Source organism: Plectropomus leopardus, chromosome 12 (assembly GCF_026936395.1).
Source record: "Plectropomus leopardus strain MGB_pleo_1.0 chromosome 12, ASM2693639v1, whole genome shotgun sequence".
NCBI lineage: Eukaryota > Metazoa > Chordata > Actinopteri > Perciformes > Serranidae > Plectropomus > Plectropomus leopardus.
The window spans coordinates 14,224,836-14,356,576 of NC_142187.1; the positions used below are offsets into that span (position 1 = coordinate 14,224,836).

The window sequence follows — 131,741 nt, forward strand, 5'->3', positions numbered from 1 at the left end:
CAGCAGACTATTTTATGTCATTTTGAAGTGTTTTCAGCTGTTTTTGAAACGTCAAATTTTGACATTTTTGCCATACTATAGCCTTGCTTTCTTGGTCATTTTTTCGACATGCCAAATTATGCTGTTTTTCATCGTTTTCGCAAATTTAAATGCTGTGGCGTGTCTCAGCAGACTATTTTATGCCATTTTGAAGTGTTTTCAGCTGTTTTTGGAACATGTCAAATTTTGACATTTTTGCCATACTATAGCCTTGCTTTCTTGGTCATTTTTTCGACATGCCAAATTATGGTGTTTTGGGCCTAATTTTCAGAATTTAAATGCTATGGCGTGTCTCAGCAGACTATTTAAAGCCATTTTGAGGTGTTTTCAGCTGTTTTTGAAACATGTCAAATTTTGACATTTTTGCCATACTATAGCCTTGCTTTTTTGGTCATTTTTTCGACATGCCAAATTATGGTGTTTTAGGCCATCTTTGTACATTTTAATGCTATGGTGTGTCTCAGCAGAGTATTCTATGCCATTCTGAGGAGTTTTCAGCTGTGAAATATGTCAAATTTTGACTTTTTCGCCATACTATAGTCTTCCTTTTTTGGTCATTTTTTCGACACGCTGAATTATGGTGCTTTTGGCCGTTTTCGCAAATTTAAATGATATGGCGTGTCTTGGCATGCTATTTTATGCCTTTTTGAGGTGTTTTCAGCTGTTTTGGGGGCATGTCAGATTTTGACATTTTTGCCATACTATAGCCTTGATTTTTTTGGTCATTTTTCAACATACCATATTATGGTGTTTTTGATCATATTTGCACCTTTAAATGATATGGCGTGTCTTGGCAGGCTATTTTATGCTTTTCTGAGGTGTTCTCAGCTGTTTTTGGAACTTGTCATATTTTGACATTTTTAGCCATTCTATAACCTTGCCTTTTTCGTCATTTTTTCAACATGCATTATTATGGTGTTTTTGTCTGTTTTTGCAACATTCTATGATATGGTGTGTCATGGAATGCTATTTAATGGTGTTTTGAGAAGTCTTCATTTATTTTTGGGACATGTCATATTTCGACATTTTTAACCTTGCCTTTTTGGCCATTTTTTTGACATGCTAAATTATGATGTTTTTGGCCTTCATTTCCAATTTATATACTATGACGCCTCTCTAAAAGCTATAATATGTTGTTTTCAGTTTGTCCAAAATACAGTGAAAAAGTCATACTATAGCATGCGTCTGAATTACCATAAAGTTATACTATAGTATGTAGTTCAAAAATAAATTATACTATATACTATACCATGACTATACTATACCATGACTTACAAAATAGCATAAGAAGGTCATGCTATAAAAGTCGTCAGAAATAGCATATAAAAGTCATGCTCTAGTATGTCGTCTAAAAATGCATAAAATGCCCAAATAGTGTAAAAAAAAAAAAAAGTCATACCACAGCATTTAGTCCATTACCACATAAAAATTCATACTACTGCATGTCATCTAAAATCACACAAAAAAAAATCATACTATAACGTCCAAAATGGCATATAAAAGCCATACTATGTCAGCTAAAACACAGATGCTTTATACACATTTTCCTCCTGACAGCCCAGAAGACCGATACAATTTGCACAGTTTCAAGGTGGGCGCTCAAGGTTCATGAGTTATGGCCAAGAACATGTTTCATAAGGTCAATGTGATCTTGGCCTTGAACATTCTACCACCAGATTCTAATCAGTTCATTCTTGAGTCGAAGTGGATGTTTGTCCCAAATTTGAAGAAACGACCCTAAAGGCCATCTTCAGATATTGCATTCACAAATATATTTGTTCATGGCCACAGTGACCGTGACCTTTCAACAGCCAATTCCACTAAGCTCACTGTTAAGTCCAAGTAAATGTTCATGACAAATCTGAAGAAATTCAAATTCCAATTAGCTTATCCTTGAGTCCACTCTACCGTTTGTGCCAAATTTAAAGCCATTCTCTCAAGTTGCTCTTGAGGTATCGTAATCACAAGAATGAGACCAACAAGGTCACAGTGACCTGCATCCTTAACTACTGACCACCAAAATCTAAACAGTCCATCCTTGAGTCCAGGGGATTGTTTGTGCCAAATTTGGAATACAGAAACCCTCAAAGTATTTTCAAGATGTTGCGTGCACAAGAGTGAGACAGACAAGGTCACAGTAAGCTTGATATTTGACCTATTACCACCAAAATCAGCTCATCATTGAGTCCGAGTGATTGTTCGTGTCAAATCTGAACAAATTCCCTTGAGGCATTTTTTTAGATATCCTGCTGAGAATGGGCTGGACAGCCAGACAGACAACCTGGCCTCAGCTTTTGCCGGCATGGAGCCATTAACACTGTATAGCATGTTTAAAATTGTCATAGTAAAATATCTTCAAAGAAGTCATAGTATAAACAAACAAAAATAACTATTTGGACACTGATTCCAGTTCAACAACGTCACTTTTTTTATAAATAAAATACATATAGCACCTATTCAGTCATCTGGTGCTTACAGAGCCCCTAAAGTCTCAAAAGGTAACATTTTCTTTTTTGTGATACAAGTTATTACACCTTGTGGAAATAAATTAATTATCTATGCTCAAAAGGGTTATATCTTGTTTCTTCAAAATAATAACAATTTTGTTCCCACCAGATATAAAGATTATAACTTGTTCCCACAAGACTATAACTTTTTAGAAAATTATAACTCGTTTTCACAAGATTATAATTTATTTTTACAAGATTATGGCTCATTCTCAGATTATAATTGTTCCCACACAATTATAACTTGTTTCCAAAAGATTAGAACTTGTTCTCACAAGATAATTCCTTGTTCTTATGAGATTTTAATTTGTTTTTACATGGATATTACTCGTTCTCACAAGATTATAACTTGTTCCCACAGGATAATATTTGTTCCCACAAGATTATAACTTGTGCCCACAAGATAATTAACTTGCGTACACAAGTTAATAAATTAATAACTTGTTCTTAGGAGATTTTAACTTGTTTTTACATGATTATTATTTGTTCACACAAGATTATAACTTGTTCCTACAAGACAAAAACTTGTTCCCACAAAAATTAACCATTGCACTCAAGACAAAAACTTGTTCCCACAAGATAACTAACCTGTGCACACAAAATAAAAGTGATTGCCTTTCAGAACCGTAGGGGCTCCAAAGGTGCTAACAGGTAAACTATGATACAAACAAACATCAAAAAAAGCAAAATTAAACTAAAATTTGTAAAAACGTGCACACATAATAAATAACAGACAGGGACTGTAATAGATTAGATCCATTCACACCGGCAGTCCATTCAGTAAGGCTCTGTTGGTGCACTGTAAATGTGTAAACTCCAAGTCAAGGTCTATTAGGAACATAAAGATCTTTTCCTTTAATTACATGCCTGATTAAATATTCATAATATAAATACAATAATCCTTGTAATTGTAAAAAGGATTATGATTTAGCATGAACAGTGCTCCTGATATAAGACACACCTTCTGGGGTCAGTCATATGCAGTGACAGTGCCATTAGGCTGTTATGGAGCTGCTAATGTGGACTGCTGATTACCTACCCTAACTAGCAGCGGTACATATTATCAGTGATACATACACACAACTGTAAGAGAGTTGTCAGCTGTGTTCATGGAGCTTACAGTCACAGAGCTCTTTGTAGATCCTCTTGCGGATCTTTGGTATGTCCTTCTGTGAAAATTGCAGAGGTTTTGCCAGAGCAAGGCATCTAGAGTACTATAGAGACAGAAAATAGAGTAATGAGACCAATGGTTCACACAATCAGATGCCATAATGATTTGTCATATACACTGAAGGGACAGTGTGCCCAAAAATCAAAAATATGTTCTTCCTCATACCTGTAGTGCTGTTTATCAATCTAGATTGTTTGGGTGTGAGTTGCAGGGTACTGGAGATATACGCTATATACAGATGGGACTCAGCTTCTGGTGCTTAAAGCACCAAATATATACATTTGAAAAACTGCATCAATGTATGGAAGGAAACTTTGATCTACTCATGTACAAGACCAGTGTTGTTCAGTAAGGCCTTATTGTAATAGTTCAATTCAATTAATTTCTGTTTATAAAGCCCAATATCACAGAGGGCATTACAGGATACAATATCCCTCTGTCCTTGGACCCTCACAGCAGATAATATAAAACTCCCCAATAAATCCTTTACCGGAGAAGAATAATGGATAACTTGTTACTTTCATTAATATTGCTTCCCAATATCAAGAATGGTAATGAATTACTAATAAAATCATGGTTATGTTATTACAATTACTCCAAAACCAAATGAGTTGCAGCGTTATCTTTGTTATCACCCCACTGCTGACATAAAGTAGAATAATTTAATCACATCAGCAGATTCATTTTTGTAATCATCATGCTGCACACGCCCATCACAACATCAGTCAGTTAGTTTGGAAAATTAAAACGCTTTTACAACTTTAGTGGCTGGAAATATTCCTGTTACTTGGAACTAGTCAAGAGGGTTGAGGACAAGATCACTGTTGTTCCTGATACTAGTACTGAGTCTCTTTCCACTGCAGAAAACATGTCCTCACACCTCCAAACTAAAACACCCACTACAATAAAACAACAATGTGAAGCTGCACAATGTGAAGAACTAAACCAACCAAAGGACAGCCCTCTGCAGCCATGGCTGTAGTCCGACACTGACTAAACAACCAAAACTGGATTTTAACTGAGTACTGCAAGAAGCAACAAAACACTAATGAAGCTTGTGGCTAGATATGTAGTGGATGAAAAGTTGCCATATCTCTAAGAGTGACTCTCCCTCTTTCAGAAAGATCTTCGTGAACATAGAAATTACAGACAAACGAAAATACCTGATAAAAATTTATTTGCAAGATATCTAGCGTTAGCTGTATTTACCGAAGATTAACCTGACAGTCACACAGAGGCACACAGCGAAATCTGAATACTGAAAAGAAATGACGCTATTACCAATTCTGTGGGCTGTTATGGAAAGCAATAGAACCAGAAGTGTAACGAATTACTGTTTGCCATTTGCACAACGTCACCAACATCCAAAGTGCATGGAGAATGAAGAAAGTCTTAGAGAGGTTAAAGAGCTTCAGCAACACTTGATGTCGCACTTTAAAATGATCACTCTAATGCCACCTCCTGCTGCTGTTTCCCAGTTCATGACCAAATATGGTGGCATTCACGTCTTCTGCTGGACACTCCCCTCGCCTCCCTGTCAAGTTTTATTGGTCCAAGGTCACATGACCTTTTAACTACGATCACCTTTACCTCTACCAGTGATTTACTGGCTTATATACTGTATATGTGGATGTATATGATTGGTTGTATTTATGTACTTTTTTACCTCTTAAATTTTTTCAATATCATATCTACCTGTTTAAATTATGTTTGCAATGTGTTTCTTGATGACCCCGGTGAAGGCCACAAGCCGAAACGTATCTGTCTAATATAGTAAAAATAAAATAATTACTAAATTAAACTGCTCACAACAAGGTCTGTGACGCTTGCTGGGTCAAGGATTTGAGTAACTGGGTCATGATTTCTGGAAAAAGTCATTGCTGTTGAGTTTTTCAAAAGTATTTTTGTGCGCTATGAGCACCACAAGCCGAGTGCCATCTAGTCCCATTATACTGGAGAGAAGGCAGACATCTCTATGGCCGATATCTCAAACACTCGGCAACTCACACCAAACAATCTAGACTTATAAACAGCTACAGGTAAGAGGAAAAATGTGCGTTTTTGTTTTCGGGGTTAGCTGTCCCTTTAAGTTTGAGAAGCATGTTTGTACCTCCAAGACAAAAACTCCACAGTCATTTTCATTGGACTGTTGTGGTATTTTCTGTAAATGGACAGCAGGGGGAGACAAGACATCACATTGGGTCTGTTTTGTTTCTTTGTGCCACAAGCTTTAATTATTAAATTCTTTAGGACCAATAAAACATACCTCATCGAACGACACTGCCCAACCTCTTTCAAAATCTGTTTGCTTCTTCTCTTTTGCTTCTGTCATCAAGTATTTCAGAATGTTCTGTCAAAAGCAAAGCATAAAGAAAAGCACGGTTTTACAATGTTTTGTAGACAAGAACTTACTGCAATAAATGCACCTGAAATGTTTGTTTATTGTTTATAATAACAAAAACAACAACATGGAATTACCCTTGCAACCTTCTGGAGTGCGTTCCCCTGAGAGTCGTAAAGGCAGATCTTCTTTTTGACAATGTCAGCTGTCACCAGACACCAGTGAACTTCCAGGTGGATCGGCACCAAAATCAGTGTCTTAGAAAACAAATCCACCTGTGCAAGAAAGATTATGTTAAAGCCACTCACTCCACTTCCTCCTCATTTCTTAAGTCAATCCATACTATTATATTATCAGGTGATTATAACTATTAGAATTTTACCGAACACGCTATGTTTTCCAAATTCAACACACAACAATCCAAAAACACTGCAAAATCCTCACACAACTACCAGCTCAGACCTCACCTGCTTTGTCCATCTCTTAACACCATCATATCCTTTAGTCATGAGCTGCCTGTGGAAGAAGCTGTTGACAAAATGGACCTAAGAGTCGAGACAAAACAGATGAAAATTACACAACTACAATGATTCAGGTTTTTATAATGGTTAGATAATAACACATTGGGTAACCTTTAAAAAAAATAGACATAGGCCTGATTAAATTGTGATCAACTGAAGGAATAGTTAAACAATTCGAGGGATGCCTGAAAACCTCATGGTGATGACAGTTCTGCAGGTCACTGTGTCACAGGTCTATGTCATCAGGATAAAATTTCAAAACTTTTCCCTGAATTTTCAAGGACCCATAATACTTTTTTTTCTTTCCCAACTTGCCTGGCATTTTTTAAACACATTGAACTCTTTTCATAAATAATTACAGCTACCTGTCATAACTGAACGGAGAGACAGAATGCAGGGAGAAAATCGAGAAACACATGAGATGGTAAACAAAACACCACGTATATACTGGAGCTACTTGTCCGCTGCAGTTACAAAAATCAGTTTGTCATTCTGTGACCTTATGTTGACGGTTATTAAAGGAAGAGTACACACAACAAAATTTCATGACTTTTCCAAAACTTTCAGTGGTTTTTCCTAATTCCATGACTTTTCCAGGCCTGGAAAATGTGATTATGAAATTCAATGACTTTTCCTGGATCTCCTCGACTGTAGGAACCCTGCTATGTCTGACCAAGAAAAAGTCTTGCATATAACATCCTGAAATCGCAACTTGCCCTATTCATACTTTCTGGTATGGATTAAACAAGCGAGAGAGAACATATTTAATTAGTGGGGGAAGCTTTTCTCTTCATGCATTAAATTTGAATGTCAATACATTTTTTCAAAAGGAAGAAAGGTCCAACTGGAGTTGTAACCCAGATTTATTTCAACATGTACCTATGTTTTAGTATTTTGCTGTGAAAGGGCCATCTGATTGAAGTCTTCTTAACTTTAGACCAGAAAAGTGCCTTGAGGCCTTTGTCTTTTTTTAACTTTTGTGTTCCCCTACCAAAGAGCACATTTATCACACGTTTGGCAGTGTTGGATGAAGTAGCTGAAAGCCATTCTTGAGTAAATGCACAGGTTTCTCATCAGAAACTTTCTTAGGTATAAGTTACAGTCAACTTTTTGAACATAACTTGAGTAAAATCTGATTTTTACTGTTCTTACATTTTAAAAGCAATTTTATCATATTAGAAGTACCTGAGTATTGAAAGGAAAAGCACAAGTTAATAAAAATGCAGTGTACATTACACTTGAAGACAAACATGGCCTTTTTTTTTACAATTTAAAGGATTTAAATAACAAAATCCAGTTTTTTTGTTCTCTCCCATTCGATCATTTGTCTATCCGTCCCTTCCTCTCTTCCTTTGGTATTTTGCAGTAAGCACCTAGAAAGCTTAATAGTGGAGCGGCATAGCTCAGTATATCATAACAATTGTTCAATTTGTGATACCAAGTACCAAATTGGGCTGAAGTGTTTATGGATACATTCAAAACAAATCTGGATATCAGGCCACCACAAACTCTGACCCTGGTTGCCATGGCAACCATTTTCCAAAATGAATGCCACTGGTTGGTTACTGAACCTCACATAGTACATTCTGATTATTAATATTAAGTTCAATTTGTACCAAATTTTGTGCTTTTATCACAAGATGAATGATAGGTTAGCTATGCTGCCCCACTATAAGGGAAATGTAGTGAGTATGTATTTTATTAAGGAGAGCTTGTGGAGTAAAAGTGAGAGTTGACAGAAATAAAAAAAAAACCTCAAGTAAAGAACAAATACTCCCCAAAGTATTATTATTTTGTTACATCACACCACTGATGTTTGGACTTCTAAGCAATCCAGACTTTTACTGTTTTTTGAAGATACTTTTTTCAAACTGTTTTTTATGTCATGAGTACTTTCATACATTACACAACTATTACGAGGTAAAAAAAGCAGTACTTTTTCATGGGACAGAGCCAATTTTTTTGAGCTTTCACACTGTGAATATATCCATCAGCCAATCATGTTGTGCACATAGACTGATGCTAGAGTGGAGGGACAGGGCAGGGGTGTGCTATTATACGTAGATTGCAGTGTGATTGGCTAGAGCATGAAACCTTGTTTTCTCAGTCATAACCGACAGACATTCAAAGATGCCTGGAAAAAAAATGGAACATTTTTATCCCTGCCGATATGAATATTTTTGAGGTAAGTGTTTTGCATGCTCATATCAATTATTCCTCATGCCCCTGATGTATTAAGGCCTTTGCTGGTGCTGGTAGGCAGATTTTGTTGCCTTAGAACAGAGCCAGGCTAGTGGTTTCCCTCCTCCTCCTCCAGTCTTTATGCTGAGCTAAGCAAACAGGCAGCAGCCTTGTAAATATGAAAGTGGAACCAATCTTCTCATCTAGCTTTCAATAAGAAAGCAAACATAAACTTTTCCCAAAATGTCAACGGAAATGTCAAACTATTCCTATAATTACTGGGAATATTTCAATAACCCCGGCATGTAATAATATAAGTTTTAATTATAATGAAAGAAATAAGACAAAAACTACCTATGCAGCACTGAATATTACCTTGTGATGGGCAGATTCCATAATCAATTCTCCATACATGTTCATGACCTGAAGCAGAAACAAAATACACCAATCAGTTACATTTAGCATTAATTTTCAGGCTGTGCTTCACAATTCTGCCCACTTAGAGGAAAAGTCTTGGTGTGTTAGATGATGACCTGATCGTTTAGCCAGTTCTGATCTGCCAGTGTGAACAAGTCATCCAGTGTCAGTGTGTGCTTCTTGTAGACCACCTGGAAGGAGGAAACGGGCTTCTGGACGATTGAAGTTCCATATTTAGAAACTTCTGCGTAAATGTAATTTTTCCTGCATGGGTGGGAAAATACAATTAGTCCAGGGTATAAAATCATTACACAATGAATGCTCCACCACAGAAAACCTTTACAAAATGCCATCTATTACAACTACAAAACTGCTGCTGTTGAGTCAGAAGATTTTCTTCACAGAATCAGATGATTCAAAGTGATTTAAGACAGCAGTGTTGTAGTTAAGACCAACTGAACCCAGACCAACTTATGACCAGGACTGGAGTGTATCAAGACCGAGTCGAGATCAAAATCAGCCCTGTGCGAGTCCCACACTGCATGATACACTTATGATAAAATGTGCTCATGCAAATGACAGGCACTCCTCAGTGATCTGAAAGACCCACATAACTATAAAAACGCACACAGAAAACAAATGAAGATTCTACTTCATTCACCTCTTTTACCCCATTCTGTCTATGAGTATAAACGTATAAGTGTACCATGAGAAATGTCTTGATAAAATAATCCAAAAACATTTCAGAGTTGAATTTTATGCATGAATTTTCCTTAGTTTTCTGAGAGCAAAGAAATACAAAAACTACGGAGCTGAAATCAACCTAAAGAAATATTTCACCAGCAAAACTGGGAAAAATTGTTAAGAGTCTTGTCTCGGTCTCAGACAAAAAGGAACTCCAGATTTGATTTAATTTCAAGGTATATATTAATAAATTTCCTGTACAAAAAAGTAACACTGAATAGAAAGGAATACTTAACCTTCAAAACAACCATTTGTTTATCACTAATTCACCACGTTACCTTTAATTCATGAAGTAAACTCCAAAAAAGGCAAGAAATTCTTCATGAATTTAAGTCAAAGGCGACCATGTGTAACAACAGTGAAACTATATCAAAGCATTTGTTTATAAATTCTCATACAAATCATGCACATATTCCAATTCTCATTTATCCAGTCATATGCTCAGTACTTCCCAAAGACATTTTTACCAAACCTAACTATTACATAACACTTCGGCCTGCTTGTGCTGAGTGTGCCTGAGCAAATAGTTCACAGGAGCTTCCTTTGAGCACTGAGCAGAGTTCAGATCCAGGCAGCCTGCCCTGGCACACTGCTCAGCCATGCGTGATACTGTTTGTACTGACATCAGGCTTGGGCGGTATCAAGGTATGAATTTCAATACTGTCAAAAATACAGACGCTCTTTCTATTAAACAAATACATGGATTCTGTATTGACAGTGGCAGTGCGGTGTATAACATGCATCAGCGGAGGTCAATCTCTACTGATGGAACAGGCAGCTGAACTGAGAGAGATGGCGATTGCGAGCAGTGAGGTTACGTTACAGGACCAGTAAAATGCCTTTGCCATTATATATAATTATCATCAAATATAACTTTATCTTAAGATAACTATTTCCAACTACAAAAGCAGATTTTTAGCCACATGATTTTATTCAACAAACAACATACATTCTACATTCAGCCACTGATGTGTCGGTATCTACCGTGGCAACAAAATTCATTGCATCTTCCAGTAAGAAGGGCGTTTATTTTATCTATTCAATATTCAATGGGCCATATTAAACCAAACAAAATATGTCTAAAAAGATGTGGGTTACACAGTTTCATATGTTACATTGACTTCTTTTGTTTCAAATAACAAAATACCCCAGTGAAATGTCAGGAAGGTATGAAAAAACATACGCCCAAGGCTATCTGAGGTGTTTTCAATCATAACTGCAGAAATGCACGTGTTTCTGAGGCACTGAGCATATAAATGAGACTTGGATTATACTGAACAAGTTTTGTGAGAGTTTGTAAATGGATATTTCGACAGAGTTTTGCTTTTGTTAAATGTGGATGCCGTATACTATACTAATTCATGTTCGCCTTTTTTGGATTTTCCGTTCACCGTGGAGGTCTGAGTTTTCTTAGCAAATTCAAGTTGACGAGTAATGATGTACAAATGGTCATCTGCATGTGTTTCTTATACTTTGCAAGTATTTCTTTAGCCATCTTCACCAGTTCTGTTTTGCACAACAAATTAATCGATACCCTGCAGTAGTGGTCTTAACCACAAAAAAGTCCTCTTTGTCTGAGACAAGACCGAATAAGACTGTGGTCGAGTCAAAGACGAGATCTTTAAACAAAATCCTGAGAACGCTCTCGATACTGAGACCGCTCTTTAGTACTGCAACAATGCAAGACAGTCTAATTCAGATTTTTGACATTTACCTGTCGCAGAAATCGGTGTTAAACTTCCTCTTCAGATGTCTCAACACGTCGCTCTTTTTTAATGGGATGAAACTTCCGTGTATTCTGTAGAAGTCATCAAGAAATTCTAGGGAAACAAGGAAATACTGTCATCTCAAATAGCTGTGGAAGAACAGATATGTAAAGAAAAATCATAGAAAAATCTGACAGAGGCGATGAGAAGCATACCATGGATGTTCTTTGTCAGTATGCCAACATCAAGTTGAGAGGTCTTCTTTAAGGTGACTCTGTCATGAGTGTCTCTGCTTGTAATCTGGTCCTGATGTGACACGACAGTCGAAAACTGTCCCGATGGGCCGTCAACCTCAACCCTCTGAGCCGGTGTCGTCATCCTTGGTTCTTTAATATGTGCACTTAACCCATCGCTGTCTGTACTCAATAGGGGTTTGACAGTATGAGAAAGTTTCAAAGTGTCTTTAATTTCACTGGGTACCAAAGTTTGAGTTTTCTGAGACGGTGCCGTAGCTGTTGGAGCAGTTTGACTGATGTTACCGGAAGAATCATTTGTGTCCGTAACCTGGCTCTGCGAGGAACAGGAAGCCGTTTCCGACAGACTGACAGATTCACTGGACTTCAGCAGGCCATTCTTCCCTCTGAGTGTGTCATCTGAACCTGCAGTATCACATGCGAGAGGAGACACAAAAGCTGCTGTTCTGACTGAAGTTTCTCGGTTTGGTGAGTAGCGCGTTGGGACTTTATTTTTATGCGACTGTGTCTTTACGCTGAGGCAGGGGCTGTAGCTGATCCCACAAGATCTTTTTCTCGCTCTGAACATAACAAAATGGCATTTCTCCCTCCGCTTCCTCCACATCCAAAGCTGTAATTTACAATATAAGCGTCTCTTAGCTCGCCGGGAGAGATGTGAAACTCCTTTGACTGACGACACCAATGCCTTTTTTCTCTTGAGGTGTTTCGCTCCGTGCCGGCGGCTCTGCGTTCGGTGCATCTTGAAGGAATCAAACAGAGTGAATGATGGACGTTCATGAGAGCATGAAGGTGAAGGTTTCCTTTCAGCTGCTAGAACAGCAACAGCAGAGTCAGATAGCTCAAATGCAACAATGCTGAAACAGGATTTTATTTTGTCTAAGCCATGGTCTACGGTCATTAACGACTGTTTCAGATTTAAATTCAGGTCCCTCTGATACTTCAGATGAGCTGCTACCAGTGGAGCCAGTGCAGACTTGGGGTGGAAATGTGAATACTCATGTCGGATGCTGTAAGCTCACCCACATGTCGACACGATTTCCATAGCTAACTCAGCCGTCCGTCTATTTGCTCCCACTTCTGGCAACTTCTTCAGCAGAATAATGCATGGTCCGCACATCTGCTGTGATACAGAACAGTTCTGTTATTAAAGGCTTAAAAGCTCCTACACATTTTCATTTCATTTTTTTAACAAAAGCAGATTTGCTCAGTTTTGATCAGTTTTCATTGTTATGCATGTAGGTCATAGTGGAGCAATACAGCAGTTGGGCAGTGGTGGAATGTAACTAAGTACAATTAATCCATTTCAGTACTTAAGTATAATTTTTGAATTACTTTTACCTTAAGTATTTCCAATGTCTTTTTGATACAAGCGATCCACTAGTTTCAGCAAACAATATTGTAGTTTTTATTACACCACATTTACTTGAGTGCTGTAAGGCAAGGCAGCTTTATTTATATATATATTATTATTTTTATATATTTATTGAAGAAACATTTTTTGCTTTCTCCTTATATGCAGGCCTATAGTGAGAACGGGGATAGTTGTATGATATGGTACGATTGTAACAGCACCACTCTTTCACAGAAGGGACAGCCTAAGAGTAATGTAATCAAACCTTTATGGCTCATAGATATATATTGTATTACCACTTACTTCTTGACTTTGCATGTGAAATTTCCTAGCTATGTGGAGAAGCATGCAGATTTTAAAGCCAAATGCTGATATAAAGGTATGATTTTCTTTGAGTCTATATTTGGATTTGAAGCGACTGAATATCTAGAATATAGAATATCTTTATTGTCACTGTACATGTACTACTAAATTGGATGCAATCATATCAAGTGAAAAAAAGTAAAGTGCAAGCATCAGTACCACTGAAGTTATAATTATGCAACTTGTATTAGATTGGAGATTAGTCTCTTTTGTAAAATGTAAGACATTTCATTTGTGCTAATTTAAAACCACCATGCTACTACACCGAGCTGAACAACTGCTGACAGGAGTGAGTGTGGTTGTAACCCAATTTTAAAAATTTAACAACTAATCCCATTGAGAACTTAACACATTTCCTCCATCTCACTCCTTTTTTCAGCATGTCAGGAGAGTGGAGGAGAAAAACTGATGGGGGTTTGCTTCCATATATACTAAAGCCTGCATCAGATGAGGTGAGGCACAGAGGACAGTAAGGTCTGTCCCCAAACATGCCCAAATCTAATAATAATTAATATTATATATATATTTGCCTTACAGCGATCAAATAATGTGGTGTAATAAAAACTACAATATTTTTTGCTGAAAACTAGTGGAGTGCTTGCATCAAAAATACACTGGAATTATTTAAGATAAAAGTAATTCAAAATTATACTTAAGTACTTAAACTGACTGATTGTACTTAGTTACAATTCACCACTGCCCAACTGCTGCTGCCCCACCATGACCTTCATGCAGAACAATCTGCCTTGTAACTTTAAGCAGACTCTGTAAGAATTCACACAATCTTGAATGAGGAGGATAAAAAAAATCTGCCATGAGTTGGTGAACGCAGCAGTCAAAATGCACAGAAAGACAGCGTCTTCTCTGGTTTCTTGACTGTGGCAGCAGACTTTAATTTTGAACTCACTCCACATGAGGTACTAAGTATCTGAAAGTTACATGCTAGTGAGTCTGACCTTTGTAGTGCTCCTGGTTATTTATGTTTGTAGCATTTTTTCATGCATATTTTTTTGTAATTTCAGGATGTATTTTATGTGTGGATTTCGTGATTGTTTTGATTTGTTTGTTTGTTTTCTGTGTGTGTGCCTGTGAATGTATTTTCTTTGTTTTTCAATATTCTATTTCTTCTATTAAAAAAAAAAGCTTCCTGTGGACAGGTGTTGCAAATTAGCATTTTGATACAAACACTACACACAGGGCATCTGGTCCTTGTGCATAGATGTACATTTCTAATGCTATGGTAATGTCCATATCAAATAAACTATAACAAACAATAACATGACACACTTTTCACTTCTATTGTACAACGTCCCCATCAATGAGGCAGGTTGCAACAACGGAACTCATATCAACTTTGATATCAATTTATGATTTCTATGATATGGTTGGAGAAGTTGCCATATATAACATTGCCATACATACTGGACAAATGAGAGTACTTTATGTCCAAATTAAAGTGCTATAAAACAAAAATAGTAGAGGTGCTGGTCAAAAGATGTTGCAATCATACTGTCTTCTCTATATTATAGAGCACTTAAAATCCGCTTTTTTGAATCAGCTGCAACATTTAAATAATGCTTAGATTTTAACACATCAGTCCCAATAATCAAAAATTATAATATACGATCATGGGCCAATGACAGGAGCTACTCTGTTGCGCAGTACTTTTGCTATGAGAACTTAAGTACATCTTGGTGATATATACTTATTTAACATGAGGAAGGTTCGTAATGCATAAGTTCTACTTAAAACTGAGTACTTTTATACCGTTGTACTGCTGTGCTTTCCTAAGTGAGGCACCTGAATACTTCTTCCACCAAAGCAAATAATCAGGCTAAGTCACAGCAACTCGTTCACCTCACCGTGTTAGCCACACTTGTCTCACATTTCATTTCCTCCGGCCTCTGGCACCACACATTACTAACAGTTACAATAATATTTGACACGATTTATTTTCGAAACGTTTTTCCAAGCAAACAGCCTCACTAAATAAGCAACACGGCAACTGTTGGGAACAAACACAGCTGCTAGCTAACAGGTAAACAGCGCCGTCTTACCGTCACTGCCTCGTCTGTCTCATTCAAACTTCGAAGAGGGATGTCTGATAAAAGTATACCGTGTCTACCTTTTGGATAATTAATGTACTTTTGTTTTAAGACACGACGTTTAAAGGTGTTGTGTTAAACTCTCTCAATCCGCAGCGCACTTAGCATCACGTCTAATTGCAATGCACTGCACATTCAAAGTCGCGTGTGGATTGCGTCACTATTGCTTCAACCAATCAGATTTTTTTGTTGACTAGATCGGTTGGATGAGGCGCAAACATAATAGATAAAAGTAAAAAATATAACAGCTACGAGACTGAAATTATCTTAAAATATAATAATAATAATAATAATAATAATAATAATAATAATAATAATAATAACAATAACAATAATAATAATAACAATAATAATAATAAGAAGAAGAAGAAGAAGAATATATTTAAATATTCTACCAGTTTCAATCTCTTATCTGTTTTGATTCATTTCTTTTGTTTTTTTTATTTCTGTTATTAAATTATTATACATAATATTAAGTTATTTTTTCAAAAATATTCATATAATGCAATTTTAAAATTCTACATACTGCACATACATCACAGTACTCTGAGGTTTCAAGGAGGCAAAAATGAAAATGTTTTGAGAGGTTTAAAGAGAAAAAATGTTTTCAACTTTTTTTTCTTTTAGTATAAGATTAAAAAATATATATAAGGTGCAATATTTTCAATGTTTCCATTTGAGTTAGTCCAGAAGTATTAAGATTGAATCATTATTTTGGAATAACATTTCTAATTACAAAAATTGCCATGTAATGTGTAAAGAGTAACTGACCACATTTCAAAATAATCCGGCCCAACTCTGCATTTTGAAATGTCTGCTAAACCACACAGCACTAAGGTTATGTGAGGAGACCTGCCATTGAAATCAGTGTTTAAAGTGCACTTCAGGTGTCTCAAAACTTCGCCCTTTTGCAGTGGAATGAAACTTCATATATTCCTGTGAATTTAATCAAAGATTTCAAGAGAGATGGTGAACATTGCCATCTCATATAGCATCAAAAAAAGGGGAAACAAACAAAAAAGGATTAAGAGAAAACAAAACAAAACCAGGTCTTTCACTAGTAATTCTTTAATCAGTGTCTGTTTGTAGCCTTGTCCTGACCTGAAGTGTCAGTATTGCATTGTGCAAACCATCCAAGCAAACATGTGGGCAGCAGTTTTGCGTGTCCCTCAACTATGTCCTCTCCTGTTAGCAAATATCCTCTTTGCTGAAGGGTCACTGAGTCTGTGCTGGCAGCTGGTTACACCATAGGCCTGTGGGTGTTTGAACATGAAGCTCTTCACACATTTTGTATGATTCATGGATTTGTACGACTCATGAACACTTCCGGGGCATCGCTCTGCAGGCAATCCAGACAACTGTAATGTAAAAAGGCCAGGAAAATGATTACAGACCCCCTCTTATGTCTTCTATTAAAATTACAAACTGCAGCCATCAGGAAGACACTAAGGGGGATTCCCGAATAGGTATAAAAACTCTTTCATCCCCCTATCAGTTAATCTCATCAGGAAATATGGAGGGTGCAAAATGAAGGGCAGTGCATGTATTGAATGCATTTTATGTGTGCACTTGTCTCTGCTTTGCACTTTATGTCAGTTTTTTGTACTATTTGTCTGTTTTTATGTGGCAGCTTTTGTATCCAAGTCAAATTTCCCTATGGACAAGTGAAATAATTTAGATTTTTCTAAATATTGATATTTAATTCAAGAAATATTTTCTTCATATCTGGGCACAGCTGTAAACTGCAATGGTAGCGTGAGATGTTTCCAGATGTATCACCACAAAACACAGTGAACCAACACTGATTTCAACTCAGATTGCTTATCCTGTGCTAGACTTTGTCAGCTTACATTTGCTTTGGCAGCGGTCCTAAAACAGAGTACGACCCACGTGTGACGCAGGAGTCAGGAGGGATGATCATGGTGTTTAACTTGGCTTTGTTTTCCGGTTTAAAGTACAGGATATATATGTCCTCGGCTGCACCAGCTCTTCCTCTCCTCTCTTGAATCTTTCCGATCACTTGTGCTTCTCTAACGAAAATGCATCTCCTAGGCATCTTGTCACTTCTGGGACTACTGGCGGGGGTACTGGCTCAGGTCAATGTGGTTCGACCTCTGTGCGACTCCCCTGAGGCAGAAGAAGCTGCTCTGGTGGCTCAGGATTACCTCAATGCCCAGCACACTCACGGCTACAAGTATATACTGAACAGGATCGAGGACATCAAGATCTACACTCAGGTGAGTCAGCACGTGTGGAGTTTGTGTAGGTACAGGCAAAAAACATTAACACATAGTTACACCTTCATTTTTCTCTTCTCTTGTTAAAATATGTAACACAATGCAAGCATGATTTTAGATAAAGTAGTATATTATACACAAAGTAGTACATTTTGGTGAGGATACCTCCTTACATCCTAAAATATTACACATCTTGCCCGTCATTGTGTTATCCTATGTCAGGACCCTAATTAAGACACAATCCAGCTCAGCATCAGTGGATTATTAAAAATGTCTACCAGGCACAGGCCCAGGGGCCCAAAGTGTCAGGGGTTTCTACCGGCTTACACTTGCAAAATGTCACTTAAATTAACGTAAATGTGCTGATAAAGAGAGAGATTCAATATGACCACAGAGCAACAAAAGATGACTACATAGAAATGCAAGCAAGCTGCCAAAATATATACATTTGCTCCAAAAGGGCCAAAACAACCAGAGAGTCACACAATAGGCAAAAAAGAAGGAAAACAAAAATGAAACAACCCCCCCACACACACAAAAAAGACACTAAATAACTTAAAAAGGCACACAAAAACCCACAAAATTAATACAAAGAAACGAAACACTAAAAAAATTTAGAAAAAGACATTAAATGACAAAAATTAAATACATATGGCAAGAGAGAGAGAGAGACAGAGTAGCAGAGTGACATAACCAGCTCTAGCTCTAGCTCTTGTGTAGAGGTGGTGGGGCCTTGCACTACTCTGCCCATTTTCTCACAATCCACTCATGCATCAAGGTGAATTGCCTCTGCATGCAAACTTTTGCACAAACGTGTCAGAAAAGGTTAAAAATCCACGTTTCAACTGTGTTTTATTTTTACATTATTATCTATTTTCTTATTTTTGTAATTGGAAACTACACATGCATGTTTATCCATGCATATATGACACCATAATGTTTCATGTTCCTCTACATAACATTCACACAGCAGAATTCTATCATATAAGTGTTTCACACTGTAGATTTAGAGAAATATAATGTTTTATTTTATCTCACCTTAGCCTAATGGAGACAACACCTATGTGCTGGAAATCGACCTGTTGGAGACAGACTGTCATGTGTTGGATCCCACACCTCTTGCCAATTGCACAGTCCGGCCAAAAGTATTGACGGTAAGACTCTTATATTTAGCTACATGAATAATGAGAATAGAAAATTTCCTGATTGACAGATTCTTTGTATCTAATCAGGCAGTAGAAGGAGACTGTGATGTGGTGCTGAAGAGGGTCGGTGGAGCTCTGACTGTTACAGCATTCAAGTGTAAAACAGAAGGTAAAACTTCCTGATCACACTCTGACTTCCACATACTTTCAGAAAATGCCACTCAACTGTCAACCTGCACACAACAATCTGCATGTGTCCTTCTTTGATGACATATAGAATCAACCGAGGACATGTGCCTGGGCTGTCCCACCCTCCTTCCCCTGAATGACACCATGGCACTGGACTTTGTCCAAGCCTCACTTGCAACCTTCAACAACATGACTGTGGACTTAAAGTACATAATTATGGAAGTTGGAAGGATGTCATCACAGGTGGGCCCAAACATAGTTTTATTACAATATTAAATGCACATGCCTGTTTGAATTTGTGTCATTACTTCTCAATACTTTATTTCAGATTGTGTCTGGCGGGCCAATCTTTTTAGCAGAATATATTGTAGTTGAGGCAAATTGCACTGATGATGCCTGTGTGCCCCTGAATGACGCCATGGCTGTAAGTACACAAAGCATCAATTTAGTTTTCCATATTAAAAAGACACATTTAAAAAGAAAATAACTACTGCTGGAACCATTTACTGCACATTTTTTTTTAGCCCTGCTCAAAATCTAATCAAAGAACATAGAGAAATTACCATTCACTCCTTAAAACAGAGAATAACAAAATGAAAAAAGAATTTGTGTAAAAATCATGGGCTTTTTTTCCCCACCAGTCACGTGGTATTTGTGCTGCCAGAGGTTTGAGTGCTGTTCACACAGTGGAATGCAAGATGTTTTCAAATCTGGTAAAATACTATATTTAACTGTTCCAAGTAAGTCACAAATTTTACTGCATTTATGTAGATGATTTTTCCTAACTGTTGGTGTGTACTCTTTTCCAGGTGCCCGTTGTCGATGCCAACAGCACTGCAGCTGCAGCTCCTGCCACGCTACCAGTGGTCCACGTACACACAGGCAGCCAGTCACCCAGGCTTGGTCTGAAGCACCATAAACTGACTCGTCTCCATGACCCTCATATGAGTGGCTTTCTGTCTGCAGAATCAGCAGAGTCAGCTGAAGTTGTACCTGTAGTCTTTGCAGCGGCTGATGCCGGTGCAGCTGCATCTGCAACAGCTGCACCGGCTGAGCCAGCTGCTGCTGATCCTGCTCTACCTGTAGACACTATATCAACCTCAGATGCCTCAGTCAGTGCCGAGGTCCCTCTTGTTGTGGTGAAGAGAGAGGTTCTTGCCGTACCCAACGCTGCAGTGGTTGACAATCCTGCAACCCCAGTAGATCCCCTTTTTCTTGTACCAGTGTGCCCAGGAAGGGTCAGATTCTTTTAAGTGTTCAGGTCCCAAAGACTCTCTACATGTCCTGCCCTTAGCTACACTGGCACTAGGGTAATTCAAAACTGATAGATAAATGTCGTAGGTAGATGCAACAACTATACACTTCCTACAAATAAAGAATAACCCATTACTTGAAATTGTCAAATCACACAAGAGCATTAACATTGCATAACTCTTGAAATTTCTGTGAAATATATAAGGATCTGCATTCAATGCTGCTTAATAAATCTCTCAAGTCAAAGTTTTTTGTGTTCTTGTTTTCTGGTTATTATAAATCCTTTAAAATGAATGATTTTGATTAAATGAAAAATAAAATGACAAAAAATGTTGATTGGTTTTACTTCAATACATTTAACAGGGAACTACACCCATTTTCAAAAATCATGTTCTTACATGAACACTCTTTCAGAACTCAAAAATAAAGTGCTATAGGGGCACCCAGTAGCTCAGTTGGTAGAGCTGGTGCCCTATGTTCAGAGGCTGGGTCCTTGCTGCAGTGGCCGTGGGTTGATTCTGGCCTCGGTCTTTTGCTGCATGTCATCCCCTCTCTCTCCTCCTTTCATGCTACAGCTGTCCTATCTCTAATAAAGGCTAAAGTAAAAAGAGCATCCTAAAATAAAGTGCCATACAATTTGCAATGGGAAAGATGTTTAGGGTGGCACAGAGTGGCCAGGGGAATACTGAGTATATGGGTTAGTTTTTTTGTGTTTCAGAACTGAGAACAATGCAATAGAATACAGCACACATGGTTACAATAAATACAATGGGTTCACAAAACTGGGCTCCTATTCATTGTCTATGGGAGCAGCTCCAGGTCTTGACAGGACAAGTTTTACACTTCTCTGGTTTCTTGCTTTGAGAATAGCTCATGTTCAAATATTTAACTTTCCATGAAAAGCAAACTGAATTTAAGTTAGTTTGAATTCTCTTTAAAAGTAGTTATCAAACGAAAGAAGGTTACTCAAGGCCTTGTACAGGTTTGATGAGGACAGACCGATACCACTCTCCACACAAAACTTTGAATGAACACCGATACCAAAATGTGTTCATTCATGCCACAGCTTCCACATCAAACAAAGGGTTATTTACTAATTGTGTTGACTCTTGTCTATGACGTCCCTTTGTGAACCCATTGACATTTCCATGACCACAAAAAAAATATTCTTCATTTTGTCCTCTTCAACATTTTAAACATTAATGCTTAGTTTCTTTTAGATACAAAAGGTAAGTCAGCTTAATGACTATAATTCTTTAATTTAAATTTAGTAATCAATACAGATTGACATTTACATGTTCAGAGAGAAATATTTACCAGACTAAAATTTTGAAATACTTAGTATTATATATCTAGATGAGAACAAGCAGAAAAACTTTACAGGTTGTACTTTAGGCCATGGAAATTCCAGTAAGTGTATTTACACGAATGGGTCAATGTTCAGGAAGTACCAGTTCATGGCAAGGCAAAATAAGCAAGACAAATGAGTTCAACAAGGGCAATCCACCTTTTGATTCTAAACAGCTGACATAATGCCAACAAGTACCAAAAGTAAACCGACAAATTTGTCTTTTGAAGATCAACTGACTGCTGACAAGAGAAAAGATAAAATCCTACTTTTACACCAGCTTTTCAGATTTTGTCTCCCCACTCAACTGAAATATTCCCATACTTTCTTAAAAAGGTCAAGTACTCACATTTCAGTCATTTTATTTATAATAAAGACAACTCATTACTGCCTCCGATGTCCAACCTCCCTCTGAATGGGTTGATTAAATCCTGCAAGAGACGCACATACAATATTAGTACCAAAGACTATGTTAAAAAGTTAAATCAAATATACAACATACCTTTTGCTTGGTGGTCAGCTGCAGAGCTCCTTTGCTGAAATGTCTTTCCCGGAACGAGAGGTTGACCCCTGTGGCTTAGGGGCGTCATAGGCCTCCAAAAGTCTTTGAATTTAGAGTTTAAATGTGCCACATTAACAGTGTCCTGGGGCAAAGGCACAAAATGAGGGCCATTGAAAGGGAAAAACAGTGGGACACCTTCTGGGTTCTCACCAGGCCTTAGCGCGTGGTTCACATTAGGCAAGGAATTGGACTGTCCTTTCCCCATCTGTTTGGGGTGTTGAGTTTTTTCTTGTGGGGATTTTACATTCTGATTTTGCAGTTTCCCATGTTGCCATGCCATATTTTGTGCCAGGATGTTTGCATCACCAACTGGGTGTCTGAAATGTAGTTGAGATTCAACTAAACGGTTGGGCTCCCTACCTGGTGGGCCATGCTGTAGCAGCACATAACCCTTTGGTTCAGAATTGGGGTTCACAGTCTGTTCATTTTCAGTGGATTTCTTTGAGGCACTCACAAATGGCAGAGGTTCAATTTGGTCTTTAGGGTCCATGGATCTTTCATTAGATGGTTTTGATGATTGGCTTCCTGAAGGATTTGGCAGCTCCTCATTTTGCGGTAAATATGGCCAGTTAGGAAACAGTGTGTTTGGTGCAATATAAGGGTAAATCGGCCTTTCAAGATTTGTAGGCATGCTGGGATTACCAGTTAGTAGAGTAGGATTGCCATCTGGTGGCAGCTTTTCATTTTCAGATGGAAGGGACTGAGGTGAACTGGATGCAGGAGTGGAAGTTGTGGTAGCTTGTGTTGTGGTTGTTACAGTTGGCTTTTGAGGAATGGGAGCAGTATCCAAGCCACTGACAAATCCAGGATATGCCATTGAAGGGAGGAATTGCAGTACTGGATAGGATGCAGGTGCATCTTCACTGCGAATTCCAGCAGGGATAATTTGATGGAGATGTTGATGAAAAGCAATTTGTGGGCAGCAATTGGAAAATCCAGATGGGCAAAACTGAGGGCAGTGGATAGGTGGCATGTATGGATAGCCTGGTTGAGGGTTTTTTGAGACTATACCATTACTAAGTTGTGAATTAGAATCCACTGGGTTATTTTTACTGGAGCTAGTTATGTTCTGTTGTGGCTGTGGAGCCGGAGTTGGCTTTTCAGGTTTTGGCTGAGGGTAGTTGGGGAAGGGGTAGGGGTAGAATGGCTGCTGTACTTGACCCTGAGGATTTGCAGGCTGTGGAGGTTTTGGATCAGTGGTTTGCTTTTCAGGCTCTGGCGCAGCTAGTGGCTTTTCAGGTTCAGGAGCAGTGGCTGGATGTTCGGGCACTGGAGCAGGCTTTGGCCAGGAGTGGTAGGGGAAGGGGTAGGGGTAGAAAGGCTGCTTTACATGTCCCTTTGGAGCTTCAGGCTGTTGAGGTTTTGGAGAAGCTGATGGCTTTTCAGTCTCGGGAGCAGTGGTTGGCTTTTCAGGCTCTGAAACAGGCTTTCCAGGTTTTGGCCAAGGGTGGTAGGGGAAGGGGTAGGGATAGAAAGGCTGCTGTACTTGTCCCAGAGGGGCTTCGGGCTGTTGAGGTTTTGGAGAAGCTGATGGCTTTTCAGTCTCAGGAGCAGTGGTTGGCTTTTCAGGCTCTGAAACAGGCTTTCCAGGTTTTGGCCAAGGGTGGTAGGGGAAGGGGTAGGGGTAGAAAGGCTGCTGTACTTGGCCCTGAGGATTTGCAGGTGGCTGTGGAGGTTTAGGAGCAGTGGTTTGTTTCTCGGGCTCTGGAGCAGCTGATGGCTTTTCAGTCTCGGGAGCAGTGGTTGGCTTTTCAGGCTCTGAAACAGGCTTTCCAGGTTTTGGCCAAGGGTGGTAGGGGAAGGGGTAGGGGTAGAAAGGCTGCTGTACTTGTCCCTGAGGGGCTTCGGGCTGTTGAGGTTTTGGAGAAGCTGATGGCTTTTCAGTCTCGGGAGCAGTGGTTGGCTTTTCAGGCTCTGAAACAGGCTTTCCAGGTTTTGGCCAAGGGTGGTAGGGGAAGGGGTAGGGGTAGAAAGGCTGCTGTACTTGTCCCTGAGGGGCTTCAGGCTGTTGAGGTTTTGGGGAAGCTGATGGCTTTTCAGTCTCGGGAGCAGTGGTTGGCTTTTCAGGCTCTGAAACAGGCTTTCCAGGTTTTGGCCAAGGGTGGTAGGGGAAGGGGTAGGGGTAGAAGGGCTGCTGTACTTGGCCCTGGGGATTTGCAGGTGGCTGTGGAGGTTTAGGAGCAGTGGTTTGTTTCTCGGGCTCTGGAGCAGCTGATGGCTTTTCAGTCTCTGGAGCAGTGGTTGGCTTTTCAGGCTCTGAAACAGGCTTTCCAGGTTTTGGCCAAGGGTGGTAGGGGAAGGGGTAGGGATAGAAAGGCTGCTGTACTTGTCTCTGAGGGGCTTCAGGCTGTTGAGGTTTTGGGGAGGCTGATGGCTTTTCAGGCTCAGGAGCAGTGGTTGGCTTTTCAGGCTCTGGAGCAGGCTGTCCAGGTTTTGGCAAAGGGTGGTAGGGGAAGGGGTAGGGATAGAAAGGCTGCTGCACTTGTCCCAGAGGGGGTTCAGGCTGTTGAGGTTTTGGAGAAACTGGTGGCTTTTCAGGCTCAGGAGCAGTGGTTGGCTTTTCAGGCTCTGGAGCAGGCTGTCCAGGTTTTGGCCAAGGGTGGTAGGGGTAGAAAGGCTGCTGTACTTGGCCCTGAGGATTTGCAGGCTGCGGAGGTTGTGGAGCAGTGGTTTGTTTCTCAGGTTCAGGAGCAGTGGCTGGATGTTCAGGCACTGGAGCAGGCTTTGGCCAGGGGTGGTAGGGGAAAGGGTAGGGGTAGAAAGGCTTCTGTACTTGGCCCTGAGGATTTGCAGGTGGCTGTGGAGGTTTTGGAGCAGTGGTTTGTTTCTCGGGCTCTGGAGCAGCTGATGGCTTTTCAGTCTCGGGAGCAGTGGTTGGCTTTTCAGGCTCTGGAGAAGGCTTTCCAGGTTTTGGCCAAGGGTGGTAGGGGAAGGGGTAGGGATAGAAAGGCTGCTGCACTTGTCCCAGAGGGGATTCAGGCTGTTGAGGTTTTGGAGAAACTGATGGCTTTTCAGTCTCAGGAGCAGTGGTTGGCTTTTCAGGCTCTGAAACAGGCTTTCCAGGTTTTGGCCAAGGGTGGTAGGGGAAGGGGTAGGGGTAGAAAGGCTGCTGTACTTGGCCCTGAGGATTTGCAGGTGGCTGTGGAGGTTTAGGAGCAGTGGTTTGTTTCTCGGGCTCTGGAGCAGCTGATGGCTTTTCAGTCTCTGGAGCAGTGGTTGGCTTTTCAGGCTCTAAAACAGGCTTTCCAGGTTTTGGCCAAGGGTGGTAGGGGAAGGGGTAGGGGTAGAAAGGCTGCTGTACTTGTCCCTGAGGGGCTTCAGGCTGTTGTTGAGGTTTTGGGGAAGCTGATGGCTTTTCAGGCTCAGGAGCAGTGGTCAGTTGTTCAGGAGCAGGCTTTCCAGGATTAGGCTGAGGGTAGAAGGGGAAGGGGTAGGGATAGAAAGGCTTTGGCTCTCTGTTTGGTTTGTTGTTCAGTACTTCTGGCTCCTTTGGGAAACCTGGCACCTGGGGAACAACAGAATGTGATGGATTTTTCGGAGATGGGACGGAGAGATGCAACCCTTCGCTTGGCATTTTGGAACCATCTGCAGGCCTCTTTGGGTGCTCAGTTTGAGCTGGTGACAGTGATGGACAGGAAATTTTAGTCTCTCCCTCTCCAGCCAATTCAAGGGTATACATTCCATCCTGGAATGCAAAGAATGAATGGATTACACACGCACAAAAAAATTAAAAGGGATTTTTTATAAGAAACAGATTTTCACTTTACCTTTTTCTCCAGGCAGGGTGCATAGTGAACGGAGATGACTACACCTTCAGGATGTACAACTACACTGAACCCACATCTGGATGATGCCTTCATCAGTGGCTCCCAGTTACTATTCACTGTAAGGAATCAACCCCATTACAATTTCAACAATTTCCCTACTTCCAACTTCTGTAACAAGATGGATACTCTCGAAACATGATGTGGCCTATAAAAACCCATTTATCACTGCACAAATTGAAGTATTTTAAACACCCTCAAATTAAATCAAATGTTATTTAAAGACCACTTTTCATACATTTAATGTAGCACAAAGTGCTTCACAAGCTAAAAACAAAAAAAACCATCAAAACATAAACCACCACCACCACCACCCCATCCCACTTCCCAGGACCACCCACCCCCCACCCACAGAGCACAAACAGAAGGACGATGTTCAAAAGGCACAGAACAGGATGGCTGTGGATAAGAAACATGGCTGAGCACACACGACTAAAATAAGAAAACGCCATCGTGGAGGGCCGTTTGGACCAGGAGTTGATCAAAGCTCACAGAGACATTGCTACAGAAATCACCCCACCCCAGACAGACAGGGGAGTCCACGCCAAAACCATGAAGCTGTGGACATCCAGCCGAGACAGGGCGACCCCCACAACGATGCCCACACAGCCAAAGCCAATAATAGTAATCCCAAAATTATTCCCATCACATAACACTCAAAATTCCACACTTTAATTATGGGAAATAGATGTAAAGTTTCCCTTTAATAATGGCAAAAGCTCAATTAGAATGACAATGGCTAAAGTTAGGCATTTGAGGACAACATATTGTCTTTAATGATTATGACAGTGAAGCAAACACCCAGACATAACCAAATTGATGTAAGCATCACGTAATTTCTTGCACCTTTGACATAGAAAGTAATTACTTACAATTTACGTTAATTTCAGCAACAGAGACCGTCCATCCCGTTTTCACAACCATGCCCTCAGTGTGGCAGGTGACCATTGGAGGGTTAGGTGACGACTGCCTCATTAAAGGGCATGACATCCTTACTGGTAACCCCCACCAACGTAACGGGAGAACATAGCTATCCTCCTGAAAAACAGATGAAAAATGTCACAAGTGTACATGGTTCACACTTTGCAGTGCTTTCAAAACAATGTATCCCACCTCAAGAGAAACAAAACAACCATCGTAAGGTGCAACCAAGACCAAATCTCTTCTTGTTGACTTGATGGTGTAACCACAGCTTGGTGGCAGTTTGGACAGAGGCAGAGGAGAGATGCGACTTCCTGAGCAATTAAAGTCAACAGAAAAGAAGAATTTTAAAAAGCTTTTGAAGCTGTTCTGGAAATACTCAAATATTGTGTACAGTATAAATGATGGAGTTGTAATTTAACAAATCCACACAAGAGACCAAACGTACCCCTGTCCACAAATAACAGAGATCCAGGAGTAGAAGCAGCATCTTGGACCTGAAGCTTCATGGAGTCACCTGTACATTCAACCTTTGGTTCCATTTTAAGGAGTTGCTCCACTGCTGTACTGCCTAGCTCTGAATTTGGTATTGAAACACCATCACCTTGTACTTTAGGTTGCTTGGGCTGCCCCCAACCTTTTACAAAAAAAAAGTTTAGAAGGTCAAATAAATAAACCACCATCAAACAATGATGTTCAATCAACTACACACCTTGAGGTCAAACATCTGAGCAATGCATGCATAGGGCTTAAAAATAAGTCATGATTTACGACTTAAATATATTAAGTGCAGAACTGCAAGAAGAATTTCACCTCTACATACCCATGTCTTCTTGGTAATCTGTATCAACATCCAAAAAGTTCTCTGTGGCCTTGGTTCCTTTGAAATCATCACCTTGCTGAGAGTTTTGCCCAATTAAGAGTCTTCCATGGCGCAGATCACCTCCTTCAGCTTGATCTTTGCTAAGTGTCGAGTTTCCTCTTAATTTATCCAGTGCCTTAAGTTTTGTCAGTCGTGTGCAATGGCTAAATGAGGTAGCAGCCACTAAGAGCCCTAGACATAGTAAAATCTTACTGCCCCCGCTTTCTCCACACGCCATTAGAACAAAGAAAACGCACTGCACACAGGCAGAGTGCCTCAGAAGTGTGCTGCAAACACTAAACTCTTCCCTGCACGGGCAGTTTTGAAGACAGAGTGAGTGAGGGATGTTGCAAATGACGGCTGATTAAACACCTGACCACAGCAGGTGTTGTCAGTTGACTGGGATATAAGGGCAGGGTGTTAATTTGTTTTGAACACCTCATATCAAGCAGATGTGTAGTGAAAGACTACAGTTACCACAATTTGAAAACAAATTGTAGTAAATGTAGTGAACTACGTTCTTGTAAGGCTCATTTAACGATTTTTGCTAATGCCCGGGGCAACATTATCTCCAAAGCCCGCTTGTATTTTTAACAATATATATCAGCATATTACAGAGGTGGCCTTTTGGGCAAGAACAGACCCAGGGCTCCCTTTCTGAATACAAACAGATCACTTCCATATTTGCATATAGTTGCCATTTGACAACAAATTAATATTACAAAAAACTAATATCTAAACTGGTTTTAAGGATGAAAATTAAAAGTTAACGGGAAGTATTTATTTTTGTTTTCTTATAGGAATTTTACCTGAATATTGAACAATGAGTCAACTTTGGTACCTTACCCCTACCACAATGTCACGTGTTGTTGGAAAAAGGAAGTATAAATACGATTTCATGGTCATATATGTGATCAGTTATTTGTCATATCAAAGTATGAGACCCCCTTTTCACGCCTTAACAGTAAAAAATTGATTTTATATTACTGCCTTTTAGTAAAATTTTAGATGAAGGAATTGTTGCCATTTAGCAACACCATGTAATTGAGGGTGAAACAATAGTTTATTCTTTAAAATGTCATCTTTCCTTGGGTCTGAATAACATTAGAATCTGAATTTCATTAAATATATTTGTTTATCCGTATTTATTCTGAAACCAAGAGTTAAAGACAACATTAATATACATGCGCTTTATAACTTCATCAACTTTACTTTCTGGCGTTACTAGCGTAGGCCGAGTCCCTTCAAAGTAATTCATTTCCCATCAAGGACAGCCTGCACTCTATTGAAAATGCGTTTCATTTTCCTCCAGCTTTCTGAAAAGAAACTATTGGTAGGCTATTTATTTCTGGAAATAAGCAACTGTCAGAACTACAGGCAGATGAAGTTAACTACTTCACCTGATACAAAGTTCTCCCATTACAGAATTGTGGAGTATACTGGTTCAAGAATAAATGGTCTAGTAGATGTGCTTTGCTGTCTGAGAGTATATTACAAGATCTAAATGGGTATCTCATAAGAAATATGTTTTGCTGCTAACATAGTGTATCATTCACACAATAAGTTATATATAGTAAATTCGATACACTGTGAAAGTTGACCTCACTTAAAATAATCTTGGAAACCGATTGCCTTGAAAAAACAAAGTAAGTATAATTATCAATCTTAATTATGTTTACTTTATTACATTTTCTTACAATTTAGCTATATATACACAATTAATTTTCTAAAGTTGTTGCAACTTAAAAATGACAGCTAAAATCACATCGTTCTTTCTACGAGTTAGCAGCTACAGTTGATCAAGTTAGTCTGATGTAACTTGATCCTGACAGGATTTTGCCAGTTATAAACTTAGGAGATCTGTGAGTTGTGTGTTGACAGACTGATTTAATTAAACTTGTCATTTTTAAGTTGCAACAGCTTCCTAAAATTAAGTAAATATTACTAAATTTAAAGTAACCCTAATAGTTTAATATAAAGTAAACAAAAATAAAGAGTCAGTTATATTTACATTTTTCAAGGCATTCTGTAACCTAGATTTTATTAAGTAAAACCACCTTGTCAGATTTCACAGTGTATCTTCCCTAAAAAGATAATTTAAAGCTCTTCAATTAGTCAGCATACAAGTTTGGACTCTGAAGGCAACAGACAGGACATACCGGCTTTACCTCTGGTTGGAATAATTTTTATTTGATCTGTCTGTAAACAAGATGTGTCATCAATTCATGGCATTTTAAATAGCAGATTTTGTGGCAGAAGGAATTTCCAACTCAAAAAAGACAAAATATTGCAAACTTTTTTTCTGTTGTTTAATTCTGTACATATTCCACAAAGTCTGGAGATTACTGATGCCAAAATATCCCTTAGGAAAGTGCCATTAAAAGTTACTTCTTGCTGGGGCAGCAGTTAAAAATCCAACTTAGTAGCAACAGATCAGATCGATTTTATGGCACAGAGTACACAGTTATTCTCAGAAAATTTTCACAAGACAACTTACAAATGTTCTTATTCCAACCAACACCATTTTCAATATGTTTAGTGTACACAGCATCATTTTTTTTTCTTTTAAATATACTTCTAAGTACCGTACTATGACAATTTGTGAATACACCTTTGATGACTAAAGCACAAGGCAAATAATGCCAAGGTGTTGGAGCGCAACAGCCTCGGTTTACAGTCAAAATGCATTCATACTGTAGTAAAATGACATTGCCGTTTCATTGGTTAATGGACATGAGGTTAGCAACAAATCAATTAGTGATGAAAAGTTTAAGTAGTGTTGAACTCTAAGGAAGCAGTTAAATGTTTTACAGTCATCTGAAGTTGTCTTAATGATTTACAGTCAACAGGTGATGCCAACAATCATCCATCAGAATAAGCTAAAGTAATTCTGATAATCCTCTTTATATTGACAATTGGTCCAAAGGGGAGGGGGAGAATAACGCCATGTTAACAGGCGTGTGTTGTGACGTACAGAACATTTTACAAATAGCAGAGGCTGACTGATAAACGACTGAGCTGTCACAGAGGTGGAATGTCCACTGAGACTCCAGGATGTGGCGAAGCATCGTGGCGATATCTTTGAGACCTCAGCAATGCTGGCCTTACACTACAACTCAAACAACAGCCCAACACCACATCATTAACTTTTAAGACCACATTCAGGTACAACAGCAAAAGCGTGTGATGGAGGGCAAAAGACGTTGTGCTTGAGGGCGGTACACACACACAGGACTCATGTCAGAGGAAATTTGTCGTTTCTTTTATGGAGGCAGAAGAGAATATGGTTTTGGCTGGAATATTATGCTGGGACAGAGAGAGGACAGGGCTGGGATCTGTATGCTAAAGACGGTATGCATGCAACTTTTAAATGCCCACATGCTAAAGAAAAAAAACCTGGCATCTTTTAGTAATGCTCAAAAAGCAAAACTATGCAAACTATCACCACCATTACATGTGTACTTCCCCTTGGAATATAAGCCAGTTGCTAAGTGAATGTTAAACAAGGCGAGTCCAATTTTTTTTGTATTTTTTTTAAACATTTTTTATTACACTTTGCAATCATTTTTTGCACAATCTTTTGGTTAATAAACAATTCAATGAACATGCCATTACTGTAGTGCCAAAAATATGAGAAGTACAATGTTAAAGTGGGGAAGGTTTATATAAAAAAGGAGTGTGGAAGGATTTAAGCAAACAAAAGGCTGTTTATAAAAGTAGACTGAGGAGGAAGTAACATCATATGCCATCTAATCCTGGAAGTAGTGTCAACACAATGTGGTTGGGAGGGAGTGAGCTGTTAAGTTGATGGATGGGTGGAGAGGTTGCTTAATATCCAGACTTCCTCAGGTACTCAGCCATTGAATGTGCTTTCTTGTTAAGATTTCCACCATGGACCGCCTCCTTTCCCATGACTAAAACCAATACTGGAGCACACAAGGAAAAAAAGAGAAATGAATAAAATTGAAGAGTCTCCCCCCCTACAGGACGAAGGGGGGAACACAGGTGACACAGTATCTTACCACTCTTCATTGCTATTAAAAGTTTCCAAGACATTTTGACTGCTTGCAGGAGAAATCTTAACAGCAATATTTCTTTTCTCTTCTTTTTGTCCCTCAATTTTATCTAAGTGAGCTTGAAAACATTAAAACCCTGAATCCCTCAAGTATTTTGCCATTGAGTAAGCCTTCTTGTTCAATCCGCCTCCATGGACCCCTTCTTTGCCCATTACAAGAACCAAAACTGAAAGAGAAGAGATAGAAAAGGGACAGTTAAGAAAAAGCAAAAAGGGTAAAAGAAAGGCATTCCAAGTAATAAATATTATCACCAGAGGTGTGCAGTCCAGGGATATTCAACTGTCTGCCATACAGGGCGTACTGTCTTTGCTATCAAAAAGACTGCAGTAGGTGATTTCAGGCATGCACTGATTTATCGGCAGAGCATCTGTATCGGACGATCGCCCTATTGCCAATAAGATGGCATTGACAGATGGCAGTGGCTGATGTTTTTCTGTTGTGTCACATACATTTTGTGTATGCTACAGAGCAGGGCTCCAGACTAATTTTGTTCTGTTGTCCCAGGGACGATAGAAAATGAGTTTGGGATGAACAGAGATCTTCCCTGGGAAAGCCTTCAGGAAGAAAGGATGCTCATTATCAATCTATTTTTTCACCGATAAGGTTACATGGTGAACAACAAATCAATGTTGAAATCAGCTGGAGGAAAGCTAGTTAACGTTAGCAGCTGGCAACCTGTACTAACGGCTTACTGGAGGTTGCACTGAGTTACATTATGGTACGTTCAAGCTCCAGTTAGTAAAATTGACTATAAGGTGAAGGGGAATTACAACGTGTATACCTTGGTGATTTCCCATGTAATTTTATCATGTGACGGAAAGTAGCATCTATACATTTCCTATCTCACAATGTGAGGTAAGAATTCAGAGTCCAAAGTTTGATCGAGTTCCACTTAAACGTTGCAAGTTTTTACTCAGTGGTGTTTCTTAAAGAGGGAATATTCACTGAGTGAACATGTGAGCAACATCCCACACAGCCCTGGTCATCTATAACGCACAGTTGAACATCACCATTGTAGCTTGTTTTCTCTTTAATGCAACAAATATAGAGGGGAGATTGGTGCACTTTATCGGTGACGACAGCTTCTGCTGACCTTTGCTTTAAACAGCAAACTAGATGTAACTCTACACTAATGAGCTGCTGGATATTGCTAAGTAAACATTTGTTTATAGAAGGTACAGCACTCCAGAAGCAACAGGCTCATTCTGCTACATCCAGACGTGGCTAGACAGACACATGCAAGGGAATTATTAGGGTGCGCTCTCTTACATACAGATATGCATGTAAATAATGTGGTAATCTGCAGCATTTATTGGTACCACTTAAATATGCAATGCTGCATTTGTGCTCTTTTAACTCACGTTTGTTAAGTATAACATGCAAAGCCGGAGAGTGAAAGGAAAACTCAACAGAAGAAGGAGCAGTGTTAGGAAAAAGGGAAACGGTTGGGTTTTGATTGCTATCAGTGTTTCCCACATTAACATTTGGCAAACCAGTTAAGGGTTTGGGGTTTTTTTTCAAAATACAATCTGAAGTTAGAATTGACAGAAAAGAGTGCCAAATCTTTATAAGCCATGAACACCTGTACAGACTGAAACAGCTTGTGAACATGCATGCTATTTTGATCAAAAGCCTTAGCAGAGGGCTGGAAAGTGTGTGAGAAACACTGAGGCAACATCAGACACTGAGGACCACAAAGGCAAACAGACTGGAGGAGGCAAACCCTGGTTTACATGAGGTTTATGATGACAAGCAGACAATTATGTAAATGTGTGTTATATTTTAACTTCACAAGTCTGCATCTAAAGGCTTTGTTTGAGACTATCATATGATGTGTGACTCATGGGCCCTGTTCTATTAAAGCTATTTGTGAGCATAATTGTGAGCTGAAATCACTGAAAAGTTATCTGTTGACAGAAAATTAATTGGCAAAAACGCTGCAACTATAGGTTCATCATCATTATTGAATTATTTGCCAGGAATCATTTTGTTAATGTAATGCTGACAGATCCTGAAGTGCTCTGAATAATTTACCAATGCCCGAAGCAACAGTCTTAAATGTCATGTTTTGTCTGACAAAAATCAAAAGCTATTTTTGCATGACAAAGAAAAGAAGATGAGTCCAAGAAGGTCCAAGAAGATGGACCCAGCACATATTTGGCCTATAAATTTGAAAAAAAACAGACTTCTAATTGTTAGTCTGCACCTAAGTCACAAAAATCACATGAGGTAACTGTCATACCCGTTATTTTTTACATCAATAAAAAAAGAAAAAAAGGTGTCTTTACCCTTGAAGACACCTTTATTTATAGTTATGACAATGAAGTAAACCATTTTGAAACTACACTTTTACCTTTTCCAGCTCTTCCCACAGAGACATTGTATGTAGGTTCTCCTCCTTGGCTCTTTGTCCTGATGTCCATTGTCCAGTCCCCGTCATCATGGAGGCTGTCCCTGAGGACCGAACACTTCTTTGAGCCCAGAGTGAGACCGCTGGTGTAAAAGGTCTCCCTGTCCTTACCAACAAGGACATCAATTTCTTGAGACTGAAAAACACAGTAAACAACAGAATTGGGACAACCAGTCAGAGCCTCACACAGATCTAACAAATACGCTTCCAGTTACATGACTTGCATAGTCGTAGTATAACAGGCACAAAAATATTAAGTACATAAATTATCTTGTGTCCACAAGAAAGGACATAAATTCCACCAAAAGTTAAAGGACCTAGCTTTGTTAAGGTAAAAAAAAGACAGGGAAAAAGCCTTTACTATCATGGCTGTACTATAATATAAAACCATGCTTTTCTGGCATTGTTAAAAGGCCTTTTAACTTTTATACCTTAACGAAGCAGGGTTTGAGGAAATTATTTCCTCTCTTGATGACATCGTCTACCCATGCATCATCTGATTCAATACACAACTGTGGGTTCTGTTAAGTTACAGAGAACATATTTCACTTTTTCTGAAATCTATAGAAAATTGATTTATTTGTAATGCACTTCACTTTGTAAACATAACCTTTGTCATTTGTACATTCATATCAATTTTGAATTATTTCTTAGTCTTCAAATTTTGATCAGTTATGCCAATTTCTGTATCATTTCTAAGTATGAATAATGTTAGTTATTTAATGGGGGAGGTACCTCCAAAAGCCATTTTTGCTTCTCAACTCATACATACACACATGTATGTCAAAATAAATCAACTAAACTAATCTGGGGATGATAACAATTGATCGATTTATCAGATGTTAAGAACTGATCAAACGTGAAATTTAATTGATCAATCAGCAGGCTTTGCAGTGCTCTAAAATTATATGCAATATGTTGCTGTGAGCTTTGACTGAGGATTTTTTTTTTTTAAGATCAATCGATTCTTAATTTTAAGGAAAATGCTTAGGATTCACAACCCTAAACTATACTAAATAGTCAGGAGAATAATCGATAATTAAAATTAATGTTAGATGTGGCCCCATTCAAAATTTTAGTTGAACAGCTACCATTGCGCTAGCACTAATATCATGCTGGGGTTCTTTACAATAGTTTTAAATTTTAAAAAGACAATTTGAAAACTTGCAAATTTACTGATATAGCACAAGAATTTCTGTGACTGAACACATCTCATCCCTGCATTGAGTAACGGAAGTAAAGTGACGTCTCTGCACCGGACTAGCTCTCATGCAATCCCTCTCAATGAATAAAAAAAAAAAAACACATTGTCATTCCCATCTAAAATGATGATACATGTGTGAATTTGCGGCTTGAATACGAGCTTTAATAACAATAAAGCCTCGCTATACGCTGACCAAACGACCGAGAGTGCTATTTAGCCTGTTAACCACAGGTAGCCGGTAAAGCAGCAGCTTAACGTTAGCTAATCAAAGCGGCCGTGCACACAAAAGCATGCACGCTTTCTTAAGACAGACACCGTCTACTAGCTGGTTTTAATTCAGCGTTTGGTAAATAAAAAGCACCACGTTGACATTTTTATAAGTGCTTGTTAACTGCAACTGACTGTTTCATGGTTTTAATGATAGGTGGAAGCCACAATGAGTGAAGTCTTATCTGATCAACACGAGGTCTAATCCCGCAACGTTTCCTTAGCAGGAAATACCCGAGACAGGCCAACGATAAACTAGCTAGCCGTAAGCTAGCACGGTACCGTTAGCTTGCTAGTCATTTAGACCCTGCGAGGTAACGGTTTTAACGCTATTCAGTCTGACGAGCGGCTGCGTGGGTGATACATAAACAACACTGTCAACCGAAACCACAGTTAAACACGAAATACCTCACATTGACCTCTTACCGTGATATTGTTGAAAGTACCACCGGCATGTGCTGCCCAAACATATTTGGCGTCCGTATATCCAACAATGGCGCTATCCTGACAGCTGCCATCGGCCATCAGGTTTTCCACGTAGCTTTGCCAAGACATGTTCAAGAAACTGATGCTTTATATAAAAAAAAATCCCTACAGCTTCGGAAGCCAAACAGGAGACAGCCAAATCGGGAGAAAACCTACAGGCGAATTTAGAGTCTCCAATCTAACCCGCACTTCGACGTTCACCAACGTCAGGGCTGGGGCAGCAAAGAAAGCCAGGGCAGTGAGGCAGCGGCTGGGTGTAGTCCGTATCAGATCACTCCGCACAATGAGCTCCCCGCCCGGCGCTTTTATGGCAGCAGGCGGCGGAATAAAGAGGGACTTATCAGCTCAACCAACAGGCAACTGTCTGAGGGAATGCCGGGGTACTCATCGGGGCGGATAAAGATTTACTGATTGAATCATTTAGTCGATCATTATTTCATTCATTGATTGTATGTTTATGTTGTAGGAATAGTGACAAAGACAGTTACATTACTTAGCTGAGGATACCGTCAGTGCGCACAGCAGACAGGCTGTGCCCCGAGGAGCATGTGGCTAATGGATACCAAAATTATCTTCTCACTTTCATAAACCTACTGAGCAAAATTTATGTTTTCAATAGGAAGAGCATGGTTGGAGGTTCCTCCATGATAACTATTAAGCCTACCAAGCTGTTTTCCCCGTTAAATACTAGATACTCATGACAGGGTTATTATAATATGTAGGCCTATTTGGGGGGGACACATCCCACTCTTCAAATATGCTCAACTCCCCCCATATATATTATATATTAATGTGATTATAAATATATATTCTTACCCTTTGAAATCTAGAACATCACTTTACAGCCACCTTTCACATGTATTTAAAACTTAGAACTACTGAGCAAATTTGTGCTATTCTGTTTGTTTGGGTTTTTTTGATTGAAAAAAATAGGCAGCTTGGAGAGAAATTTTCCAAAAAAATGCAAGAAATAAGTATATTTAGAAAATTGTTTGGGGTTTTTTTTTAAGTCTATGGGAAATGTATATGGAGAAAATATAGGGAAACTATATTTATAGCTAATTATCAGAGTTACATATTTTGAAATTACGTAATAGAGTAATTGCAATTTAGAGCATTTTTGCAAGTAATTTCCTTTAACAATTTTCATCATTATCATTCCCTTTTTTGTTGCTCATTGCCTTCATTCCATATTTTTGACAGTTGAATGTTGAGTCCATGGCTACAGCCCCAATTCACCAGTATTTGTGATACACTAAATGTCATTTTAAGTTTCATCCACATACGGTTTTGTTTGGGGGTCCAGGAGACCAGCTCAAACAACATACTGGAGAAGAAAATGTATTACCTAATATTTTTGATTTTATAGTGAATTATTGTCATTCCTGCTCACTGAATTAAGTTCCTGCTGTTCTGTATGACATCTGCTCTTTGCTGAGACAAACTATTTCATATTGATTAACAGATCACTGTGTGTACATCTTGAACTCATTCAGGAATACAGGTTTTAAAGTGTTGAATGGATTCGGGCAGATTGAATCAGTTGAGTTCTATTCACTTTTGTTGTCACTCAGTCTGACCTCTTGATTAGCTCAGCCTACAACCCATTGTTTTGAGCTAGCCTTGATGTAGTAGTATAAAACCTTGTTCTTAATTTTGTTCTTCAGAAGGAATTCTACACGCTTGTTGTGAACTTCTGTGTCCACTGTGCTGTGAATAAAAACATCACGTAGTTCCTACCAAGCAATCTGACTAGTCCACAAGACATTTCGAACGTGCTCAAATCTGCATAACAGCACAGAATTAAATTTTGACTTTTAGATAACTTATTCAGTGTATAATAAACAAAAATAGTTTACTATTTACCAGTGTCTTTAGGCTACTAATAACGACCAGTGTTGCAACTATCCCCAGTTTCCCCTATATGTTAAAATAATTAAATTGAGAGACAAATTATCCCTCACTGAACCTTTTGGGGTTTTATTTTAATATCTTGTGCAGTGTTTTTTGTTTATTCTTTTCCAATGTGTTATATCACAATAATAACTTGATGCAAAAAAGTTAATTAAAAAGTATACTAAGACTTAAATGTGTGTATGGTGGTATGTAGCCTATGTGTATGTATATATTCATGTCTAAAATCAATGGCGTTATATCTATTAAGCATACAGTATGGTACTTTTTGACCATGCCGTTGGGTCATAATATCTACTTTGGAGAACAATAATCAAAAACAATAGACTAATGCACTGTTGGAATTTGCATTTGTTAATAATATGCAGGCCATTAATTACTGCCATGAAACAGTAGTATTGGTATTATTATTTTACCAGTATTAAGCCATCTCAGGTACTGGAGAGTTCAAGGTTTATCGAAGATAACCAAAAAAGGAAAAAAGAGGCATAACCTTTAAAGTCAAACATTCACTCCTTGGCCACCAGGGGCAGTGCTCTCCACGGTTTGTGATGACTGGTCCACAGTATACTTCTCTGGTGCAGAGGTATGAAAAACAAGTCAGAAAAACAGGAAGGTATTTAACCCATTATTATTTATAGAAATGTATTGTAAATGCCCCCTTTTTTTTAAAAAAAAAAAAAAAAAAGAAGCAAAAAACTGAAAACATTTTCAAAATTGCTCCTGTTGACCTTGTCTGATTATAAACCCCCCATACTGAGCTCACTTCTTAACCTCACCAAATGCTGCAGATGCAATGCAGTGTTGACTTACTCGTACACGATGCACACTACTCCTTCATACACCGCTTGTAAGTCAAACTAGTTGAATCTTCCAAAACCAGCTGCTTTCTGTGACAGACTTACAATAATTTTATATTTACTTGTATTATTTTATACAATAGTATTTTTTTAAAAAGTCTTGATCAGTGGGTAAAGAATACAAACAATGTGGTGATCCCAGGAGTTACTGCATGCTCTGTCATATGCTGGCTCTCAGAGTACCCCAGAACCAACACACTAAGGCCCAGCATAAAAGAGCAAAAGAGTTCAACTGAAACCAGTTTAGAACAAAAAGGTTAACTTGTATTGAAGGTCATGTGAATACAGACAAGCTGATTGTATTGTGAATGGTAGCTTTGTATCAATAATTTTGAATCCATAAAACAATGGGAGCACTATAAACCAACTTTACTTTGCTCAACACATTTGGCTGTGGGATTGTTTCAGAGTTTTATTATACCCCTAAAGTAGTGATCCTCTAATGATCCTTTACATGACTCAATAGGGGTAGAGTGCACACAAGGAATTTTCTACAATTCTGTAATACTGATCCCTTTTTATGAGACTACTGTACAGCCAGTATGCAATGTTCCTGCAGAAGAGCTCTAATAATATCAACTGGCATATGGTAACACTGCAGCATACACAAATACTAAGAAAGAGAGAGAGAGAGAGACGATGCCTTCAAGTGCATTCCATTAAAGTCTGACATTTATGTTTTTTTAAGGAATAACTTGGTAATAGACGGGTCACAGAATTGTGAGAATAGTTAAATTGAATGTATGCGATATAGTAATATTCTGACGGCTGATTTGTATCAGAATTAAAACAACCCAGGTAGAAGGAAAATGTACTATAACTCAGTGTCTTATCATTAATCACAAGGTACATGTTTTTACTAATGTTAATAAAAGCATGTAGCTTAAAGTCAATTATTCACATGTACTGATAACAGTATGTCCCATCACTATTTTTCATTCATTGTTGCCATCTGTCTGTGCTATTTAATTGAAGATTAGTTATCAAATATGATTAACTGAGGACAAAATGAGCATACTTGATAAGGACATTTATGTTCGGTCTATGTAACCTGATCTTAGGGGCCCGGACTTAAAGAATAAAATTCCATCTAATTTTAAGACCTTTATTATATCATTTTTGTGCCTCCATGGTTCGTATTCCTAAATGAATGTTCTAAATCTTGTTACCTCATTGCAAATCTAGGATGAGGTAGTATTTCAGCATAGAAAGGCACAGAAAGTGGGAGGAATAGGGAGGAAACAGTGGCATTACAGTCAGACAAAAGCCCCCCACCCCCAGTTAAACTCTAGCAGGGGCTCTTTTGACACATCATCAGACCATTCACTTTTAGCCAGAGAGAGAATTAAATTATCAATGTGAGATAATTAATAAAATATGAGATAATTAATTAAGTGAAGGGATTGGTTGGCAGGAAAATTTGTATTCTAGTGATGGTAAGGGACTAATCGTTATTTACGAGAGGGGAGGGGGGTCATCAGATAATTCTTTAAACAGTGGGGCGATAGTTGTTGGTTTTTTTATTTTATTTTTTATTTGGCTAAGGGGAGGGACTTTCAACTTTCAATGGTTGGTTCAATGGTTTAGGAGTTTTATTTATTTTAATTACCCCTAGTACCCCAAAAAGACAGGTTTAAAGACAGGTTTTCTTAACCCCCCCCCCAAAAAAAAAAAAAACCCCAAACAAAACCACACTATTATCATGGGCAGAAACTATATATGTGCTGTATGGCTGTATCTCACCTATAATAGTCTATTAACTGCGCGCGCTTTGCAGTTGTACTTTTTCCGACGGTGTACTGAAGGCAGCACGAGGGGGGGATTCTCAAACGCCTCCTACGTAAACATCCTTGCGCACTCTACCTACCCACGATGCAGCGCGGTTGCATACAACATAGCCATCTTGTCAAGAGTGACTGAGTGAGGGAGGTAACTGTAGGCGCTGTTTGGATTCTCGTTTGTTTTAAAGCGTCAAATATTACAGCGTTTTCCTCTCTCGATCGCCGTTAGCCTCAACCTAATTGTCGCTACCGACGGACTCTGAGCTGTGAGGTGAGTGGATACAAAGGACTGCTTTCGGGAAGATGTCTCACATACTTGTTCCGACGTAGGGGGAGTGTGCAGCAGCCAGTTGGCTTGACTTGCTAGCTAGCTCGGTGAGTGGAGGGCTGCGGGCCCTCCTCAGCCTAAAGTAGGTCCTGCAGCTGGGCAACACTCTCTGCGACAACGGCCGCCTGACAACTGTACAGCCGGGACATTAGCAGGCCGGTCCGGACCGTCAGAGAGCTCCGGATCGATCATCCTCCAGGCTGCTGGTATCGCTGTCTAAAGCCGCATTGCTGGACAAGACGACACGAAGTGTGGCGTTGCGTTATGAGCTCATGAAACGCAACAGGAGACCGAGAGAGGAAGAGGGATGGCGTAGATTCATCTCGATTACAGTTAGCTAGGCTAAGTAAAATACAAGTGTGCTGTTTAATATGATCTAAGCTTTTGGAAGCTGCACCCAGCTCGTCTCTTTCTGACGGAGGATAAACATAGCCATACTGGACTTGGAATCAGGCTGACAATATGTCGAAAATGCCGGCTAAGAAAAAGAGCTGTTTTCAGATCACAAGTGTGACTCAGGCCCAGGTGGCGGCTATAGGTGCTGCAGACGACACGGAGAGTCTGGACGACCCGGACGAGTCACGGACTGAAGATGTGTCTTCAGAGATCTACGACATGTCCCGGGCTGAGTACGAGCCTGCCTGTGACAGGAGTTCATCTGAAGAAGCCCTGAATAATGTTGGAGAGCCAGAGGCGATTGGTGTTGTGGCACCATCACACATACCTCAAGCCGGTCAGGTGTCTGCCATGGGGGAGTTTCGGAAGGTGGGAGGCTCAACTCAAGGTGGTCAGCAGCCGCAGGGGATCGGAGCTACAACTGGTGTCATCACTCAGCCTGGAGCATTGCAACAGCCTGCTCCTGCAACCAGTGTGTCAGTAAACACATCCCAACCTGCTGCAGTGACCAGCACAGTTCCTCCTCCTGCCACCTCCACTGTGAGTTGCACTTCACGCTTCAGGGTCATCAAACTTGATCATGGTACCGGGGAACCCTTTCGAAGAGGCAGGTGGACGTGTACAGAGTTTTACGAGAAAGACTCTGAGGGCTCTGCTGTTAGTAGGACTGTAGATAGCATCAGGCATGCCAGTGCAGCAACGCTGGACCCTGCCGCAGACAGAGACAGTGGGCTCGGGCATACAGGAGGATCTGTGGTGGCCCCCGCAGCACACTCAGGTCAGGGCTTGGGCTCTGTGGCGGATGCTTCTCTCGCTTCATCCCGTATGGAGACACCACCACAGCAGCAAATACATCAAAACTACAGCACCCGGCAGCATGGTGTCAGTGGGTCGGCCACACAGAGTGCGTTCTCCAGCCCTAAACCTACAGCTGTCCCAGCTCAGCCAGCAGTGGGAAGTCTCCAGCCTTCTGCTCCCCAGAGCGTGCTGCCCGTCGGACAAAACGGCTTGCCTCAACCTGTCATCCACTTACAGAAGTCCCCCATCATGCCTCCTGCAGCCCAGCCCATTGCTTACCCTCCCCAGCAGCAGCTTCCCATGGGCCACCACCTGACCAGCCAGTCCTCTGGACTGCTCCAGAACCAGACGGAGTACTATCAGCAGCCCGCTTCCATGCAGCCGGGGCTTTCCACTGTCCAGTCCCTCCCAGTGTCCAGCCTCTCTGTTGGGCCACAGCCTGTTGGACAAGGACACACTTCAGTCCTGCCCCCAGCCTCTGGAGGGACTTCAGTGCCAAGTCAGGTTGGAGAGGTTGCAGGAGGGGGATCTGTGCCTCCTGGACAGCCAGCTCCAGGCCTCCTGCAGCAGCAGACTGGAGGAATGGGAGGCGTCGGAGGCTCCATGCTGGTCGGTGGATCCACTCTGCAGCAGCAGGCTGTGAGTCAGTATCCAGCCGCTGTAAAGCCTCAACCCCTCGGCCTCCATCCCGCATCATCCGGTGTACAAAACGTGCCTGCCATCGCAGTGAGCTCCAGTGTGCCCACCACTGTGCCCACTGCTGTGCCCAGTGCCTCCAGTGCAGCCATGCCAAATGTGACAACCTCCAGTTTGCCTCCAGGCCAGATCCCCCACAGCAGGACTCTAGTGGCTTTGGGGGCACAGGGCCTCCCAGCAGCTGGATTTGGACATGAGGGTGGTGGTGGTGGTGGCGGAGGGAAGTCAGAGGGTCTCATCAACGCAGTGTCTCCTGTCGTTTCTGGGAAGGAGCCGGGCAGGCCCCTCATGCCCGAGAGCCTGCAGCTCGCCACTCCGACTGTCAACAGCCTGTTTGGAATCCACATACCTGTCGACGGTGATATGGACAGGTAATCGTCTCTAGATCTTAATGTTAAGAGTTAAAAAAATGTTCATCCCTGCTGAGCATTATCACAATGCCTGTGCAATGTTATCACTCAATAATACTCCTGATTTGAAGAATCACAGATGGTGTAAGGCAGGGATACTCAACTTACTTTGCTTGGGAGCACTTTTGCAAAATGAGGCCAGGGCCAGTCCCCATACATGTTTCTGGGATTTTAGGACATTTCAAAGATTCTAGGACATTTGTAGGATTTACAGACATTGCTAGGGCTGAAAGCCACAGCAAAGGCAGTTAGTGTTAGTAATTTAGTTTACAGGGTGTCCCCCTTTGTTCCAGGGAGGTATGGAGGAAGGAGGAATGCGTAAAAGGAAGAGAAGTGGCACACAGGAAGGAAATTTAATGTTTGTTGTTGTTCATTAGAGCCTAAGTCAGTGCAGAGTAGCACAGTTGCGGTAAACATCCATGGCTTCCAGTGCACAGGCAGCAACTTGTTAAACATGACTCCTGTTATAATACGATGCATTGTGTGTGTAAGGGTGTGAATTTGGTTTATGTGGAAGCCTTTTGTTGCAGGTCCCCAACCTCCTTTTCCTCCGACTTCAGATGTCACCCTGCAAGACAGAGTCTGAGGCGCTGGCCTCGGCTGCAAACATCAGGGATGTGTTGCTATTTGTTGCCACTGTGCAGAGAGTTAGCTCATCTTTCTATTAGCCTCAGGCTACTTCTGGTCACTTGCTAAATGTGCTGCGTGCTTGACCTTTTAATACGTTAGTTCCTGCTCCGGAAGTGACTGTCTACTACTAACATAGCAGAGAGTGTTTGATTTTGTGTTGCCACATTTATGATATCATAATTTCCACTCATAGCCCCATCGGGCTCTCCTCAGGAATGTGTTTTCAGAGGATTTTACAGTTCTGGCTGAAATAACAGTTTTGTACAGGAGATATAATGTTGCTGAATCATCTTTTTGGTTGCACAGACTCAGGCAAGCTCTTTGATTTTAAAGAAAAGTTACACACATTTATTCATACAGTGGACATCTGAGAACATGATTTCATTAAAAAGTGTATGTCACACTGAATCTTAAAGTAATCACGCACAGAAACATAACCCACAGTAGACATTATGGCAGACGTTTAATAATTTATATGTGGTTTTGTTATTTAGGGATAATTAAGTTGCTAGATAGTGAGCAGCAAAATATGACTACATTTGTGCACAAGCGACATTCTTTTTTATGAATTATTGTGGTTCATAACATTTGTTGTCTTTGCAAAAATAATCTTTCTCTTAAAGGGACAGTTCACCTTAAAAAAAAAAACAAAAACATGTTTAACCTGTAGCGCTGTTTATTAATCCAGATTGTTTTAGTGAGAGTTGTTGAGTGTTGGAGATATCCGCTGTGGAAATGTCTGCCTTCTCTCCATTACAAAGGAAATATGTGGCGCTTGGCTTGTGGTGCTTAAAGCACCAAACATATACATTTGAAAAACTCAGCAGCAATGTCTCTATCCATAAATCATGACCTGGTCATTAAAGATAATCTATAGACTTTGTGAGCAGTTTCATGCAGGAACTATTTTCTTTCTACAAAATTACACCCACCAACTGTATTACAGTGCAGAAGGAAGTGTGCATCTAGTTACTGATGAGACTACACCACAAGCCGAGTGCCATCTAGCTTCATTATACTGGAGAGAAGACAGACATCTCAACAGCCGATATTTCAAACACTCAGCAACTCGCACCAAAATAATGTTGTTAAATAGCACAACAGGTAAGAGTAAGATTATGTGTTTTTCATTTTGGGGTGAACTGTCCATTTAATTCATAAAAGTTTACAATTAATGTCACTTGTAGTAGATGGCACAAAAGTGCGGAAATGACAGTGTCTGAAATCTCTCAGTGGTTTCCCTTTACAGTCTCACAGATAAAGCAGACTGTAGAGCAGACAGGGGATGCAGACTGCACAACACTGGCTCTACTTTTTTCCTCACATGTGGGTTGACTCTCTCCTGAACAGTTTGTGGAGTATGCTGCTCACTTTAAGGACGTTTTTTTTAAAGATTTTTTGGGGGGGCTTTTATGCCTGTAATGTATAGGAAAGACTTAGCGTGAAAGGGGGAGAGAAAGAGGGGGTGACATGCAGCGAATGGCCGAAGCGGAATCAAACCCGTGGCCACTGCACAGCCTGCACAACCTCTGTACATGGGGCGCCTGCTCTAGCCACTGAGCCACCAGACGCCCCACACCTATCAATCGTTGATCACAACTTTATTGTTTTCCTTTTTTGTGCCATCCACCAACTAAACCTTAAATGGCTTTAAACACACACATTGACCATGATGTGTCAGTGGTTTGTGGACCAGAGGGTGATGCCAGTATGGCGAGTGTCAGAGGTAACTTTGACTCTGAAGATGAGGGGTTTGACACTAGGGTGCCCCCTTAGGCAAAACTGAGAAAACTGTGCCCCTCCTCCATATCGATAGTGCAACATGAACAATTAATATTAATAGATTTTCTCCCTTCTATTGCTGTTCTTTGTCTGTCTTCCAGAGGTAATCATACTCCAAGTTTTAGTACTGCAATTTGCTTAATGCTTTTCTGGATATAAACAGGCCTGTTGCCCTGCATTCAGTAAGTTACAGCATAACTACAACTTGCCCTGTTTTCTTAGCCTGTATTGGTTTGCATTTTGGCAAATTAAAGCAAGCTCTGGAGTTTTTTTCTCTGATTTCTTAGTGTATTTTCATGGATATTATTCACGAAGGTTTTGGGAGATAATCATATTTAGTGTAAGTCACACTGAATCTAAAAATGTGTGTGTCGTGTCTGTGTTCAAGTCAAGCACAAAACCCCAAATCCTGTTTTTTTTAAAGCGCACGCAGCTGTCCAGTTCCTTAAGCTGTACCTTTGCCTCACATATCTCCCTCCATGCCCATCTGTTAACTCGCCTGACTCACCGACTCAAGTTTAGTATATGGGAGAGTTATTTTATTCCTCAAAGTTGTTTTACTCCTCAAAGTAGGAAGTACAGGAAGTACTTACAAATATGAAATAGTAAAGCAATCAACTCAATCACTTGAAAAAAAATGTTGCAAATTCCTGCAAACCACGGATATCTTACATCTGCACAATATTATGTATTAAGTAGATATGTTGAAACTTTTTGTTTCAACAACCCTGTGGTTAATGTGTGGTTATGTTTGGGCACAAAATCACTTGGTCACAGTTAGGAAAAGATTATGCTTTGACTTAAAATACACAGTTTGGGGGGCACAATCCCAGCAGCAATGTCTCTGTAAAAAACAACTGCATTTTGTGGCACAGTCCCCTCTGGAAAAACAGTGATAGGTCGCTAAATAAACCCACATTTGGTGCCTGCAAAACACCGAGACAAACAATCAAAAACAGGTTGTCTTTTAGCAAGTCATTGCTGTCTCCTAACAGTGCTCTGCAGCTTGGTAGTTGTCTCTCCGTTAGATGGCACATCATCCACCATCCTCTACACCAGTGGTTCCTAACTGGTACAGCTGTGGGGTCCATATTTCTCCTTAGTCATTAGTTCAGGGTCCACATATTAGATAAATGACCACATACTCAATGCTGTTTGACAAAATGTAAACAACACATGGGCCTAGAACACAGAGAAATAAAACATATCGCAAGAATTACTTCAAACTTGACAAATAAATAGCACTGCAACCCAAAAAGTGCTTATTATTACTAGGTCAGTGAAATAACAAAATCTGCAGAGACTCAGCATGTTAATAGTTGCTGTACTGGAGAAAAATCTCACTCTCCAGCAAGAAATGGCACTTCAAAATAAAAGCTCTGTGCCAGAAATGAACTGTACGTCAGTGTGTTTTTACAAAATTAACATGTTCGTGCTCACTAGCGGCCCATTCAGAATGGAATCACGACCCACTTTTGAACTACGAACCATCAGTTGGGAACCAGTGCTCTACACGTCCCGATGACAAACTCAGCTTATATATTACATAACTTAAGACACATTGATTTGATATATATGAAACGTGCAAATTTAACATATTCGTGGCTTGCAGAAATGTACAATACCAACATTTTGTTCTGGTGAATGGGCTAAAGGTTCATTTAAAAAAAAAAAAGTCTTTTACATTCACTTGCTCCTCACATGATCTATCTGTTGTTTTGTAATAACAGGCCAAATACTTTAGATATAGGTCAGCTCTGCCATTTCAATTAAAATTACTTCAGTTTGTGACAATGCAGCTGCCTTGAGGCGCCGTGTTTTTGGAGCACCTATGTATTGCTTGTGAGGGGACCCAGCTCCCAGGCTGATAACAGCAGGAGCCTCTTACGACAGCTAAGCCCTATCAGACATTGAGCAGTAGTCTTTCCACTGTGCCTCTATTCTGCCGATAAGAGACATGACAGTGGGGTGTGTCAACCAACTGTGCTTGTCGGCACGTCATGACCATTTTCTTTTGCAGTACAATGTGGCCTTAAAACAACTGTATATTCTCTAAAGGACCTTTGAACACGGTTAAAGCCACATGCACACTCCCCCTGTTGGAGCTGTGGGCTTGTTGATCCACTCAGAGCCCCGGCTGGTTTGTTAGTTTTCTAAGCACTGGTGCAGCATCAGTGCGACTGGTGCTTTGCACCTACCACCCTACTGATTGACTGACAGGCATGGCACAACAGTTGTTCATGTACACATGAGGTGTTGAATGACATTCCTTTGCAGCAGCAACTGTGGTATGTTCACAAGAGGTGGAGGAAGCTGCAAAGTGAAACTTGTTGTGCCTCACTTCACCAGGCATTTTAGCTATGCTTGGTATACCCCTACCCCTCCTTCTCCCAGCCTTCTTTTTTGAGCTCTTGCTTAATTTCTACGCTGCACTGTTTATTTTGTCCGCCACACACAACAAAAACACTGCTCAAATGGACTCCTTCAGTGACAAATATCTATAATCAGCACAACACAGAAAGATATTATACATTTATGCCCACAGTTTTGACTTTCCTCAGCTTGCACAACCTGGAAAACCTCTCTTGGCCATTCGGTAGGCCCTAATGTTTGTCCCTGTCTTCCTCCACCCTGTAGTTTTCCCTGCAAGTAATTAAAGCAAAACAGTGGAGATACAGACTGCAGATTTGAAGATGTTGTTTTCATACTTAGAATATGATTCGCTCAGCTTAATGTCTCCCAGATGGCTTTCAACAACTGAAGGCGTAAAATAACCCTGGTGGATTGTCATAATGTCTTTGCTGCACTCACACAGGAGTTTGCTTCTGTGTTGCGGGCTCATTTGCATAAATGTATTGCATCTGTAGTTCTGTGTGTAATCGAAGTCGTGCTGGGGAGGTATGGTTTATTGTCCTCGCGCTATGGGAGCTTATATAAAATTGGACTAAGGAGGTCGGAGAGGCGAGGGGAGGGATGTAGTGAAGCAGTGACTGCCAACATGAATTGAGAGACTGTCTGTGTGGGTGGATGAGGGGTGTGTCTGTGAAAGGGGATGGGCTGACTCTGTGCACAAGTATCCACGTTGGGGGTGGAGATAGTGGTGGCGGGGGGAACTTACTGAGGAACTGAGGCTTTACTTTTTTGACGAATTCACTATTCACCAACGGCTTACTCGTTTTAAGCCACAGTGAAAGAAGTGTGGGTTTTATGTGTGAGAGTGATACAGCGAGTCAACATGTAGCAAAGGGTCTTTCCCTCCCCTCTGTGACCTCTGGTTTACTGCTGTATCCTGTTTTCAGTCTGAGTCCCTCACACTGCTCTCCACCTTCTATTCATTTAATATTCCTCAGCTCTCTCGCCGCTTCCGCACTGAGGCTTTCTGGTCATATCATATGACATTTGGTGGGCACATTTTATCCTGAGTGCCTCACAGAAGTAGAGGTACGCAGTTTTTTTTTTTTGCTTGACAATTTTGGACTCAATAGTAATTTGAGTTTTAAACCAGCCACCTTCATCCATGCTGTACATTTTTTTAGCTGTACAGCACCACATCTAGTTATCTGTGACGGAGCAATAACCTGCAACTGTACACTCTGTGGTGTTCGTTATTGAAACTGTCTTATACCGAAAAGTGTTTCTAATTATGGCTGGGTGGTTAATCGAATTGTATTTTCCATGACTATTTTGGCTTCCAGTGATTATGAAAACAAGGCGTTTTTGTTTTTTTACTGAAGGAACTTTTTAACGTTTTAAGGACCCCCCTTTTTTGCTGTGTCAAGAACTAATACGGCTTTCCCACCAAAATTTGCACGTGCACACAGGTTTTTCAAATACAGGTAAACCCACTAAATGTTCCGGTATCATTTTTTTCCTTCCCGATATTGATTCCAATACCTGAACCTGCATATCTGCTGATACCAAGGACTGATCTGACGCCATCGTTAAAAAAAAGGCTGTATACTACAAACCCTGACTGGATGTGAAATGTTGGCTATTTTGTGTATGGCTACAGAGAATGAATGCCAAAGAAATGACCAAATTGCTGGCAGTTTTTTTAAACCATACACTTTAAAGTGAGAATCAATTCTTCTTTGGTGCTCTAAAATAGTAGTTACACCTGCTGTGTAGGCTACAGTTTTAGAGCAGTGAACATTTTGGGGAAAACATCTCTTTTATCTTGGTATGAAACTTCTTTTTAGTTTTTTGTAAGTCGTGGTATTGGATTGGTGCTTGGACTGGCATGCTCGCTGAGACCCGATCCAGCACATTAGGCAGTATCTGAGGCGGTTCTGATGCTGGTATCGATATTGGAACAACTCTAGTTGTTATCCCAATCGCTGGCCAGCTTACAGGACGTCACTTCAGTGTTTCTATTGGCAGTGCAAATTTTAACAAAAAAAAACCCCAAAAAACCCTTAAAGGTATGTAGATCACAGGCACACTTTCCATGGGGCACCTCCTTGTAGAGAATCCCCAGAAAACATTTACATTTATTAAAGTGCAATAAATGTTTTCAAAGTAAGTGAGTAATTGTGTTAATCATGATCTCACTATCGACAAAAATGATGGTGATTATGATTTGTGGCATAATTGAGCAGCCCTATTCCTAATATTTATATGAATATGGGGCACAGTTTAACAGCACAACAAACTACACCCCCCCCAAAAAAAAAGTAGAGTAAAAGTCTCTGTAAACCAGTTTCAACAAAAACGCAAGATTATTATTGTTTCAAAGGACGTCTGTTGTTTTAGATCTAAAGTGACAGCTGAGTGTATTTAGCCACATCACTCTTCTGCTCGTGCAATGAACACACTGTGTCTTTTTTATGTTTCTGTGTACACAAGTTGTTCACTCTGCCTTCTTTCCTTTCCCTCAGAGCTGTTTTCAAAAAAAGATGTATTGTTCTGGTTGGGCCAACTTTACTAATCTGTATGTCTGTAGGCTTCGCTTCAGTCATCACCTCCACCCCGCCCTAGGTATGGAGGCCCTCCATTGTTCTGACAAGCAGAGAAACATCAGCGGCTCAGTCCAAGGTTTTAATGGCTTGTTTAACTGGGGATGTGCTGTACTGTGCCGCAGATAAGCTTAGCTGAGAATGTGCCTGTTATCTTGTTTTTGGAAAATGGGACTTGAGTAACTTGAAGGATTACCAACACTCACTTTTTAGCTGTTTTATACTTCTGGCTTTTCGCCAGCTGAGCAGAAAAACTAATAATGATTTCATGTTATATTATTTTAAGTATTCATTATTTTTTTCTAAAAATAACAAAGTTATATCTTAAGATTCCTTTTTGGTCTGTTATTTTTATCTAATCATGTACTTAAAAATTAAGATCCTTGAGTGACATGATGTGGGGCACTTCATCAGATTTTACGTCGCTTAAGGTTTTATACAATAGGTTTTATACAATATTTCACATATGCAATAACAAATGAGCTTTAAATTTTAGCTCAGTGTCTCTCACTTCCTGTCCTGCTCACCCAGTCTCTCTCATTATCTCTCTAGTTTTTCGGGAAGTTGGCAGCACAACCGTTGTTCTTTTTTCAGTGTAAAAAAAAAAAGTCTGTAATATAAATTTAAATCCTCTGATACTACAAACAGTGCTCGCTTGTAGCTCAACTGCTTTCTGTACACAAAGCAGCTTATGTTTGACCAGTTTCCACACTGATGGTTCTTGGAAGTACCTTGGAAGTACCCAGGAAGAGGGGACTTTTTGGGGGAACTGTGGCCAACAATCAGAAAGTTGAACTTGGTTCCAGCGGTTTTCACGGTGATAAAGGTCCCTGTTGCTTATGCTAGTGGGCTGTTAGCATCCCAGTGGCCCCCTGTGGCCCCCTGTGGACTGTAATCATACAATGGCTCTGGGTCCTCCCTGTTCTCCGTCTCCCTCGTCTACAACCCAGAACCTGCTGACAGAAACTCCCACAGGGCAGCTGGAATCTAAATAGTTTTGACCTACTTTTGCTGTGTGGCAGATGGATGGATGGTGCAGAGAACCTGAAGCCTCATGAGCTACAACAGTAAGAGCTTTCAACACCATTCTCAGACCTCCCCCTTTGCACCCTCTGACTACCAGTTAAAGTCCGTCTACTGCTACACCCACTTTGTTCGTTAGCCCTCAGCACTTTTTCCTGTGCCTCAACAAATTGAGTACGGAGGCAGAAAAGGGCAAACGCACTACAACAGCCCAAAATATTTCCATCAGAAAAACAGTTTAAGAAACAATGCCAAATTCAAAAAGGCCAATAAAATCCAAAACAAATGGGAATAGGCTCCAGAAAGCCAAAACCAAAGACCCTATATAATAACACCACTGTAATATCACCCATTGGTTTACTGAGCCCAGTTGTAAAACTTCGAGTTTGGCATTTCGGCCATTGCCATTTTGGATTTTTTGAGACAGAAAGACGCTGGAGATAAACCCTAACACTAGCTGCTAAATTGGTAAACACGGAGCATTTACAGCTATGGTTAATACTGTGATAATGCTATTTTCGCTAGCCAAAAGCAGGATGGAAACCAGTAAAATAAAATGTATTTCCGGCAAAAACTGAACATCAGACTCCTTGGGAGGATCTCTTGGTACAACCAAATGCTGAAGACTGTTTTTAAGCAACTAAAACATTATAATTACAGTGTTTCATACAGAATTAGAATCTAAGTGTGGCTGTAGCTCATGATGGGGGGGGTTAAAACAGAGATTCATAATACTTTTATATATGCAGTGGGATCCCTTTTTCTCATTGTGTGTGTGTTTCCCCTTTTTTATCATTCTGTGTCCCCTCTCTAAATTTGGACATTTTTGCAGCCTGTGAACACAGAGCAGATGGAGCTCGTCTTGAGTACTTTTTCCCTCAACAGCAGTTTGAGGAGTTTCAATTGCAGCGTAGTTACATTGCATCACGTTACCTGCCATGGTAGCAACTAGTCAATGGAAAGCACCCACCTGTCACTCAAAAGCAGCCACCTTTAATTTTGCATGGTTGGTGTCTTTCTGACTTTGCATATGTTCTGTTTGCCGCGTGCTTGCTGTAAATGTTTTTTTTTCTTTTTAAAGCACTTGTTTTTCACTTGCAGCAAATTGCTGTTGTCGTATTTGTTTTGGATTTTTGTGTTTTTGAATTGGCATTGTTTCCAAAAAAAAACATAAGCTGCCCAAGTCAACCAATTGCCAATTTTTTTTTTTTGCCAACCAATTTTTTTTCTCTGCTGGAGCAAATGCTTGACGGTTTGACACAGAAGTGAAACTCTGTTATAACACTTTTATTTTCTGTTTACTTTGCTCTCACTCTTTACTCTTCCATTTTTCACTTTTATTTGCAATTTTCCTTCAAACAGAAATCCCCCTGCCCCCATCTGCTCATCACGTAAAGCTACTGTGTTTTTTTCTTTTGCTCAATGAGTTTGCAAGGTTATTAAAGAGGTTCAACACAGTGAAACTTAACCTTTGACGCAGCCACTGGTCTGCAGCGCAGGCACATTCAAGGAAAAACCATGAGCTGTGCTCCAGCTAGAAGTGTGACATCAACCACCAAGAATGCACCCAAAAGGTTATTTTAGTCTGCTGCCAGGTCATACATTTGCTTTGGGGCAGTTGTGGGCAAAGCCTGAACATGTGCAACCATTGTTTAGTGTCAGGTTAGCTTGTGTGCTTTGAGAATGAAGTTTGGAAGAAGAGGATTTGGCTCCCATGTGTACATATCTGGTGGGTCACTCCCTTGTCTTTCTGTCCTCCTCACACCACATACTCTGGGTTTATGGGGAGATGGCACTTAACCACTGCTCAACACATTGGTTGGTTTACAAAGAGGGGCTTTCATAGATGGATATTGACATGTTAGATTTTCGAGTTACAAAGAGAGCTATTGAGAGGCGAGTGTTTGCTACTTGAAAACAAGGAATGATGACTCCTCCAGTGCTTACCTCATTCATGAAGAGGTTGCTGGACTTCAAGTCATTTGACCTCCACAGTTTCAGCCGATAACTGGCTCGCACAGAGCTCTTGAGTTTTAGCTCTGAAAAAAAAAAGAGAGAGGTTTTCTGTGGAGGTGTGTGCTCGCCACACGTGTGTGCCTGTGGAGGTTTTTCTAGGGCCACTGCCCGCAAAGTAAAATTAAGCAGAGGCATAGGGGGAGGTTTGTTAGAGTGTTTGGTCATGAGGTAATGTGACAAGGGGAGTTTGTGCCAAGGATTTCTAGGAAAAGAGCCTTGGCTGCTATAATATTCACACACATGCTGTAAATCAACTCCTCATTCCTGTGTGTGTGTGTGTGTGTGTGTGTGTGTGTGTGTGTGTGTGTGTGTGTGTGTGTGTGTGTGTGTGTGTGTGTGTGTGTGTGTGTGTGTGTGTGTAACTCTGCCTGCCCTGGCTTGCTCCTCTGTATGTGTAGTTGCACATTGTGTGCATATGCTCATGTCAGTGTGCATTTACATTTGTGTTAATGTGGGAGAGACACAGTTAGTTTTGAAAGGCAAAGGCCTGGAGTAGATTAAATATGTGTGTGTGTGTGTGTGTGTGTGTGTGTGTGTGTGTGTGTGTGCGTGTGCGTGCATGCGTGTGTGCGTGCGTGCGCGTGCACGAGTGTAGGGGTCACAGTAGGGATTTCCTTTCCCTTTCCCGAATATACATCCCTTGGCATGGAACAAAATGTACTTGCAGGTGATCGCCAGGAACAAGGAGGTAATGTTAAAGGGACAGTTCGCCCCCCAAATCAAAATAACATTTTTTGTCTTTCCTGTAGAGCTATTTATCACTTCACATTGTTTTGCTATCAGTTGCAGTGTGTTAAAGATATCGATATCGGCCACAGAGAGAAGTCTGGCTTCTCTCTAATATAAAGGAACTAGATGGCACTCAGCTTGTGGTGCTCAAAGCGCCAAAAAAAAAATACATTTGAAAAACATTACATCCGTGCCTCCTTCCAGAAACCATGACCCAGTTATTCAAGATAATACACAGACTTTGTTGTGAGCAGTTGTGTAGGATGTATGGATGTATGTAGGGACCCTTTTAGGTGTAGCTGCGTCTTCTTCGTCAGCTGAGGAGGACGCAGTTTAGGTCCAGGTGAAAGGTTATGTTGAGAGTATCATTACATATTCCTGAGTGAAACAGGATAGGCAGGAGGGGTATAACATTAGGAGGAATTTTTTGACATGATTGTTGTAAATACATGCAGGAATGCGTGTTCAACTTATTTTGTTTTTGAGGAAGAAAACATGATTGGATTTGATATAAGGATAAAGAGAAATTTAGTTTTTGTATTTTTTTTAATTTTTTACATGTATTGTTAAATAGGTGTACAGTATGGTTGGGAATGGGACCTAAAGGGTTAAAAGGGCATTTATCATTTCATCTGGACTTAATTTACATATTACACTGTCACAAGCCCGACTTTTTTTTCCATTAGTAGATGTATGCTTCCTTCTGCACAGTGATATGATTGGTGGGCGTAGTCAGACAGAAAATAGTTCCTACATGAAACTGCTCACAAAAAGGTGTGTTGATTATCTTAAGTAACCGGATCATTATATCTGGAAAGAGACATTGCTGTTGAGTTTTTTTTTTGAGCACCCCATGCTGAGAGCCATATAGTTCCACTATATTGGAGAGAAGGCAGAAATGTTTATGGCCGATATCTCCAACACTCTGCAGCTCTTCAAAAACAAACTAGATTGATGAATAGCACTACGGGTAAGAGGAAAATATGGATTTTTTTTTATTTTGGGATGAACTGTCCCTTTAAGGCTAAATTTCATAACATGACAGGGCAACAAATTTCAGCTTTGTGAATGAACTGCTAATTTGTCAACTCAGTTATGAGCTGAGAGGGATTTAAAAATTTCAGCTTAAAACCCGAGGGAGTGGCTGATGTTTTTGTGTGTGTTTGCTCCTGAAGAAAACAGCCTGAGCATGAGTGATGGCCAACATACTGTAGAGAAAGGGCCTGAGGGGAGGCCCTTAAAGTTTATGAAGCTGTCCCACCTTTGAACACACATTCCTGCATTGAGGTCAAGACTCCTTCCTGCAGCCTCTTTGCTTTACTCTGCTTAAATGTCCCATATGTTTTATTGAAAGCTAAGAGCCTTTTCTCCAGCGAACAAATTACGAGCGAAAGAGTGTTTTTCAGGGGATATGAAGTTAGATAAGGAAGCATTTCTAAGAATCAGAACTTTTGTCCACTTTCACTGTTTCAACTCTTGGCTATTTCTGTCTCTTCTTTCTTTCCCTGAATGGTGGACACAGGAACCCCTCCAAGGCTTTCTACCAGGCCTTCCAGTCTGGCAGCAGATTAAGGGACTCAAAGGCCCACAGTGATAGGTACAGTACTATACTGGAATGGGCTGGACAGACCTGCAAGAGTGTAACAACATGTGTGCAGTGTTCAGTAGCAGCGAGCTTTGCTTTCTCCATGTGCATGGATTGAGTTTGGAAACAAAGGCTGGCAGCAAGCGCGGGATTGGCCAATAGACTTCTCAACAACCTCTCTGTCTCTCTGTAATTGCTCCCTCAAATCTCTTCGTCTGCTGCTTTCTTTTACACTCTCTGTCTATAATGTATGTATATTGTCGGTGTCGCTGAAGAATTAGTTTTAATTTACTGCCTGGGTGTTATATCCACACAACTAGCTACCATCTCTTTTGTATTACAGCATAATTACTGAGATCTTGCTGTGCAGAGACAAACAATAGAACTTAATCCAACAGGGCAAGCAACACATGTAGGCAAACAGTTCAGCAGATTGTAAACAAGGTTAACCAAAGTACATCTGCAACTAATTACTTTTTTATCATCAATTTATTTATTTTTTCTCAATTAAGCAATCAATAATGCTATCAGTTAAAGGTCAGAGATCCAAAAGCCCAAAGGTATTAAGCTTAGAACGATATAAAACAGAGTTAGACAGATACATTTCTCAGGTTGATACTCGGCTGATATTAGCTGTTTGCAGGTGTGGGTGTATATGTTGACTGATAATAAAAAATAAATAAATAGCCATACAGAAATACTAAACTAGGTTGAACACCAACAAGTTGATTTCTCAACAACAAAATGTAGGAGTGAATTGGTACATCAGTTGGGGGTCAATATATCAATTGCCTCAACAAACCAATACTGATTACTGATTCAAGGTGGTAACACAGACACATATCGTCATTTGTGAAATTTCCACGGGGACATCTTTGTTGCATTATCCGTCCAAGTGCAAATCTTTCTTAACATTTCTTGCAGCCGAGCGGCGGGCAAATAATAGCAAGAAGCAAAGAAAAAGATGATGCAGATATTTACAGATATCATCTTGTATTAATCACAGGCCCCTGAGTTGAATAGAATAAAAATTGCATTGTGGCAGACTTTGTGATATCAGCAAATATAGTATCGTCTGAAGAATCAGACTGATACTGATTTTTTTTTTTTTGTTTGTTTGTTTTTTAAGTGGCTGAATCACATTTTGCTGCTGTCCTCTCCACCGCAGTACATTACTTATCTTCTGTGGCAGTACTTCTGTCTGCTTCTCCAAACTGGGGCATGCTGTCTGCGATCTACTGTAGGTAATACACTTACTATGGATAAAAACCTTCAAAAGGTCCAAGCTATCCCTTTAACTATAAACGAGATGATCGAAATTATGCAGGAAGTAGAAATGCAGTCTGTTTGACATTTTGAACAGGCACTTGGTAATAATGTTATCATTCATATGAATTTTTACTTCCCAGTAAGTGAATTGATCATCTGACTGCTCGCGTTACTTGCAGTGTTAGATTTCATTATAGTTTCAACATCCCAAGATCTCAGTAATAGTTTGTTTAGTACTGTTTTTATCCTTTACAGAAAAGGGCCAAAACTATAAAAATGTTAGTATTGTCAGAAATGAATAACTTTAACATCCTCAGCTTGTTGCTTTCAAGTGGATGAGAGCGGCTGCAGAGTGTGTGCATGCTATCTGTAACACAGGCCTGAAATAACAGCCTGAGTACGGCCTAGTTTGCAGTGCAACACTCTCTCCATTGTGTCACTGTGCCTGTCAAGTGACTGTTAATCACAGCTGCATTTTGAATTCATGATTGAGCTTTTGAATAGATAACTGACACTAGACGCTGCTCATGTGTTCATACAGACACTTTGATGTACATAAGCTGTTAGCGTGTCACACTGAGGGAGTGCCTTCAACATTTTTATGATGCCTTTTACAAAAATGAAAAGGGAAGCACAAGAAACCATATCTGTGAGACAGGAAATGAAACTGTTTTTAGAGAAATATAGAGCTGACACACCATCACCAGCCACCAAAGAACTGCGCACGCACACACACACACACACACACACACACACACACACACACACACACACACAGAGAGAGCAATATTAGTCCATTTGCTGCCTCAGCAGCCTTTGTTATATCGCTGCAAACAGGTAAATAAACATTGTGATGGCATTATCTAAACTGGGATAATGTGTGTAGGGTTTTTACTTGAAGACTCAATAGGTTTTACTTGTATTCACTGTGTTTTTGTTAGTGCCATTCGCCCAATTTAAGGTGATTTCCCATCTCAACAGAAAATTACTTGAGCCACATGCTTCACTTCTTTTTTTTTCAGTGTTGCTGTTGTGGGTACACTGCCCTGCCAAAGGCTGCTTTTGTTTCCATGGAAGCAAAGATAACCAGGTCTTTGTTTGAAACTGTGTTTGGTAGATCTTGGTGATGGCCTTTGGCATTGACCCTTAATCAGTCTAATTTATTCAGGTTTATTTCAGATCAAGTCAGAGGCAACCCAGTGAAGTCATAAGAGGTTGTGAAAGACAAAATGTGCAAGAAAAACATGTGACATTTTGGCAAATGAAGACACTGACCTTAAATTTCCCACATATCCTTTTGTGGTTGTTTATAAGTCCCTTTATGGAAATGAAGTTTTTGATCACACCCTTCACAGTGAGAGTCAGACCACACGGTCAGCGGGATGATTGTAGCTCTCCTGCAATGTAGAGGAAATGACATACAAAGACACATTTATATTCATCTTTGTTTATGGGGGACTTTTCCTGTCTCTATGCTGTTTTTAAAGCCTCACCAACTGCACAGTAGAACGTGCATTGCAGAAGACTGTTGTCAAAATGAATCCGCGTGGCTCACTTGGCACATGTTCCTGGCCGAGGACTTTTGCAGTATGTCATCCTGTTACGCCTCTCCTTTTATATTCTTTCTTCCTCATTAATCTTGGCTTATTAGAAAATCATACACGACATAAAACATTTGAATTTGCCAATTCAACAATTCAGCAAAATGCACATATGAGGGGTGTAACTGTACACAGAAGTCACCTTTCAATTTATGCACCAGTTTAAGAATTATGGTTTGGTGCAAGTTAGGTACAACTGGGGGAAGAAAACAGTGCATAAGGACACTTTTTATTTATTTGAACGGACATTAGTGCAAATGTTAGTAGTGACAAGACAACCTCCTCTTGATGGAAACAGAGGTAGCATTTTGCCCACTGGTAACCTTATTTGTGGCAGCCCACCACAAACTTTTCTCGGAGTGCAAAGCAGACCCTGGACACAGACCAGTCAGCAGAATGGCAGTGAAACTTCATTGTTAATTTGGCTTGGACCTTAAGTTTGCTTTCGCTTGCTTGCTTCTCTCATCGCTTCATCTCCTCTGATCACCTCTGACCAGGTTAACATATCAGTAATCCATCCCGCGACTTCAACTGCACAAACAGCTACTGAGGAAAAAAAGAACTCGTGAAAAGCTCTGCCTGCACTGAATTTAGAGAGGGGGCACAGAATGATAAAAAAAAGGGACACGCATACAAGATTAAAAGAACAGGAAGTTTGCTGGCACCCTAAATTTGTCTATTATGCTCTCAGTCTTACTTCTTATTAAATCTGCTTGAATCTCATCATTTGCATTATTATAGAGTTTGTCTTGATAAGACAAAAATAGTAGACTTCAAAAATAAACCCTCCATAATGATGTCTTATCTATTTATCACTCTGTAATTGGACGAGAGTCGTGCCATTCTCAAAACAGATGCATGCTTGGTTGCTTTCACACTTCCTCATTTATTCTCTGCTGTCTTACTGCAAGCTACAGGCACAGCTGTGTCATATAATGTAACATAAATAGTGGAAGTTGTCAGGTCCTGCATGAAATGAAAGTAGGCACATCTGATATGACTATATAGACTATATAGAAATCATAAACCGGTAACTCAAGATAATCCACAGACCTTGTCTTAAGCAGTTTCATGTTGGACCTATTTTCTTTCTACTGAACCCACCAACAGCCTCAGCGAAGTATGTGGATTATCTTGAGTAACCCAGTCATGAATGCTGGAAAAAGACAATGCTTGCAATTTTTAATTATTTAATTATTTTATTTTTAATTTTTTGGCACTTTGAGCATCGTAAGCTGAGTGCCATCTAGTTCTGTTATATTGGAGAAAAGGCAGCCATCTCTATGGCCGATATCTCCAAACCTCGGCAACTCACACCAAAACAATCTAGACTGATAAATTGCACTACAGGTACAAGGAAAATAATGTATCTTTGATTTTGGGTTGAGCTGTCCCTTTAAATCTGAAAATTTGAGTTTTTCATGTGTGAAAAGTGTCTAGGTAAGTTGGACTTGTGCACCTGTTGTCCTTTGGGCATATGATCAGACCCGTCCTACGAAGCAGTGCTTGTCTCGTCATGTCTCAGAGTAAAATAGACTTTGCTTTGTTTTCACTGTGTTGCTGAAGGAAACTTACTACAGCTCTTAAATATGCCAGCAGTTCTGCCAGAGGCAAGGAATGAGAACTATTCAATGCAGAGATGAGTTATTCACCCTGGCTGCTCCACTTGCCCACGCTTCGTGTGAGTGTAAACTTTTCTGCTGCTAATGGACTTTTTATTGACATTCCTATTTTACAGCTTACATCGTATGGGGAGCACCAAACTCTAAACGCAGCTTATAAAAGTCAGTTATATTAATGTGGAAGGTGAAGATTACAGAAGCGTTAGCTGCGTAATCAGTGGCAGTCTAAGTTCAAACCCTCATTAGTATTCTGTTTCATCTCAGCCCAGCCCTTTGCCCCGCAGGGCTTGACCTTACTTACTTCAGATGTTATATACTGTTTGCTTTTTAACGCTGGGAAAACAAAGGCTTTACCATGCATTCAATGTTATGTTTTGAAGTAGGCCGCTCAAACAAGTTCTTGGCTTTGGCGTGAGATCTGGAGGCTTAAACAAGATCATGTGTATCAGGAGCAGTACTTTGACCAGGCACACTCACTTATGTTGTGGTTTCCAGAACCGCCCCCCCTCCCCAGTGCCAGTTGTTCTTGGAAGTTCTGCCTTGAGCGCCGGATGGTGTCCTAATATGGTTTTGACTTAATTGTTATTCCTGCTGGCTTCAGTGTAACTCGTGAAGTAAAGAGTGTCCGCCCAAACCATCATGACTTAACAAACTCATCTTTGACTCCAGGAAGCAGAACTACTTCACTGCGGACACTGTGTATCTCTCTCACACTTTGAGAAGTATTATTGTGTTGTTGATGTTTTCCAGTCTCCACAGTTACTATCCCATCACTCGCCTGTCACATATCCGACTGACGGCACACATGGGAACTGTGAGTGTTTCTCTGTTTTTTTGATCTGTGGTGTCAGTCCATCGTGTTATTGCCTCTAATGAAGCCAGCTGGAGAAAAGCGTCATACCCCCTGCTTTAATGGCAGTAAGTAAACACACAGACATCGAGGCAAGGAACTGTGACAAAGCATTACTGTGGAGCTGAAATGACAGCTTTGAGGCTCAAAATTATGCCCCGTATTTATCAGGCCGAGCTTTGGATCGGGACGGTGTTACAAGCGGAAATCGCAAAATGAGCGGCGTTGCTAGTTAATGTTAGCTCCCGTCAGATAAGTAGCAAAATTAACCTCTAGACTGACATGCGTAACCAGTCATAAAGATTCTGATTAACGACTAACCATTGACATCTCTAGTTTGATTGTTTTGGATGGACAAAATAAGCAAGTTAAAGTTAAATATGTCGAATTGCATTCTGTGAAGTTGTAATTGGCATTCTTCTCTATTTTCTGATTGATTTTCAGATTGCTGCGGGAATGAGTACTAAAATGCAGAAATTACTTTAGGTTCACTCATCTCGAAGTCGGTAGGGATTTTTGATTTTTTTTTCTGTTTAATGCCAAAAATGAGGTCTGTGGTTAAAACCAGCTTAAGAGACTTTCATGTTTTGTTCTAAGACATTAAAGTTCATAAATACCCCTCCCATAAATTTTAAAGCTTTTATGTGTCTTAAAAAAGACAGTTGCTAAAGAGACTACAGCCAGGGTCGGTAGTGACGTTATGGGTAGGTGTTTTTAGAAAGCAAGTGCTTTTCATGTTACTTTTTATAACTTTTCTTCTACTCTGATATTTTTTTTTTTTTTTACCCTTAATGTACTTTGAACTTCATTACATTTGCCATTTTTACCTGTACTGTACTGTACTGTACTGTACTTCTCTTAATGAGGGTATTGAATGTAGGGTGGGGAAAGCGTGCTCCTATACTGCGGATGCCATTTTGCCAGCTGCATGGAGGAAAAAGAAAGCACCCCGTTTGTTGACCACGATGCAATAATGACAGACAAAAACCCAGAACAAGAGGCAACATCCAGCAACAATCCTTAGCCACATCTGATCACATTTTTTTATACCAAACATCTATAAAAAAAAAAAAAAAAAAAAGAAAAAAGAGAAGAAACTGCCTGCTGTGTCTCCTCAAAAACACGCGATCTCTAGCTCAGTAGATCACTAGTACAAAGCCATGAGGGCTAAACTCTCCCAACAGTCATACAACATGGCTTGACAATGCTGTTTAAAAATAGTATAAATGAGATTTAACAATAACTGTCAACGGTTGTTTATTACGAGTCTTAAGCACTTTCACATTGCACAAATTAGCCTAGCAGCTAGCGGTGCTTAGCTACACAAATTGCACGTATTATTTATGCTTTTTCTTACTCATCGCTGGTTAAAGTCACTGCATCTTCCGACAAAACAGGGCAGTTGAATTGAAGTATGTTTTACTGTTGATAGAGAGCAGCTAATGTTTCTGTGTTGCTGCAAGAAAGTAGCAAAGTGAGTTAACCGTCCAAGCAGGTACATCGTTGTAAATCCCATAACGTCATTGCTGACCCTTAGTTTCTCCTTAATCGAAAATGTTAACACCTGCTGATTTATTTCGGAGTAACAATGTTATTCTTACCATCTTTCTCTTGACTACTTGCCATCTGCCTGCAGCTGTTTGAAAATGAAGGCGTATCTCAAAGATGATGATATGGATCAGTGTTATCATTTTGCATCCATCCATCTACATCATTCATTTTTGAATCAATATGTTTATCCAGATTGATAGATACACCCCTATGTACTACAGGCCACGCCATTCACATTACTGGTATTGAATAAAGTACTGTAACGGTATCGGTTTCACTTTAAGTGTACTGGTATTGTATTTTTGAAACAATATCGAGGCCTGCTACAGAGTGCAAGTCTGTTAATGGTAAAGCATGTTTTTGTCTGTACTGTTTGAAGCCACTGGTGAGGCAACGAGGGTGTAGCCCAGACAAACCATTCGGGGTCTGTACTTTACAGAGGAAGAGATTCCTCTAGGCACAGGACTATTGAAAACTCCTGTTAGGGAGGAAAACTATAGGGGGGCCTCGTCTAAATTAAACACACATTTGATGCAGGGTGAGGCTGAGGTTGATGCAGTTTTTTCTTACATTTGGTTGTGTAACCACTCCCGGGGGGGTCACATAATGTGGTCTCTATGAGGGAGAGAAAGAGACACTAATGAGAAACTACTGCCTGCTGAAATGAGCATTCTTGTTTGTAATTTATTTCCCAAAGAGACGTCCGTGTGTCTGTCTGTAGAGGCTGAGTGACAACATGTGTATCTCTTTCAACACGCGTGCGTTGCTCATTGTGTGATGTACTTGCATGTTAGACATAGTTATATCTGGCAGGGATCACAGGCAGAAGTGTAGCACAGGGGATGTGAGTGACAGTGTTTCATAGCAGCGGAGGTATGGGGGACATTCCTTACCCGCTACAGCCCGCTGATAACAATCTACTGAGTGCTTCCTCTGGCCTCACACACATAAATTGGATGGTGTGAAGGAACAGAACATTGTGTCCTCAGGTCTGTAGTCGACCTGCTGTCTGCCTCATGATGGCATAAGTTTTCAGTGTCTTTTCCTTCACCCACTGTTGAGACGTCAACCTACATTTGGGATTCCTAATTGAGCCTGACTAATAATGGATTTTTTGAGGCCAATAAATCAATACGCCAATCAATATTTGAATTTTAAAAAAAAAACAACTTAATGCTGGAGTATCAGCTGATACTCATTTTTGATCAAACATTTTGATTCAGATTAGTTTATTAAAGAGATACTATGCACTGAGTGAGACATTTCACAATTGCCGGTGCCCTCTGGTGGAAAAACTATTTAATGGTGAAACTTCTACAAATGACCTAAAACATATTTTTGGCATTTTTGCACGTTCTGGTCACTTATACTTGTATATACCAATACTAGATTTAGATTTCCCGCACATTCCTGTATTTGTGGTGGCTCGCCACTATATCACCATTCGTGCCACATATTGGTTTTCCATTTTTTTTAATTTTTAGGATATGCCTTTATTTTGAAATTGTGTCACCATTAATTTTTTTTAATTGATGCTGGTGGTTCCCAGAGGATGAACGTCATGACTTTGTTTATCCCCTGACTGCAGGTGTAGCGCCACCATGAGGTTTTTGTGTGAAATGTCTCAACAACTGTCTGATGGTTTGCCACGAAATCTGGTAAAGCTATTGAAAGTTATTCTTGGTTAGTATCAGAGAACAAGAGAAAAAACGAAGTAAACATGAACACTAAGAGAGAGCGAGAAAACTAAGCTGGAAACAGTGTATGGATACTGTAGAACATTAATACTGAAACCATTTTGAATATTCAGAACTGATATGTAGCCTTTTGGTAAATCATTATCGAGTGCTCCAGGGAAAACATTCTTCTGTGGGCCGATGTGAAAGTTAGCGTCGTCCTGATTCCCTCTCGCATTGGATTTTTCCATTAAATGTAGGATTATTGCAGAAAATTTGCTCTGTGGTGAACAAATGTTTACGATACTCATGTTTTGTTCAGCAAGATGATCTTCACAAATAAACACCGCTTTAAGGATTTCTGAAACCTAAATGCAATCAACATAAGAAAAAAAGATGTCAGGCAAAAAACGACCTACATGATGGTTGCGTGACTTAACATCCCACAACGAGGCTGTAAGGCCGCATTGGGCGTGATGTTGGTATGTAGTCTCGTTTACCCACTTTTTAGCAACCGCCTTTTTAAAGACATTACAGCTTCAAAGCTCCTGAGTTTGGTATTTAACTGACGCATTTTATGTCGCAGAACAAAACATGAAAGTCTCTTCAGCTTTTGTTAATCAAAGACCTTATTTCAGTCATCTAACCAAAAAACACATTAAAAAAAACCCATTGACTTTGAGACGAGGGAATCAATACTGAAATACTTACTAATTTCTGTGTTGTAGGACTCATTTCAGAGGTACTCTATTACTGACAACACTAATTTCTGTCACACTTGTCTCACAGCAGTTTGAATACTACAGAGACAAAAAATACCTATTGATGAAATATAAATGTATTCATAAATTTAACATTAAAATGCAAGTATACATTTAACTTGAAAAATGTTTTTTTATTTATAAATACTTTCTTTTAGGTTTTAGGTTCTGTGTTTTCGTCTAACTATCCCTATAGATTTCTGACTTGATTCATTAACAAAGTTAAATGAATGAATGATTGGCACGAGTTGGCCTCTATACACTGCTGAAGTTACAGTAGAGTTTTTACTGTTACAGTCACTATGAAGCAGGCGGAGCAGAGATGTCAGACACGTCTCTCCGCCTCCCATCAGCCCCTCTGACTCCTCCACCCGTCGGTTCAAGTTTCATTGTTCTAAATGTGGTCACAGTTGCCCCACTAAACTGCCTCCGGTACGCTCTGATGCCCTTTTTTTCCTCCGCTGCCGATGTGGCTTCAGCAGGAGCTGCAGTCAGCACCATGCCGTGCACATTTTCTTACAAACCGCCATGCTGCCCCGGGGACCCCACCCGACCTGTGACCTGCAGGCCGCTGCTCTCATACCGGACACGCTGCAGGTAACAGGTGGCACCGCGGATCAGAGTGCCTTTTGTTGCAAAGTGCGCCAGAAAGACAATTAACTTGTGCTGAATTTAAAGGAGCGTTCCCAGAGATCAGGGGTCATCATAGCCTTACATTCATAGATGGTGTTGAAATTAATGTGTGTTCGCATTTTATAGGTTACTGGTTTCAGGCAGTTACTGGGGACATCACCACACCTTCACTAAATATGGCAGTGATGCATTATTTGCACTAACTTGCACGTGTTGTGTTGCCTGCAGCCAAGCTTCTCTCATTTCTCCTGTAAACTCTGTCACCTGCCCTGGGTAGGAGCTATACTGAACGTGACAATGGTGACGGGTCATTTTGTGTAATCTGGCCTAGATTCCTGTTGTGAGTTGATGGCCGGTGGTTGGATTAATTGAGCACCAATGTCTGTTTTTTTCATTCATTTTAAAGTTTCCAGTTAAAAATCTTCTTTATTGTAAAAAAAAAAAAATGTGCTGAGAGTAGAAAAATGAGTCTCTACCCAGGAGGTTTCGAATCTTGAAACTTACATTAATTCTAAAATGACTTAATCTGTCTTTTCTTTTTCACAGGGCCTCGGGAACCAATGTTGCTGCCATTGATAATAAAATAGAACAAGCAATGGTGAGTAATCCATTTACCATGGATAATGCACTTCTCTGAGTAAAAGTTTCTCACTTTTTAATATAAAGGTCCAGTGTGTAGAAATAAACGTGGCAGATGTATGTATGTAGTATGTTTTCTTTGGTGTATAATCACTTGAAATTTGAATCATTGTGTTTTTGTCACAGTAGAAGAAGCTTTTTGTATTTACATAGGGAGCGTGTCCTTGTTTATAGAGATCGCCCTGTTGCACCGCCATGTTTCTACAGTAGCCCAGAATGGACAAACCAAACAATGACCCTAGATAGGGCCATTCAAGTTTTCACACTGGCCGCTAAAGTTAGCAGCACTGTCACAACAGTGTTACAGAAAATGCTGCCACTCTTTTTTTTTTTATTTTGGCCATGAAAGATAAAACTACATTAGAAAGTTTATAATTTTTACAGGTTAAGTGCAGGAAAGTTTAACCTAAATTGCCTCCACTAACACAGCAGACAGCACCAGGGATAAATTAACCGTCAAGTTATTGGGGGTTTTTTTGCATAAAGCTCTTTGTGTAAGAAATGTTTTCGTTTTAACCAAAACTTTCCCTGTAAAACTTCAGGATTAATTGGCTTAAAGCCCTGTAGACAAACTTCTACAAACAGCCATAAAACATTAACTGTGACATCACTGAACAAAAGTATAAAATTTGGCCTTATATTAACAGTCGAGGTTCATAAACTATTCAGTTGTTTTTTGCTAGTCAACCATATTCGCACTTTAACACTGCGTAAATTAGCCTAGCGGCTAGCGGAGTTTAGCTTAACCACTTACCCAAATTACTTACACTTTCTTTTACTCACCGCTGGTTTAAGTCGCTGCGTCTCTCGACGGAACATCGTGGTTGAATTTCGGACCGCAGGCTCCGTTTTTTCTGAATTTAGCGAAGTGAAACGCCGCTCCGGGCTGGTACGTCCTCTGTTTTAATTGCGTGTACATACAGCCTGTTGTTGAGCCTCGCCTTTTACCCTAACTTTCTCCGAAATCCAAAATATTTCCACACGGCTGACTTTTCCCGGTTAAATAGCCTTTATACTCGACATCTTTGTTTTGAATGCTTGCCATCTGCCTGCTGCTGTTTAATGGTAACACAGAATTTCAAAATAAAGGCATATCCTAAAGATGATTATATGGATCGACGTTTTCACTTTGACTCATTGAACTGATATATGGATCCAGATCAATGGATTGTTACACTTATCGTTTTTACTAGTTTTAATTACCTGGTCAGTTTGTTTAAGAGAAGAAGAGATCTTTGCAGATAATTCGGCTCCAGGTACAAATCTCCTCAACAATGAACAATGGAGGAATCTTAACCAGGAGAAGTGTCTGCTGGCTGCAAAATGCAGTCCTCACTGCTATCTGCCAATAAATTTTCCTCAGTCTTACACACTGGACCTTTGAAATGTTTTCATTAGATATTCAGTTACACGGAAAGACGACATTAGGGAGCAGAATCTATACACTGTACGCTGTCCTCTAATGGTGTTAAATTCAAGTTACTTGGATTAACAGTCGTAATTCTTAGACGCAGCTCTCATGGCTGTCTTGACTTTTTTCACCATGTTTTTAAGAGCTTTAGTGCTTATATTTGTATGCCGTTGCCTTTAAGTATAAACACACACACAGCTAGAATGAACATATGGACAAATGAAGCCTTGAGCTTCACTCTCATGTGCTGCATGTTAAAAGTCAAGTCAATTTTATTAATAAAGCCCATTATCACAGATCACAGTTTGCCTCAGAGGGCTTTACAGCATACGACATCCCTCTGTCCTTAGACCCTCACATCAACTTAGGAAAAACTCCCCCAGAAAAAACCCTGTGACATGATAAATTAGCCAGCGCGTGACTCTGCTGTGTCCGCTCTGGTTCTTAATGTTTTTGACCCAGTGACACATTTCATGTCTCCTGCAGGACCTGGTGAAAAGCCATCTGATGTACGCAGTGCGCGAAGAGGTGGAGGTCTTAAAGGAGCAGATCAAGGAGCTGTTTGAGAGGAACTCTGTGCTGGAGAGGGAGAACGCCGTGCTGAAATCTCTGGCCAACAGCGAGCAGCTGTCTCAGCTGCCTGCCCAGTCGGCCGCCAGCTCCAGCGCCACACCCCCGCAGCAAGGACTCAGCCAGCCTCAGCAACAGACCCAGCCTCCGCTTCAAGTTCAGCCTCAGCCGCAGTCCCACCCCCAGCTCCAACACCACCCCAAACCCCAGCAGCTCCAGACTCAGCCTCAGCTCGATCCCGGCCAGCAACAAATGCAACCCAACGTCACCTCCGCTTGAAGTGCATCTGCTCTGCTTCGCATAGGGCAGGGAAAAAAAAAAAGAAGAGCATCTTCTCTACAACCTATTAAAATTAGTGTATGTGAAATTAAAAAGAAGAAAAAAAAACTTTGTCTTCTTAGCCACCAGCTTGACCACAAAGTACAGTGCTTGTGTGTGTGTGAGTGTGTATGTCAGGGTGAGTTAGCAAACAAGTGCGACTGTGAATCGGTGTTGGAATGTAAGTGTGTGTGCGTCTGTACTGTGGGCCTTTCCAGTGTTAATGCAATCATCACAGAGAGAGACTGAGAGACAGAGACGGAGAAAGTGTGCAGAGACAGAGTATCAGGGAAGGTCGGGGTGTTTGTTTTCATCTTGGCTGTGCTCCCAGAGTGGTTGACTGCTGGGTCCAAGCTCGTGGACAGGATGTCATTTCTTGGACCAGGCTTGAGCCAGACCAGCCCACGACCTGACCTGAAACCTGCTCGACCCGTGGGTGTGGAAAGGGAGGGCTTCACCTCACATAAGGGACAAACGGGGGGGGGGGGGGGATTGTCAAAAAGAGAGTGATTATTTTTTTAAATGAGATAACCGAGTGGGTAAAGGGGTATTTTTAGCCTTGCTGTTTCATGTTGTAAAGTAAAAAGTGGGAGAGAAAGAGAGAGAGTCTGTTTTTCGGAGCGCCACACTGCTGCCGTTACTTTTACATCAACTCTTGCATCAGTCTTTTGAGTTCTACTGTTAAGTGTTTTATTTATTACAGGGCTGCTATTTTCATAAATGAACAATTTCACAAAACCCATCTAACAACAATAGCCCGGTGACTTGTTTCCTCTTTTCTTCTTCAGTGTTTCAACAGATTGGCCATAGAGGCCAAGTCCCTCCCTTTCCGGTCGACCACCATGGGACCTTGTCTCAAAACAATATATATCTGAATGGCAGTCAACAGAGCAAGAAAAATATTTTTTAATCCTGTTTAAATTGTGCCACGTATTACCCTTAATAATTGTCATTTAAAAAGAATTTTGCAAGTCAAAAAGTCAGTTTGTCATAGTACTAACGCTGCAATAAACCAAAATTTGAACTAAACTGCAATATGGTCAAGTACAAGGTCAAGTCAGAGCTGTAATTTTTTTGATAAAGGTAAAATGAATATCAAACATAAAACCTACCATTATAAATTAAGTATTGTGGGGCTACAGAGATGCTTCAGCCTGCAAATCATATTCCATATATAAGGGAACGTGCTTGTTTGGTACAGACCCCCAATTTCTACTAAAAACGGAACTCATGTTGCAGCATCTGTCAAAATAAACTCAATATGTTTTGCACGTCATGCAGCCGTACACACTGCCGTTAAGTTTTTAGTTAAACCGCTCAGTGAACGTCTTTGGTCGTGCACAATGCACGTTACCAACACTTTAGTTAGTTAACTCAGCTGTGTTCCACGCACAACTAGAAATGTTCAGATGCGATTTTTTTCCCTTCCCGATTCTGATACCTGAACTTGGATATTAGCCAATAGAGTACCAAAAAAAAAAATTAAAAAGTAACCATACTTGCTATCTGTGTATGAAAACAATGGTGCAACACAAATATTGCGATAATATGCTGTATTGAGTTTTTTTCCCAGAGAAAGATCTGATTTCAGGGCCAAACTGCCAATTTATCCAGGTATTAAACTACTCTAAAGTTTGTTAATAAATTGTAGTGTCGGATGAGTGCATAGATTTACGTACTCACCATCTAGTAAGGCAGTATCGGAGGCAACAATGTAAAATAGATAATGGCATACTTCAAATTGAATGAAAAAAAATTATGTCTTGTGCGGTTAACAACCATTCTTCTTGTTTTCCCACAAATTAGGTCCCACGGTGGTCCACCGGGAGGGGAGGGGCTTTGCCTCTCTACACTTCCCAGAGGCAATGCTTAACGTTTAATTGCTCAAAATGTAGGCAAAAATGTTTAACACTAACTCAAATTTTACGCTGCAGTTGCCAATTCTTAGCTCAAGTTAAGATCTAGTATGAATGTACATTTTTGTATAGTATAAAGTATTAAGAGCCTTGATGGGTGACCCTTCACCCGCTGACATCAAATCTTAACATGAGCCTGCAGAAGGTATTTGATGAAGACAGTCAATTCTGTTGGTAGTTTTGTCTCAAAGTGAATTAGTATTGCCATCACCCCCCTCCTTCATGTTATTTTCTCCCAATGTTTTGCTGAAGGGGCCAGGGGGGAAAAGCTGTGAAATCATTCAACCTACTTTGTAACCAAAGATGCAAAGCTGTGTAAATTGATTATTTTTTAAATGCACACTCATGTATTTTTTTTTTTTTTTTTTGTTACTTCCTCCTTCACAAAATATTTTGTTGCTGTTCGGCATGTTCTGCATGATCTGTAATCTTCAAACCACTTTCTTACCTCATTTTTATTCAGCACTCTTATTGTAAGATAGTCTGTGAACAGTGTAAATGGGGCGGGGGGCGGGGGGGTGAACTGATGCGGAGCAGAGAGAAAAATAACCTAGTGTTACTGACACTAGTCACAGAAAAATGAAGTGAGCCATGTTTTGTTCATTTAAATGGTGTTTGAATTTCATATGCCAATAGTTTTGTTACATTGCAAATTTTAATGTATTTAAATAAAAGCAATATTCAGATTCCAAAATATGTCAGTTTCTTTTGTTACAAAGTTACCAAACCAGTATATGAATGTATCACATTGTAAAATAGTCAACATCTATAACCATTTTCCGTTTACTGATAAACTACCTGAAACACGTGCCAGCTTCTGGAAACTTTTACAGATTCTCAATGTATGTAAGTAAATTTTCTTGATGCTTGAAGAACTTCGAATGTAAACATTTAAGGATAACTTTGGTATTTTTCAGCATAGACCCTCCCAAAGGAGTGCTGCGGCTGGCAGCAGCAAAACAGGCTGCAATGTAATCACTCTGGGTAATTGTGCACCGTTAATGTAAGTCCACTTTGAGTGCTGGTTTTTGCCACTGACAGGCTCAGATTGCTATTCTCAGTGTCTGATAACATTATGGAAAGAATCTCTAAAGATACTGATCTATTATTTTAAGTAAGATCCTTTTAACAGACCCGGCCAGAAATCACTAATGCCAAACTCACCACACTCCATTTACATTAACGTCAGTTTTATCATAGTAAGACACACTGTGTTTAAATATGATACATATGCAGCCTCTTTACATGTTTGAATTATTTTTATGTAAAAAAATCTGGTGGCTTTAGTGATAGCAATCTCTGGGCAGTTTTTTAATTACACAAAAAGGACGTTTCTCTTGAACAAGACAGTCGATCTCTGTAGTGATCCTTTCTATAATGTTGTAAAACACTTAAAATAAGAATCTGAGCCTGTCAAAGAAAAAAGCAAGGACTTTAAGTGGATTGACGGTGCAAACTTGCCCTGAGTGGTTACAGCATAGAACTGCAGCAGTCTCACTGGATAGTGGACCATTTCCAAAAATTGTTGTCTCCATTAGTCACTGATACACAAACATATGGGAAAATAGGTTAAATACAAAGTTACCCATTGAGAGGAACGTGGCTGGTTTCTGTCTGACAGCTAGATGGCGCTGTTTGATAGCGAGAGATGGAGCTCTTCAGTGTCCGTCTGCTCCAAACTGATTTGAAGCTGTACAAGTATACCAAATCTTCAAAGAAAAACTCATTTATTTGAAGAAACATTACAAAACAATTCTCAAAATAAGATTTTGAGAACAAACTTGCCACCCTTACTTCCCAACAGTCTTCATGAGCAGCTCCAGTCCAAAGTGGAAAAAAGCTCCTTTCTTCCAAGTAAAGGACATCCACAATACAACAGCGGAGTACAATGATATCGACAATGAATGGGAACTTATTTCAAACAAACTCTTCCATTGACACTTGCACACTTGAGCTCTCATAGTGGAGCACTTGTGCATGTCGTACTCGCGTCCCGCTGTTACCCTCCCTCCCGTTAGTAAAGTCAGTCACTGGGTCAGCACGTCCCATTCGTCAGAAAGGTGGGGTTCACTGTGTGGGTCTGAGCAGGACAAAAGGGCTTCTGAGCATTACCTGACATGTTGTTCTTGCCGGCTAACCCACAGTAACAAATCGGCTGCCTTTGCTGCTTTGTGCTGTGGCGGTGCGTCTATCTTTTAGGATGCGGAATCGCTCATTCAGGGTGATAGATGTTTGCTGTGGAAAGAAAAGTAAACCAGAGACATGTTAACTTAATTAAGCAGTACTTTTAATACTGTGAGGATAGAAACCTTTGAAAATTGGTTGGACTTCTTTCAAAAACATGGGAAGAAGACAATGAGCAACTTAAGAAGAAATGACAGAGACATTAGCTAAAAATAAGTAAAAGTCCAAGAAAATTACCTGAAAATTTGCAACAACAAAAATAAACAAAAACACAAAAATGGGAAAGTAGAAAACAAATGATCGAACTACCTATAAATTATAATAATTCTATAAAATGATTTAAATCATACAATTAGGATTAATCCGCTCATTCATTCAATTTCCACCTCCCATGCAGTGAAAGCGAGCTGGCACAGTGGATCCTCTGCTCTGAGCATCCCGACCAGTTGTTGACCAGAGCGTTTTTGGTTTTGCTACCCTTATGTGGTGACATTAAAGTGACAGGCATTCGGTAAATTATAAAAAATAAATTTAAAAAAAGATGTTACTGATCATTTTTAGATTTTACAGTGCCATGTCAGAAAATGAAATTCATAAAACCCCACCTCCCGTCTCTTAGCATTTAAACTTCATGAAACATTGATTAAAGACATTTTCTTTCATTACCAATTAACACCTTATTTTGAGATTAATGAATTCAATACCATTTCAGACTTGTACTCTATTTTAAGTTAGAAAGAAATCCAAGTAGCACGTTCTCACCGGCTTCCCCACACTGTTGATGTCAAACTGCAGAGGCACTCCTTTTGGTATTTTCTTCTCTGCCATATCCACCTTGACGGGAGCAGAGACGGCAGCTGGGGGATGCAGAGTCCAAGCAGTGGGAGGCCTACGGAGGAGTCACACAGTCAGTCACTTTCATCTGGAGACAGCTTGTGTTTTAATGATTGGTGTTAAAGTCATAACCCAAGTCTACAAATGTTTTTTTTTTTAATATTTTGGGGGGCTTTTGTTGCCCTTATTGAATAGGACAGATGTAGTGTAAAAGGGTGAGAGAGAGACAGGGAATGACATGCAGCAAAGGACGGAGGCCAGACACAAACCCGCGGCTGCTGCGACGAGGACACAGCCTCTGTACATGGAGCGCCTGCTCTAACAATTCAGCCACCGGCCGCCCCAGCAAATGTTCTTATATATGTAACTTATAGCACTACTATTTCAGTTAGGACTAATAAAACGTACTTGTGAAAATGACATGATGTGAAATCACTGTGTAAAGAGTTTGTGGTATTTACTCGGGCTGAGTCCTGGCTGTGGGGTTGTCTATAGAAACAGTCAAGATCCCATTGCTGCTTGTCGATGTGCGCCACCTGGTGGATAAACAGGAGAGCTGTACTGTATTACACAAACATACACCAACTCTAAAAATGGCAAACAATGGTCTTGTTTCCCCTCCCAATGATTCATATCCTCAGTGCGATTTCCTCTCCTTCACACATAAGACTGAGTGATACGGGCGCTTAATCAGGCATTTCAACAACTGGCGCTAAAACTGACTCCGAGAATACTCACTGCCGAGTTCGGACCGGAGGACTGTGAGGATTTGGCTTTTGCACCTGGGCCTGTACCTGTAGTATGGAGAAATGCACAAAAAGAATAAACATAGTGGTCTACTGATGTGTGATTTAGTTTGGAAGTAGATTTAATGTTGCGTTTCAGACAACTTGAAACTCCAAAGTTTTTGACCCCCTTTGAATAAAAGTACCATGGAATGCAACTTGAAGTTCCTACTGGTAAACTCAGGGCAAATCCATCTACCCCATCAAATATGAGGCAACGTTAAGAATATTTCCGTGTTCAATTAAAATAAGACATAGTATAATAAAACCTGTTCTGCATGTAAATTGATGTCAAAAGATGTCATGATATTAGGTGACTCGTTAAACAGTGTTTTGATTATGTATGCAGGGAGACTTAAAGGAAAACTTAAGCTTGGCAACGTCAGCCATTTCTTTTGTTTTGCTTTAGTTAAAAGCTGGACATTTCAATGGAGAAATCCCAAACTACGACTTCACTGGAACTCAGCATAACAGGTGAAATACATGAAGCATGGATGCGGCGCAACACATCTGCCACAGCATGCCAGCAGCAGAGTGCATCCCATAATAAATCAGCTGAAGCTGCTACACTGAGGGCCTTTCCCAAACCACCTCCTACACCCTCGCCCTGCCCACTTCCACTCCGTTTCTGTGTTACAGTGTCCCAAACCAACAAGCAGGGAGTGGAAGTGACTTAATATACCCTCCAACCCATTTATTGACCACATGCAACACCATATTGTATTCGTCACGAAGACGCTCTGTATAAACAAAGATCTGTGTGACTGCCTGCAGGAATGTAAACTGGTTAAACTTAGATAGACATTTAATATTGTCATGAGACTTTAACTTCTTAGATGCTAGATTGTATTTAGGATCAAATACACTCTTTTCTAGTCTCTATAAAATGGTAGGCATGTTTATTTTATCATAAAGTGTTGTATGTTTATAGGAAAAGTTGATAATTTTTTTTAAAAAAACATACACAACTGAGCGAAAAACGAGAAGGTATTTAAAAAGAAAAAGAAAGGAAATGCCAGTTTCAGCTCAATGTAAACTTTATACCCTTATATGTATTATATATTTATTGTTTATTTCCCGAATGATTCATTTAAATATTTGATTACATTCTTAATTTTTTAAAAATATGTTTAAATAGCAAAAGTATAATATGGGCTACCAATATCTGTAAAACTGCAGCACAAATCAAATAAAAGTGATACAAATACATATCGGAAATATTAAACAGGAGTAACTTTTATTTTTCTGCATGGTTACAAAATATGACAACGGCTACCTTTTTCTGCCACAGAGAGACATTTGTCTCTAAGTATGCTGTTGTATTCATACCCTACACCTTGATGGAGGATGCTTCATTCACCTGCAAAGGTGACTCAGACGGAGTCATACTCTGAGAAGGTGTGGCAGTGGGTGAGGCTCGGTTTTGGAAAGGTCCTGACAACGGAAGCCACACTTGCCCCCGCAGGCACTGGGCTTCTCAAGGCTTCATTCAAGGCTACTTTTTTTCTGTATGCATGGCCCTTCAAAGAACACCTCATTGTTCCAGAGGCAATGCAAAGCAGCAGCCTTGTGAATGTTATAAATTAATCAATCAAATCAGTGCATCCTGTAGTTAAAATGATCATTCAGTGCCACTTCATACGGCCTATGGCAGCAACCACAACCTGCAAAGACAGAGTCTGTGTGGCAGGTAAAAACCTCGCTGCACACCATCAATGTATTGCACCACGTCCATGCCCAATGTATTTCGGCCATTTATCTTCAAATGTCTACATGAACAGGTTATACTACTCATACTAACAGAAAATCCATGACACACTGAAGTTAATGTACAAATAATAGAGTACATTTTACTCTTGATACCACCCATCATGTACCTTGAGTCCTCTGTGAAAAAGAAAAGTGGCCTGGCGGGCATCCCTCTGAGTCTGCTGGATGGGCGGTAGTGGTCTGCATAAAAGAAACACAAGTTTTAAAATCCAGCTATGTGTGGTTATAAACTGCACAGTTAACCACATAAAGTAGAAAATGTACATAAATCTTGTGTGTGATGACACAGCTAAAGACTTGCTTTGGGGTCTTACACCAATCCCACAATTCTCCTTGTGTTCAGAGAGAACAACACATTAGTGCAACTGTGCTGTGTGATTGCATGCAAGTAGTTGCGGGGTGTTCTCACCGCCGTCGCAGCTGAAATGGTCTCCTGACTGCTGTTGCATTCTGGCCTCGCTGTGGATCGGGCTGCCTGTACGGCCGCCTCTGTAGCTCAGGCTTCCTGTACAGGGCTTCAGTGCGTTGAATGAAGGGCTTTGTTTTGGGTCTTGTTTTCTGGTGCAGTGGAAAAGAGAGATAAAGTATAACCAAGGGCAAAACTTTTGAAAAGCCGCACTGCTTCTAACAATAGACAACAAGAGACAACACTGTTAGTTCGTGGTACTGCGTCACATGAGCAATAAGCAATCTGAATGTTAGGCCAGAGAAACAGTTATAAGAAATCTCCTTTTTCTCTTTAGTTCTTTGGCCATGTTTAAGAACCAGCATTAGCTTGATTTAATAAATAAATATCCTACGCTGAAACAATCCAACCCAAAAAGCTTTTGCATTTATCTTTGAAATATCAGTGTGTATGGCATCAAACTTGAATTTCTGTATGCACTAAAATTATTAGTTTTATTATAAGTCAAATTTAAAGATAACTTTGAAAAGAATAAGAAAAAGTAATTAATCCCAAAGTGGAATTACATAACTCAATATTAAGTATGTAAAATGCAGCTTTAGCAATGACTGACTGAAATTTAATGGAAAAAAGAATAAAGTGTGTGGCTGTTCAAAGACCCAATCACATCTGCTGAGATTCTTATCGCGCTCTACTAGCCTCCAATAGATTCAATTCTGGGATGATGGGGGAAAAAATGGAAAAGTGTCTACGGTCGACTTGTCTGGAGCAGACTTCAAGAGAGGCAGTGAGATCACTGTTCCTGGATACCAGACGATGTCTGTTGCCAGGCGATAGGATGTGGAGAAAACTCTGCCTCTGGGCGTGATGAAGGTCAGGCAGAGCCAGGTCAACAAAGCAGGAGTGCAGTTTGCTGGTGTACTTGCTCTTATATTAGACAACCAAGACTGGCATTGGTTACCAAGGTAACAAAAAAATGAAGACGTTTTTGAACAGTGTCTGAACTGTGTCATTGTGGAGTCTTTCTTTGTCAGTAAGTATGTACAAGGTCTTTGCTGAACTTGGTCGAGCTTCATTTCTTTATCAGCAGTACCGTACAGGCAAGGTTTTTTTGTACTCTCAATATTCATTATTTCCTCTTCTTATGACAGTTTTCTGTGCTTCACTTTCTTATCTGCTTGAGTTTTTTTTTTGTAAAAGAAGTGATGTGTTTTATATCTCTCATTTCAGCAGGAAAAAATGGGTGTTTGTCAACCAGACAGGGGTAAACATTGACCCCATTACCTTTAAAAATTGTTTTCTCATTACACTTTGCATTCAATCTATGCCTTCCTACTGATTTTGCATACTGAACGATAACCTGATGTGAAGCTTCAACAATCATCCCCCAAAACAGACACTTTGCATCCAGGTTCTTCAACAGGGAGTCCATGACCCCTAGAGGGTCTTTGGAGTTACCACGGTGGGTGGGGTGGGGGGTGATGTCTTTCTTTTTTTCTTTTTTTTTTTTTTTTTTAAAAAATTAAAATTAACACATTAACATGAATTCAAAGAAATTTTTAACAGCTTTTCTTTCTGAAAGTGAATTTTCCTCTCTAACTTTCATATAAAGCAAATACAGGTCAAGACATGATATGATATATGATATGATATATCCCTCTGCATGATTATCTCCATCCACCCAATTTACTAAGCAACTCCATTTTATAAAATATACCATATGTCTAAGGGTGAGCTGCTCCGTCTTTCTTTTGGCCATGGGGTCCTTGTCCCTAATAAGTATTAAAAACCCCTGCTTTGCATCATTCCATCAACAGACTAAGCCATACCAGAGGTGTTCAAACTTTGTTGAACTGGGGCCAGATAATGTGAAAACACCTGGAGGCCAGCTGCTTCAGCTCGCATCATATGGGTTTTAAAAGAAAAAAAAAATCACATATAAATTAAAATCTTGCTTTATTAACCAATATTATGATAATCATATGGTATATTTTGTGCGATAAGCAGAGTGCCATTTACAATTCAAAACTGCTGTGAGGGCCACAGTTGGCCTTACGGCCAACTTTGGACTTGACTGGTATATAAGGAAGGATCTATGGTGAGCAAATTTTCTCCCATTCATTCATTTCTGTTACCGCTCGGTTCAATAAGATCTGTGCAAAAATGCCAGTGTTGTCAGTAGTCTAAAAACGATGATTCATGCCAATATAAGAGGCCACTATCAGTGCCCTGACACATTTGTCTTGGTGTGTGCACTCCAGTATGTCCTGTGTTACCTGGTTGACTGCTGCTCTGTTCAGTGTGCCAGCTCGTTTGAGCAGTGCAGCTGGCCGCCTGGCTGCCAGTCCTGTGATAACCCCTTGACCCCGTCGTCGACCAGGTGCGGGAGGGACTCTTCTGTTTCTTAATTTCGTTGCTCCTCCTCGGGGCACGCCACCTCCTGGTAAAGATAATATTAGCCACATATAGGGAGTTGTTTCGTCAGAAAATGGAAAATAAAAAGAGGCAGCATTGGCACCAACCTCTCTGGAAAGCCCCAGCTGTTCTTGATGAGGGTCCCTTTCCCTGGGTCAAACGGCCTTTCTTCTTCACTGGTCGGCGGTTCACGGTGGTCTGTTTCCTTTTTAACTGCTGCTCTTTCTTGTTCAACCGAATGATGTCATCTGTTAAATGTATCACATGGACAATGATAAATAAGGGCGCCTGAATGCTCAAATGATCTCTATTTAGCTAGCTAGTTGCAGACATCCTCCCACCCGCCAGTAGCTAACATTAGCTATCTATTTTAGTAACGTTACTATCAAGGACCTTACCCAATGACATGTCGACTTTGTCGAGGACTGCTGGTGTTTTCCCGCGACCGGATATAAAATCACCCTTGTTCATACTTGAAAACCACCAAAAAGAGCCCCGCGTAAAAAGAAAGATACAATAGTAGTTAGCAGCCGTGCTAGCTGTTCGTCCCTGTTGAGGCTACGCTACAACAGACATGAACCGCCCCCGAACGTAAACGGCGCCGCGCATGCGCTGTAAAGACATTCCATTTGCATTGTGGGGAATGTATTTCGATGACATAAAAGCAGTGTTACAAAACCTGCACATCAGAGGATGGTACAGCCTCCAGCGTGCTCATGTAACTGGTTGCATAAAGAAAAATACGACGCCCACAAACGTGATTTTCATAAGTACACCCTGAAAGTGTTAGCCACGTCGTCTACCGTTTCTTGTCTAGCTTTTAAATACTTCTAAGTTTGAATTATTGCATGTTGCATAGCATCTGGAGGAGGTAAGTTGTAGGCACCGCTCGTTTGAATGGGCGTCTTCGTTGTGTTGTGGTGGCTTTTTGCAATGTGGCTGTTGTTTCAAACACACGCTTGTTTTCGAAATATTTGGCTTCTGCATTCTTCTGCTTACGGACACAGCGTTACGTTTTTCATGGTAACATTAAATCGACGATCGATTAAGAATTTAATTGAACGTGAAATGTATTCAGTTAAGTGTTGGGCTATTCAGTGGCGTCATACTATATGCAATACGTTGCTGTGAGCTTTGATTGAGGAAAAACACATTTAGTAGGCTATTGTTAGAAATAAGAAAATACTCTGTGTTTTTATTTTTCAAATTATGCTTTATTGATGGTTAATTTGACCAATAATCGATTAGGAAAAGTGCCTACAACTTTCAACCGCAGTTTTTCACCATTTCCACTGTGACTCTCTGCAGTTCATCTTTCTCCACTGTTGCACCAAGACGATTGTTGAGGTTTCTTGCCCACGTTCAGCAGAGACCCAGCTCAGTTTTCTCCTGCCTGACCAAGTCATACACCAGCCAAACCATCATGTCTGGCAAAAAACGCAAGTCAGAGTCTGCTGCTGCAAAAGAGCCCAGTGCTAAGCAGCAGAAGTTGGCTCCCATGAAAAAGGATGAGAAGGAGAAAGCTGTCGGCTGGCTGAAGGACCTTTTGAAGCAGCAGAGGACTGAAGGGAGGGAGATGAAATTCAACAAAAAACGCCTCCGCTTTATATCAGAGACTGAGAAGATAAAGCAGGGCTCAGAGGGTGTCCTGTACTGGATGTTAAGAGACCACAGAGTACAAGGTAAACACTTCACACAACTAATGCTCAAAGAGACTTCGATCTTATTTTCTCCATGTCTCCAATGTTAACATGTTGTGTTTCAACCTCTGTGTTGTAGATAACTGGTCGCTGATTCATGCCCAGCGGCTTGCTTTGAAGGAGAACCTTCCTCTACACGTGTGTTTCTGCCTGGTTGTCCCAAAATCAGAGCTGTCTACTCTGAGACATTACAACTTTATGTTGAAAGGTCTCGAAGAAGTTGCAAAGGTACTAATTTCATGATTTTAATGCAACAGCCATAAATTCCAGTCTGGAGTTTAATTTGGTTTTCATTAAGCACATTGGCTCAGTGGAGTTTCACAACACTGAAATTCCAAAGGAGGAGCATTTAAAAGTATTACTAAAACACTTATTACCAAAGTGGTCCTTGATGGAAACAACATGCAACAAATGGAAAAATGCAAATTGTTGGAAATAAACAAATTACAAAAAAATCCTACTCATCACCCTTGCAACTCTACGCACATGGTTCAAATTGCCTTCTTTCAAAGGTGAGCCATCAGCCCTCCCAAAAATCAAGTAAAATTGCCATAGTTTAGCTTTTTTTTAAACCCTTTGATACCTGGACCGACATCAGTTTTCATGTGCTGCATTCAGATGCCTTTCACAAGCTATTTAACCTTTTGGAAACCAATGGCCCTTTAGTTATTATATCAAACACACATGGTTACGTTTCAAATGTTAAGTTCAATCTTAAAAAGGTAAGAGTTTAAAATCTGATGCAGTAATGTATCAGTCATTTTGCCTAAATTCACTTTATTGATGGAAAAGTTGTACATAATAAGACCTTTTATTCTATCTCAGCTAGATCAACCAATACTACTAAACAAATGCAGGCTCTACAATAATGCATTGCCAGCTAGCCAAGTCTAATAAACTCTGTTTTTCTGCTCCTACCAAACAGGAGTGCAAAACCTTAGACATCCAGTTCCACTTGCTACATGGTTCAGCAGCAGAAGTTCTCCCTGGTTTTGTGTCAGACCGCAGCCTGGGCGCAGTGGTGACGGACTTCTACCCCCTCAGAGAGCCAGTGCAGTGGTTGGAGGGTGTTAAAAAGGCTCTTCCAAAGGACATTCCCCTCATACAGGTAAACACACACACACACACACACACACACATATATATATATAAAACTCACTCAGAGAAAGAGTGTGTTGATGGGATGCTCTGCGGGTTATTTGCAGTTAGTTTTGATTTCTCCCTTGTTTTTCGTTGATTGTTTCTCTGCTTTATTTGTTGTCTTCATCACATTCGCTCATAAAGAAATGGATATGAAAAATGAAGCGATTGGCCTCCCTCTTGTATCACATGTATTGCCTGTGCTCTTGTGTGCTGTCAGTATTTCTTCATTATCTGTTATATGAGTGAAAAACCTAATTTTCCTTTTTATAGGTTGATGCTCATAATGTTGTTCCCTGCTGGGTGGCATCACCTAAACTTGAGTACGGTGCCAGGACGATCAGAGGAAAAATCACAAAGCTTTTGCCAGAGTTCTTCACAGACTTTCCTCCAGTAGAGAAACACCCCCACACAGCTACGAGAACTGCCAAAGTAAGTGCTGCTGCTTGGTTCATTTTAGTAAAAGTAAATATGCTTTTCTGTTTTTATGTCACATTCAAGGACTTTTGGATTGGTTATGACAGCATGATCATAATTTGTCCTTTCATAAAAATATTCATTGCTTCAGAAGTGTTTTCTTGTTGTTGTTGAAGATCAGTATAAGGGAAGGTAAGCTGTCACTGAGCTCATTGATGAGGGGTTTGGGAGTCAGATTGCTGTAATAAAGCGCTTCTTTTCAACCTTCAGCTGCTCCTCTCCTCTGCACATTATTTATTGACGAGTGAATAAAAACAGTAGACCGCACAAAAGTTAAAATATCCTCCCCAGCACTCGATATTAAAGCTGCAGGGGTGTGTGCTTTCACTGCAGTGCTGATTGATATGCCATTCACTAGCTTGTGCCTCCAGATAATGTGAAACAAGGTGAAATGCTCACAACTTTACCCCTTTTGAAGTTCTTTACAAAACCAGAGTGTATATTTTCATTCTTCACTGTCAGTTGTGACCTCTGCTGATGTTATTTTCTTCTCTTTTCCACGACCTTAACCTCACAGCCGGTAGACTGGGATAAAACCCTGGCCTCCCTGCAGGTTGACCAAACAGTGGGAGTGCCAGAGTGGGCTAAGCCGGGCACCAAAGGAGGGATGGCCATGTTGGAGTCCTTTATCGATGTCCGCCTTAAACTGTTTGACACCAAACGCAACGACCCAAACGCTGTCGCCCTCAGCCAGCTGTCCCCCTGGATCCGCTTCGGTCAGTAGCACCATGACAAAAAATGTGGGTGTGAATTTAATGCATGTCTTGAGGGGGGGGGGGTTGTGTAAAGATCTGCAGCAACTCTGTATTAGGTCAAATTTGCACTTTTCACCTTTCACCTTTTATCACCTTTTTCTTTCCCACATTCCCTTCCACACTAGTGGCCATAACAACTGTTGGCCTGAATCTAAGCTGCACTGTCTGCCTAAAATCCTACAACCCGTGGTTAACTCACATCTTTGTGTCTTTGTGGAGGAAAATAAGGTCCTTCAGCCACAGCAAACAAGCTTTAAGTCTTGTTATAGTACAATTTATTCTCCAACTTCACAGAAATCTGTTGTTGACGATGGTTTAGAAAAGCAATTCTCAACAAGTGGGCCACTGAGTCAATGCTGTTTGGTTAGATAAAATCAGAAAAAAATAAAAAAAATTTTGGTAATTTACAAAGCTAGATATTTTTATGTGTAAATATGGTCATGACTCTGCATAAATTAAAAAATGTCAACTTTAAATGCACGATTTAAGTGACCAATTAAAATCAGGTCATCATCAGGTAAAGACAAACATGTTTATGCCAGCTGAAGTTGCCTATAACGCAGTGGCACAAAATGGATTGGTTTTTGAAATGGGAAAGTTTTGAGGGAGACATCTCTGTGCCAGTAAAAGCTTTAAAGCATGTGGTGGGGAAAAATTATCCTGAATATATTAAATTTGGATTCATAATGGCAGGGAGTGATGCTGAACCAAAAGCACAAAGTGTTGAATGTGGTTAAATCCTTTCAAATTAAGTGTTAAAACCATCAAAGCTCCAGAGAGACTTTAACACAAACCACTGGAAATGTGCTGGGAAGCCCAACGGATATTTCCTAAGGAAAAGGGATGGGCTTCAGGCACAAACAGACCGTGGTTTAAAACAAACTTAGTTTATTCGTTCTCTTTTTTGTGTTGTGTTATGTTTTATTTTTTAATAACGTATTTGAGAAGGGGGTTCTAAAAATGTTTTAACAATCAGAAGTGGGCCTAACAAAAAAAGTTGAGAATCCTGGTTTAGAATAAAGTCTGCAAATGATAGATTGGTGTCCCACAAGGATCAATATTAGTGCCCCACAGATCAATTTAAAGCTTGCTCTAGACTCTAAAAAGACAAAATCTACATGTCATAAAAGCTTTGGTGCCTTTACTTCGCTCCATGCTCCACAGCATTACAAGTTATTAGAAATTTTGTCAGATAGCAGATTATCCCACGAAACTCATTGAACTCTTGAATGTACAAAAATTTTTAAAAAATCTAATCGCATATTTATATCAGAACAGAGCTTTTTTTCCCACAGAAAAATGCTTACAATTGCGCTATTCGGTTGATCACTCAAGACTGCTATCATATTCACTACTGCAAGTTTTATAAAAAGGTTAGATGGTGATCACAAACATCCAGAGGGCATCAGCCTAACTGTGTTTTCAGTTATAATAGCTTGCTATTGAAGTTTATTGAGCTATTCAACATGCTTAGTTGAATTCAAAGTGAACAACCATGGCACCAGATCACAGAATATCACTCAATGGATTAGTCAGTCAGTAAATGAATCAATCAAATGGATGTTATTTTAATGGCATTTTTCATACAATACCCCCCCCATTCCAACTTCAATCCTTAAACCATGGCCTCCTCATTCTGATCATCTCTGTCTCTCTTCTTACCCTCTCATCTCTTATTTCCCCCAAAAGGCCACCTGTCTGCCCAGCGTGTTGCACTGCAAGTTCAGCACAGTGGGAAGTCTGCAGGTCACTCTGTGGCCTCCTTTATCGAGGAGCTGGTGGTGCGCAGGGAGCTGACTGACAACTTCTGCTTCTACAACAAGAAATACGACAGCATTGAGGGTCAGTTTAGATCTCATCAAAGTGCATCCTGTTCACTCTGTTATGATAAGTGTCCCATTATGACATCAGTCAGATCTGCTCACAAGCTGAATTAATATGTCTAAATTGATAGTTTGTGTACTACATTTTGAAATGATTCAGCTCTTGAAGTTGATTTTGAGTGCTGCATTGTGTGTGTGTGTGTGTGTGTGTGTGTGTGACTCAGGTGCGTATGAGTGGGCTCAGAAGACCTTGAAGGATCACGCCAAAGACAAGAGGCCCTATCTCTACACACGTGAGCAGCTGGAGAAAGCAAAGACACATGACAAACTGTGGAATGGAGCTCAGGTACCTTCTGATTCAAGTGTTTTTGTTGTAAACTTTGCTCACCAGGCTGTGTGAGGCTTTGTTTCTCTTTCCATCCTGTATCTTATTGCCATTTTATTTCATTTCAACTATATTTTTTTAACAGTTTTATCTTTTCTTATCTTATTTTATTGTATTTTATCTATTTTATTGCTATTCTTATTTTACTTTATTTATTTTAATGTTTTATTATTATTTTTTTCTATTTTATCTTTCTTTTTGGCTGCCTTATCATTATATTTACCTGAATCATCTTCTATCCAATTTATTCTATTCATTTCATTTCACTATTGATCCTGTATTAACTTACACAACACATTTCCATTAGTACCAGATGGTCACTGAGGGGAAGATGCATGGTTTCCTGAGGATGTACTGGGCCAAAAAGATTTTGGAGTGGACTTCTTCACCAGAGGAAGCGCTCTCAATCGCTCTGTACCTAAATGATCGCTACGAGCTTGATGGCCAGGACCCCAATGGGTTTGTCGGTAAGGACATAGATTAAATTCTCTGTGTGACACTAATGTATTGAATTGACTTTTCTCACATATTCATGCCCTCCCTACTGTGTTTCCCTCCTGCAGGTTGCATGTGGTCTATTTGTGGCGTCCACGACCAGGGCTGGGCAGAGAGACCCGTTTTTGGAAAAATCCGCTACATGAACTACAAAGGCTGCATGCGGAAGTTTGACGTAGCCGGGTTTGAGCGAAAGTACTGTCCTAAAAACCTTTGAAGCGTAAGATGTTTTGAAGGATGGGAATGAAATGCCTGACAGCCTATATCTCCTACACCTTTACCTCAGGGAGAGTTTGTGCAGCCTCTCTTGCAGAGGATGTTTTGTTCCTCACTGCCTGTTTTGTTTGGTGTATTAATACATGGGCTGTGTCTTTTACTGGATATGTTAGTTTTTTATACTCTCAAGACTGGTAGTTTACTGTACAGTGTGCTGTGTAATTTAACAGATTACAATCTGTGGTGCCCACTTAGCATACGGGCCCTTTGTTTTATGCTACTTTTACATTACAGTTTTTTTTTTTACTGCTTTTTTTTATGTTCACTGAATTGAATCCAGCACAAGTAATGCTTTCTTTGCCATTGGTGTTTTTAACAAAGGATTCAATTAAACACTTTGTCCTTTAAGAGAATTTGACTCTTTTCTGTCTTTCATACCATATCATTTTTATTCAGTGTTATCAGTTTCTTTTTTGGTTTTACAGCTCTCCATCTGTAAATATTATATGTGTAAGACCTGAATACATGTTGCCCCTAGTTTGTTTGATTATTCCTTGGTCGAAGGGATGCATCCTCACACAATCTCTTTCAACAGCTCACATTTACACTAAATTCATAATCAATTCATAATCAATAATAGCCAACTAATTTCATAATCAATTGATCAGTTGGAGTTATATTTTAGTTAGTAAAGACAAACAAGTATAACGTGCTTATGAAGATTAATGTGAATATTTTCTTATTTTTCTACTCATGTGACCTTAATTTGAATATCTTTATGGTATGGAAAGAACAAAACAGAAGTTTAAAGCTTTGCTATGCACTGACATTTTTCAACAATTTCTGACAATTTTCAGACTTAACTATCAATTACTGGTATTCAAGGAAATAATCAACATATTAATTAAAAATAAAAATAATCATTAATTACAACTGTGCCCTGCACGCAGGTGAGCTGTTAACAAATGGATACCAAAAAATGCGATTACAAAAACTCATGTTCTTCAATACAAAATGTGAAACAAAAAAGACAAATATGCATAGTATTACTGGCTTGTATTTTCAGGGACTGGGTTACACCACAGTTGGAAATGTAATTTAATTGATCACTGATGTAATTAAGCACAGAAACATAAACCACCTCTACCCAACCTAATTAACTGCACCCTCAGTGGTGGTGGATAAAAACAACCCCTTCAGGTAAAAACACACTTAACACCATTTCACAAATTACAATATGAAACCTCCTCTGTGCTTCAGGCCCTTTTGTGGTGTTAGTTCATTTCAAGGGAAAGAAATATTTCTCCCAAGGTTGTGCTTTCTTGTGCTAATTAGCTGAAACCATTTGGTATGGTTACAGGGAACAAGAACATTACAGTGTGGCTTTATGCTGTAATTTACTGGTTTTAAGTCCTCAGCACTTAAAGGGAAAGTTCACCCACAAAGCAAAAATGCAAAAACATAGCAAAAATGCAGATTGTTCCTCTTATCTGTAGTGCTATTTAACATATTATGAATGTATTTATTATATTTATTTATTTATTATTTAGCTTATTAGTGTTTTCTGTGGGAGGCCGTGTGCTGGAGAAATTGGCCGTAGCAATGTCTGCCTTCTCTCCAATATAATGAAACTAGATAACCCACAGACTTTGTTGAGTAGTTCCACATAGAAAATACTTTCTTGCTGCTGAACTACACCCACACACCATGACCAGTCTACTCCAGGACACTTTCTTCTGTGCAGTGATTCAGTTAGAGGATATAGTTCGGCCTAAAAAATTTAGCTCCTGCACAAAACTGCTCACAACAAGGTCTGTGGATTATCTTGTATAACCGCATCATGATTTCTGAAAAGAGACACTGCAGCTGAGTTTTTCAGATGTATTCTTTAGTGCTTTGAGCACCACAAACCAACATCTTGTTCCATTATATTGGAGAGAAGGCAGACATCTCTACGGCTGAGTTCTCCAACACTCAGCAACTAGCACCAAAACAATCTAAATTATTAAATAGCACCACAGCTAAGTGTAAAAATGTGTATTTTTTGATTTTGGGTGAACTAACCCTTTAAAATTGTTCTATGTTTCTGTCATACTGGCTATTTATTTGCCTTCACGTTCTGTTGTAAATGAACGCTATATCAGTTTTTAGAATGTGATTGCATTGCCTAAACCTATAAAGCAGTATGAAGAATAAAAAACAATTATTTTTTTTGAAGAGTATCAATTATATTTAGATTTATCTTTTCTCATAAAAGAGAAAATGCAGCCTTTCATGACATAAATCAATTTGGTTATGATGTGTGGTTAACTTTGTTGTCATTGTTGCACAACATGCATCTTATTCAATAATTCTCTTTTAACCAGTCCAACAAGAAGTCGTGCTTATAATAAAGAAGAGTGTGGATATACTGGCTGACAAGAATGTCTATATTTAGATGTTATTTTTCTGCCACAACTGTAAACAGATGTGCAATGTTCTTAGTAAAAGATGATTTTATCCAATGCTGAGACAATAAACCCTCAGGAATATCAATATTTCACTGTAACACAGAACATTACATCAACACTGACTCAAACAGGATGCTGCTGGTAATCTTCAAGCTCTTTTGGGGGGGACTACTGGCTCTGCAGCTTTCTTAAACAGATCACAGTAGCAGAATGATAGAAAACTACTAAGTTACAGCTTTGCAAGAGTACACCTCACTTCTTGTTACACACTGAGGTTTAAACTGATGGTGTAGTTTTTGCTGCTGATATTTGGTTTCTGAAGGTATACAGCTTAAGTTGTACCAATAAAATGAGATGTCTAACCAAATATTAGCTCAGCTGTGTAACTTTACCAATCAAATGGCCTGTGCAGCCTGGAGATGTGTCTAACTTAAAAGCTGGCATTAAATTCTGTATATGAACTTTGTATCCCAATCCCACCCACATTATCACTTCAGCACCACTGTTGCTTCCTCAGGTAAATGTCAAACAAAATTAATTGCTTTGCTAAAAACCACTGTGCCCAGAAAATTCCTTCACCTTCTGCTTTTTCTAAAACAAGACAAAGGATGCTTTTAATTTTGTTAACTTATGCCTCCTTCTCTCCTCTCTCCTCCTTTTACCCAGAAATTGTTCCCCCTCCATCATCATGAAGGATCATCCGATCTCAGGTTGGAATTTCCCAGTTGAGATTTGCAACTTCCAGCTTCCAAGTGACCAGGCGCCAACACAAAACTAAAGAAACAACATGACAGACGTAACGAATTAGTGTTTTTTTGCGGCTAATCCATTGACAATTACACCATCAGCGGGGCTGCCTCCTTATATTTTAATAATATATAAACATTTAATGGTAATATTATAAATAAATACTAATGAAATCTTAGAATATAATACTCAATGCTAATATTTTGACATCAATTTACACGCAGAACAGGTTTAACGGCATGATAGTAGCTGTAATATTTTGAATTAGATACAAGCAAGTATACTTTTTGTAACTTTTGGTTGATTTCTTACCATTTACAATGTGTGCCTTTGTGGCCTCCATGGATGCCGCTGTGTGACGACAGACTGCTGAAGTCGGGGTATTGATTTGCTCTGAGTTCACACATGAGACCTTCGACTTTAAGTGGCATTTCATTGTACTTATTTTCAGAAGTGTGATGACTCCCAGAGAAAGAGGTTATTACTCAGTGTGGAGCGGCATTATAATGAAAAGGTGGAGAAATTAACAGTGAACAATTGATTTCTTGCTAGCTAACGTTAGATACAGGCGGGATAACATCACGTTTGTTACAGTGCTGTTGGTTAACTTTAGGTTATCTGACTTGCACTCCCTTTCATAAATTTGATAACTGCCTAGTTAAATTTCCTTGAAAAGAGACTTAATTATGTTAAATAAATATACTGTAGTAGAGTGTACAATAGTTCCCACTGAAATGCAATGAACTAGTTCAATGGAATTACCCAAGTAAAGTTTCCTCAAATTATAGCAAACTAGCTACAATACATGAGTAAACATCAACCAGTATCATTAAGTTACGAGGCAGCTTTACTCATCATTATGCCATGAGTAACTCCTGGTACTCTCTTAATACTCTCTTAATATCATTTCTCATTCAGCTTTAGTTGAGCAAATCACTGAAGTTGTTAAACAAATGTATCATTTGTTAAATATTGTTGTTGTAACAGCAGTTGAGCTGATTTGTAAAGAGGTCTGGATATTCAGGCTGAATATTTAAACACTTGATTTGTGCTACTGAAGTCAGACAAAACTCCAAAATCTGCCAGAAACTACACGCTGCTGTGATTGGATGACTCCGCTGCGCCACTGATGACGTGCAGCAGAGTTCCCGCCCCCTCCTTCCGGACGATCCACTCTAACGTCAATCGTGCAACAAGGCCTCCGCACCACAAGAGCTTAATGTCGTGTGGTGAGAACCAGGGCCCTTTAAGAGGGCACTGGTGAGACCGACAGTTTCACACATTAAACAGATCCGTGTTCAGGAGTAGTATCGCCCTTCGTTCATTGAATTTCGTGGTTGGTAATGAACATATGGTTATGAGATCAGCGGGAAAACTTACAAGCTGCGTCACTGACATTACTCGCGTGCGGCCGCGCTTTGTTTCGCCAGCTAACATTAACCGCTTACGGCCGTTAAAACTAGCTAGTAGCTAACCGAATTTAAGTTGGGGAAATGAAATATCAAAACGGACCTTTTCACTTTCAAACGCCCACGGACAGAAAATGTGCCGGATATGCTTGATAATTTTCCATACACACCTGAGGAGGAACAAGACAGGGAGGAGCCCGCGTCTTCCACCTGCCAGAGCCAGTGAGTTAAAAAATATTCAAGTTTCTTTATAAATCTCTCTCTCTCATTGTGTGTGTGTGTGTGTGTGTGTGTGTGTGTGTGTGTGTGTGTGTGTGTGTGTGTGTGTGAGCATGTACTTGCCTGCAGAATGCGCTTGGTTTTTATGTGAAAAATGAGTCAGTGCAATAGTATTTCTGGAGAGAAGGCGGTATTACTTTTAACGCATTCATATTTTCTTGATATTGATTTTAGTCCCACCAGTGTATGGATTAGCCCCACCTTTATGTAGCCAAAAAAAAAAAAAATAAAGTCTGCCATTGTCAGTGGAAAGGACATGTTAGCATTGGGTAATGGAAAGCATCCTAAGGGCAGAATTACACATGAGCAAATGCAGGCGTGACCATCTCCTGTCCTGGTGATACTTGCACTAAATGTTGGTGCAACAGATGTGATGCACTGGGAAGCTAATGTTAGCTAGTTTGCTAATAAGTACTGCAAAATATGATGTTTTTGGTAACATACACAGAAAAAAAAAAACAACAAATTTTCCTCCTATTTAGCCTATACCCCTTTGCTATTGGTTCAACACAATGCAAAGCCACCATGAGCAAATTAATCTTAAGTAAATTTTTCGCATGTGTGGCTGTGCTGTAACATTCATGCTAGCTGCTTTGTGAGGCTGTACTTTGAGCCTAATGCTAATGTCAGCACGCTAACATGCTCAAAACAATGCTAACATACTGATTTTAGCAGGTTTCATGTTTAGGCTACTCTGTTCACTGATTTGGTTTAGCATGTTAGCATGCTGATTTCCATTAATTAGCACAAAGCTGGTGGGTGACAGCAGTTATGCAGGTAAGCTGATTTGACAGAAATTAAAGTAAAAAAACAGACTTTTGACCTGACAATGCCACTTAAGGAAAAGTAAAGTGATTACAAAGATACATGTCATGACAACACATACAACAATTATTAAAAACCCATAGATGTATAAAGACAACTGGATATAGCATTAGACAGGGCCCCTGTTGTAGTTGCTCTGTGGCACATCAAGACCTAAGCTTTTCTCCAGGTTAGTGCTCCCCTAACTTAAAAGGGGATAAAATTACTGAATTCTGCAGCCTTTGTAGACTTTTCAAATGTTATCGGGCCAAATGGATCAAGTTCTGATGGTGACTCATTGTATAGGAATTGTGATGCTCAAAAAAAGGTATCCACTGATTTCAAAGATGTCTCTTTCGCTATGTAAGTCAATGGGAAAAAGTATGGTCACACAGCATTATGCAACAGATGTAATTCCACTGTTTGGCCCCTTCAAGCCTGACACACTCCCTGGGGGCCTGAAAGAACCAAATGTCAACACTAGAGGAAGAGTCAGGGGGATCAACAAAGGATTTCACCTCTGGGGACCATGAATGTCTCCAGGGATCCATCTAATAGCTGTTGAAATATATCAGTCTCTGCCAAAGCATCCCTAGAGCTATGGTAGTGTGGATAAAAACACTAAACGATGAGATATTGGATTATGTGAGCCGTGTCTTTCTCTTGTTCTCTAGAGGAGCTTCTCCCTCTTGACTTTGCAGGTGTTTGAGTCATTTGAGCATAAGAGTATCCGATTTATACGCATAGGGAAAATGCAATCACAGCAGAACTCCTGTGTCCGGGGGTTTACCTGTCTTTCGTGAAATAGCGTGCGTATAAATTTAGTGGAGAGCTAATCTCACCCACTGAGGCTGATATAACAGGGAGAAAATGAAAACAGTGAAGCGGTTCCAGAGTTTAATCAATGTGCTGTTGATATCCTTTTTCCTTTTTATCTGGCAACATTTACAGTCTCCAAATTACTTTTTGCTTACACAGACACTCGCTGTAGCCTTCTAAGTACATTTTTCTGCGAGAGTGTGAGCGTATTGTGTCAGGTACCCGGCTGAATAATTCTATGGCTCAACCTTGACACTCCAATACTGGTCTGTACAAGCAATTTACAGGTAGGAGAAAGAGAAAATGGTCTTCCTCACATTCTCATTCAGTGGCCATGGTTCTTCATAAGAAAATTCATTTCTAACATGGACACATTTGCCCCAGAATCTGTGGTCATGCATTAGTATTCACACTTTTTCTTCCTTATAATAATGGTGCATCCATTCATTCTCCATCATGTATTTTGTTCAGGACCAGAGGACACAGAGGTCATGGTATTCACGATGCACTGGGCCAATGTATGGTACACCCAAATGTATTATATGTATGTATTATTGAGTTCTTTAATTAACATACATATACATAACATAAAGTTATTATGTTATGTTTGTCTTTGGACTGTGAGATGCCAGACCTCTAAACACACACATATAGCAATGAGGCATCAGTGCTTGACTGTTACGCAACTTGGTACCAAAGGAGGGGGGGCAAACACGCAGGCAGTGAATGAACAATCAACAGGGTTTTAATGATCTTGGCGTGAGGCTGGTGGAGCAGAATGCAGGGATAGTCCGAGGTGGTTTGGGAGGCCAGTGGCAGAGTTCGAAGACGACGGACTGGGCTGTGAGGCACTGGAGCTCGGCAATAGAAGGCACCGGAGAACACACAAAAAAGGCACAATTAGCACAAAAATCAAATCCAAAGTTACACAAAATACTAGAAGCATTTCTCAGAAGAGACGGCCGATCTACCACTGGTGTGATGGGAAACAATCTGGCACCGGTGAAGTGTGCTCAGAGCTCCAGCACCCAGAAGCCACGCCCAGCCCCTGCAACACAAGATGACAAGATACACCACCAAGCATGCACAAAAAACAAACCCACAAGCAAACCACAAATGCTACAAAGCACCACACTTAACTATAATTTACTTTATAACAATATTTTTATGAAAAGAAATACTCAACATTGAGTTACATGAATAGGTTGAAGAAGGCATAATTATACCCGTGTCTATGAAACCACATAAAACAATGTCTTTATAAGATCCTCATAACAACTCTTACATGGGGAAGACTAGTTTCTGGTACAATGATACTTTACTGCTGTAATGTGCCGAGCAGCACAATTACACTTGTTAATCCAACAGACTTCAAAAGCTATACTTTAGTTTAGATTTCTTTTTTTGGTTGTAAGATTTTGTTTGCAAAAGAGATCTTGATCTTAATGACATAACTTGAATAAATAAAGCTTAACCGACATAAATATTTAATTTCAAGGCTGGAAGATAGACACCAGATTTTCAAAATTAATTACAGATTTAAAAAGTTTACTGTATTTTGTTTAGTGAGTTTGGACAAAAGATGCTGGAAAGTTGCACAAACCTTAAGCAATCTTTTCGAAGTGCTAATAAAACACAATTGTGGTGAGATGAATGCGTTTCCATTGAGTGATGTTATGCAACTTTTCTCGCAATGTTATGCACTTCTCCTCTCACGATAACATTCCAAGAAGCATGGCAATGGATGTTCAAAACATAGCAGGTTTATTTCTATTGCAGACGCCACATTAGCTGTCATTATTTCCAATCGAAGGTGACGTAGGCGTGTTATGCAAGTGATAATGGAAAGGCAAGCCCCATGTACTTGGGGGCGGCCACTTATTAGGGATTTCTTGGAGGTGATAGTCTACGATTTCACAGAGGAACTGTGGATTCAAAACTTACAGATGATCCGCTCAACTTTTCAAGAGTTATGCGATGCAGTAACACCTCTTGTATAGAACCTGCAGCATCATGCCTGAGGGAACCAGCTCCTACCGACGAGCACATAGCCATGGCATTTTTAAACAGTGTTTTCTTTGCAGTTTTGCGAAAAACATTTTTTTTTTAATTGTCTGAAATACCACCACATGCGAACATAAACATTTTTTGCAAAAAAAAAAAAGTTTTTTCAAAATTCATGTGTTTCCTTAGGTGTATTTCATATTCGCAGTTCCAAGTTGTGCAGTTTGATGGTGGAAACCTGCCTGGTGACTACTCTGATCATAGATTTCACTTCCTTCATGGTTATCTCCTCAATTTTAGTTGAAAATTATAGAATTCTGGTCTTCATCATATCTTACAACCCAAACCTTTTCAGATGAGGGGAAATCTTATGGCAGTCTGCGACCTAATGTGCAACAATTTAGGGTTCCTCCATACAAAGAAAGGTTGAGAGCCACTGCTGTTAATCATTTAGGCCTACACAGTACAGGGGCAGCCTACAGAACTGTGATTTAGAAATGTCATACTTTTCAATAAGGTTAGTCAAATTCACGAGAATGTTTTGATTTTAGCTTTTGTGTTATACTGTGGACTTTGTTTTAGGGTTTTCTGTTTGTGTTGCCTTTGTTTCTTTCTCATGTTCTGTTTCCTGTTTTATTTTGTATTATCACTCTTCATGTGTCATGTCTGGTTTTAATTCCTGTCTTTGTGTGTTTTCCCGCCCTTGAGTTTCCCTGATTAGTTTCACCTGTTCTCACTTTTCCTTATGACTTTCTTGTGTCCCTAGTTCTCCCAGCCTTTGTCTGTTTCCCTCCTGTTTTATAACACACCTGTTGTGTTTTAGGGTACGTTCCTTATCGCGTACTTTCTTTTTACTTATAGTAGGTATGTCTGCCCTTGAAAAGTATGTGCTGTTGCATGCAGTATGCACACAATCAGGACATACTACTTCTTCATAATACTGCAACCTGAGCTTTGACCCTCTTTCTCATATAACTGTTACCATGGAGATAAAACAAATGGCCATTCGCCAAACTCAGCAGAGACACAGGTTAACTCAGAGAGCTCTGCTATTGTTACTTAAAGACATTTAGCTTTTAAGTTATAACTGCATACATGGTGGACTCTAACATTACATATTCATTTTATTAGCCTACATATACATTTCTCTGTCATTATTATTTTCATTTATTTTTGTTGGTCGTTATCTGTATGATTTTTTTGTTCACTTAAACAATATATATTGCTATTATTACCACGTGACTGGTCATCAGTTATTTAAATGCGGTCATTCATCACTGTGACTTCTGTCAGCTGTCAAGATGTAACGAATCTGTAGCTGCGCAGAGGATTGTGGGTTAGAATAGCCAGAAAAGCATGCTGGCTGGCATGCTGCAAAATGCAGCTGGATGTAGTAGGACATTCTGGTGTTTTTGGCATACTGCATTTTACATACTTTGTATTGGGACACACTGAATCTTTTTCTGGCATTCTAAATAGTATGGTAGTATGAATAATGGAACGCATGTCTTATTTGCACCTACCCCAGCTGTATATCCTTGTCCTGTGTGTATATACTTGTGTGTTTCCCTTTGGTCCTTGTCAGTTGTTTATCCTCCATGTTCTTTGCTGCTTGTCTTGGCCTGCGTTCTTCCTTGTTATCTTGGTTGGTTTCAATTTATTTTTTGATTCATGTTTTATTTGTACTTTGTGTTTTTGTTATCTGCCTGTTTGTTTGGACATTATTATTTGGCGTTAAAGCATTCTTTTTGTTTGTACTCCTGTCTGCTTTTTTTTCTGCATTTGGGTCCTTATCCAACCTCACCTGTGACAGAGAAATGTCTTTGAATGGGCCAACCGCTGCCTGTGAAAGATAATAAAGCCACTATCAGTGGACGAAACACATGTTTTGCAGAGGTAAAAGCCCAAATCTGACAATTAGTTGAATTTCAACAATTCAACTATTCTACTTTGTTTGTAGATGTTTAATTGATTTTTAAAATTATGACTGTAAGATGCAGTCACAAAACTTTACTGGTGTGTATATGAGCTTAAAATAAGATGGGTGTGGTCTGAACAAGGGGGCCAGAAGTAGGGGGGTGGGAAGCAGGGAAGGGGCCATTGCCCCCCAACCCAACACTTTACGCTCCTGGCTCATGAAATGTTACAGTTATGAAGTTGAGATCAAAATGAAGGCAGAGAGGACCAGAAACAGGGGACTAAAAAGTAGATAAAGGCGCGAATGGGACAATGTCTCATTCTCGTGGTCGGAATATGACAGGAACACTTTGAGGGAATTTCTTCAAATTCGTCACAAATGTACATTTAGACTCAATGATGAACTGATTAGATTTTGGTGGTCAACATTCAGTTTCACTGTGACCTTGCATCCATTGGGCACTGAATTGGTGACGTTAATCTTGGTTGTCCATCTTAAAACTGTGCTGATAATTTGGATCATACTGTATATGCTGCAGAGTTGAAGATGTGGGTGAATCATTCATGTTTAAAAGTCACCTTTTTACAACAGCATCCATATCGGAAGAATTTCATGGCTATATGTGAGCCTGGACCGACATGGATGTAAACAGTGACTTGACTGGTTCAGGCATGTAGCCAGGTGGTGGTTGTAGGTTTTTTTGTGGTTTCTTGGGGGAAGCAGAACAAGCTGGAAACATGGGATTAGTGAGGTCATAAGGTGACATCATCTACAATCTAAGATTTCATGGCAATCCATCAAACAGTTGTGGAGATATTTTTGTCTGGACCAAAGTCACCTTTAGAGCCAGGATCTGATCATAGCTAAAAGATATTTATGAGTGCAGCTTTGAATTTAGATTTTTAAAATATGACATGCATGCAAACAACTTTAAGCTTGTATACTTCACCCCACTGCCTCCACTGGCTGCCTGTGCTGGCACTGATCCATAAACCCTGGTACTGGTGTAGGCTACAGGGCTACTGATAGAGCTCTTGTCTCTGCCTAACACAGGTGAAAGACATATCGTTCACACTTCTCTGCCTTTGTTCTCAACCCCTGTTCTTGTTAGAATGACCTTAGAGCTCGAGACCATTAATGTCCTCATCCTGACAATACACTTTAACCCATCTCATGATGAGACATCTCACATCATCCTCTCTGCAGTGAATTATATCTCCTCCTCCTTGTCTCTGATAGACTTTTGTGTTTTTACACCTCCTGTCCTTGCACTCATCTTATATCATCTTGGTGTCATAAAAAACATTGTAAGAATGCTGGCACTCTTAGGTTTTCATCTCCTATCGTCCGCTCATCTGCTGCAGGCGCTCTGCCTTTTTTATTTATTTTTTTTTGGTACAGGCAAATCATGCCCATAACACACATGATACCATGAAGATGTGATAAAATACTTTAGTTTATTTTGTTTAAAATAAAAAAGACAAAATAAAAATAAGTTCAGTAATCAAATAATAGGTTGACAGTACTCATGCAAATGAAATTTTGAAATTGATCTCATACTTCTGTATTTTTCACTTGATTGAGCTTTCATACAATAATTGTATTTATTTGCCCACTGGAGGACAGTTTTCATCCACAACCCACAACATAATAATTAAAGGTCCAGTGCGTAGGATTTAGGGGCAGGGAAGATAATGGCAAATACTGAATATAATATAATAAGTAGGTTTTCCTTACTGTATAATCACCTGAAAATAAAAATCATTGTGTTTTTGTTATCTTAGAAAGAGTCCTTTATATAAACATGCGGAGTGAGTCCACCATGTTGCACTGCCATGATTCTAACATTGGCTCTAGATAGGGTCATTCATGTTTCATGTTTTTTTTGCACTGCCCACCGTAATTAGCAGCCCCTCTGCAATGAGAGCGTTGAAATAACACTGTTTTTTGTTGGTTGTTTTTTTTCAAATGTGAAACTGCTTAATTCAGTGTTTTTACTGTTTTAATCACTTGGTCAATTTGTTTTGGAGGGGAAGAGACCTAAGCAGATAAAACCTCCTGAACATCTAGATTTTAAGTTCTCAGAAAAAAAAGCCAAGCACATATTATCAGATGCTTGATAATGGGCCAACCCTGACATGCCAAACTGTGGCAGGGCGACAGGTTTTCCAGAGCTGGCATTTGTGCTAGCTGGATTTGGGTTGCTGCAGCCCCTGACTGGGTTTGTTTCTCCAAACCTTTTGTCCACTTTCCTCGCGGCAACGTGGTTTATAGTGGCTGAGAGTGAGGCTTGGTTTGTTTATTTTTCATTGTCAGAATTTCTTTTAGACTGTTTTTAAAAGCTTGTCTTCCTTTTATGGTTGCTTTGCAGTGTGGATAGTTATTGCCAATGCTGGAAGAGCAATTTTTTTCTGCAGGACTCTCCACCATTGAATTACCGAAGAGAGAGTGCATGTATTTGCAGAGCAGCCAGAGTAGCTCTCTCTCTGAAATGACCTGTGATTGTCCCAAGTCTCCCGCCGCAGACTAGATTTTTTGAAATCCGAAAACAAAGACAAGAGGAGGTGCAGAAGTCTCATGTTCTCTCAGACATCTTGTAGTACAATATGCTCAAATGTTGTTATTAGATATTTTGCCCAATGGTACCAATATAAAACTATTAGATTTTGAATGTAGGATTTTTACTTGTACTGCAGTATTTTCTCAGTGTGATGATAGTGCCTTTTCCTAAGAACAGGATCGGCTTCCACCACTGATATGAAATCAATCACAACTCCCACTGAGCACCACTTTGTTTCCAATTCTGTGTTTTTATGGTTTCCTACATACCATTTCTGTGAGTGAAAGTCAAAATGAAGCACATTGTATTTCTTATTTGTTTTGATCTGAGCTTTAATTTCAGAGCGCCCACACTCTGTTCACATAATTCTTTAAAGTTAAATGATACTGTGTGCTTCATATTGTCATATCAAAGCACCACGGGTGGTAATAATAACCGCGCTCTTGAATGAACACCATTACTTCTGTGACACTGTGATGGTGCCTTTTAAACGAGTCTATTTGCAGAGCCCGTGGGTAAACTGTGGTTTCTGTCATGGCGACGTAAGTTGTGGGTAGATGGCTGTTCATTGTTGTTGGTGTGGCACACGTACAACACTGTGTAATGACAATATCATTTGTCAGTATCCATCAGTCAGCTCATGGCTGTCTTCTTTCCTCCTGCTGTGAGTCGATCATTTCATATTTTCCATATTATTGACCCAGTGACATCATCTTTCCCCTCATAACTATTATCTCCATTTGTACAAATTAGTTTTTCCCCAGCACTGCGAGTCACTCAAAGTTGAGGTAATACAGCTGAGTGGAAAGGTCCTTGTGACTCTTGGCAGACGTTTTTTCTCATAAATTACTTGTGTTGTGTGGCAGCAATTTAACCATAAAGTTTACACAGAGGTCCTGGAACTGGTTGCTCTATGGGGGTCTGAATACAAAAAGTACAAAGACTCATTATACATACATTTTTTTAAGCTAAAGCAGTAATAAGAACAGTACATTTTACCAGCAGCAGTGGTGTTCAAAACCAATTCGTTTTAATCATATGTAGCCTACTTATTCAAGGATACATGCTAAGAAAAAGAAATGCATGCTCTCGTTAAATAGTTTCTGTGCATTGATAATAGAGTTAATAAATATTCACATGCCCTATATACAGTTACTGTTTTCATTACAATTTGCAAAATATAAAAGCAATTCATTTAACACATGAAATAACAATAACACATTTTAATACCAGGAGAGCAACAGACGCAGGTAATTTTCTTATTTAAAAAAAGCACTGTTCATAACCACATCAAAGCTACATATTCTTCCTCTCACCTGTAGTGCTATTTATCACTGTAGATTAATAATGGAACAGCAACGTCACAGCTCAGCTCAGGTAGTTCAGTATAACATGGCAGAGAATTAAGCAGCTAAAAAGAAAAATATTTCCTTCAGCTGGTGAGGACCAAAAACAGAGCTAAAAGGAAAGTTTAGCCTACAATTCTACCGAACTACACCAACCTACAATATCAGCGCAAGCTAGCTAACTCAGTGGTCCTCGGTTAGGTAGCAGTGGATGCATGCTTTATTCTGCGTGATGACAAACAGTTCCATTATACTAAAGAGAAGGCAGACATCTTTATGGCTTATATCTCCAACACTACAATACCAAAAAACGCTATGTTTTTAAATAGCACTACAGGTAAGAGGGAAAATATGTATTTGTGATTTCAGGGTGAACTTTCCCTTTTAAGCTTTTAACAAAATTTATAATTACTAATACTGCACATTGTCAGTAATACACAATACAGTTATCAAGGAAATATGTGTGAAAATGTGTCAAATAGCATAAAAAATCACTGTGTCTCAAGTATTTTTTAGTGTTATTCAAATACCTGTAAGGCACATGACTAATCAGCTCTCTGCTAGTTATAAATACCATAGACAAACCATTTATGTTTATTCCCCTGCTCCACTTAATTGACTTTCGTTTTACCACTGACTCATTTCCAGAGATAATATTGTTGCTTTTAAACAGGAGCCATTGTGCATTCATTCTCTGCTTTGAAAGTGTGTTAATAGGCAGCAATAACAGCCTGACAATGTTATGCTTGATACTGTACAGTATACACAATAGATACATTTGCCTTTCACCCATTAGCTATACACATTCACATTCAGAGTCCACACAAAAAGGATTCAAACCCAGAACCTTTTTGCTGTGAGGCGACGATGCTAACTACTGCACACAAAAACAATTTTTTTTTTTACAGTTGATGGGTTACAATTCCTATGCATAAAGATGCTCTTGATTCATTCATATGATAATGTCATTGTTTATTCCAAGACTGGTGTCAGAGAGGTCAATGTCACTCCATCTCATGACTTTCTCTGCTTCATTCAGTCATTTCTAAATAGGATTTGAGTTGCTGTATATATTACCTCAGTCGGGATGACAGGGGCAGGGGAAGATACAGTAGGAGAGTGTTATTTTTCCTTTTTAGTGTGTTTCTTAAAGGAGCAGAAGTAAGATCTGGGGGAATGTAATTGCATCTCGCAGTAAGGATTGCAGTTTGCAAACAACGGATACTTTTGGTTATATTCCTTCAGTGTTCATTGTTCAGAAGGTTTTTACTGGGAACCAAATTATTTGCAGAGGTCTCTTCCTCTCCAAAACAAAGAGACCACAGCATATAAACCGATAAAAACACTGAATAAAGCAGTTTCACATTACAAATCAGTGTCTTTCCAATGCTGTTTGGCATGACAGCGACAGGCCGCTAGCCTACCACCTGCTATTGTGTGCTCAACTTTTATCTCTGATAACTTGAGATTGAGACATTCAGGGAATTTTTACCGTGAGCCAAATTATCTGCAGACGTCTCTCCTCTCCAAAACAAATGGACCATTTAATATGAACTAATACAAACACTGAATAAAGTTGTCTCACTTAAAAAAAAAATCTACATTTTAACATCTCGTCACAGAGGGGCTTCTAACTGTGGTCGCTGACACAAAAAATGTGGAGTGCAAATGGCCCGATCTAGAGCTTAGTTTAGTTGGTCCATTCTTGGATACTGTAGAAACATGGCAACCTCCATAAACGAAGTTCTGCTCCCTATGTAGATATAAACGTAACAAAAAAATCTGCAGTTCTTCTTTTCAGGCAACTATACACTAGAGAAAATATACTAATCCCCCTAAACTCAATTCACCTTTTAGGCTTGCAATGTAGCCTTTGGTCATATGGTTCTATCAATTCGAGGTACTGTCACTGCATCCTCATGTGACCTCCTCCAATACTTAGAGGGTTATCCTTCCATTTGGGGAACCTTTCCCACGGGCTACTTATGTACAAATTAAAGGAAAAACCTGCAAAAAGTGGCTTACAGGGTGTTAGAACAACACAAGCCTCTAGAAAAGCTTCAATACTCCCTGGTACAAGTTCGTCAAGTCTCTGTGCTCGACTGCAGCAATGAACATTCTTCCGAAAGACATTCCCTCATTTGGTGTGTTGGTGATGGTGGCAGTTAGTAGCAATGAGATTTGGTAACTGTATAATCCAGAAGATATGTAGCCTAACCCAATTTCACAACAATTTGTCACCATCCATAATGCTCTCTGACTTCCTTTGACTCAGACTAAGTTCATTTCTCATTGCTGGACAATTTCTCACTCACAGTGCTGCGTTGTGTCATCTGTACGCTGGAGCGTGATGACCAGCTGTTAGAATAACAAGTAAACTTACTGAACATTTCTCTGAACCTTGTGGACATGAGGTTGTAGAGGATGGGGTTGATGGCAGAGCTCAGGTAAAAGAAGACTCCGGAGACAATGTGGATGGTCCCAAAGACCTGGAGGTGCTGCTCCGACGAGGGGTTGATGTAGCTCCACACCAAGCGGTCCACGTGGAAGGGAGCCCAGCAAAGGCCGAACACAACCACCAGTACACCTGGGCAGGCCAGAGGGACAGTTTAGGTAAATGATAGTCAGCTGGACAGATACATTGACATTGACCGTTTTTGTAGTGACAAAGCAGCTGCTCTTTAACAATAGTTAAGGACACATCCAGCTGTTTTTGTTGAGACAAAAGCTGGTATTTTATAGCAATAATTTAGGATATGGTATTTTTCATTGAGTTTAGGACATGTCCAAACGTGTTTGTAGTGACAAAAGTGGGTGTTTTTTTAAAGACAGTTCTGGAAACTTCCAAACATTTTAATGGTGACAAATTGGCTATTTTTAACAACAACTTGGGACATGTCCAGTTGTTTTTGCAGCATCAAAAGGAGGCGCTCTTTAACAAGAGTTCTGAACATTTCCAGCTTTTTATGTGCCTAAACATAAGCACATGTTAACCGCAGTGCTGTCACAAAATAACATGGAAAACTGAAAAAAATGTTTCTACATATCTGCTACATATGAAAGATATAAAGTGTAATATATCCGTGGTTTGCAAAATTGTACAATCATCCTTCATTCATTCTGGTATGTGGGTTGACTCATGATGTTCCTAGACACATTGACAGTCATGACGTCAATCCACTCACCAATATGTGACAGACGGTAAGACAAAGCTGAGACAAATGCATGTGTAAGTTATAATTATAATGGGAACAAAGGGTGTAAACACTCATACACACACTGTCAATCTAAATTCAGTTTTCTGCTCCTTAGCAACTTGGAGACACGTGATACCCACACAGCATTTTGGTGACTTGCAGGTTGCGTTTGCTCAGTTTTTTCTCTTGGGACCTGGAGAGACTCTCTGGTCCAAAGCTGCACCTGGTGTCCACCACAGTTATCATCCTCTCCCTGCGCAGACGCAGTCCAATGAGCAGGTAGAGAATGCTTATTATCAGCATGGGAAGAAGGAAGAAGGCCACCGTAGAAATCAGGATAATCAGGTTGTACATCCAAGTGGGCTTAATCACATCTAAGGGTTGAGATGTAACAAATATATTTGTCAGTCAGATTGTGATCCCAGGTGCATCACTGATATCATAGCCATACCTCTGCAAAACCTCCTAGCCCCTTTAAGCTAACACTAGCTGCATGCCCCCTCGAAGACAATATCTGCCTGTGTCAACAGCTGTTTCATGGAGACGTTCATCTGATTCCTGGCTTTTCCGCTAATGCTATTAACCTTTTGAAACTTGAGGAAAATGACTTGATTTCTTTCATAAACATAGGGAATGATGAACTTGAGAAGAAATTACCCAAAAAAAGCAAGAAATTAGTAAAAGGCACAAGAAAATGACCTGAAAATTGGCCAAATTAATAAAAGCTAAAGTAAAAAACACTAAATATCAGTCCAAGTTTCAAAGGGTTAACTAGGTGACTTTTTTTTTCTAATGGATGGATGACATTTGGTATAGATATTCATGGTGCCCAGAGGATGAATCCCAACGGCCAGCAGGGTCAAGTTTTAATTTCACCGCTGAAATTTATTGCCATAAAATGTGCTATAGATACACATGGTTCCCAAACAACGTATCTTAATGACTTTAGTGATCTCCTGACTTTTCCCGCTGTCAATGGTTGACCTTTAATGTTTTTAGTCAAATGTCTGGACAACAGTGATAGGACATTTTGTGCAGGAATGCATGTCCTCCCCAGGATGGATTGTAATTACTTTAGGGATCCCTTTACTTTTTTCATCAAGTGCCATCTAAATTTTTTATTTCCTACTTTGGTTTATAAGTCCCTCCAGGATTTCACAGTTTTTTTGTGATTGCTGAAGCCTAAAATGCCTGGTGTCCCACCAGCTTTTCGTGCTGTATGTTGCAATCTTTTTGAGGCTTTTTTGTAATTAAATTGAAAGAGCGAGTAAAACGTGGAAAAATAGTTAATGTTTTTTGAATAATGAGATTGAAACTTGTTCCAGTGAGAAAAAAAAACGCACTGTCCAGAGCTTGTGATTTACATCACACTAACTTTACAGCACACTATTTAATCTAACTCATGTTGATTCTTTAGTAGTAATTTTTGTTGATAAATGTGAGTCATTTGTGTCACATGTTGACATTTTCACAACCACAAGGAAGTATGTTTGGTGACAATATGTGAGGGACATCTATGACTGAAAATACAATGATTGGTCAAATTTGCAGAAAGTAGCGGTGATCCCTGATGGGGCTGATTCATGAACAAATACTTGCAAAACTAATGAAACTCCTATCAGCTTCTGTACTTTGTGCTTTGTGCAAATAGCAATGGTAGCATGATAGCATGCTACACTAAAGTGGTAAACACAATAAAACATACCTGCATTAACAGCATTATGCATCACAAAGCTGCTTACATTGCTGTAGATGTTAAAAAAAAAAAAGAAAAGCAAAACTAAAACATAAATTAAAAAATCTTTACATACGGCAAATAGTAGACCGGGGAAACTGTCGTCCAAACCACGGATCCAGCACCACAATCCCATGCAGACTGGTGTTTGGCACAGCACACAGCATGGACAGCAGCCACAGCATGACAATGACCCTCTTGACGTGAGCACGTGTGGTCATGTGTTTGACTTTGAGAGGGTGCACCACCGCCACGTAGCGCTCCACGCTGAGTGCTGTGACATTGAGAATGGAGGCGAAGCAGACGGTCTCAAACAGGAAGGTTTTGAAGTAGCAGCCCCCTTCCCCAAAGAGGAAGGGGTAGTTCTGCCACAGCTCATAGAGCTCTAATGGCATGCCCAGCAGCAGCACCAGCAGGTCAGACACCGCCAGGCTCAGCAGGTAGTAGTTGGTGGGCGTCTGCATCACCCTGTGGCGCAAAATGACAGTGCAGGTCAGTGAATTGCCCACAATGCCCACCATGAAGATGATGAGATAGGTGACACAGACGGGAAGGAACACAGGGGACCTCAGGGGCCCCAGGTGCCTAGCCAGGTACTCGTCCTCACTCAAACACATGTCCTCTCGATCTTGTTCAGTAACATTAGCTAACACCCAGGAGATATTCATTCCACACAACACAAGAACCTCAGGGCACCCAACGTCACTGAAAACTGTGCCGGCAAATCTGGAAAGAGCAGCGAGGGAGCAGTTCATCTCCGGCATGTTGCTGATTGACAGGAAGCTCACTTGAAATTTAAACCTAATGGAAAGAATAGAGAGGGGAAAAGGTGTATTTTAAAGGGGCATTCCACCAACTTTAGACGTGACGTTAAGCTAACGCTTCACAAGGAGTACAACTCAGCCTGTGAAAACAGTTGTATAATGTTTATCATAGGTCATGGTGAGATTTAAAAAAAATTTTTTTTGCATTCTCTCGCAATGTCTTTTCTCTTCCATTCCCTCTGAGCCACATGTCCATTCCTCTCAGCAGCTCCCAGTGGAACTTCGCAGTATAGGTCAGCTCATTGTAATTTACTTTGAACTTGGCATTAAGTACGCTGATATAGTAGGCCTACTACTAATTAACAGTGGCTAATACCAAAGCTCCTTTTATGAGAACTGCGTGCTTGGGTCTACTGTAGGGTACAAATGCAGCAGTAGCGAGATGACTCACTGCGGTGCAAACAGAGAGTGTTCTTTGGGCAACAAAAATCACAGAAATATCATGTATGCAACATATGCATTAAAAACAAACAAATGTATCAGCACTGCAAAAAACTGTAATTACACTGAGGTCCACCTCTATATTGCCAAAGTTACAACATAAATGTTGTGCTATGATTAGTGCCAAAAGGAGTCGTAACCCTCTTGTCACCTCCAACCTTTTATAGACATATAGTTAATTTCTAAAGTTTTCGTATTTCAAGTGGAAAGTTTGCATCAACAGCTCCTGTTTTCATTAAAAAAGACATTAACAATTAAGTTGTTTTGTTAAGTGGGCAACCATGTCCACAACATATATGTGCAACTTAAGGCCAGGACAAAAATCTGAAATTTGTCTTTTTTCCCAGGACATCAACAGTTTCACATAAATACACAAAAACAGCCTACACATAAAATACAAAACAACAATCAACAAAAACACAAAATCATACAACAAATTACAAATTAGAACAAATATTACGAAAAATGGATGCAGTGGAATAAAATGATTTGAGAACGCAATACGACTGCAAGATAATACAAAAGCGTTTCACAATTTATTGTAATGTAATGCAACAACATTTTGCTAAGAAACACAAAATATTGCAAGGTAACACAAAAAAGAGAACCTCACCATGACCTTTGTGAGTCTCCAAAGAATGGAGCTGTTAAAAGTAAAAAAAGACAAAACAACCTGATGATGTCAAAGTGATGTCATCAGGGTACTTTTTTGCTCCAGACTTAAAATTTATGACCGAAAACATGAGTTACAAACTGGTGTAGCGTTTAAAAGATGTGGGCATTGACCAGGCTAAGAGGGTCTAATGAAAGAAGCTAGCCATTTACACCATGGGAACTGTAGGATCCAGCTGTTATGGAGCTTGATCAATGCTAGTGACTGAAAGTCAGAATATCTCGCCCTGCTGCTTGGCCATTCTTTTTAAAATCTGTGTGTTCTGAGTCCCTCAACGTTATAAAAGTGCAACACCAAATTACCGAAATACCCTTCTAAGATATGAACATACAGATACATAAAAGTTACTAAAATGAGAGTCAGTGAGACCCAGTAATGTGATCTTTTACATTTGATTTCCCTATGTTACTTTTTTCCCTCAAAACATAGTCATCTGGTTTGTTGAAATATGAAAGGGTGATTCTCACTAGTGAGTCTATTAATTGTGACAATATTGAGATCAGAGAATGTATTATAATACAGTTACCAGCATTTTGTAGCTACCAAAAAATCTCCTTAAGCCGAAGTGATATCCTAATTTTAACAAACCAGTCCTCACACTGCTAACTGTTGTTACCAAGCAGCTGTAATTTATCACTTGTCTAAAACAGCTAGTGGAGAAACTATGCTGGTAGGTGGAAGCAACATTTAGACAAAGATCGGTCTAATCAGTGTAAGGAAGAAATGCACTGCATTATTACCATTGCAGCAGTAATTAAGATGTTTGACTCATGTCCTTACGTACAAAAAAAAAAAAGTGCAAGATTCACAGTGTTGTCACAATCTTGTCTTATTTGAAATTGATGTTCAGCAGAATAGTCTCCAGAGGAGCCATTGTTTGGATTCTCACACTAGATTTGTTTATCCATTTAACATGCAACAGAGTTATTATAATAACTTCATGTCATGAGCAAAAAAAAAAATAATAATAAAACTCACCTACAGTTTGTGTGCTCCTCAAGCTCTTAATCCTCCTTTTATTTACAAGATGAATAAGATCTCAAGAAATGTGAGAAGATGTGTGATCATCATATTTCTCTGCATCCTGGACGTAGTTTTGCAAGCACTTTATCTTGACTGCTTTGGTGCTCCAGTGCGTCACAACTGTCTCGACTTCCAGTAGCCTATTTGAGCGCTGGAGTTCACCCAACCTCTCTCTCTCTCTCTCTCTCTCTCTCTCTCTCTCTCTCTCTCTCTCGCTCTCTCGCTCTCGCTCCCTCTCTCTCCCTCTCTCTCCCTCTCTCTTCATTATAGATCATCTTTGCAGCCTCCACTATCTTCTATCTTCTTCATCTCACTCTCTCCTCCAATTCAACTTCTTTCAACATTTTTTCTCTCACTCTTACACACACACACACACACACACACACACACACACACACACACACACACACACACACACACACACACACACACACACACACACACACACTGCACTGACTTACATTCATTTCCTGGAGACTTACCCCAGTGTAAGGGTGGACATATGCTTGCATTTTAATCACACATTTGCAGAGACAAACAATTGCTTCATTTATTTTATTTTCTGTATTTCTTTTATCATCTCTTTTTTCTCCTTCAATCACAGATAATTTATGTTCTTTCAAGTTCAGTTGCATTTTATGCATATAAATAGTTACTATTATTATTACTATTAAAGAACTTCCCAATGTTGAGATAAAACTAATAAACATGCAGACACTCAAGGAAGTCATGGGAAAGGAGCAACAAGGGCACCATCATAAAGGTCCCTTAAATCAACATTTTCCAAACTCCGCCTCGAGTCACACATGTCCTGCATGTTTTGGACCTTCCCCCGGCTCCAACACAGCTGATTTAAATGATCGACTTGTTATGAACTCCTGAAGCTGCTTGTTAATGAGCGGATCATTTACTTCAGCTGTGTTGCAGCAAAGAGAGATCTAAAACATGCAGGACTAATTGTACTCTAGGAGAGGTTTGGAAATGCTGCCCTAAATCAAGTATATTTGTCACTGTGCAGTGGCAATGACACATTATACAGATGCAGGTAGTTGTAGACTTGGTCTTTTAGCTTGTTTTCAAGATCTTCAACCATTGTTGTCTGTGCTGATGTGCCTACTGCCCCCTGACCAAGTCAAATCAAATCACCACACTGCACCTGCCATTCTTGTGCATATTATATCTTGCACACACTAATTTATGAAGACAAGCACAGCAAATTAGTCAATTTTCCTCATTATGTCAGCAGAAAATGTAATTTGCTTAGCATTACTTTTCCGTCAAAATATATTTGCTGTTTCAAATTAGTTGTATATAAACTGATTTTTTTCAGAGACAGTTCTGTATAATCAGTTCAATTAAAAAAAAATGCAAGTTTGATAAACCACATTTTTCATTCAATATTCCTTTTTGCAATGCAATTGTAACTGCTGTAAACTGTCACCTACCACAGCAAATGTAGTCATGTTAACGTTTGTTCAGTGTGTTTCAGCCAAAAACATTTGACGCTGGTCAGAGGGTATTTGGTTGAAACATATTTTAAAGGAGGTGCATTACTGAGAGAAGTTTGAGAACAACTGATTTAAGCCTACGTTATGGGGATTTGCATTTTGTCCCCAAAAGGAAGGTGAGTCCCCACAATGTGACAATGTAAACAAATTTATGTCCCCACAACATCGGTAATGCACACGCACACACACACACACGCGTGCGCACTTTCATTATCTTCATATGTGAACTTACATAGACTGCACCCTATCACCCTCCATTCTATTACTATTCCTATTGATATACCATATTGCAGCAACGTAAAGAAAAGATTGAGATTGCTTTGACCCTGGAACCCTTGTGTGTGTGTGTGTGTGTGTGTGTGTGTGTGTGTGTGTGTGTGTGTGTGTGTGTGTGTGTGTGTGTGTGTGCGTGCATTTGTTGAGAGGGATGTATAGAAAAAGTCAAGTCAAAGACAAAGCAAACATACAGAATTTAAAATAAGACAGAGAGGTCTTGCTGAATTATTAAAATAACACTCTGGCATTAATGTTGTTATATACCGTAGAAAATCCTTTTTAAAAATTTTTGTTTATACCCATAGATATTCAGATAGTCACGGTGTCCAAATGATGAATCCTGCTGATTTGATAACCTCTTGAAGTTTTCACTTGAGACACATCCGAACATCTCAATGGATTGGCCTGAAATCTGGCAGATATTCATGGTCCCTGCAGTAATAACTCTAAAATTAATAATTTGTCCAATACTGTGGAACAAAATCCTGCAAAACTAAAAACACTCCCATCAAGGTTAGCTATACTTAGGTACTAATTAGTAAATATTACACTTCTGTGTCATTGGCTATAGGGCACGTTAACTTTCATTGGAATGAACAGAGCCCCTCCTTCAACAGTGTATGCCAGTTTTATTTATACATTCATAATCTTAATCCAGTGTGTGTTTTCGTGTTTTTTAGATTGGCCAACACAGCACTTCGTCGGATTACGGCACTGTGATCAAATCAGTCAAACCACAGGTATTTGCTGAGCTAACAGTCTTGTGCATGTTTTACTGTTTGTTACATTGTTATTTTTCATATTTAAAACACAGAGCCTAATCTAAACTGCACTGCATGATCAGCACGGTCCAATTACATCGTGTTTCATCACATCTGCAGTCACTTGTTGTTGCAGAGAACAAAAATCAGGGTAAAGACATCCCAGTGTGCGAACAGTGGCTTTAATTCCAAGTGATTCATGTTATTCAATGCCTTGTCAACCAGCACTAAATGTACAGCGTGAGTCACCAGGTGTGATATCGTGTCTGAAGGAATCAGGAAGTAAAATATTTTGATCAGATTGTTATTTTCTCCACTGCAAACCAAGAGCATAATTTATAAAAACAAGTATTTATATTAGTGAGTGTGTACAGTGAAGAGCTGAGGAAATACTTGACATGCTGAGGATTTCTCGGCAAATAGATGAGCCCAATCAGAAACATCCTACAGTGTATTTACAGACAAGAAAGGAGGGTAACAGGGACTTGTGTGTGTGTAATAAATCATCAACAGAGCTTCTGTCAGAGGGCAGAAAATTCACAGTTTTGGTTGGCTGCACACGCCCGTATGACTGTCTTCCCCCCCATTTCTCTGCCTCCCTCTGCTGCGGTGACTAACTCAATCACAGCTTTTAATCCCAGTGCAGGGGCTCCAATACTTCCCCCGCAGGACACTGACATGCTCTCTTTGGTTTCTCCACTTAGTCCACCATTAATTGAACTTCTGTGTCAGACTGCGCTTTGATTGTAACGAGACCCCCTCAGTGTCAAGCTGAGTGAATTTGTACATTGAAGTATGTCATTATTGCCATTTTCCCCAAATGCTATGACAGAGGTTAATAAATGGGGTCCATTTCTAAAACTCTGACCACAAAGACCAAAAGTCACAAAGTGATTTGCAGGCAGACATGGTAAAGGGTAAGTTTGCTCAAACTACAAAAATGTTCTCACTTGAATAGTATCAAATTTAGATTTATTTGTCCTTCAGTTTGTCTTTCGAGCAGTTGTGCTTTTGTTACTCCTGATAATCAACAGACCAACAGTTTTCGTTTAAACTTTCCATTAGGGGTATGAATCACAAGTTTCATCACAATACGATATTATAGTAGTTGTTTGGACAACAATACATTTGTCTGCTGTCACAATTTTGAGTTGATTTAGGGGACTGCTTATTGATATGAGACAATTGGTAAATGTCCTCATTATTTTTTTCTTGGCTGCTTGTCTGCTTGGTGCTAGGCCACTAGCACAGTGAAAGTCTAGGAAGACGATGTGACGCAGACGTTCCATGGGAATTTCAAGAAGCTTGAAGATGATAATGTTATAGTTTCAGTTAAAAAAAAAGGATCCAAATGCAGTACAGTGGGAAGGCAGGTAAACAATAAGCAAACTTTAATGCGGCTGGTGAAACACCTCCAAAACAAAAAGGCAACAAAACTGACTTATCAAAGTACGAAAGAAAGAAGCACCAAAAATAAACCGATAAAAAAAAAACAAGATGGCACGAAGAACATAGATGATGGATGAGCACATGGAAGCAATCCAACACAAGAGAGAAAAGAGAAAAGAAGTTATGTACAAAGATACTCTATAACAGAAAATACCTCATTACAAACTGAGCCAATCATACGAAATGGTATTCATTTCCGGTCTCCTAAGTGGGCATGGTCGTTTCTACCCCACTTACCCCTACCTTTTGTGTATGGATGAAATATGATTCAAAGCGATATAACAATTTATACAGTACAAATTTAATGTTTGTTGCTCATTTTGCAGCTTGTTTTTATCTGCTAGCCTAATTTCTAAAATCAACCGATGTCAGTTGTTGCCAAATCTTGTGAGAGTATATTGCAAAAAGATTGACATGTCTCAAAATAATTAAATTTATTCCTGGTTTGTCTGTCTTAAAAAATACCATTTCAGTGTCAGTATGATCAGAAGCTCTGGGGTTTTTGAGAAATGGGCCCAATATTTACTTAACTGACTATGGGACTAAGGAAATGTTCATAATCTGTACTTTCATTCACTTTTCCAATTGGAATAAATGGACTCAGGGCTGCCACTAGTCTCCTAAAGGGGCGTGGCGATGCGAATGGAGGAGGTGAATCTTAAGTGGGCCGTCTCAGTTAATCAGCTGTCTCAGGTATAAATACACAGAGAACCAAGAACAAGAATAAGACACAGCTGGGGTAGATGGGTACTGGCAATGGGAGGGAAACACAGTAATGGAGAGTATGGTACGTAGTGTGAGCAAACAAGACTAATAGAAGACACGTGTGCAAGGAAGACTCTGGGAAGGACTAACGAGACAGATACAAAGCAAGACATGACACATGAGGAGATTGACTTTCAAAGTAAAATTCAGTTTATTTATTTTTGACATCATATTTGAACTGCTCATTGACTTATGCAACCTGTGGTCCTATTTTGACTGACCCTGACTTGACCCTATTATGTACCAAATTGTTCTCCAACTGTTTTCATCAATCTGAAATTAATTAATTAACTAACTTTACACCCCTGCAATCTTAAAACAGACAAAACTTGTGTGTTATTATGTTTAACATAGCTGGAGACGAGTTCACAGAATGTTTAGTGGACAAATCTGCTACATATGCAAAATGCATATGCAAATCAAGGACAGAGGAACATTTACTCAATTATATCAGATTTCTTCAGGGAGTAGCCTTGAGGATAGGATAAACAACATGGACAGATATTATCATCTGAATGAATAAGAGCTGAATATATTTTAAAAACCTAAGAGATTTGGGATTTGGGACTTAAGAGAAAGCATTCAGGGCTGGAGCCGTAGAAGGCACTGCATTGAAGAAGGAAATAACGAGAATAACAGGTGAACTACCTTCAAAAGTAACATATTTTCTCTTTAAATAATTGCTGTGTAGTGAATCTAGTTTATACTAGTGTGAGGAGTGGTTTATATGGATTTCGAAAAGTAACAGATAATTATTTGGAAAAATTAAGTTTTAAATATATAAATTGTAAAGTAGGGCTGCCCCTTGAAAGTCAGAGGCTTGTATCATCAATCGAAGACCCTCAGATGACTGAGATTGCTTCAAGTTGAGCAGTTGTTTTCTTCTGTACAGTGTACTGTACTTCTGGGAATGTTTTGGTCCCCAGATTTTGCTGTGGAGTGAGTGCTCTGGAAATTGGTATAGCTGTAGGTGGGGGAATGAGCGAATAGCTGTTTTACATTTACTTCAGTCGCAGTCTCTTAAAGGTCCGTAAAATCATGAGGAATGATTTGTGAACTCATCCTTTAACTGTTTTGATAATGAGCTTTGAGTGTTGTAAAGAGTACAAGAGATATGACAGGAAAAAAAGTATGCTTTTAATTTCCTTTTTGTGGTTAAAAAAAAAAGGAACATGGTGTGTGTTCCTTTAAAAAATCTGAAAATCTGTTAAAAAAAAAAAAAAGATTGAGTGCGTAAAGAATTACCTGATCTGCCTCAGCCTATAACCTCTGGTCAGGTCAAGCCACAGGTTTTCATCTACATCACATGCGGTATTGGCTCTGTCCGGGTAGCACATGTGCAGCCAGGAGAAGGATTTCCTGCTCATATGTCACATACCTTCGCCTGCCCAGAAAGCCCTTATGTTCTTGAACAATAACAAAGTGAAAGAAACAGATTTGTCATTTTAGGCATGTTTATAGCTTTGTGGTGTAAGACAGCAGCGTGAAAAACAAGAAGTGAAAAACATGGCTGCTCCTCTGCTCCTGTTGAAACACACTATCCTGAGGAGCATTAGGGCAAATCATCACATGTGAGGTGGCAGGGTCGCGGAGGAGCCCACAGCGGCTCACAGTGTGCCGTTTCTTCCATGCCAGCACCGCTTTGTTAACAGTGTCACATGAGAACAGATATCAGGAGGATTTGTCAGGATAATTTATCTTAATTGTTTACAGCTTTTCTCGGGCGCCTGCAGAGCCGGCATGAAGGAATTGTGTCCCAGTCTGCACTTGGAATGTTTGTATCTGTTTTATTCTCATGGAAACACGCTCCCTCGTAACTGACTTGCAAATTTATTTGCTTGTGGAGTTGTGGAGTCAAAAAATTGTGAACTCTCTTGTGAACCTCTTGTGAAAGCAAAAGGTGTGGGTCATGTGCAGGTCCTGCGGGCTCTTTACAATGTTCTTTTTGTGCATATTCATTGGCTGCAATTACAGTCCCTTAAAAGCTCAACAGCTCCGCCTCTCTTCTCCAAGAACTGCGCATTTAAGCTTAAAGCCAAACACCAACTAATCCATTAATCTATAATATTTTCATGGTTTATTGGATACTTCTGAATTTTATTATAGGAGTAAGAAATTGTGTGCCGCTTTCCAATGAGATAATTGCATCCTGGTCATATTAAGCCCCTTTTTAAAGAAAATACCTACACACTTTTAAAACTGCTACCTCTTCAAAAAGAGAAGAAGAATGAAGAGGATTTTTTTTATTTAGTTACTGGCATCTTTTAATGAAGTAATTTATTTATACACGGCAGCTGGATACTTAGACGCTGGCATTTTTACAGCAGCCAATGCAGCCTTAACAAATGTGACATTTAAGAGCACTCTCTCAGTGTTTCTAATTACATCTTTAACATACATTTACAAGTGTGTGTGTGTGTGTGTGTGTGTGTGTGTGTTGACTGTTTAATGAGTCAATCTATTAAAAAGGATACTGAAGATGGTCTCTTTCTCTTCTGCCCCCCCCCCCAATCCCAGAGTCCATTATGGATGGAGACAGTCAGAGAGGCTGCTGGGGTGAGTCCTGTGTTACTTTTAGGTGCAGCTGTTGAATTAATTGTGGAGAAATACTCTAACATACACAGACTGTAAAACAGCTTTCTGACTTTTACTGTTTTTTCAGGGCTGCTTTTACAGACTTCAGACTGTTTATTGATTTTAGATCAGATGAGTGTGGAAATTAATGTGGCTGTGAGCGCGAAAGCATCACAGTAGGTCCAGAAACAGGATAGACTGTTTAAGGAACAGTGTAAATACTGTAGATAGACAAATTATTTTAGTGTGTTCAAAGAACTTTATCGCAGGTGTTTACAGTGTACTCAGTGGTGGGAGAATTTTACTGAGTATAAGTAGTAATACTACAGTGTATACTGTAGTGTACTCTGTTAAAATAAAACTCCAAAAGTATTATGTTCAAGTGATCGTTTTTCAGTTAAGTTTGGTTTGAATTAGTTATTTAATTCCACAAAAAGGGGGTTATCCACCTCGAAGGAGCTGTGTGTGCCAATCTTCAATGCCATCTTCAATGACTCTGTTCGCGATTGGTTGGACGGGTTTTTTGGCCAGAACTTCATGACCGAAGAGCTCAGTGCTGTGCAGACTCTGGTTTCGAATGATGCTACCAGCTCAAGATGGCAGTGGCCCTATCTCTGATATTTTGGCTTCACTTCAGTATAGTGGGGGTAATTGAGGATGTGTCATCCATCTTTATGCACAATCTATGGTCTAATCTGTGTAATGGCAGCAACATAAAGTTTTCTTATTGGCAGGGAGTCGGGATTGTCCCGAGAGCTGGGGATTACACTTGCTGAAAACGACTTGCTACAGCTACTGACTGAAGGTCTGTGCCTTGCAAAGCCATTTGAGATGATACACTGTGATTCAGTGATTTAGCTGGTGAACATTAGCTATATGAACTTGAATTTGCTGCAGCTGTGAGTCTTTGGCTGCAGTTAGCAGATGGATAAACTATTAGCAACGTTTTGTCTTTCTCTTTTAAATATTTCCCCAGCAATGACATATTTTTTATTTAGTTTATTGCAGGACTCTATTTTCAACTTTTTTTGATGAGTCAGTCTTCCTTTTTTTGGGTTGCTGTGCAGTGTAGGGAGTTGTTGCAAATGTTGGAATAGCAACTTTCCCAGCAGGATTCTCCACAACTGAATCAGGTTTTCACCATCTGAAGGGACATGCACCCACATCTGCATTAGTAGAACAGCCGATAGGAATGCCCTCTTTCTGAAACGAGCTGTGATTGGTCAAATTCTCCTGTCACAGGCTAGATTTTTTAAAGTCTGAAAACAGAGCCAAGAGAAGGAGCAGATGTCTAGTGTTCTTTTTCCACTTAAATAACAAGGAAGCCAAAATAAAACTACCTATCCCAGCTTTAAACTACTAAAAGTAAAACTACTCATTATTCAGAATGGCCCATTCCACAATGATGTACAACATTTAATTGGATTCTAATTATTAATCTGTAAATCAGTTTAATGATGCAGCTGGTAAAAGTGGAGCTAATTGTGGTATGAATTTCCCCCCAGAGGATCAGTAAAGTCTTATCTTAACCTGTAATAATACATCATATTTAATTGCATTATTAATCTTAAGTAACGAAAGTTATCAAATAAATGTATTTAAGTAAAAAGTACAATGTTTCTATCTAATTAAAGTAGAGTCTAAGTCTATAGCAGAAAATGGAAAAACTTAAGGAAAGTATAAGTACCTCAAAATTGTCCTTTCATGCAGTACTTGAGTAAATAGTTTTAAATAGTTTTACATCCCACCACTGTTGATACTTGATGCTTTTAATTGTAAATATGAGCAGAGATCCTCAACATCAACACCAAATTATAACAGCAGCAGTCTACTTTAGATCTGAAACAATTAGTCCATTAGTGAGGGAATATTACTCTGCAACAATTTAGATAATCGCTTCATGATTTAACCAAAGAGGCCCCCTGAAGATGTCACCTTTGGTTTTAGGAAACTGTCATTTTTCCTTGTGTTTTATAGACTAAACTAGTGACTGAAAATTCATATTGAAAATAATCTCCAGTACAACAATCACAGCAGAGTGAAGTGAGAAGCATGAGCCCACTGGCAGTGTCTGGATGACTGTTACATATTCTGAGAATTTTTGGCAGCATATAACAAGCTGCATAAACTGTCAGCTGTTTTCAAGTGTTACATCAGTTTATATGGAGGTCATCTTCAAAAAGGCATAAAGAACAGATAAGTGCTTCAGGCTCAGAGTACAGCGAATAGAGATAAGTATGATATGGTACATTCTGTATAAAGTCTGTCTTTCTTAAAAGAGGGACATCAGGAAATGAGGACATGTTTTGAGATGTGCTGTTGATCCTCGCTAAGGCGAGACAATTTTATTTGTATAGCATGTTTCGTACACCAGGATGATTCAATGTGCTTGACAGGGTAATAAAATGCAGCAGAGATAAGAGATTTACAATTTTAAGAAAAGTGTAAAGTAGAGAAAGTGATACAACAGAAGCACATTTTTAGAAGTGAGCTTGTGCAGTCAAGAGAAACTAAAAATAAAATCACTGAATTCATAATAGACTACAGTAAATACCCCCATATTTAGCTGCACACGTAAATTAAATGAGAAACAATTAATGGGTAGGGTATGCAATTTGAAAGAGAAACATGTTTAGCTTTCACTTTAAAGTGGTCAGAGTTTAGTTTAATATCATCTTGTTCCAGGTCTGTTGAATGACGACAAAATGCTGCTTCACCGTGATTTGTTCTAACTCTAGGGGCAACCAGTAGACCAGCCCCAGATGTCTTTAGGGACTGTACTTTTTTCCTTTCTTTTTTTTTTTTTTTTTTTTTAAATCTTGGCCGTCTCCGAAGCTACAAATATTTTTTTCTTTCCCTCCTTCCACCATAACTAATCACGGTTATTTTTTTTTTTACTCCCAACAAATGTAGCTAGTATGAGAGCCAATGCAATGAGCAAACAACATGGAAGTAAGAGTTATCAAAAAATAAACAGCTTATTTCATAAGCAAAATGCAAGTCCTCCTAAAAAATGATGCGTCGAAAAGAGTGTCAAAAATTTTAAACATTTACGCTTCTGGCCATGAAAAGTGGTTTAATTTTAGTTGGTCTTAAAAGAAAAAAAATCCCTTTCAAACATGCCAGAGGAATTTGGGGTTCAGAGGGTATTTGAAATAAATACAAATTACAACCATTTAGAACTGTATGCCCCTCCCCTAAGATAAAATAAAAAACAGTCCCTCCCGAATGTTTAAAAAGTTATTTGACATGCCTCCCCTGTTTTGCACCACCACTCGCCCCACATAAATAACAAACAGTCCCTTAGGGTTCCTACAGGTTTATATGACACAAGCATATCAGAGAGATATTTGGGCCCAGCCTTTGTGTGACTTGTGTTAATATTTAAGGGTGGTCAATAACACAAACAGTTGTGGTTTATTTTTTACCACGGATGTTATCTTTATACTTTACCCTCTCCTTGAAGGGCAAGTTTTTCCCGTAAGCGTGAGAAAATTCAATGACCCTTGGACAAACCACTCAGAACTTAATTGGAACCCATTTCACAAACGATACTTCTTGTAATCAAGCTGAAAACAACACCGCTGTCTTGGTTTCTGAAAAGCAACAAATATTAAACGGAGTGTCATGCTGGTAGACTGCAGGACTGACACTGTGCAACACTGCTGGAGTTATAAACTCATGACAGGCTTGTGGTTGTGTCATTAAGCAGGCAGATTTCAATGAAGACAAAACAGAAAACACTGCATGACAGTGAACAGGGAGATTTCAGGATGACCTAACATAACCCCAGAGCCATGCAGGCTGTATACTGAAGCTAAAGTAGCTGCAGCGCGGCATGCTGGTGGTGCGGTTTAGCCGTCTGTCCTCCTCAACAGCTCAAAACGATGTAATCCATAATTATGTTTATCCCCTCTTTTGCAGAGGCTGTTAGACTTCCTGTCACTGCTGCTGACTGTAAGGAAAGGGCAGCAGTGACACTCTGTCGTACTACTACCTCTCCAAACTTGGGTAGAGGCTTTTTTTAGATTGGACCACAGTTTACAGAAGAGTACGTAGCAGGGGTGCCAGTGATACTGGCTCACTTCAACCACTGAGAGAATATGCACATTAGGAAATTCTTCAGAAAGGTCTGTCAGGGATCACACATAAAATAGACTCGACAACACAGTTAAAGGGACAGTTCACCCCAAAATCCAAAATAAATATCCTTCATAGTCTGTAGTGCTATTAAACATTGTAGATTGTTTCGGTGTGAGTTGCTGAGTGTTGGAGATATCTTCCATAGAGATGTCTGGCTTCTGTCCAGTATAATTGAACTAGATGTCACGCGGTTTGTGGAGCTCAAGGTCCCAAAAAATATATATTTGAAAACTCAACAGTAATGTCTGTTTCCAGAAATCATGACCTAGTGTTATTTGTGAAGAGGTGGGTGTGCCCATTTTCATACTTGTTTTCTGTGTTCTTTTTTTTTTATTGTGTTTTTGTGTGTGTGTGTGTGTGTGTGCGTGTGCCTCTCCTGGTGTCACCCTCCCTCTCTCGTCACCATGCAGAGTGATTGAGCACACCTATGCTCAATCTGCTGATTATGAGAATGCAGTATATAAGGGCTGAAGAAGCCCCGTGTCTGGGTCCTGATTTCTGGAGAGTGACATTGCTGCTGACTTTTTCAAATGCAGTTTTTTGAAACTTTGAGCACCACAAGCTGAGCGCCATTTAGTTCCATTATACTGGAGAGAAGACAGTCATCTCTGCTGCCGACTGATAAAAAACACTAAAGGCAGGAGGAAAATATGATTTGAGGTTGAACTGTCCTTTTAAGCATGCTAGTTTTGTTCTGCTCTTACGAATACTCCCAGCTGTGGTGAAACAACATCACAGCAGCAGGGAATACACAGAAGCATGATAAACAACACGCGGACAGCATAGCAAATAATCCCCCTTTGTATAATAAACACAAAATAAAGACTCTCCATTGAGGATGTATAAACAAATCCAGGGGACAGTCCGGGTGGGAGAAGCAGCAGTGAAATACAAGTCAGCATTATTGAGTTTACAATGTGAGTATGAAGGCCTTTAAGAAAATGTGACGGGGCAATACGCCTGCTGCATCGTAAGACTCAAAGTGTCCTGTCAGAACAAATTTATGGGTTAGACATTTCGGGAAAATCAACTACTATTTGATCCTGTGAAATTCTTATACAACTGTCTCTTTAGTTTTGGCTACTATATTGTTTTATTTCCCTTATTTGCTCTGCCATATAGTGAAGGTTCAGTTTTAGGCTCCTCTTCCAACATTACAAAAGTTCAGTGCGTTAGCTCCATCCTGCACGCACCACAGCCATCACAGTAACATGACAGCTTTGTTTACAAGCTCCCCTCCTGTGGGATAAAGCACTGGAGGCTCTATTTTGAGCCTGTGGCTGACTTTATACAAAATGAAACAAAATCTGACATTTTAACTCTGTCACCTATCTGGTCTTTTGTCAGCTAAACATGGATTACAACACACAACACAACTCAGTCAGTTGTAGTCTGAAAACTTGCCCCGAGGCCAGAATAAAATGATGTTTGTATGTGCAAACCGCAGATAAACTATGTCTTATTTATAACATAGTTCAGATTGCATGTGTATGAGCTGGATTTTTTATCAGTGGGAAGAGGAGTTGCAGGATGATGTGACACCTGGCGGTTCTCATGCACTGTTCTTATGCATAATACAAAAAGTAGTGCACTACAATTTGTATATAAGACACATTGACATGAGCCAATAATTTGTGTATAACCCGCATACCCATGTACAACCTACCTTCGAGAAGGCTGCAGTCACAACAACCAATGACCAATGATCTGAGAGGATTTAAGAAAACAATAGTATAAGTCTGCAAGTCCACATTAGGATGCAGGTTAGGGTGGTGGATAAGTCAAACAAACACAGGACGTTCCCCCTGGAGACCAGTGTTTGTGTCCTGTGACAACTTATTATTTTAAGGTAAACCATCACCATGTTTCTTTTCCTACAACTAACCTACGTAACTTTACGTTAAGTACGTAACATGACCATGCCATTCATGGGGCGCTTATTCATTACATCATACAAATATGTGCTTAAGATATCATAAGAACTATTGTTTAAGGATCCGTTGTGTGACACCGAGGGGAGACAGTGGCCAAGCAGCAGATAGCAGCAGACCCCTCACAGCTGGCAACAGATGTATAACAGAGTATATTTCAGAGAGACGTTGGTATCCTCTGATGGACAGATGTTAAATTTTGGTTGTTATTTATTTTGTACTCACTAAACTTTTTGTTTAGACTTAATCATTTATTAATACATTTCAGCATTTGAAAACCTGTGACAGAACTTGTGTAACTGTAGTTTTATGCCAAAAAAAATCAGATTTAGTCTAACAAAATATTAGAATCATCCTAGAAAAACCCAACATGGTAATATTTGTGTATTATGTACCCCCTTTGTAGGCTACATTATAATCATTTATACAGGGCTCCTGCAGCTTAAGGGAAGTCAGATTTGAGACTTTTTTAAATGCCATTTGGAATGAAATTTAAGACCAATTTTACAATAACCAATATTGGAAGAATTTTAAATAATTTATACTAAAAGACTTGTTTTGCCAATTATTTTGATAATATACAATTTAACATTAGACAAAAAGATTAATAAAATCCTACTTTTCATGTCCTCACATTTTAAAGGCTTCTGAAAGATTGATTTGACATTTTAATACCAGTTAAGGCTTTATTTTTAGATTAATTAATTAAATGTTTCTTAAGAATTTCAATTAAACCTTGACCTTGGACAAAGAACAAACAACCCTGTTCTAAAAAAAAAGTTCATACTGGCTTTTGTTTTGAGATATTCCTTGAACTGTTTCATCATCAACAAGAGTTGTTTTTTTTTTTAGTTTTGTTTTTTTGCAGCTGTGCGTTGCTCCCGGTTTATCATGTGCATTGCATTGTGGGTTGATCTAAATCTAGTGGATAGTCTTCATTCTCAAAATCTGCTGAGAATAAGTATGTTTGGAGTTTTGACTTTCTGGCACTAGGAGGCGCTCATGCTCCACAACTAAATAATCCTCCACTTACAGCATGAGGACTTCAATACTGAAGCATACAGCAGGTTGCATCATGATGTAAAATTCCCTGTGTCCTCATGCCTGATAAAATCCCCAAACCAAATTCAGTTTGTGTGTAACGACCCGGCTTCTCCCTGTGCTACCTCTGTGTCACCACCCGTCGCAGGATGAGGAGGAGAAGAGGGCTCGGAGGGGGAAGACAGTCACATGTGCTCATCATCATCGCAGCTACCTTTAAATTTGGCTGTGGAGTCATTTCTGCTACATGCATGCTGCGGCAGCCTGCAATCCTCCCAAGGGTTTGGTCCGGCTAATCCGCTCAAACATGAAATAAACCTTTCTCAAGGCGTTTGACTCACGCACACACACACGCACACGCACACGCACACGTGGCACACGGCATCACCCCGACCTCATTATGAAAAGGTTTCACAGAGCCTTCGACCCAGAGATTGACTCCTCTGCTTTTTCTCACAGATGAGGCCCACGAGGTCATGCTCTGTGGGCCTCCAGGTGAAAGTAATGTCTGTTTGATGCACAGCAGACATTAGGAGGAAGAAATCTTAAAGGTGTACTATGCAGGAATTGTCAGTTATTGTTTGTACACACAATGTTCACGCTTGGCCCCTCCTCCCTGCATTGCCGGTATGTAGCCTACGCTGCACACTACTGTTGCAGGAACTTTACATAGAAAAGCCGATATTTCATCAAGCTAACTAAGCTAACCACCAAAAGCAAAAAACAAGGCAAATTCTGTGTCTCATCTCCATCCTCTCCTTTAGTGCTTGCCTGTGAATGTGATAGTCATACCCAGATTTCCCCCTAATTTTCGAACAAGCATTGTTTGTGTGGCATTTCTCCTTGCTATACTTAAGTTTTTTCTGCACTTCAATGTTTGCTGCTACAACCTAATCGCATAGGAGTAGATCTCCGTAGATTAATATCTGGAGCATGTGCATTTGTAGAGGACTTTTAATGTGATGAAATTAAAGACATTTTCACCATAAACTGATGCATAACACTCCAGCAAAATGCAGGAAATTTAGAGTTTGATGCTTAGAATTTCCTGGTGGACAACCCCAAACTCTTCCCAACGATAAAATGAAACCTGCTCCCTTGCCTGATCGCTCTCTTTTTTCAAAGTCCTCATCTTACCTGCGCGCTATTTATTGCTGGGTGCTACATGCCCATTAACGTCAACCACTGCAAAATAATTTTTAAAAATAATTAAATACAGAAGAGCAGAGCCTCTGCAGATAAATGCACAACCACATACTTAGTTAGACGTAAGTGATGATTGATTACTTTTGTGTGACTTTTTCCTGCCAGTTTCCTCGTACAAAGCCCATGTTATGTTCGACTGAGCCCATGTGTGAATAGAGCAGGTAATTGTCTGGAGAATTCACATCAAATGAATGGGTGTGTTGATGGAGTTTCTATTGCTCACACAATGTCAGAAGAAAACAAACATCTCAGGATAAAATAAAGTGTCATTTACTAGAAGCTGGCAATAAAAATGTCTAACTGGGGAGATGAAAAGATTGTTTAACTTCTGTTGATAAGAGCCAAAGCCAAAAATGACAAATTCTAGGAATAGAAAGACACTGTTGTTTGGTGACTAAATTACAAGCAATCTATGTGACCGCATTGTAAAATGAATCACCTTTGCCTAAACCAAGCATTTAGATTTAATAATAAAATAAAAATAAAAGTAAAATAAATACATGAATATAGGTAACAGGGTACATTTTATAGAGTTGTATTGCTACTTTTACCACAGTAAATACTCCTATCACTGAGGTTAAGCATCCTGAGCCATGTATTAAATATGAGCGCCATTAATACAACTTAAAACATATTATTATTTAGGGTTACTGGTTGTTGTACTGGTTGTATTCAGCCTCAGGGGAACACATAAGCTCCCTCTGCAGAAATCTGCTCAGCCTGTGTGATCATCGAGTGCCTGAGTAGAACCTGAAGTGGAGGATGCTGCTGCCTGACTCAAAATCATTTTTACAGGTTGTGCAGGGCGAGGAAACACTTTGTAAGAGTGTAGACCTTTAGCTGGAACGACTGCCAAACCAAGCTGGGACACACCGGAGTGCCAGACAGTTTTTTTTTCCCATACTCCCAATAAGAAGTGTAAGAAGCAAAGCAGTCGGACACCAATTACTCCACCTGTGGGGGGTGGGGGTAGGGGAGTGGAGGGGCTGCTAGATAGTGCAGCAGACACCGCTTCCCCGGCCATTTGTTGAGGATTATCACATATGATGAAGAGGTCAAAAGCCCTCAGGTGCTCTAGATGCTGAACATTAGTATGTGTTAATAATAGATGTAGAAAACGCTCTGGATGCCACGACTCTCAGCATCTGTATGCATGAGACTCAGAGATGCAGCATTACCGGAAAATGAATTATACGATGGAACTCATGAGCACAATTGCATTCATTGAGTAAACAGAGCGATCTAACACACCTGTAATGACCACAGGGTACTTCAATCTGACCCGCTGTGGTTTCTCCATTTAAAGGAGCAGTGTGTACGATTCACAGGAATTTTGTGACATCTGGCAGGGAGGATTGTAGATTGCAACCAGCTGAAACTTCTCCCATGTGCCAAGCATGAACACTCGGTGCAAATTCCTTTGGTGTTCATTGTTCAGGAGGTTTTTATTGGGAGCCACATTCTCCGCAGAGGTCTCTTCCTCTCCAAAACAAACAGACCAGATGATTTAAACTGGCGAAAACACTGAGTAAAGCTGTTTCACATTACAAATGTTTCTCTGACGCTGTTCGGCTTGTCACAGGCAGACCGCTAGTGTAATGGTTAATGTGTGCTCACCTTGTATCTCATAACTTAAGATCCAGATGGAGATTTTTACCACGAGCCGAATCATCCGCAGAGGTGTCCGTCTTTCCAAAACAAATGTACCAGATGATTTGAAGCAGTAAAAATACTGAATGAAGCAGTTTCACTGTAAAAATCAGCATTTTTCTGACACTGCTTGTCGCAGAGGGTCTACTAACTCTGGTGGCTGACGCAAAAACAAACAGCTCTATCTAGAGCAAGATTTTGCTTTATCTGTTCTGGGTAACTGTAGAAACAAGGCAGTGCAATGTGGGAGACTGCATGGACAAGGACCTGCTTCCTATGTAGACATAAACAGCTCATTTAACTGTAGTCTCATCTCCACAGTGGTGTGTCAGTGCTAGAGAAATGACTAGAATCACACATTATCTTCCTTCTATGAGAGATGAAAAAATGCTCTGACTTTTTTGTATTTCTTTAAACCAATCACACTCAACTTGTGGCACCAAGCGCAGAATGCAGCAACAGTGATTTTGCAAAATATTGTTGAGGAGGAACTTGTTTGCAGTCATGAAGAAAATGCCACAAAAATCAGTAACAGATGTATGTCAGCTGTGTGAATGAACTCTTACTGATTAAAAAGACAAACATAATTTTATTTATTCTGTGCCCCGGTGTTGTAGACAGATTATACTTTGGCTCTGGAGGAGCTCACTGGACCCATTAAAACCCCAATCAATTTATGAGCTGTACGTGGCATTATCACGATGTCGCAGAAGCTGAGGTTGAATGGATCGGTACAGTGGTAAAGACAGTAACTGCTGCATGCCCTTTCCAGGATCAAAAGATGTGGCAAATCGATTCCAAGTGAGAGTCCTGTGAGACAGAGTCTGGACTTTTCCAAGGTGCGCTCACAAGTTTAAATCATTTAGATTCAAAGCATTTTTAACATTGGAAGTTATTGTTTCCACACAGATAGCAGAAGGAAGGGAGAATGCCGGCCAAAATCAGCGACCTAAGCCACAGTCTGTATCCAGTGAGTCAGACTAATTCTTAGTAAAACACAAAGATTCTCATTTTCAGGCGATTATACACTAAAGAAAACATACTTGTATATTATATTCCACTTCTGCCATTATACCCCCCCACCTACACACTGGACCTTTAAAGCTCAGAGGAGGCCAGCAGTTTGTTAACAACCAGCGTTGAGCTCATAGTTAAAACCACAAATATGTTTACAAGACAGGAGCAGCGGCGGAAACAGCAGGCGCGCTGTCTCTCACTCTCCGTCCTCTGTTATCTAATTTGTCTCACTCGCGTTTGATCGTGTCCCTGCTCCATCTCAGCTGATGAAAAACAATCGTCTGTATTCATTTTCTGCCTCCACTCTTCCCTCTTCCTCTCCGATGCCTTCCTGGGGGAGCCCGGTTGGCTGCGCTCTAGGCTGGTGAGGGATGTGAACACAGGAAAAATTAGCAAGCACGCCAAAGCCAGTAATTGTTAAATTGCAGTAAATAGACCCCATGTGACCCAGGCGAATAAACTCAGAAATCAACAAAAGCCTACCCAGACCCAGTTTATCTAAATTCCAATAGTATGCTCAGTAATGGAAAAACACTGTAGAAATGCCATTTCAAATAGACCTCGATGTAATCCCCAGCCCACTGGGGTCCATTTAATCAATGCTACAGACATGAGCATAGTGGAGGAACAGTCTGCAAATGGAAGTGGAGTTCTGAGTCAGCTCACAGGAGATTAAAAAGTAGAGGTGGATGAATAATGGAGGAGGAGAATGGTGGGAAAATTGCCGAATGTGGCGAATCATCAATAACGCCTCCTGTGAATAATTCTGAAAGAAAAAGACTTCTGCTGAAACTGTCTGTGCCCACTAAAATGGAATTGTTCTTAATTAGTTTTTTGCTGTGTGTTGCCTCACTCTGCGGATGAACGCTCATTATTTCACAAGCAGGCTTCCACTCATCTCACCTTAGATTGCCTGAAATCTCCAGCTGAAATCCGACATTATGCGAGCTGCTATAAGATAAGTGACAGCTTTCCGCTGATTAGCTGTGAAGTTTGGGAGTCAGTGGAAAGCCGGTGTTTGCTGGAGCTCTGCACCCCAACCTGGAGCTGCGGCTGACAGCTCCACGAGAAGAGTCGACTCAGGAGCAGCTCTCAGCGAGACGAACACGACGAGCTCACAGAAGCAACACCAATTCATATTCAATCAATCAGTGGTGCACAGGACCCAGCGTTGACAGCAGTTTGTGTGAAAAGCCCAGCGGTGCTCGCGCCCTTAAGCACCAGCTAACAGCCAGCTCCCTGTCTGAACATAATCATGTATCATTACTTCTCCAATCAATGAAGCAAAGCGCCACTCCTGCACTATTTCATGTGGTGTTTTCAGCAGCGCTCGTGAGCTCTTTATTTTGGCCTTGTTAGCAAACAAGGAGCTCAGACAGACGATGACAGATATTCAAATATATGCAGAGCTATGTGGAGATTCTCTGGGCAAAGTCTTCTCCTGATTGTTTTTCCCTCATTATCTGACAGTGTTGTCCCCCATTAACTTTGTCTCCCAGTGTTTGTTGACAGATCATTTTCTGGTTTTCTCACATCAGCAGCCCTAAAAGAAAACAGATGATCTGTCTTTGGTGTTGTGAACAGAGTGAATTTTATCCGTTTTATGGTCAGATTTTTTAGCAGCTTTGCCATGGCGGGGATAATATTTTCACTGTGGATCTGTCCAAAGGTGGGAAAAGCCTGCCAGGATCTCTAAAGCAACATGATTCATTTGCTATACCTTGTTAGTTTTATCTGCACAAAAAGCCACGTGTAAAAGTTGAAATTTGTGTTTTTTATGGGGGACTATTTTTTGGTTGGGTGCAGTGAGTTCCTGCTAGGTGGCTGCTGCTTGTAGCTTCATATTTACTGTATAGAAATGTCCACTACAAGCCGTTTCTACAGAAGCCCAGAACAGACAAACCAAACACAGCTTAAGATTGGACGATATGTGTTTTTGCATTGGCCACTTCAGTTTGCAGCCCCTCCACAATGAGAGCTTCAGAAAAACACTTGATTTTTTTAATGTGGTTTAACTTTAAAAACCTGGATCAGATTCACTTTTCTTGTGCTGCATTCAGATGCCTTTCAGAAGAATTTAACCCTTTGAATTGGTTTGATTTCTTTGGAAAACAATGATGAAAGGCAAAGGGCAACTCAGCCAAGAAATGTCCTACAAATTGCAAGACATCAGTAGATTTAGAAAAAATATATATATAAAAATCATGTTTTTTCTGTTTTGTTTTTTTTTTGGGTTTTTTTTGTTGTTTTTTTGTTGTTGTTTTTTTTTTGTTTTTTGTTTTTTGTTTTTTTTACAAAAAACTATATTTATAATCATCATATTTTTATAATTGAAATTGTGTTATACAATTCTAATTATTTCAAACACTTTTGAAAAGTCATTTCCTTTTTTTTTTTTAAACTTTCCTTTGTGCTATTTTTTTTTGTTTTTTTCTTCTTATATTGCTTGTTGCCTTCTTCCCATTTTTGGAAAGAAATTGAACTAATTTGCTCAGGGTTCAAAGGGTTAAATCACTTGGTCCATTTGTGTCAGAGAAAACTCCTGAACAGTGGAGAAATTCTAACCGGGAGAAGTTTTAGACGGTTACAGTCTGCAATCCTCACCACTAAGTGCCACTAAATCCCCCTAAATCTTGAATTTGTTTTTTTATGGATTGAAAAATAATTGATTTGAATAATTCCTGTCACTATCTTACATAAACCATTTGTTTATTGCTGTAGGATAATATTGTAAACTCTGCATCCAGGAAGAATATGAACCATAAGTATGAATTATTATGTCTAAGCCGATGACATCAGTAAGGATCCTGTTAGATTCATACAACATTAATAGAAAAACAGCTGCATGTGGCTCCCATAAATCCACACACACACAAAATTCTTTGTGCACATGCATGTTTATGACACGCAGTGTTGTCAGCTGGACAGACTCCATAATTCACAAGTAGTTTGCAGGAGACAGTCTGGCTTTGTGGAGATGTTCTGTCATCCCCTCTTGTCAGCTTAACACTGCTGTCCCACAGAGCTAGTTTTCATTCCCTCCACCTCATCCTCGGCTCTTCATGTCTGCTCTCCATGCTCTGTAAAATATGTATTTTTCTCCTAGAGCCCGAGAACTGATTTCTCATCTGCAGCAGGGTGGGAAGACTCTCCACAGCAGCAATTCTTTATTCCACCTGTCGAGGCAACAACTGAAGCACACACAATCCCGGTCAAGTCAGCAACTGCAGAGGTTGAGATTTAACCGCCTGTTCATCATGTCTGAGAGGTGAAAGGTCACGCTGGAAAAACAGCACAGATGCACAGAGAAACAGTACAGATGAACTTGAAGGCATGACTGGGCCTTTTTACACTCAAAGTGATACAATTTGACCCTTTTTTTATCCACATAGAGGATACAAATTTCCCCACTGTGGGACTAATAGAAGATTATCTTATCAAATAGGCTTGTTATCAGTGGAAGTGGAAAGATAATGTGATATTCTTCTTCTTCTTCTTCTTATTATTATTATTATTATATTGGTTTGGGGTTTTTTATTCCTTAACCTTTTAAAACCTGGAACGACATCACTTTTCTTGTGCTGAGCTCAGATATCTTTCACAGGTATTAAAACCTGTGAACCCTGAGCAAATTGATTTCTTTCAAAAACATGGGGAAAAGGCAATAAGCAACATTACAAATTGTTCTGCAATTTGTAAAAAAAAAAAAAAAAGAAAAGAAAAATATTATTTTTTAAAAAGCAAGGGGAAATTTATAACACTAAACTATATAATTATCATAATTATTATATTTACCCATCTAACACAATTAATTTAATTTTTAATGACCCTTCTCATGTCATTGACATGTTTTGGTGTTTTCTACTTTCCCATTTTCTGTTTGTTTGGTTTGGCTATTTTTCAGGTAATGTTTTGAAACCTTTTACTAATTTTTGGGTTATTTCTTAAGTTGAGTTGAGTTGCTTATTGCCTTCTTCCTATGTTTTTCAAAGAAATCAAGCAAATTTACTCAGGTTTCAAAGGGTTAATGATTATTTTCTGTTTGTTTGTGTTTTAAGACACTGAGGGAATTCAAGGACTGCTGTAATGCTGAATTAACAAGCAGATTTGTCAATTTTTGTCCAAAACACTCTCTTGGTCTCTTAGGAGCGTCTTAAAAACACACACAAACAAGCAAGCTATGAGGGATTTTTCACCAAATAAGAGCCGCAGCAGCAGCCACTGATTTTACATGACCTGGTCCTAATGACTGTACCAGTGCTGCCGTGAAGGACGCTGTCTGTCTTTTTTGTCTTACTTTGAATATCGCTGGTCAAAGAGAGCTGTCCATCACTGGTTTCAGCAGAGAAGGCTGACCCAAGCCTGCTGGGAACTGAACTGTAGTTAATTAGTGCACAAAGCCTCAGGGACAAAAGAAACTTTAGGGTGGAGGTGATGGGGGAGTCGCTTGGAAGTAGGGGGATAAAGCGGCGGATCTTGAGCTTGTAGCACAGAGGGACTTTTGGGGGGAAACTTTGTATGTGTGTGTTCCTGTGTTGGGGTGCAGCAGGAGGTTGGAGGGTTGGAGCAGTGGGGGCTCACAGAGGGATGAATTAGCAGTG

At 39.8% G+C, this 131,741-nt stretch overlaps 8 protein-coding genes across 24 annotated transcripts; 3 read left to right on the forward strand and 5 right to left on the reverse strand.

Moving 5' to 3' along the window:
- Positions 1-2,443: 2,443 nt before the first annotated feature.
- On the reverse strand, positions 2,444-15,845 carry LOC121951633 (sentrin-specific protease 5-like). 11 transcript variants are annotated; one of them, XM_088085586.1, is made up of 11 exons: positions 15,653-15,845; positions 12,905-12,998; positions 11,843-12,286; positions 11,636-11,741; positions 9,294-9,441; positions 9,136-9,183; positions 6,526-6,603; positions 6,196-6,333; positions 5,984-6,067; positions 5,828-5,878; positions 2,444-3,760 (listed from the first exon to the last, which is right to left on the reverse strand). In XM_088085586.1, the coding sequence occupies exons 2-11, from the start codon at positions 12,996-12,998 to the stop codon at positions 3,644-3,646; spliced, it is 1,308 nt and encodes a 435-aa protein (XP_087941712.1). In that variant the 5' UTR covers positions 15,653-15,845; the 3' UTR covers positions 2,444-3,643. The 11 variants fall into 11 exon arrangements, with proteins under 11 accessions (XP_087941712.1, XP_087941705.1, XP_087941709.1 ...); XM_088085579.1 differs by having other exon boundaries at positions 11,843-12,691; XM_088085583.1 differs by having other exon boundaries at positions 11,843-12,620; positions 12,901-12,998.
- A 1,834-nt stretch (positions 15,846-17,679) lies between these two features.
- On the forward strand, positions 17,680-20,771 carry ahsga (alpha 2-HS glycoprotein a). Its single transcript, XM_042497891.2, has 7 exons — positions 17,680-17,937; positions 18,981-19,091; positions 19,170-19,251; positions 19,360-19,514; positions 19,600-19,695; positions 19,913-19,984; positions 20,081-20,771. Exons 1-7 carry the CDS (start codon positions 17,740-17,742, stop codon positions 20,522-20,524), a joined length of 1,158 nt encoding a protein of 385 aa, XP_042353825.2. The 5' UTR covers positions 17,680-17,739; the 3' UTR covers positions 20,525-20,771.
- Positions 20,772-22,218: 1,447 nt separating this feature from the next.
- Positions 22,219-28,399, reverse strand: LOC121951140 (uncharacterized). Its single transcript, XM_042497384.2, has 7 exons — positions 28,004-28,399; positions 27,629-27,817; positions 27,373-27,494; positions 27,132-27,297; positions 26,203-26,318; positions 22,376-26,120; positions 22,219-22,304 (listed from the first exon to the last, which is right to left on the reverse strand). Exons 1-7 carry the CDS (start codon positions 28,278-28,280, stop codon positions 22,258-22,260), a joined length of 4,662 nt encoding a protein of 1,553 aa, XP_042353318.2. The 5' UTR covers positions 28,281-28,399; the 3' UTR covers positions 22,219-22,257.
- A 1,812-nt stretch (positions 28,400-30,211) lies between these two features.
- Positions 30,212-36,775, reverse strand: LOC121951681 (profilin-2-like). 2 transcript variants are annotated; one of them, XM_042498115.2, is made up of 3 exons: positions 36,426-36,774; positions 34,472-34,664; positions 30,212-31,968 (listed from the first exon to the last, which is right to left on the reverse strand). In XM_042498115.2, exons 1-3 carry the CDS (start codon positions 36,552-36,554, stop codon positions 31,871-31,873), a joined length of 420 nt encoding a protein of 139 aa, XP_042354049.1. In that variant the 5' UTR covers positions 36,555-36,774; the 3' UTR covers positions 30,212-31,870. The 2 variants fall into 2 exon arrangements, with proteins under 2 accessions (XP_042354049.1, XP_042354048.1); XM_042498114.2 differs by having other exon boundaries at positions 31,936-32,284; positions 36,426-36,775.
- A 4,231-nt stretch (positions 36,776-41,006) lies between these two features.
- Positions 41,007-71,899, forward strand: LOC121951677 (TSC22 domain family protein 2-like). Of its 3 annotated transcripts, none has more exons than XM_042498109.2 (4): positions 41,007-43,629; positions 66,201-66,315; positions 66,898-66,949; positions 68,888-69,027. In XM_042498109.2, exons 1-3 carry the CDS (start codon positions 41,831-41,833, stop codon positions 66,925-66,927), a joined length of 1,944 nt encoding a protein of 647 aa, XP_042354043.1. In that variant the 5' UTR covers positions 41,007-41,830; the 3' UTR covers positions 66,928-66,949; positions 68,888-69,027. The 3 variants fall into 3 exon arrangements, with proteins under 3 accessions (XP_042354043.1, XP_042354041.1, XP_042354042.1); XM_042498107.2 differs by lacking the exon at positions 66,201-66,315 and adding an exon at positions 56,326-56,400 and having other exon boundaries at positions 41,021-43,629; positions 68,888-71,899; XM_042498108.2 differs by lacking the exon at positions 66,201-66,315 and having other exon boundaries at positions 41,033-43,629; positions 68,888-71,899.
- A 1,439-nt stretch (positions 71,900-73,338) lies between these two features.
- LOC121951676 (UAP56-interacting factor-like) lies at positions 73,339-79,649 on the reverse strand. Its single transcript, XM_042498106.2, has 7 exons — positions 79,461-79,649; positions 77,188-77,336; positions 76,886-76,958; positions 74,962-75,017; positions 74,685-74,759; positions 74,152-74,278; positions 73,339-73,440 (listed from the first exon to the last, which is right to left on the reverse strand). Exons 1-7 carry the CDS (start codon positions 79,647-79,649, stop codon positions 73,339-73,341), a joined length of 771 nt encoding a protein of 256 aa, XP_042354040.2.
- A 34-nt stretch (positions 79,650-79,683) lies between these two features.
- cpdp (CPD photolyase) lies at positions 79,684-87,003 on the forward strand. Of its 2 annotated transcripts, none has more exons than XM_088085199.1 (10): positions 79,684-79,795; positions 80,908-81,281; positions 81,379-81,527; positions 82,225-82,407; positions 82,713-82,871; positions 83,434-83,632; positions 85,361-85,513; positions 85,719-85,840; positions 86,187-86,346; positions 86,443-87,003. In XM_088085199.1, the coding sequence occupies exons 1-10, from the start codon at positions 79,734-79,736 to the stop codon at positions 86,589-86,591; spliced, it is 1,710 nt and encodes a 569-aa protein (XP_087941325.1). In that variant the 5' UTR covers positions 79,684-79,733; the 3' UTR covers positions 86,592-87,003. The 2 variants fall into 2 exon arrangements, with proteins under 2 accessions (XP_087941325.1, XP_042354039.2); XM_042498105.2 differs by lacking the exon at positions 79,684-79,795 and adding an exon at positions 80,262-80,470.
- A 6,694-nt stretch (positions 87,004-93,697) lies between these two features.
- On the reverse strand, positions 93,698-106,656 carry LOC121951815 (neuromedin-U receptor 1-like). 3 transcript variants are annotated; one of them, XM_042498297.2, is made up of 6 exons: positions 105,935-106,656; positions 104,264-104,497; positions 103,310-103,513; positions 96,907-96,945; positions 94,070-94,146; positions 93,698-93,949 (listed from the first exon to the last, which is right to left on the reverse strand). In XM_042498297.2, the coding sequence occupies exons 1-5, from the start codon at positions 106,620-106,622 to the stop codon at positions 94,112-94,114; spliced, it is 1,200 nt and encodes a 399-aa protein (XP_042354231.1). In that variant the 5' UTR covers positions 106,623-106,656; the 3' UTR covers positions 93,698-93,949; positions 94,070-94,111. The 3 variants fall into 3 exon arrangements, with proteins under 3 accessions (XP_042354231.1, XP_042354232.1, XP_042354230.1); XM_042498298.2 differs by lacking the exon at positions 96,907-96,945; XM_042498296.2 differs by lacking the exons at positions 93,698-93,949; positions 94,070-94,146; positions 96,907-96,945 and having other exon boundaries at positions 100,589-103,513.
- Between the last annotated feature and the right edge of the window lie 25,085 nt (positions 106,657-131,741).

Bases quoted from the DNA above. Each gene is read 5' to 3' on its own strand.
- LOC121951633 (XM_088085579.1), bottom strand. From the start codon at position 12,998: ATGTGCGGACCATGCATTATTCTGCTGAAGAAGTTGCCAGAAGTGGGA. The intron at 12,692-12,904 runs GTGGGTGAGCTT...TTGCTGTTCTAG, and splicing joins TATGGAAATCGTGTCGACAT to CAGCTGAAAGGAAACCTTCA. The intron at 3,761-5,827 runs GTACAAACATGC...CTGTCTCTATAG, and splicing joins GTGGAGTTTTTGTCTTGGAG to TACTCTAGATGCCTTGCTCT.
- ahsga (XM_042497891.2), top strand. From the start codon at position 17,740: ATGCATCTCCTAGGCATCTTGTCACTTCTGGGACTACTGGCGGGGGTA. The intron at 19,092-19,169 runs GTAAGACTCTTA...GTATCTAATCAG, and splicing joins TCCGGCCAAAAGTATTGACG to GCAGTAGAAGGAGACTGTGA. The intron at 19,696-19,912 runs GTAAGTACACAA...TTTCCCCACCAG, and splicing joins CCCTGAATGACGCCATGGCT to TCACGTGGTATTTGTGCTGC.
- LOC121951140 (XM_042497384.2), bottom strand. From the start codon at position 28,280: ATGGCGTGTGGAGAAAGCGGGGGCAGTAAGATTTTACTATGTCTAGGG. The intron at 27,495-27,628 runs GTACGTTTGGTC...TTAATTGCTCAG, and splicing joins TCTGTTATTTGTGGACAGGG to GAAGTCGCATCTCTCCTCTG. The intron at 22,305-22,375 runs GTATGTTGTATA...CGTCTCTTGCAG, and splicing joins AGCTGACCACCAAGCAAAAG to GATTTAATCAACCCATTCAG.
- LOC121951681 (XM_042498115.2), bottom strand. From the start codon at position 36,554: ATGTCTTGGCAAAGCTACGTGGAAAACCTGATGGCCGATGGCAGCTGT. The intron at 34,665-36,425 runs GTAAGAGGTCAA...TGTGTTTTTCAG, and splicing joins GTACTTTCAACAATATCACG to TCTCAAGAAATTGATGTCCT. The intron at 31,969-34,471 runs GTAAAAGTGTAG...TGTGTGCTCCAG, and splicing joins TGTGGGAAGAGCTGGAAAAG to TATTGGTTTTAGTCATGGGA.
- LOC121951677 (XM_042498107.2), top strand. From the start codon at position 41,831: ATGTCGAAAATGCCGGCTAAGAAAAAGAGCTGTTTTCAGATCACAAGT. The intron at 56,401-66,897 runs GTACAGTACTAT...TCTTTTTCACAG, and splicing joins TCAAAGGCCCACAGTGATAG to GGCCTCGGGAACCAATGTTG. The intron at 66,950-68,887 runs GTGAGTAATCCA...TGTCTCCTGCAG, and splicing joins ATAAAATAGAACAAGCAATG to GACCTGGTGAAAAGCCATCT.
- LOC121951676 (XM_042498106.2), bottom strand. From the start codon at position 79,649: ATGTGGCTAATATTATCTTTACCAGGAGGTGGCGTGCCCCGAGGAGGA. The intron at 77,337-79,460 runs GTAACACAGGAC...CCACTGCACCAG, and splicing joins ACAGAGCAGCAGTCAACCAG to AAAACAAGACCCAAAACAAA. The intron at 76,959-77,187 runs GTGAGAACACCC...TCTTTTATGCAG, and splicing joins CCATTTCAGCTGCGACGGCG to ACCACTACCGCCCATCCAGC.
- cpdp (XM_088085199.1), top strand. From the start codon at position 79,734: ATGAGGGTCCCTTTCCCTGGGTCAAACGGCCTTTCTTCTTCACTGGTC. The intron at 82,872-83,433 runs GTAAGTGCTGCT...TTAACCTCACAG, and splicing joins CAGCTACGAGAACTGCCAAA to CCGGTAGACTGGGATAAAAC. The intron at 85,841-86,186 runs GTACCTTCTGAT...CATTTCCATTAG, and splicing joins AACTGTGGAATGGAGCTCAG to TACCAGATGGTCACTGAGGG.
- LOC121951815 (XM_042498296.2), bottom strand. From the start codon at position 106,622: ATGCCGGAGATGAACTGCTCCCTCGCTGCTCTTTCCAGATTTGCCGGC. The intron at 104,498-105,934 runs GTATGTAAAGAT...CTCAACCCTTAG, and splicing joins TCCCCGGTCTACTATTTGCC to ATGTGATTAAGCCCACTTGG. The intron at 103,514-104,263 runs GTGGGTATCACG...TGGCCTGCCCAG, and splicing joins GCAAGTCACCAAAATGCTGT to GTGTACTGGTGGTTGTGTTC.